This window comes from Anabrus simplex, chromosome 5 (genome assembly GCF_040414725.1).
Source record: "Anabrus simplex isolate iqAnaSimp1 chromosome 5, ASM4041472v1, whole genome shotgun sequence".
In the NCBI taxonomy this organism is placed as follows: domain Eukaryota; kingdom Metazoa; phylum Arthropoda; class Insecta; order Orthoptera; family Tettigoniidae; genus Anabrus; species Anabrus simplex.
In genome coordinates this window covers 174,003,140-174,147,318 of record NC_090269.1, presented here as the reverse complement: position 1 = coordinate 174,147,318, position 144,179 = coordinate 174,003,140, and the positions used below count along the sequence as shown (strand labels likewise).

At 41.2% G+C, this 144,179-nt stretch overlaps 1 protein-coding gene across 1 annotated transcript; it reads left to right on the top strand.

The window, feature by feature from the left end:
- The first annotated feature begins 42,597 nt into the window (after positions 1 to 42,597).
- Positions 42,598 to 117,309, top strand: LOC136874736 (uncharacterized). The gene is made up of 4 exons (XM_067148404.2): positions 42,598 to 42,660; positions 100,468 to 100,648; positions 112,978 to 113,142; positions 114,922 to 117,309. The coding sequence occupies exons 2-4, from the start codon at positions 100,474 to 100,476 to the stop codon at positions 115,308 to 115,310; spliced, it is 729 nt and encodes a 242-aa protein (XP_067004505.2). The 5' UTR covers positions 42,598 to 42,660; positions 100,468 to 100,473; the 3' UTR covers positions 115,311 to 117,309.
- The last annotated feature ends 26,870 nt before the right edge of the window (positions 117,310 to 144,179 follow it).

Sequence of the window (144,179 nt, the reverse complement as noted above, 5' to 3'; positions counted from 1 at the left end):
CCGCGTATCATTCAAAGTCTCTGCCAGAACAACTAGAGGGCCCATTCCATACGAGGAAAATGCACCCCAAACCATAACAGAGACACCAGCGCCCTGGACCACACCTTCGAAGTAGGCGGGATCCATCGCTTCACGTGGCCTACGCCATCGGCCATCGGCCATCGGCATGGTGCAGTTGAAATCGTGATTCGTCCGACCATATCACTTTAAGCCATTGTTCCAGTGTCCGTCCCTAGTGACTGACGACAAATGCGCGTCGTTGTGTTCGATGACGTTGGGTTAACAGTGGCACCCGTGTGCGGCGCCGGCTCCCATACCCCATAGAACCCATGTTCCCACGGATTGTCCACTGGGAGACGTGTTTAGCATGGCCAGTGTTGAATTGAGCCGTGATTTGTTGCACGGTTGCCCGTCTGTCACTACTGACAATCCGACTCAGATGTTGCCTGTCACGGTCATCGAGGGTGGCTGAACGGCCGGTCGTTCGTCTGTTGTGGACGGTGGCACCCGCATTCAACCATTCACGATACACCCTGGGCACGGTTGATCGTGTGAAGGCGAACTCCCGCACCACTTCCGAAATCGTACTTCCCATCCGTCGGGCACCGACCACCATACCCCGTTCGAACGGTGTCAGCTCACGACGACGTTCCGTGTTACACCTGTCACATGCACAGCCACTGCTCACAAGGTATCCTATACAACTGCCGCTGGCACAGGGGGCGTGTGGTGCGCAGACAACACACCTGCGCATCAGTGCTCCGCTATCCCATGACATTTGCTCAGTCAGTGTACATGCTTTCTGACTTACACACGCCGACTGGTACGTACAGTACGGAGTTCATACCCGTGATACATAATTAACCATACTTGTCTATTAGAATTAAAACTCCCCACTGTCGGCAGCCCTGAAAATGGTTTTCTGTTGTTTCCTATTTTCACGCCAGGCAAATGCTGGGGCTGTACCTTAATTAAGGCCACGGCCACCTCCTTCCCACTCCTAGCCCTTCCCTATCCCATCGTCGCCATAAGACCTATCTGTGTCGGTGACGACGTAAAGCAACTAGCAAAAAAAAAGAATTAAAACTTCTCAATTTCAACACATATACGAAATATTACATCTTCTTCACAAATAAAAGTAAATACTGGTTGCTTTACAGTGCTACCTGTTTGAGATACAGTAGTGCGCGCCAAACCGGTCGTGCTACACTGTCACTAGTTCATTTCCTAACCTCAATCTCCGGACCGGGCCCGTCACAACATACGGTATAAATTCGGTCACCAGAACGAACCATTGCGCAGATCTCAGATATCTGAGAGTAACGGGCGTTGAATATTGTTTTCCTTAACCCAGCGTCACCGGAAACATGAGTGTTGGTGCAACAGTTAAAAGAACAAATCAAACCGCATGCTCAATAGACCTCAAGAGACCGTTTCTGAGCCTGAACGTCTCTAGATCACAAGATGATGCGTTCTCACCGCAACGAACACTCCACGTCGTTATTCTTGGTTTTCTAGACCGGGGTTGCTCTCTCACCCTCAGATAGCTCACTTACGTAGGCTAAGTGCACATTGACCCACCCTTCAGATCCAGGTACAAGAATCCCTGATGTGGCCGAGAATCGAATATGGGACCTTCGAGAATGAGACAGGCTCGCTACCACTACACCGCACCTTAAATGGATAACAAGAAAGAAATCTAAAAATTGTAGACTTTTCATATCCATCATTTTAGCGATGTACATCAAGACGTGGAAACTACATTTCCTGCAGTTACTCTACCTCTTGTTCGGCTCATTGGCTAAATGGCCAGCGTGCTGGCCTTTAGTCAGAGGGCTCCGGATATCGTTTCCCAGCCGGGTCGGGGATTTTAACTGCCATTGGTTAATTCCTCCGGCTCGGGGACCTACTGTATATGGCATCTCCAGCATTAGAATTCATTACAGGTAGGGTCACTGAAGCGCAGGTCGTCAATAGGGTGTCAACTCAAAAGATATGCACTAGGCCCTTCCACAGGCCACACCCCATTATTATAATTATTATTATTTTTACCGTGGTTTGGTAGATTAGCAGAGGTTAAAGGAGGTGCCGGGGTGAATGGGTCTAACTACAAGCCCGAGATATAAATTGAAATTGCATTAAAGTTTATGTTTTCGAAAATAGCAAAAATTAACAATATTCACACAGAATTTCAAAGTTTAACAAATAACAATAATTCAACAAACAACCGACAATCAGGTACAAGACCAGGAAAAGCCAAGATTTGGAGACAATTTAACAATCTGGGCTTCAAGCCCCAAGTTTTACAATTCCTGAGCTCTCAGCTCACAAACACATATTTAACACAGGGCAGATATCCCCAAATAATATGGAGCACTTGCTCCCACCAAGCAGTGTCAAGCCTCCAAGAGGCACATTTCCAATACCTAAAAGAGCTGACCCGCTCTCAGTTTCCCAAACCTATGAAAGGCAATACCAGGCTCAACCCCAAATTGCCATCAAGGCACAACTTACACAACATGAAACGGGGGTATCTTGTACCCAGCCTACTGGGCCTTAGTAGAAAAATAATAGGTTAAGTTAATAGCCCAAAATGCTAAATGAATGGAGGCGGGAAGTTCCACTCCTACATGAAAATTCATAAAACCTAGGAAGCACTAGGCCGATGAAACAGGGGCTATTCCCAAACTATGGAGGTGACTCGCATACTGAATAATTTAACACATTAAGGAAGCGTAGGAAATCGGTTACAAAATCGTAATCACCTCAAATCAAAATGAAGGGGAGCTCGAGAGGCGCTCCCCGCCTCCTGCTACACGTACATACACTAAGTTAGATGTTGATGGAGTGGCCGAGAAACAAGAAAATCAGCAGTTTTTATACCCTCGGGGAAGATTTGAGATCTTTCATGAATAATTAAACACAACCACAGGCGTTTATTGGTCACAGTACACAGTTACACACAAAATCGAAGAAGAAAGACACGATTGGTCAAAAATTAATTAGAAATAATTGATTGGCTAACATCAAAACTGGCGGAAAGAAAAGATTAACATTGCCAACCCACAAATGAAAGAACGAAATTTAGTACAGAGAAAACTTATGAAACCCAAATTTCTTCAAAAACGTTTCTTCACTTCGCACCAGGGTGCATGATCATAGTTTTTTAGTAGAGACATCTATGAGACAATGTCCAAACTTCTTGATAAATAGTAAACAAAAACACGACGAAATTAACACAGTGACATCTTCAGAGCAAAAGTTTAAGTAGATCCAATTTTAAGTTCACAGTATCTCCTGTAGAGGAGTACTTTCAGGCGGAAAATTCAAATGTGCGGCGTAGAGGTGTACCAGCCGGTACAATTATTATTATTATTATTATTATTATTATTATTATTATTATTATTATTATTATTATTATTATTATTATTATTATTATTACGGGAATTTCGTAGAACTATGAGGCGTAAGAAGGTGCTGGTGTGAATGGATGGACAGAGAAAAGATGAGAGCATAATTTAAAATAAATTTTGAAATTTTATTTCTTCCTATTTTTTCTTACTGATTTTAAAATTTTATAGATACCGGTAATATAAATAAGTAACCACAAATAACAGATCAACAGCTTGTCAGCTCGTACAACAAGGTTGGACTATATGTCCAAATTCAGGTACAGTAGGGGAAATTATCGTCACAACAATTTACAAAGAATGAACGTTGTGGCTCTAAAGGTACACAATTTCAAAGGGCATTGTACCGGGCGGTACACCTCCACGCCGCTAATTCAAATATTGCGCCAATTGCAACTTCTCTACTGGAGAAACTTGGAACTTTAACTACTGAACTAATTCCACGGTTATTCAGAAGATGTCACTGAGTGTTTTTTATTTGCCTTTGTTTTTCAACGATTAAGAAGTGTGGACAATCTCTAACAGATGTCTCTACCCAAAACTATGATAATACACTCTGGTGCAATGGAATGAACTTTCTTGAAGAATTATTGTATTCCTAAGTTTTGTTTCTACTAAACTTTGTTCTGTGGTTTGTGGGTTGGCAATATAAATACTTTCTTGCCGCCTGTTTTGAATGTAACCAATCAGGAATTTATGTAATTAATTTTCCACCAATAAGGTGTTTCTTCCTCGTCTTGTGTATTAGTTTTTGCTGTTATCCAATAAAAGCTTGTGGGCGGGTTGTTATCATTCATGAAAGGCCTCGAACTTTCCACGAGAGTATAAAAACTGCTGATTTTCTTGTCTCAGGGCCACTTCAGTAACATTTATCTTAGTGTGTGGATATGTAGCAGGGGACGGGAAGCGCCTCTTTCTTCGGGCAACAGATCTCCAACAAGGTAATGGCCTGTTGACATCTTTATTTCTTGCCAGCTCAGCAGTTTAACTCTCGGAGAAGGTTCGAATCCTTTAATATGTAACCCATCTTTTAAAATGTAAATTCCTTTTCTGCCTGTGTAAAATCTACAAATATCTTTTATTGTAAAGCGGGATAGAGAGTGCTTCACCCTCTCGAACTCCCCTTCATTTTGAAAAGGAGGTGACTACGTTTTAATAACCGTTCCTCTCTTCTTTAATGTAGTATAGTTTTCTCATACGTGTCACCTCCCTAGCTTGCGATTAGCCCCTGTGTTTCGGCCTAGAGCCACTTAGGTTTGAAAAGTGTATTTAGGAGTGCAAGTTCACGCCTCCAATTCCTTTCGTACTTTGGGCCATTAACTGAACCTGATGTTTTGTTTTCTTCATGCGAAGGCCCCGTAGGTTGGGTATTATTTACCCCTGTTTCCTTGTGTGCCTTAAGGGCAGATAGAAGTGAAGTTTGTTGAGCTTTTGATAGGCTTGTAAAATTGAGAGCGGGGTCTGCTCTTTTCCTTAACATTGTAATTAGGAGCAAGTGCTCCTTGTACTTAGGGGTTTTCTGCCCTTTAGCAATTGTGGTTGTGAGCTGAGAGCTCAGAAATTAGACTTGGGGCTCGAAGCCCAAATCTTGTAACGAACTGTAATTTGTTAATTTATTGATCTGCTACTTGGTACCTGTTATACTCGGTTATTTGTTGATTTTGAAAAGAAAATATAACCTTTGTTAAAGTTTTAAATTAACTTTAATTTTGTAGTTGAGACCTATTCCAGCCCGCACCTTCTTTCACCTCTAACTACCACGGATATCTCCGTAACAAGTGGTAGCTGAGCGTGGTTGAATGGGTCTCAATTTAGCCCCTCTTGATGGCTAAACATTGTTTCCGCTTCGAACTCTAACAATTTTCTCAGTTGCTGGATTTTTTTTTATTTTTCTAAAATTTTTCTGTCGACATGTCCGGCCCTCGCGACGTCCTCCATCCCAGCTATTTGCGCAAGGAGGAATTGATCTATGAATTAACAATTACAAATGTGCAATCTGGAGGCACGTTTGCCGTAGATACTAACAAGCTTAAAGAGTACCTTGATTTGCCTATTTCCATCTCCACTTTGGGAGAGAAAGAGATTGACGACGCTCTCTCCACGATCACTGACAATACTACTGAGCTAGCATCTGTAGTTAGTTTTTTTGAAGAAAATGATCCATCACCTAATCAACTTAAACGGGTGCAAGCTAGATTGTTTCATTTTTACAATAGGGTCACTGATCTACTGTCTCTTACGTTGAATGACATTCAAAGGAAGGAAGCTAGTGTTATTCTTGAAAACCTTTCTGATTTGTCCAGTAAGGTTAGCCGATTGTTAACTGAGGCAGCCCCCCCCCCAAAAAAAATCGACCAACACACCCTGGTAAACGCTGTCAGCGAGGAGCAATCTTCCGCGGGGGAAGAAGGTACAAAACCTGTAGAAGCCCGACAAACTTCCGTTCCATTAGAAACTGAGTCCATTCATAGCACATCCATTCCATCCTTTGTGTTGAATAATGCACCTACTGAAGCTGCTTCTCCTCCACTTAGGTCCCTTTCTACCACGTCACCTGGTTTTAGCAGTTTGCCCCATCCTTTAGCTATGTTGCTCAAAGGGATTTCTAAGTTTTCTGTTAACTCTACCAGTGATGTTATTTCATTCTTAAGGTTTTTTGTTGAGTTTCAGGATCATGCTCTTGTTTTTTCTCTTTCGCCGTGTCAAATTCTGCAAATTATTTATCCCTATTCCGTTGGTGTTCTCTCAGACAAGATAGTTAGTGCAATTGCTGAACAATCCTCCATAGAAGACTTCCATGCCCATCTGTTGGCAAATTTTATCCCCGCTCGAGCTAGGTCATCGCTCATTCAAAAGTACTACTACCGAGAACAACGGTTGGATGAAAACTTGGCAGACTTCATCCAAGCTATTAAATTCTATACCAGTGTGTTTGCTCTTCACTTCCCTGAAGATCAGATTGTACAGGCCGTTGTGGAAGGCATTTCTCCATCATACAGGTCATACTTGTGCATTGCGTCGCGTCCGCAAACTTTTGCCAAGTTAGAGGCTATGGCTGTCTCAGTGGAAGGAGTTAGATACGCCGATACCTTGCGTGTCGCGAAAGAAACCCTTCCATCCTCTAGTAATTTTCGGCCCCCACCTCGCCGCACCTTCACTGCCCGTAAATGAAGTGCTTGTGGGTCGCCTGACCATCTTCGGAACAAGTGTCCATTAATTAAATGTAGTGGGACAAGTAATGGAGCAGGGTCATCCCAAAGCTGTTTTAAATGCGGAGCGTTTTCAAATATTGCCAAGAACTTCCCTAATGCTAACAGCACTCCCCCCTGTTCAACTTCGGGTGCAATTTCCACCAACAATCAAAAGTGACTAGTGGCTCCGGGTTGAGTCGGTAGATTCATCCTTTCAAGGCTCAGCACAAATTAAATCCGACGAAAATGCAGGAAAAAGTCAGAACTGTTCTACATTACCATTTGAATGTCCCAAATAATGTCTTAGGATTCCGGCGGACACCCCCGCACCTGTACCATTTCTCAAAATTGGATTGAATAATGAGCCTGTAACTGCTCTTTTATATTCAGGCAGTGTTTGTTCCATTATTTCGGCTGAATGGTATTCCAAATTGAAAACTGTTTGTAAACTTCCTGATTTTTGTTCGACTTCGGTTCGTTATGTTTCGGCAAACTCATCCCCATTAGATATTTTAGGTTTTCTGTATGCCAAAATTCGTATATCTAAATTTACTTGGAAATTTAAACTGTTTGTGGCCAAGCACTTGTCTTGCCCCATTATATTGGGAGCTGATTTCATGTCTCACACCGGTCTAGTGCTCGACCTTCAGAGCAAGACGTGCACTTTCAAATTTGATACTAATTCCAAAATCCCTTTACTAAAATGTAGTCTGTGTCATGTTCATTTATTTCGCCTACCAGGATGAGATGTTGTTAAATCTTAGACATCTACCTGAGGATCAGGCTGATAGTATTCGTAAGTTGTGTCAGTCGTTTCCAGAGGTGTTCTCTGATACTCTTGGGGTTACTGACCTTATCGAATACAAGATCGAGGTTACGGATTCGATTCCCGTCCGTTTTCCACCTTATAGGCTATATCCACCTAAAATGAAGGCATTGTAAGAAAACATAGATCAGATGCTCAAAGATGGTATTATTCGCCCCTCTAAGTCGGCATACTCTTCGTCGATTTTTCTAGTTCCGAAACCCCAAGGGGGCTTCAGGCCTGTGATCGATTATAGGGCTCTCAAACGGAAGGTGGTGTTACAATCTGTGCCCCTTCCAGACCTTCATTCTTGTTTTTCTTGATTTCGTAAAGCTAAGTTCTTCACCATCTTAGACCTTAATCAGGCTTATAATCAGATACCGCTAGCAGAGGAATCTAAACACCTGACTGCTTTCGCCACAGATTGGAATTTGTATGAGTACAACCGCGTAGTTTTCGGGCTCCCCACGGGGGCAGCCGTGCTTACGAGACTGCTAGACAGGGTCTTCTCCGACATCAAATTTCAGTACTTGTATCATTACCTGGATGATGTCGTCGTATTTTCTGAGACCTTTGAAGAACACCTTGATCATCTGAAAGAGGTCCTTAATCGTCTTCGTAAGGCAGGGTTAAGAGTTAAGTTGTCTAAAGTCGCTTTTGCTAAGCCTTCTATGTCATTTCTAGGGCATACTGTGTCGCCCGATGGTGTCGCTGTAGATCATTCTAGAACACAGGCCATCCGTGATTTCAAACCTCCCAAGGACATCAAAGGGATTGTTAGGTTAATTGGTATGGTGAATTTCTTCAGGAAATTTATTCCAAATTTCGCCAATAGAGCAGCGCCCTTGAACTTACTTCGTAAAAAGGCGTCGAATTTGAGTGGGGAACTTTCCAACAAGCCGCTTTTGAAGATCTCAAATTAGCTCTGTGTAATGCCCCTGTTCTTGCCATGCCTGATTTCTCTAAGAAATTCATCGTCCAAACCGACGCGTCGTCGTCAGCGGTAGCTGCAGTCCTTCTTCAAGAGACTGAACTAGGGAGGCGACCCATTGCCTATGCCTCTAGGACATTATCGGCCCAAGAATCCAAGTATTCCATCTACGAACTTGAAGGTTTAGCAGTTTTGTTTGCCCTAGAAAAGTTTCGCCTCTATCTGGATCATGTCAAGTTCGACTTGGAGACAGACAACCAGGCCTTAACTTCTGTCTTAGGTAGGCCGCGTCGTACTGGTCGTATAGCCCGGTGGGCCATCCGAATTTCTGCCTTCCAATTTGATGTTAGGCATATAAGAGGTACTGAAAATGTTGTGGCAGACGGAATAAGCCGTATGTTTTCTAATGAGGTAGAGACCCCTGACAGGTTGATAGCTCTTCACCTCGCGAGTCCATACTACCTGATGTTAATGCCATTCTAACTGATGCTCCCATGCTCTTTAGGGATATTGAAAAATATCAACGTGAAGATCCGACGCTGGCCCCTATCATGGAAACCCTTTCTTCTGGGGAACATGTCGTCCCTTATGTACTGAGGAATGGTGTTTTATGTTGCCCGTCGAGGCATGATAAGGTGATGAAAGTTGTGGTTCCTGATGTTCTCGTGCCCATGATCTTCAGGTACTATCATGAGACCCCATTGGGGGGGGGCATTTAGGTATCTTCAAAACTAGAGGAAAGATTCGTGAAATGTTCATCTGGAAGGGTATGGACGGAGAATTGGTAAAGGCTTGTAAATCTTGTTGGCTTAGTAAACCCACCATGTCCACTAAGCAAGGGCTTTTGTGTTCTCATCAAGCGTCGCGCCCCATGAAACGTTTTTACATCGACTACGTAGTTCCCTTCCCCCAGTCAAAGGGGAATGCCAACAAGTTCATCCTTGTGTGTGTAGATGGCTTCACAAGATTTTCTTGGTTATTTCCGACTAAGCTGGCTACTGCTCAGTCCACTGTTTCTTGTTTAAATTATATTTTTGTTTCTTTTGGTCCGTGTCAATATATTGTTTCAGATAATGCTAAAGCTTTCACATCCAATCTCTTTCGTAAATTCTGTTTTGATCTGTCCATCTCTCATGTGACTACTTCTGCTTACTATCCTCAACCATCTCTAGCTGAACGGGTCAATCGTAATTTGAGGTCGGCTCTTATTGCCTATCATCATGAAGATCATTCTAGGTGGGACACGTCCCTGCATTGGTTAGCTTTTGCTTTGAATTCGGCGGTTCATGAATCTCATAAGTTTACTCCAGCTTCTTTGATGTTCAAGTTCGTACCCAACACGCCGCTCGCTAACCTTTGGTCTCTTAGTGATATTCTACCAGAGGCAATAGATCCTGATAATATTAGAGATCTTTGGAAGAAGGCCAAGGCAAATCTGAAAATTTCTCATGAAAAAGTTAGGGAAAGATATGGTCGTGGATGGAGGCCCACCAACTTAAAATTAGGAGACCAAGTTATGGTCAAGAATTTTGTTCCTGCGTTCAAGCTTTCCCCCAGATTTCATGGGCCGTGTACCGTCTTGGATTTTTTAACGCCGGTGACATTGTTAGTGAGCAACCCAGCCACCGAGAGAATATTTAGGGTTCACCTGTCTCAGGTGAAACCGGTGTAAATGAATTGTTCATTGGATCTTTAACATCTAGTATGAACCCCAAAGGTTATATTTTTGGATATTATTTTTATGGCCTTCTGCACTATGTCTGTCCGTCTACCTTGTACTATTTTGTAAAACCCTCTCCAGAGTTGCTCTGCTGTCCCGTCAATATGGCCATTACCACGCTCCCGTCTCCTGCTAAACCACACCTGTGGCAAATAATAAAAGTTTCCACGCCGCTGGCCCCTCAGCCTCAACTCCAAGATAGTACCCTAAAACATTATATTGCTACAAAAATTCTGCCGCCGAGATCTTAATGTTTCAGTGCTCCCGCAGCAGTGCGGCGCCGTACCGCCACTGAGGTGGGGTACGGGCCCACTCCACTCCAGTGAGGTCAACCAGTGTACGGCGAGCCGGAGTCCTCCTTCCGGCCAAGGCTGATGTGCGGCGCACCAACTGCAAATTGCTCGAGGACTGTAAACAATCGTCGCGTCTGCTGCGTGCTTCACCACGACTACCCCTCACATAGTAGCGGGAGAGGTGTATCTCAGGGTACATGAGGCGTCCGAGCGGTCTCCTGGATACAAGCAGCGGCGACAGTTCTCACAGTCAACATTAATCGACAGCTTATGTATTTCTTAAGCTACATGGACATTCCATATCCGCAATTAATACATTTTTGCTCCAATTAACATTTGGTGGACTCAAAAAATTGTTTTCAAGAATTAAAGTTTTTTCCCTCTGAATTCATCTACCACAACATAGAGACTTTTCTTCAAAATCTACTACAAAAAGGTTTAAAACTGCACTTAATCTAGTCGCACCGACCTATATCAAATAACCTCTGAGACCTCTGACTATTGAAAAGTTATATTTTTCTCTTCTAAATTCTTCAACTCATCAGCAAAAACTTGGACTTTTTTAAAAAACAATGTTTTTGTTTTCTTCTGTGTCACCACTTGGAAGGACTTTTGGGGGGAGAGGTCCGTTCCGGGCGGTACACCTCCACGCCGCTAATTCAAATATTGCGCCAATTGCAACTTCTCTACTGGAGAAACATGGAACTTTAACTACTGAACTAATTCCACGGTTATTCAGAAGATGTCACTGAGTGTTTTTATTTGCCTTTGTTTTTCAACGATTAAGAAGTGTGGACAATCTCTAACAGATGTCTCTACCCAAAACTATGGTAATACAATCTGGTGCAATGGAATGAACTTTCTTGAAGAAATATTGTATTCCTAAGTTTTGTTTTTACTAAACTTTGTTCTGTGGTTTGTGGGTTGGCAATATAAATCCTTTCTCTCCGCTTGTTTTGAATGTAACCAATCAGGAATTTATGTAATTAATTTTCCACCAATAAGGTGTTTATTCCTCGTCTTGTGTATTAGTTTTTGCTGTTATCCAATAAAAGCTTGTGGGCGGGTTGTTATCATTCATGAAAGGCCTCGAACTTTCCACGAGGGTATAAAAACTGCTGATTTTCTTGTCTCAGGGCCACTTCAGTAACATGTTTCTTAGTGTGTGGATATGTAGCAGGGGGCGGGACGCGCCTCTTTCTTCGGGCAACAGATCTCCAACAAGGTAATGGCCTGTTAACATCTTTATTTCTTGCCAGCTCAGCAGTTTAACTCTCGGTGAAGGTTCGAATCCTTTAATATGTAACCCATCTTTTAAAATGTAAATTCCTTTTCTGCCTATGTAAAAATCTACAAATATCTTTTATTGTAAAGCGGGATAGAGAGTGCTTCACCCTCTCCAACTCCCCTTCATTTTGAAAAGGAGGTGACTACGTTTTCATAACCGTTCTTCTTTTCTTTAACGTAGTGAAGTTTTCTCATACGGGTCACCTCCCTAGCTTGGGATTAGCCCCTGTGTTTCGGCCTAGAGCCACTTAGGTTTGAAAAGTGTATTTAGGAGTGCAAGTTCACGCCTCCAATTCCTTTTGTACTTTGGGCCAGTAACTGAACCTGATGTTTTGTTTTCTTCATGCGAAGGCCCCGTAGGTTGGGTATTATTTACCCCTGTTTCCTTGTGTGCCTTAAGGGCAGATAGAAGTGAAGTTTGTTGTAGCCTTTGATAGGCTTGTAAAATTGAGAGCGGGTCTGCTCTTTTCCTTAACATTGTAATTAGGAGCAAGTGCTCCTTGTACTTAGGGGTTTTCTGCCCTTTAGCAATTGTGGTTGTGAGCTGAGAGCTCAGAAATTAGACTTGGGGCTCGAAGCCGAAATCTTGTAACGAACTGTAATTTGTTAATTTGTTGATCTGCTACTTGGTACCTGTTATACTCTGTTATTTGTTGATTTTGAAAAGAAAATATAACCTTTGTTAAAGTTTTAAATTAACTTTAATTTTGTAGTTGAGACCTATTCCAGCCCGCACCTTCTTTCACCTCTAACTACCACGCATATCTCCGTAACGGGCATAATTGCTCCACTCAATTGCACGTAAGAGAATGAGTTCCGAAATTTACTATAGACCTGTCTCACAAAGGCACAAATTTCTTATCCAAATGTTATACTAGAGAAACTACTGTCATTCCTGTTCGACAGTCTGATCCACACTTGTCTATAAGCAACTAAAATTTTAAACTAGGACAATGAGTGTCCATTCCTAATCACCTAAATGTACAAAAGAACATCTTTGGGAGGCTTAAACTTAAGAATTGCCTGCGTTTTGGAATGATCGATTGAAACTCCGTCAGGTGACACAATATGCCGTAAGAAGGGTGTAGATGACTTAGAAAATATCTTTAACAACTTGACTGTCAATCCTGCCTTCCGGAAGCGATTTCGAGCTTCCTCTAAATGAGCTAAGAGTTATTCAAAGGTTTCAGAGAAAATGACGACATCACCTGGGATAATGGTACAGATATTCAAATTTAATGTCGGAGACCATATCTAGCAGCCTAGTAAGAACCTGCAAGTCCGTGGGGAGTCCAAAGTGCACGCGGTTGTATTCGTACAGGTTCCAGGTTCGTACACCTAAAACAGTCAGATGTTTCTATTCTTCCACCAGAGGTTTCTAATTATATGCTTGGTACAGATTTAGGACGGTGAAGAACTTAGCAGTACGAAACCAAGAAAAACATGAATGCAAGTCAGGAAGGGGTACAGATTGTAATAAGTCGGCGCGAACCTGTGATTTCAAATGGTTCAGTATGCTTCGAACCGCTGCAGCGAGTGAACGTCTCATCTGATCACAACTATTCTGGTGTGAATTTGTGCGTAAACAGACTATCTAATAAAATAACCATCAAACATAAATAACAAACACACATGTGATGTGACTTTATAAGCAAAATATAATTGTAGCTATAGGCTGCAAGCCAAATCGGTGATTTGACCATTAATTCCGACCCCGCACATAGAATACCAATAGAGATTTGTTTGTGAGTCCGACATTACGGTACCACAATTGTTTCCCTACGTCCCTTGCAGTCAAAGTTATACAGAGTGGAATATGTGAGAATTTCTTAATTTGCTTCATATCTACTTCTGAGTGTAGATTCCGGCCTTTGACATGTGCATCGTTGAATAGAGATACTTTCGCCCGACATTGCCATAGAATTGGGGCAGAAGTTACTCTGACTTAGCAAATTCATGGAATAGTCACCTAATAGCGGGTGGGGCCTCCTCTGGCCCTGCAAATTGCAGTGAGACGCCGTGGAATTGAGTCGACAAGTCGCTGGTAGTCCTCTGGACGCAGCTGACACCAAATCGTTTGCAGAGCGGCCGCCAATGCTGGTCTGTTCGTGGGTGCAGGATCCATGGCACGAAGACTGCGTTCCAGCACATCCCAGATACGCTCGATAGGGTTCATATCGGGGCTCCTGGGTGGCCATGGCAGTCGTTGGACCTCCGTTGCATGTTTCTGGAACCATTCTCGGGAGACGTGGGAGCGATGTGGCGGGGCGTTATCATCTTGAAACACAACAGCACCATCTGGGCGCTGGAAGGCCAAAACTGGTTGGAGATGGTCTCCGAGCAGCTCAACATACCGCGTACCATTCAAAGTCTTTTCCAGAACAATTAGAGGGCCCATTCCGTACTAGGAAAATGCACCCCAGACCATAACATAGGCACCAGCGCCCTGGACCACACATTCGAGGCAGGCGAGATCCATCACTTCATGTGGTCTGCGCCATACACGGTGCCTCCCATCGGCATGGTGCTGTTGAAATCGTGATTCCTTCGACCATATCACGTTACACCATTGTTCCAGTGTCCATTCCTGGTGACTGGCGAAAAATGCGCGTCGTTGCGCCCGATGATGTTGGGTTAACAGTGGCACCCGTGTGCGGCGCCGGTTCCCATACCCCCATAGAACCCATGTTCCTACGGATTGCCCAATGGGAGATGTATCTAGCACGGCCTGTGTTGAATTAAGCAGTGTTTTGTTGCACGGTTGCCCGTCTGTCACTATTGACAATCCGTCTCAGATGTCGCCGGTCACGGTAATCGAGGGTGGCTGGACGGCCGGTCGTTCGTCTGTTGTGGACGGTGACACCCGCATTCAATCATTCACGATACACCCTGGATACGGTTGATCGTGTGAAGCCGAATTTCCGCACCACTTCCGAAATCGCACTTCCCATGCGTCGGGCACCGACCATCATACCCCGTTCGAACGGTGTCAGCTCACGACGACGTTTCATGTTACACCTGTCACATGCACAGCCACTGCTCACAAGGTCTCCTATACAACTGCCGCTGGCACAGGGGGCGTGTGGTGCGCAGACAACACACCTGCGCATCAGTGCTCCGCTATCCCATGACATTTGCTCAGTCAGTGTACATGCTTTTTGACTTACACGCGCCGACTGGTACGTACAGTAATTATACGGAGTTCATACCCGGGCTACATAATTAACCATCCTTGTCTTTAGGTGACAATCCAAATACGTTGGTTCATAATAACTAAATAACGACTCATCTGATCAGGACAATTCTGGTACCAATTTATGCATAAACAGACAAGGTAATGCAATAACCAAGAGGCATAAATAACAAGCCGGTATACTGATCATGAAACAGGGAGAAATAGAAAAGAGGTCAACACGTGCTCTCTCAGCAATTGCAATAATTTGAAAACGTCTATCACTGCCCCGTTTTGTCGCCACGCTGCATTCATTCTGTGCCAAGTAGGATGCTGGACTGGGTTGGAGGAGTCCGCGTCCTGGATGCTCGTGTACTCTCGGAGAGAGACCCCAGCAATTTAAACACAACAAATTAATTCTCATTTCACAATTTAAAACTACCCCAAGGACGGCACATGCTTCTCAAGCTCCACTGGCTGAAACATGAAGTTCATAAAGTTGATCTGTTCTAAAACTGAAACTCCAGATCATTCTTCTTTCTTCAGGTACGTAACCCTTTCACTCGTAAGTCGGAACTCTTCAAACATATCATAAGAATAGCCGTTAAGCTTTCTGCAACTCTTGAAAAAAAAATCATATCTATAAAGTAGCCTTTGAAATATATTGCTCTTATGAAGACGAGAAGCCACTGAATGAAAGCCACATCTGCACTCTACCCAGCCGCATATTCAGAAGATTGCTGAGTGCAACGACAGGCAGAACAAGTCAAAGGAGAAACCTCCTTCTTCTCCAAAACCCTCTCATTGAATCTGGTCCTTTATCGAGTGGTTTGCTTTGAAACGTCCTACACAGAGATTAAAGGTAAGCTGTACATGTAACCATGAACAATATTCTATTTCAGTTTGTGATTACAATGAAAACATTTCCCTTCGAGTAGATAGCAATGCATGCATACTTTTAGAACAATGAATAAGAACAAGATAATCAGCCAAACTTACTGTACTTGGCCAGTATCCAGTATTCGGGAGATAGTAGGTTCGAACCCCACTGTTGGCAGCCCTGAAGATGGTTTTCCGTGGTTTCCCATTTTCACACCAGGCTGTACCTTAATTAAGGCCACGCCGCTTCCTTCCCACTCATAGCCCTTTCCTGTCCCATCGTCGCCGTAAGACCTATCTGTGTCGGTGCGACGTAAAGCAAGTAGCAAACTTACTTGAAGTCTAAGGGTTAAGGAATCTTGACATCGTCACAGGTATAGCAGCAAAACTCACCTAGTGCGCTTTTCATGAATATTATGAAGTTGAAAGAACTCTCATATGTCCGCATATGGAAGATATGTAGAAAATGATTCATATTTTCATCTCCACTGTGATAATGAGAAGAGCTTTTCCTGTGAACAGTACGTCTGGAGGCGGGAAACTCCACTTAAGTGTGAAGAATGTGACGTTTAATCCAAATATTTAGGTAATACAGTATGAGTATTGAATCCAATGATTGTTTTAATGTGCTTTGCACGAAAAGGCACGTAAAACTATAGACTCGTTTCCTTTCATACAGCTGAATAATAAGAAGGAGATGAATTTTACCTCCCACCGACTACTTCTTAAGGTTTTCATGGATGACAATTTTCTCCAGCAAAAGATTATTTTTCTTGTCATATGAGGCTGGCGTATTTGAACAACTTGAATTACCATCGAACTGAGCTAAAATCGAACCCGCCGACCGTGGTAAGTAGGAGTGGCACATGCAGGGTGAAGCCGAACTACACGACAAACTTCCGGAGGCTGTTTAGGGATACCTTCTGAGTGTAAGCGAACCGTGCTGTCCGGTGGATCGTTATGCAGTAATTGCATTTCGTTTGGTTTCTTTCTTCAATTAGCTTTTCACCTGTGTTGCACTGAAAATAGTAAATGTTAGCTGTTGGCAAACGCCGGGGTGTCTGAATTTTGTCCCGCAGGAGTTCTTTGATGTATCGGAAGCCAGCGATGCCATGAAGATGAAGGCGTGTGGCCTCCGAAGAAGCCTGGTGCATGTCTTTCGAGTTGAAGCCCTAAAGGCGACCTGCGCCCCTATAGGAATTGGGCCCTGCGTATTATGCATTCTCATTCTGCAGATGGCACGCAACCCAGCCCCCGAGCCATTCCAATTAACCAATGACATTAAAATCCCCGACCCGGTCGGGAATCAAACCCAGGACCTCCTGTGCCAAAGTTCAGGACGCTTAAAATTAAGCCACAAAGCCGGACGACGATGCTGTGATCACGATAGTCGAGATTTTTAACAATCCCTATAAACGAACAGTTCTGTATTTGTTACGAACTGTAGGCTACAGTACACTTACAGAAGAGATTCAGCACTCTTTGTTTCGTCTGAGGGTTGTTTCATTACTTTGTGCTACTCTCTGCCAAGCGCTCGCAACGAGCACACCAAGAGACAGCCAAGCAATCGCCGAGCCAGCACCCTGTACGAGCCAGCTCGCCTACCGCCAAGTTCACCTCAAGGCCCCGCAACAGCCTGCCAACCAATCACAGTGCAGGACCCAAGCACCGGGCACACAGCGGGCCACCACCCCGCTAGCAGCCAGCTCGCCGCCGCCAAGAGACTCCCCGAGCTTCCCCTGACAGCAGCCATCTTGGAATTTTCAGCGCGGTCCGACCAATCTGATACAGTCAGAAAGGTCTTCCCGAGCTCTCCCCTCACCGCTACTTTCAACCTGACCGACCCCTACAATGAATTTAACTCTATCCGTATCCCTCCGCCAATCAAAGTACGTGAAGCCCTAAGGCTGCGCCTGCGCTACAGTCAGCGACAGTCGGTTCAAATTCTACTACAGCGCCACAGACAACAAATAGCCTCATCCCTGTACCAGCTAACCCACCTAATTCATAGTGTAGTTGAAACGCCAAACCATTGCATTTACCTCATACCCAATAGCCCTTCTGACAACCAATCACTCCTCAAAATCCTACAGAAACATAAAATATCTCACATTCTCATGCAAACCTCTCCCAGCTACCCTTCCACTCTTCCGTTCAGTTCCATTCCAACAACACCTGAAAACAAAGTGGCAGAAGGAGAAGAAGAAGAAGTATCCCACTCACCTGCTACTCCAAAGGAAGTGGACGAAGTACAACGCGAAGAAGAAGACTGTTCGTTTGAACATCCCTTCCACTACACCAGGAAAAACACCCAATTTCCCATAGCCCAGAAATGCAACTTCCTAATCATACCGCTCTCGAACCCAGGACCCATCCCGCTCACTCGCAAAATGGTCATCGAAGCAATCCAGCCAATAATCAGCCGACATATAGCCGTTATAGAAGAAACCCACAACCACCACCTGATCATCACTCCAGTAGGAAATAAATCCATACCCACCATCCTTAACAAACTCCTGCATACCGGCATCCCCTCCCCAATCAAAATCAACCCTGTTACCAACTCATCCAATCAACGTGAACAGTCACCCTCAACCATCTCAACCGTAGAAACTGGCACCCAAACCAGGCCCCTAACCAACGATCCAAGAACAACAAAATATACCCAAACCAAGCCTACTTCAAAACCTAAAACCCGCAACCAGAATGTTCAAACCACCCCTAATATCTCAACCGCCACAGATCAATCCAACCCACTGCCACCCTCTTCTGTCACTCCTACCCCTCCCCCCACCCCCCTCATACTGGCAAACAGCCCAGCAGAGAATGAAGCCAGGATTGAAGCCGAACTACCGCCGTCACCAAACCAGGTTCCAGCTACGCAAGACATATTCACTCAGACCAGGAGGAGGCGGAGAAACCATCCTCCGCGGCCTCAATTACGATCACAACCTACCCACATACCCGACTCAGCACCAAACACCCAGTTACCTCCCCGGTCCACCCTGGTCACCCAATGCTATAACTGCCTCCACCTATACCATTCTGCAGCTAGCTGCACAGGATCGACACGCTGCAACAGATGTGGTGGTTTTCATCATCACTCCGTCTGCAAGGTGCCACGAGAACAGCCTAAATGCGCTAACTGCCAAGGCAAGCATGCGGCTTCGTATCCCGGCTGTCCCTATCTAAAGGAGGCCATCAAGAAGCATTACCGACAGCAGCGCCACCTCAGACAAGCACCCATGGCAAACCCAGTACCCCGAACCCCACCGCCACCTAATCTAACCCAAGATCCCAACAACTTACTCCAGCTATTGTTACTACTCCTCACTACCCAGAATCGGCCAGCCCAGCCAACCACGTACTAAACCCAGCACATCCCAGTACGTTCCTTTCTCCCGGGCAATTGCCTTGCAACTCCTCTTGCTATTGACTAAATACTTCTTCTATAAGCAAAGAACACCTCTGCTTCCTCTCCCTCAAAAGCACTGGAACAGAAGCTGTTACAGACAGTTAAGCAACATCGGGCTTGGCCACTCATTGGATGGGTGACCGCCACCCGTATGTTTGTTTCGCCTACTCCGCACCGTCATCTAATTGCTCAAAGCACTCACAGCGCACATGATTGTAAGTGCGCCCGGTCATATTCTGGCCAATGATTGAGCACAAGATTTCACGTATCCCAATCCCACAACCAAACTAACGAAATGGGATCATTTGAATGACATGGCACTCAAGACCAATAAGGTCGATGGGCCAAAAGTTCTCGCATTGAACCTACGGCTCAATGCATCGAACATGGGAATGGCATGGCATGGCGGTCGCCACCAATCACCCGGCCATCTTCATCCTAGAGCGGACATCCAGCCTGCCTTGTGCGGGCACACGAGCAATTTGTCAGGCCCTTAGTGCAGTATTGGTTCGAACCTTGTCCCGGTGAGATCCGTACAAACTACACCTGGCTCGACCGTACCCACTAAGGAGCACAACCAAGACGCAGGTCCTCTTACCGAGTTTGACCAAACCAGTGCTTCAACTTTAACCAGCCATGGACTTTTCTGAACAACTCAACCTACTTCGTGCCTCTATGGCACAACCAGCCATGGACTTTACTGAACAACTCAACCTACTTCGTGCCTCTATGGCACAATCTCAATTTCAAACCCTAACCCAGCAACCACTCTCAACAAATAATCCAAATAGCCAACCCCTCACACCCCCCCAACCCTCTCGGCAAGATGATGACCCATCAGATGAAGAATACACCTTGGAAGAAGAAGAACAAGAAGACATCGACTTCACAGTACCTTATCAGTCAGTCCGCAACAATAACCCATTCCCAACTTCAGCCAAATGCCAAGTCCTAATATTCAACCTAAATAACCCAGATCCAGTACCCATGACCCGCCGCACCATCCTTTCTGCATTACTGCCCATCTTCGATGACCATATTGCAATCATAGAAGAAACACACAACAACCTTATGCTAATTACTCCCATCAAAAACACGTCAGTTAGACCCATCCTCAGACAACTAGAAACAACCAACATTCCCACCCCTATCATTATCAATCCCGTGCACAACACATCCAATCAAAATGTCGTCATCGAACCCGAGACCACCGATTAGCAAACTCAAACCAATCCACCCCCCCCAACCACCAAGCCAAAAGCCACCACTAGTGAAGCCCAGGCACAAACCATTCCATCCAATAAACATAAAGCCATCCAAGCCACCCCCTCAGCAGTCGACTTCCTGCAACAAGTCAACTTTCAACCACCGAAACCTAAAAGAAGGACAAGAGAAGTACAAGCAACTCCTAAAACTACCAGCTCCGCCATGCAAACTACCCCCTCTACCTCCAACTTCTCCCAACAAACCCATCCCAACAATCATGATGTACAGCTACAAACCACTCCTACTCCACCGCCGCTACCTCCCGTACCACATATCCGCAAGTCAACCCAAGCAGCTCACAAATCCAGCTCCACTCCCACTGAAACCGAACTACTACCACCAGAAGAGACTTCGTCAGGAAAGCAGGAAACCTCAACCCGCAACAGTTCTCAACCATCCACGACAAGAAGTAAAAAGCCACCCCCGCACCCTTTTCTTACAATCATCTGCTATAACTGCCTAAAACTGAACCACCACGCTGCAAGTTGCAGAAATTCTACCCGCTGTAATAGGTGCGGCGGCCCCCACCGCCACACCGAATGCAAGGTACCAAAGCACCAGGCGAGGTGCGCCAACTGCCAGGGCGAACACGCGGCCTCGTTCCCTGGATACCCATATTTCAAAAAGGCAGTTATAGCCAAAACAAAGGCACAACGTAACATATTGCCCAGGAAAAATCCTAGTCCAAATCCTCAACCAAGACTGCACACACCCACACCACCGTTACTTACTACCACCACCTCCCAAGCTAATACACCCAACAATAGTCTCCTCCTACTCCTAATACTTAACCTACTCCAAAACCACCTCCAGGAAACTCAGGGCCCCCTCGGTGGATTGAGTAGCCGAGACCCTGCAAAGCCAAACCAGTAACCACCCCCCCCCCCCAATCCCCGCCAAGTCAGCAAGAACCAACCAACCACGTCCTCACTTCCTCACTACACCAGCCTTTACAAGCCTTAAAAACACTTAATGAGGTGAAGCACTGGTTTCTCGGAGACGAGGCGGTGCACATAACGACATGCTGCCCAATAATAATGCTGTTTTCCTAAATTACACACGCAAACTCACATAAATGCAAGCACCACAGTTTGAAAATGTGTAGTCACTGCATTTTTATCAGATAAATGCCCATTACCTCACTAAAAGATAAATTCTGGGCGTGGCTGGTGCTGGATGGGTAACCATCCAACACTGGCTGCGTATCTGAAACACGTACTACTGTGTCAGCCGCACATTTAATGGAAAATCGTTTTTCTTTGCTCCATTCAAGCGCACTAATTAACTGCGATCACTTAAACTCCAGCAACATCAAGCGTGGTCACCCAGTGGATGGGTGACCACACGGCTAAAAAACTCTTTATTACTCTTATAAAAACTCTTTATTACTCTTATTATTCTATTCTATAAATAGCTATTTCTCAAAGAACTTAAATTCACACAACCATAAATAAATTCTCTTTATAAACTACATCCACTAAACTGCTAGGTGAGGAGCGTAATTACGCACCGGTACTAGCAATCCGAACCAAACCCCTCTTCCCGGCGGGAGGGGGGGGCTTTAAATTTCAATGGACATGTTTTATGTTGCGCGTTTTGGTTATTACATATTACAGGCTTTGCATTACTCTGCGTTTCGTATTGTACGTTTTGGTTATTGCATATTATAGGCTTTGCATTACTCTGCGTTTCGTGTTGTACGTTTTGGTTATTGCATATTACAGGCTTTGCATTACTCTGCGTTTCGTGTTGTACGATTTGGTTATTACATATTATAGGCTTTTTCACTGATATGGAGGGATCTTCATAGAAACAAGGATGATTACATTATTGTTAAGGAACAAAATACATTGTGTGCCAGTAATCGGAATTACATTATTACTATGTAACGAGCCACCGGTGACCACGGGTCCCTTGTACCAATACACTCAGAAGGTATCTCTGAACAACGTCCGAAAGTTTGTCGGCGGAGTTCGCTTTTCCTCTCTATTTAGTGGAAGCAATGTCAGACTCGAATAACGTCCCGTGATTGTCATACATGGCCCATTAGAGAGTAGGTGACGGATCATGCAGAGTTAAGTTCAAATCAGTAGAACATTTCTAGTGAAATTCAGGCTGTATAATTTCAACTAATTCGTTGCCTTTTCTGACTGACAGTATTGGCTCAATAAAATTATCCGAAGTTGTATGACTGTAAGGGCGAATTTAATTCAATTGTCGTAAAAATTGGATCTCCCCCTGTAAGAGTAATTTTGCGTAGACCCATGAAACCATCATCAGCCATTCACGATATTAACGACATGATGAAAAAGTAACAAGTGTAGGAGGAAGCAGCTGTGAATATGACAGATTAGAGTTGATATTAAGTAGTTACATAGAGATGAAGAGGTCATTGCAAGATAGGATGATATGTATTATGCTTTATAAATGAATACACTAGACAACAAACGCAACCTGCAGTATCGGATCCTGCACAACGGTGACTGGGATCTATGTCTGACAGCCGTTTGAACGCGCTGTAATACTGGAGCTCAACTGGCCGTAAGCAAACAAATGTGTAGAGGGTAACAGGTCATAACGACATCCCTTTAAATAGTAATGGCCTTGACATTACGGAGTGTTGCAAATTTTCCCTGACTTTGTGCTCTTTAAAGTGACTCTTAATCAACTGGCACACAATGTATTGTGTTCCTTAACAATAATGTAACAATATAATTAACTCAAAATTATGAGAAATAAAGACACAGCACTTACACGTTATGTGCCGTTGTCATCTTTATTTCTTCTTGTTTACATTTAATGACAGTCTTCCGACCTACTCCAACCAACAGAAGCTGATTTTTTACAAGTTGCCCACGTCGCACCGACATACATAGGTCCTATGGCGACTATAGGATAGGAAAGGGCTAGAAGTAGGAAGGAAGCGGCCGTGGCTTTAAGTAAGATACAGCCCCAGCTTTTTCCTGGTGTGAAAATGGGAATCCACGGAAAACCATCTTCAGGGCTGCCGACAGTGCTGTTCGAACCCATTATTTCCTAAATGCAAGCCCACCGAGCTCGATAGCTGCAGTCGCTTAAGTGCGGCCAGTATCCAGTAATCGGGAGATAGTGGGTTCGAGCCCCACTGTCGGCAGCCCTGAAGATGGTTTTCCGTGGTTTCCCATTTTCACACCAGGCAAATTCCGGGGCTGTACCTTAATTAAGGCCACGGCCGCTTCCTTCCAATTCCTATGCCTTTCCTATCCCATCGTCGTCATAAGACATATCTGTATCGGTGCGACGTAAAGCGACTAGCAAAAACAAAATGCAAGCCTACAGCTGCGCGACCCTCACCACACGGCCAACTCGCTCGGTGACAGAAACTGAAATACTCACACTTTATAACTCAGATAGTAATCAGCCATCTGATCTTAGTTCCAGAAGACTGCTATCGTCCTAAAAGGACAATTGGATTAACTAGGTTAATATTTAAGAACTGCAAGCAAATTTGTAGATTTTCGTGACTCTTGATATCGTGATCATAGCCAGAGGTCCTCCAGTTTTACGTGGAATTCGAATCATATGGACATGACATATCATTTCAAAAGTTTTTCAAGCAATTGCTGGGATTCGAACCGCGGGTGCTTTAGCGAGAAGTCAGTGATTATGCTACAGAAATATCACGTCCCCGGTAAGTCAAGTGAACAAATAAGACGAGCAACGCTGAAATGGTGGGATGTCCTGTTTAGTGCCAGAAGTGTTGAGAGGATCTCAATGCTGACTGTAAGAGATGAGCCAGCTTCGTGGTTTAGGGGTATCGTGCCTGACTCTTACACAGAGGCCCTGGGTTCGATTACCGGTCCATTCAGGGATTTTAAATCCAGACTGAAGGCTGGAACGGACTTTACTCAGATTCGTGAGAACAGCTTAGGAGTTGCCTTATCAAGGAAGCCAAGCAGCCTGGCTAAGGATGCTGCCGCATGAACGCTGGTCATGCAACTGTTCAATATCTGCAGACCATTTGGCTGGGAGCAGTCGTCTTGGCAAGCTAAGTCCCGTAATAGGGCAACTATTTTATATACAAAGCTACAGAACACGACAAAGTGAGGTCAGCCGCATTCTGTCTCAAACTGTGATCGCTATAGCCAATGGTTATTTCTTATAAAACAGGGAATTATAATGTTGGCAACAAAATAGCAGTCGCACTCGCAAATTAGATTTCTCCATGTTAAAAATTATATTTTAATGATATTTAGGATTATCAAGTTGACTGTTTCGAAAACTAAATTTTGCTGTGGCACTTCCCTGCGATGATATTAATTTTCGTGCCGAAACTCCCTCAATAACCATTTATAAGAAGTTATTTCTCAATAAAAGAAGAGATTTTTTTAAATTCTCTCTAAATTATGAACGTGTGACCACTAACAGCAATACCGCAGCTCTTTACTACGACTGTCACACACCTTTCCAAGACTGTGACGGCCATTACGCCTTTGAAGTGCAAGCCTTCTTTCTGTAGGTAATGTCTGCCTTTACCTCTTGTATCAAAAATTAAGTTCCCTTGTAGGAACTTCGTTTTAAGATAATTTTAAACCATTTACTAGTTCAGAACTGTACTACAAATGGCCTGTAGTGATACCGGTACATGAAAGATACTTTTACTTCCTTTACAATTCCTAGGTAGCGGTACCAAACGCTATGTACCCTTATTTAAGAATGACTGGTCATTTCATCACCTCTAACCACTGAAGTACCGATCTGCATCAGCGAACCCGTGATCTCCTTCGTATTTCACAATCACTTCGCCTTTTCTTGCTTCTTCAGGCTGAAGCTAGTAGAAAGAAAGCATAATTGTACTCGTAATTTTACATTACTGTTGACATCATGTTCGTAGCCCAGGAACCGTCAGTTTTATGTTGAATCGTAAACACAAGTAATTCAAAAAGCTGAGGTTATGTATTCGAATTTTCCTTCAATTTTATTTCAATGTCTTTAAAATCTGTTTTAAATTATTACTTTGAAAGTTGATGAAATGTATTTCGTTAAGTCATTCAGAGACTAGGAACACTTAAATTGTTAACATTGATATATATTGATATAAACTAGGGACTATTTAATTGTTAAAACTGATCCGAGATAAATTGGTTATTAAAGCGCTAGAATGTAATCGTTAGAATTCACTCTAGATAAATTGGTTCTTGTAGGGACGAAAATTGTTAAAACTGACTCTAAACTTGATGAACCAGGAACAATATAGGGCCTAACTGTAAAATTTCACACAAGGTAAAATGTTTGCTGATTGACTGGGACATTTTACTTTTGTTGAAACTGGTTACAGACAAACTGATTACTAATGAAATAGGGACAATTTAATATTTGAAAGTGACCACAGGTAAACTAATTATTGATAAACGAGGGACAATTAAGTATTTAAAATGAACATGGTAGTTTGCATTGCTTTCCTGAATGAGCCCAAAGTGCTATTGCAGCAAAACTGAGCCACAGATGAAACTGAGACTCCAGCGGTCGATACATTTTGCTCTTGTTCTTTCCATGCGTAGATGCTAAAATACCACATCCAAGAAAATAGCCGGACATTTCGAAACCATGATTATTTTCTAGTGGTTTAATGACGCACTAACACATCGAAGATTTTCGTCGACGGCGGGTTGTGAAAAGGCTATGATTGGGAAGGAAGCAGCCGTGGCTTTACTTAAGGTACAACCCCAGGATAATTTCAATCGTTAGAATTGACTCAATTTAAACTCCTTGTTTAAGGACTAACGACATTCACCTTAGAAGAGAGCCAGGGGTGTAATCACCATATTTACTGCTATTTGTTTTTTACGTCGCACCGACCACAGACAGGTCTTATCGCAATGATGGGGTATAAAATGGCTGGGACAGGGAAGGAAACAACTATGGCCTTAATGAAGATACAGTCCCAGTATGTTCCTGGAGCGAAAATGGGTAATAACTGGAAACCCACTTCACGGCTGTCGACGGTGGGTTTCGAACTTTTCATCTTAATGAAAGCTCACAACTACGTGACCCTAACCGTGCAGCCAACTCACTGTGTTCGATCATTTTTTATCCTTGTAAATTATTTAAAGTTTAGCGTGAAAGAGAAGAATAGGATTATTCCCAATGTGTAAAGGAATCCAAATAGAATCCGCTTAGATGTGCTGAGGTACTGCCTGCAGTAAAGTGTAATATTTCATGTGGTCCTTCTTGTATCGTAATGTGTCATCTGCTTTGATGCCTTTTTTCTATTTTTGGTTATCAGCCTGATCTTAGTCAAACCCGGCATCTTCTTCCCTATATCCTTACCGCCCGGCACTATAGGAGGTCACAGCAGAATCGAAAAAATAAGTTAATTTGAATGCTTATTATTCTGAACCATGTACTGTACAGGCCGAAGTTTAAAATAAGTGCCAAGAATTAAAAAATATGTTGTAGACGTATGAAAGGCGAAACGAAGATTGAAGTAAGAAAGGACTTAAAGTTTGGATACAGTAATAGAATTTTGTTATATCGGCAGTATTATTGAGAAGGATTAATTGCTGGTTTATCAAAATCAAAAAAATAGTATTCGAAAGTAAAAAAAAAGCTTCTGTTAAATAACATCAATATCTACACCAGCCAGAAAATTTAAAAGTCTTTTGTATGGATCGTCTTACCATATGTGAGCGAAACGTGGCCCTTGATAAAGGGGAGAAAAGAAAGAGTTGACGTAATAGATATGAGGTTCTGGAGAAGTCTCACCAGAACTAACTGGAATGAAAGGGAAAGCAGTGAGAAAGTTCTACAAGGAATAGGAGCACAGAAGGAACCGATAATGAAAATAGAGAAGACAAAAGACACCTCCTCAGGCACATTTCCTTCGAAGAAAACATCTTGGAGAAGAAATCGAGAGGTAGAACGAGGACGTCCTACCTCAGGATCATGATCAGTAAGACGGGGTGCGATTCCTATGCAGAGAGCGAGGCTGAGTGGATCAGACTATAGAGCACTCGCTTTCTGTACACAAGTTGCGGGTTCGATCCCGATTACTACTACTAAAAATGTTTTCATTCCTCCCCTGAAGGGGGAGGCGGGCCTCCTGGACGTTGACGCCGTCTCTCAGGCCGGAAGAAGGAGATGATCGGAGAAGGTGAGGTGGTTGGCGACCGTGGCCTATACAATGAACTGTCCCGGCATTCGTCTTAGTGCAGGAGAATGCTAAACAACGGAAAACCATTCACAGGACAGCCGACGGTTGGGGCCAGCCGTGAGGTCCAGCCCTGTCTCTCGAATGCAGAGGCGTAGAGCCACGGCAGAGCCGTGGCCACTTGAAGGCCGAGGCCCACTCTGCATCTACCGACCGATCCTGATTCAGCCCGGTGATATTTTAAGGTGCTCAAATACGCCCGTCTCTTGTCTGTAGATTTGCGGACACATTAAATATCTCCTATGGGACAAAATTCTGTCGCCTCGGCGACTCCGTATAACGTTAAGGTAGTTACTGGGACGCGAAACCAATAGCAATCATATCGAATCCTGTGCAGAGATGAAGGGGACTACTGAGAATATACATTTGTCATGGCTTTGCTTTTAATGAATGATGATGATTACAATTAGGACTGTAGTCGATGGTATACGCTGGTGTACTTAACTCCACTCATTAGAGTATGCCTTCAGATTTCTTGCAGATACCTTCTTCTTTGGCATTCCGTCAGTGCGTTTTAACTCTCTAGCTACGCTCGTAATCGCTAACATCGAAGGTTCAACTTGATGATCAACGTTATCAGCCATCACTTATTCAAGGTCACCACTGTTCGTTGCTTACGTCCCCAGCCTTGTGTTCATACATTCAAATGCCTCACCAGTTGACAGATTTAAGCCTGAGAAATATATGAAAACGTGGCTGTAAAACCACCGTACTGCAACATACCCCAGTTCAAGAGTAATTCCTGTAAAAAGTCGATAGGAAATCAAAAGAGGTACCTTGGATTGTTTTTAATAAATAGCAGGAAGTAGGTCCAGTAGAAAACTACTGCGTAAGCACATTAGGATTTTCAAATTAGTGGATGAAATCATGGATGTCATATTTGTCATCATAAAATGTCTTCTATATGATTTATGCCAAATTGAGGGAACTAGCTGTACTCCAGTTATTTTAAACGCCATGGTTGTCTGGAATCCGGGATTTGTCATGCCCTGATTAGAGTACACCCTGTGAGAATCTTGAGACTACAGTGCTGAATACAGTCTGAGTGAATTCTGGTGCATCCGCATTTCAGTAGGTCTAGTCTTACATAGGATGACATGGCAAAAATGTCCTACCACTTCATATCTGGAGGGATTACAATAAAATCACTCAGGATAAGCAAGAAGTGTCCCAGAGTGTAATACTTTGCCTAATATAGCCTACTACCACTGGGAATCGGAAGTAAAGTATAGGCCTCTGGATTCGAAAACCTCGGGTTCAAATCCGGTAACTTAGTCGGGTTTTTGATGGGCGATAGAAAGCCCATTCCGTACTCCACAATGGCATGTACACTAAATGAATTTTAGTGATACATTTGGTATTTACCCGATAAGGTTAATTAGAATTCAACCGTGGAATATCCAGAGAGATCCATTTCTCTCCCATCTGGTTGAAAAAAACGAAACGTAGAAGTTGATATAATGTAGGTAGCATAAATGGAAGCATACTAAAACGCCTGCAGAGGGCAGATGAGGCCCTACGACTTATTATTATTATTATTATTATTATTATTATTATTATTATTATTATTATTATTATTATTATTATTATTATTATTATTATTGTTCTGGGGTATTTGTGGACCGCAGAGGTGAAAGAAGGTGTCGGGATGAATGGGTCTAACTACAATGTCGAGAAAAGAATTTAAAACTTAAACTGAAGGTTATATTTTCGAAAAACAACAAACTTAACAACTTTTCACTTAGTGAGATAACAATGACATTTCAGGTAGAAGGCTTAGAAAAATCCAAGATTTCAGAACTTTAACACTCTCGGGCTACAAGCCCCTAGTTTCACCATTTTTGAGCTCACAGCTCAAATTTTACAGCCGAGCATAAATTTGTTCAAAGGGCAGAAATCCCCTAAATTCATGGAGCACTTGCTCCCAAAATACAACATCTAACCTTGAAGAGGCATACAGTAATTTTACTTTGAAAAAGAGCTAACAGGCTCTCATTCCAAACCTACACAAGGCAACATCAACTACACTTCCTGGCCTCTCAAGGCACCACTTGCAATAGAGGAAAAGGAAAAAAATGATTAAACAGGGGTATTTAATACGCAACCTACTGGGCCTTCATGTAAAAAGAAAAACAATTAAATAAATGGCCCGAACACAAAATGAATGGAGACAAAAAACTTGCACTCCTAGATATGAGGACTTAAAACCTAAAGGGCACTAGGCCGATGAAACAGGGGCTATTCCCAAACTATGGAGGTGACTCGTATAAGAATAAATTAAGACATTACGGAAAGGAAGAAAACCCGTTACAAAACGTAGTCACCTCAAACCAATATGAAGGGGAGCTCGAGAGGTTCATCACTCTCTATCTCCGATTTACAGTTAAAGATTTTATGAAGTTGTTACAATAAGTCAGCGGAAAGTTACCTTTTTAGAAAAGAAGGTTACGTGGTTAACGATTTCGGACCTTTCCCTCGGGTTAAACTGCGGAGCTAGCAAGAAAGAAAGAAAGAAAGAAAGATGTTATGTGGCCATTACCTTATAGAAGCTCTAGCAGCTGACGAAGAGGCCTCCCGCCTCCTGCTTGACACACACACACTTAGTTAGATGAGAAAATCCGCAGTTTATAAACGCTCGGGGAAAGTTCGAGACCATTCAAGATTAAACTAGCCACACCCCCTCACGTTCATTGGTCCCTTTAAAAGTTACACTCCAAATCGAAGAAGAAGACTGTGATTGGTAGAAAATTAATTACAGAAATTAGGGATCGGCTAAATTCAAAACTGGCGGAAAAGATAAATATTGCCAACCCAAAAATAAATGAACATAAATTAGTAAAAAACTTATGAATACAAAACTTCTTTAAATCAAAAGTTCTTTCACTTCGCACCAGGGTGCATGATCATAGGTTTTTTGTAGTGACATCTATGGGTGAAGGTCCAAACACCTTGAAGAATGGCAAATAAAACAAGTAGAAATACAGTCAGTTCAGAAAACTTCATAACAACAAAATTACATCAGATTTCCGTGCTGACATCTTCTGAGTAAATTTATAAGTTGGTCTAGTTTCAGTTTCACGGTTTCTCAAGTAGAGGGGTTCCTTTAGGCGCTAGATTTAAATGCGCGGCGTTGGGCTGTACCTCCCGGTACAATTATTATTATTATTATTATTATTATTATTATTATTATTATTATTATTATTATTATTATTATTATTATTATTATTATTATTATTATTACGATTATACCCGTGGAGCAGAAAGAGGTGAAAGAATATGCCGGGGTGAATGGGTTTATCTACAATGTCAAAATTAATTTAAAACCTTAACAAAGGTTATATTTATTTAGAATTTCAAAAATCAACAAATAACAACGTAACTGGTACAGTTAGCAATTTAGAAACAAGTCAAGGAAAATACAAGCTTCAAGCCCCTCACTTTACCTTTCCTGAGCTCCTAGCTCAAATTTACAAAAGAGCACAAATTTTTCAAGGGCAGAAATCCCCTCATTCAAGAGCACATGCTCTCCAAAATACAATATCAAGCCTCTCAGAGGCACTCCTTACATTTAAAAACTTGGAAAAGAGCTAACAGGCTCTCAGTTTTTCAAGCCTACTCGAGGCAACCTCAAAAATCTTACACTCTTTGGCCTTCCATGGCCCAACTTACAATTTGAAACAGGGGTATCTCGTACCCAACCTATAGGGCCTTTGCGGAACGAACAGGTTAAGTAAATGGCCCGAAACACAAACTGAATGGAGGCGTACAGTGTTCCAAGATAGTGAAAACTTAAAAACCTAAAGGGCTCTAGGCCGTTGAAACAGGGGCTATTCCCAAACTACTGAGGTGACACGTATAGAAGTTAATTTACCACATTACAGAATGAAAAACAGTTATAAACGTGGTCACCTCAAACCAAGATGAAGGGGAGCTCGAGAGGGTAATTCACCCTCTATCCCCGGTTTACAGTTAAAGATTTAGTGAAGGATTTTACATTAGCCGGAAGAAAGTTACATTTTAGAAAAGTTTGTTACGTAACTGTTACCGTGATTTGGTGGAACAGCAGAGGCGAAAGAAGGTGCCGGGGTGAAAGGGTCTAACTACCAAATCAAAGTTAATATAAAACTTTAACAAGGTTATAATTTTCTGAATTTTAACCAGCAAGAATAACAAAACTTTAACAACATATTACTAGGTGATACAACAACGGTATGGCAATTTAGAACCAATACTTATAAGGATCCAAGATTACAACCTATAAACACTCTTAGGGCTGCGAGCCATAATTTTACAATTCAGAGATCCTAGTTCGATTTTAACCAAGCAACAATTTGTTCAAAGGGGCAGAAAACCCCTAATACATGGAGCACTTGCTCCCGATTACCGTATCAGGCCTCCCAAAGGCACTTTTACCACACAAGAAAAAAGCTGACACGCTCTCAGTTTTTCAAGCCTCTTCAGGGCAATAGCAGACTTTACAATTGCTTGCCATCAAGGCACAACTTACAAAAAGAACGGGGTACCTCGTACCCAACCTACTGGGCCTTAGTAGAAAAAGAACAGGTTAAGTAAATGATCCAAAAAAAGGAATGGAGACGAGTATTTGCACTCCTACACATGCATTCTTAAAACCTAAAAAGCACTAGGCCGATGACACAGGGGCTATTCCCAACCCATGGAGGTGACCCATATAAAAAGGAAATTTAAACATTACGGAAGAGAAAAATTCAGTTACCAAAACGTAGTCACCTCAAACCAAAATGAAGGGGAGCTCGAGAGGGTAAATCACTCTCTATCCCCGAAGTACAGTTACAAATTTAATTAAGTTTTAACAATAAGGCGGCAGAAAATTACATATTTAGGAAATTAGGTTACATTGCAAAGGTTTCGGACTTTTCCCGCGGGTTAAACTGCTGAGCTAGCAAGAAATAAAGATACTAAAAGGCCATTACCTTACACAAGACCTGCTACCTGATGAAAGAAGCGCTTCCCACCACCTGTTTTACGTCCACACTCTTAGTTGGATGTTAATCGAGTGGCCAAAAGATGTGAAAATCAGCAGTTTAAAACCCTCGGGGAAGGTTCGAGAGCTTTCATGAATAACTAAGCCACATCCTCTCAATTTTATTGGATACCTTACAGATACACACCAAATCGAAGAAGCCGATGATTGGCTGAAAATTAATTACAGAAATTCTGGATTGGCTAAATTCTAAACTGGCGGAGAGAAAGATAAATATTGCCAACCCACAAATGAATGAACGAAATTTAGTAAAGAACAAACTTATGAATACAAAATTTCTTCAAATAAAGTCCCTTCACTTTGCGCCAGGGTGCATGATCATAGTTTTTTCGGCAGTGACATCTATGAGAGAATTTCCAAACTTCTTGATAAATAGTAAACAAAAACAAGTCGAAATTCACACCGTGACATCTTCAGAAGAAAGGTTTAAGTAGGTCCCGTTTAAGTTCATTGTTTCTCCAGTAGAGGAGTTCCAATTGGCGCAAGATTTAAACGTGCGGCGTAGAGGTGTACCTCCTGGTACAATAACTAAAGAGTCAGACCTTTTCCTCGGGTTAAACTCCGGAGGTAGCAAGAAAGAATAAAGTTATGTGGCCATTACCTTGTAGATGTTCTGCTGACTGATGAAAGAGGCCACCCGCCTCCTGCTTTGACACATACACTCAGCAAGATGACAATAAATTGGCCAAGAAACGTGAAAAGCCGCTGTTTATTAACCCTCAGGGAAGGTTTGAGATCATCAGATTAAACCAGGCACACCCTCTCAATTTTATTGGTAGATTTCAAAAGTAACACTCTGAATCGGAGAAGAAGCCTGTGATAGGTGGAAAAATAATTACAGATATTAGTGATTGGTTGGATTCAAATCTGGCTCAAATAAAAAGGAAATATTGCCAACCCACAAGTAAATGAACATCAATCAGTTACAGAAACCTAGAAATAAAACATTTCTTTAAATTATAAGTTCCTGCACTTTGCACCAGGGTGCATGATCATAGTTTCTTGGTAGTGTCATCTGTGGAGAAATGTCCAAACTTCCTGATGTATAGCAAACAAAACTAGGAAAATTTCAGTCAGTTTAGAAAACTTCACAATAACAAAATTACACAATATTTTAGTGGTGACCTCTTCTGATTAAAGTTCCAAGTTGGTGTAGTTTCAGTTTCACTGTTTTACGAATAGAGGAGTTCATTTAGGCGCTAGTTTTGAATGAACGGCGTTGAGGTGTACCTCCCGGTACGGACCTCCCCCCCCCCCACGAATGTCCATCTTTGGGGTGATACAGGAAAATTTTGAGGAAACATTTTCAGATGAAGAGAAAATAATTCTAAGGTTTTTTTGACGTTGATAGGTAGAAATTAGTTTAACTCCAGCTTTAGAGTGCCCTTATTGTTGTAGAATATGAAATACATGTTGATCGTTTTGACGGCAAGACCTGCCGACGCTTGCCGATGCCCAGGTGAAGGTCGCCCGGATCCCCCGAGTACTCTGAGATATACCTCTCCCGGTACTATGAGAGGCGGACTCCGAGCGCCGTTCACAAGGAGTCTTTACGGGAGTGGAGTGGGCCCTTACCCCACTTCAGTTGCAGTACGGAGGCGACCGGCTGAGGGGGCACTGAAACAGTAAGATCTCGGCGACAGAGAAGTGTTGTTGCAGACTTGAGAGTACGATCTTTATTGGTGATGCAGAGGGGCGGGCGGCGTGGAAGGTGGTTGTGTGCCAATAGTGCGGAGATGCAGGAGACGAGGGCTTGGTAATGGCCACTAAGGTATTGACAGCAGGAAGACCAGAGGGGAAGATCGTACATAACAGGTCATATACATAATTACATACAATAATAGTGCAGAAGGCCTCAAAAAATCAAAAAATTATAACCTTCAAACTGCTGCTAAACGATGATGGCTAAAGTTAACAATGACATTACACGGGTTTCACCTGGGAGAGGTGCACTCTAAAGATCCTCTCTGTGGCTGGATTGCTTACCAATAACGTGACAGGAGTCGAAAAATCTAAAATAATGCACGTCCCATGAAATCTGGGGGCAAGGTTGCCCGCGAGAACAAAATTTCTAACCATAACTTGATCTCCGACTTCTAAATTGGTGGGCCTCCGTCCACGATCATATCTTTCCCTAACTTTTTCATCGGACACTTTAAGATTGGCCTTAGCCTTCTTCCATAGATCTCTAATATTATCGGGATCTATTGTCTCTGGTGATACCTCATTAAGTGACCAAAGGTTAGAGAGCGGCGTGTTAGGCACAAATTTAAACACCAGAGAAGCTGGAGTGAACTTATGAGATTCATGAACTGCTGAATTTAAAGCAAAGGCAACCAATGCAGGGGCGTATCCCACCTGGAATGATCTTCATGATGAAATGTAATTAGAGCAGATCTAACATTACGATAGACCCGCTCAGCCAGAGATGGTTGAGAATAATACGCCGAAGTAGTTACGTGAGAGATGGACTGATCAAAAAAGAATTTACGGAAGAGGTTGGATGTAACGGCTTTAACATTATCAGAAATTATATATTGATAAGGACCAAAAGAAGAAACTATGCTATTTAAACGAGAAATGGTGGGCTGAGCGGTAACCAGCTTAGTCGGAAATAACCAGGAAAACATAATGAAACCATCTACACACACTAGAATGAATTTGTTGGCGTTACACTTTGATTGGGGGAAGGGTCCGACGTAGTCTATATAGAGACGTTCCATGGGGCGCGACGCTTGGTGAGATGATAATAGAGCTAGCTTAGTGGACAAGGTGCGTTTACTAAGCAAACAAGATTTACAAGCTTTCACCAATTCTCGAATTTTGCCGTCCATACCAAACCAAATGAACATCTCTCGGATCTTTTGCCGAGTTTTGAAGATGCCTAAATGCCCCCCTAATGGGGTCTCATGATAGTACCTGACGATCATAGGCACGAGAACAGCTGGAATCACCACTTTCATCTTTATGTCATGCCTCGACGGGCAACACAAAACCCCGTTCCTCAACACATAAGGGGCGACATGTTCCCCAGAGGAAAGGGTTTCAATAATAGGAGCCAGCACACGATCTTCACATTGATATCTTTCAATATCCCTGAACAACATGGGGGCATCGATTACAATGCCATTAATACCCGAAGGTATGGGCGTTAGGCGAGAAGAACTATCGTCCTGTTCAGTGGTCTTCAGATCGTGAGAAAACATGCGTCTTAGTCCAAGCGCAACAACATTTTCAGATCCTCTGATGTGCCTCAACATTAAACTGGAAGGCAGAAATCCTGATGGCCCATCGGGCTATACGACCAGTGCGACGCGGCGTAGCTAATACCCAACTTAAAGCTTGGTTATCAGTTTCTAGGTCGAACTTGACATGTTCCGGATAGAGTCGGAACTTCTCTAGTGCAAATAAGACTGTCAAACCCTCAAGTTCATAGATTGAATATTTGGCCTCTTGAGCCGATAATGTCCTAGACTCATAGGCGATGGGTCGCCTTCCGACTTCCGTTTCCTGAAGAAGTACAGCAGCCACCGCCGATACCGAGGCGTCAGTTTGGACGATGAATTTCTTGGAAAAATTAGGCATAGTGCGGACAGGGGCGTTGCAAAGAGCTAATTTCAGATCTTCAAGAGCTGCTTTTTGAGACGGCCCCCACCCAAATTTGACGCCTTTCCTACGAAGTAAGTTCAAGGGTGCCGCTCTGTTAGCGAAGTTAAAAATAAATTTCCTGAAGAAATTCACCATGCCGATGAATTTGGCAATACCTTTGATATCCTTAGTGGTTTTGAAATCCCGGATGGCCTTTGTTCTGGAATGATCGATAGAAACACCATCGGGCGAGACAATATGCCCTAGGAATGATATGGAAGGCTTAGCAAAGGCTACATTAGATAACTTCACAGTCAACCCAGCCTTACGAAGGCGATTGAGTACTTCCTTCAGATGATCTAGGTGTTCTTGAAAGGTCTCAGATAATACAACGACATCATCAAGATGATGGTACAAGTATTCAAACTTGATGTCGAAGAAGACCCTATCTAGCAGTCTAGTGAGCACGCCTGCCCCCGTGGAGAGTACGAAAGGCACGCGGTTGTACTCATACAAGTTCCAATCTGTGGAAAAAGCTGTCAGAAGCTTCTATTCCTCAGCTAGAGGGATCTGGTTGTACGCCTGATTAAGGTCTAAGATGGTGAAGAACTTAGATTTCCGAAACCATGAAAAACAAGAGTGAAGGTCAGGAAGAGGCACAGATTGTAACACCACCTTCCGATTTAAAGCCCTATAGTCAATCACAGGCCTGAAGCCACCTTGGGGTTTCGGCACCAGGAAAATGGGCGATGAATACGCCGACTTAGAGGGTCGAATATTACCATATTTTAGCATTTGGTCGATGATCTCTTTTAGAGCCTTCATTTTAGGTGGAGACAGTCTATAAGGTGGAAACCTAACTGGGATCGAATCCGTAACCTCAATATTGTATTCAATAAGGTCAGTAACACCAAGAGTATCAGAAAATGCATCCGGAAACGACTGACACAATATTTATGAATACTCTCAGCCTGGTCCTCAAGTAGATGTCCAAGGTCTAACAATATCATCCTGGGTAGGCGAAACAAATGAACATGACACAGAATTACATTTGAGGAAAAGAATCTTACAATAATTAGCAAATTTGAAAGTGCACGACTTGTTCTGAATGTCGAGCACTAGACCGGTATGAGACATGAAGTCTGCTCCTAATATTATGGGGCAAGACAAGTGTTTGGCCACGAACAATTTTATTTACCAAGTAAATTTATAAATGCGAATTTTGGCACAGATAAACCCTAAAATTTCTAAAGGAGAAGATTTAGCTGAAACACATTGGAACGAAGACGAACAATAATCAGAAAAATTTGCAGACAGGCTTTAATTTCGAATACCATTCAGCGGAAATAATGGAACAAACACTCCCTGAGTATAATAGATCGGTAACGGGTTCATTATTTGACTCAATTTTAAGAAAAGGTACAAGAGCGGCGGTCTCCGCCGCAATCGTAAGGCATTCTTTAGGGCATTGGAATGATGGGTTAGGTGGACCCTTATCCTTACCCGAGCTTCCGCTGGGTTTAACAGGAGCTGAGCCTGGAAAAGATAAACACGCCGACTCAGCCGATGACACTAGTCACTTTCGATTATTAGATTTCGCGGAGGTTGCACCAGAAGTTGAATGGGAGGGGGTGCTATTCGCGTTAGGGCAATTCTTGGCGATATGAGAAAATGAGCCAATTTAAAACATCCTTGTGATACCCTGCCCCATTCTTTGTCCCACTCGATTTTATTACTGGGCACTTGTTACGCAGATGATCCATCGACCCACAAGCGTAGCATTTGCGGGTGATGAATGTTCTGCGGGCTTGAGGCCGAAAATGACTAGAAGACGGAGGGGTCTCCTTAGTGACTCGTAAGGTGTCGGCATACCTAACTGCTTCGGCTGAGACAGCCATAGCCTCTAATTCTGCAGAAGTTTGAAGACGCGACGCGAAACACAAATACGACCTGTAGGGCGGGGAAATCCCTTCAACAATCGTCTGCACAATTTGATCTTCTGGGAAATGAAGACCGAATACCCTTGTGTAAAACTTAATATCTTCGATGAAGTCTGCCAGGTTTTCATCCAGTCGCTGTACTCTGAAACACATTGGAACGAATTTGAATTTGAATTAAGGAAGACATGGCCCGAGCAGGAATGTAGTTAGCTAACAGATGGGCGTGGAAGTGTTCTATAGAAGATTGTTCAGCTATTGCTTTGTTAATTTTGTCCGCGAAGACGCCTGTGGAGTAAGGGTAAATAATTTCAAGAATTTGGGAATGAGAGAGAGAAAACACTAGGGCATGATCTTGGAAATCAACTAAAAGCCTTAAAAATGAAATGACCTCGTTAGTAGAATTTATAGAAAACTTAGAAATTCCCCTAAGCAACATAGCCAAAGAATAAGACAAACTACTGAACCCAGGTGACATAGTAGGTAACGACCTAGAAGGTTGAAAAGTCTCAGACGGCGTATTATTTAAAAAGAAAGGTGGGATTGATGTGCGACGATCGGACTCGGTTTCCAATGGGGCAGATGTTTGTTGGGTAGCTACAGATTTTCTGCTTTCTACATTCTTGGAAGAATCTTCCTCACTCACCATGTTTATCGCAGGGGCTTGGTCGGTTTTGGGAGTAGCTGCCCCGGTCAACAAGTGAAGAAATTTATTAAACATTTCAGAAAGGTGTTCAACAAGGTTACTAGCCTCCTTAGCATGGTCTTCTTTTAACTTGAGAGACAATAGGTCCCTAACCCTATTATAAAAATTGAACAATCTAGCTTGTACTCTTTTAAGTTGATTGGGAGATAGATCACTCACTTCAAAAAAAACTTACTACAGAAGCTAGCTCAGTGGTGTTGTCTGTGATAGTGGATAGAGCCTCATTAATTTCTTTTACCCCCAAAGTTGGGATACTAATAGGTAATTCTAATGATTCTTTAAGCTTGGTGGTATCTGCCGCAACCATGCCTCCAGACTGAACATTCCTAATAAGTAATTCATAAATTAATTCCTCCTTGCGCAAGTAGCCGGGATGGAGGACTTCGTGAGGACCAGACATGATGAAAGAAAATTTACGAATTTAGGGGAGGAAAAAATTTCCAGCGATTGAGAAAATTCTTAGAGTTCGGACCGAATCCTATGTTTTAGCGGTCAAAAGGGCTTAACTGAGACCCATTCAACCACGCTCTGCTACCAATTGTTCCGGGGTTTCCGTGGAACGCAGAGGTGAAAGAAGGTGTCGGTGTGAATGGGTCTAACTACAATGTCAAGAATTGAATTTAAAATTTAAACTGAAGGTTATATTTTCAGAACCTCAAACTTAACAATTTTTTATGACAATATTGCAGGTACAAGTAGCAATCATTAAACCAGACACGGAAAAATCCAAGATTCAGAACCTTAACACTTTGGGCTTTACGCCCCTAGCTTAACATTTCCTGAGCTACAAGCTCAAATTTACAAAAGAGCACACATTATTCAGGGGCCGAAATCCCCTAATTCAATAGCACTTGCTCTCCAAAATCTAAATATCCAGCCTTCCAGGGGCACTGTTTACAATTACAAAATTTTGCAAAACAACTAACAGGCTCTCAGCTTCTTCTAGCCTATTCAAGACAATATAAGAAAATTACAATCAGTCGCCCATCAAGGCACAACTTACAAGTTGAAAGGTAGTTATACAGGGGTATCTATTACCCAACCTACAGGGCCTTTGCTTTAAAGAACAGGTTAAGTAAATGGCCTGAAACACAAACTGAATGGAGGCGTATACTTTCACTGCTAGATATGAACACTAAAGCAACCTAAGGGGCTCTAGGCCGATGAAACAGGGGCTATTCCCAAACTCCTGAGGTGACTCGTATAGACATTAATTTACCACATTACAGAATGAAAAAAGTTATAAAAGTAGTCACCTCAAATCAAGATGAAGGGGAGCTCGAGAGGGTAATTCACTCCCTATCCCCGATTTACAGTTAAAGAGTTCATGAAGTTTTTACATTAGCCGAAAGAAGATTTACATTTTAGAAAAGTTCCTTACATAGTTAAAGATTCGGACCTTTCCTTCGGGTTAAACTGCGGAGGTAGCAAGAAAGAAAAAGTTATGTGGCCATTACCTTGTAGAAGTTCTAGCAGCTGACGAAAGAGGCCGCCCGCCTCCCGCTTTGACACACACACTCAGTAAGATGACGATCAATTGGCCAAGAGACGTGAAAAGCCGCAGTTTATAAACCCTCAGGGAAGGTTCGAGATCTTTCACGACTTAACCAGCCACACCCTCTCACTTTTATTGGTTAAACTCAAAGTTACACTGATAATCGAGGAATAAACCTGAGATAGGTTGAAAATTAATTACAGAAATTATTGATTGGCTAGATTCAAAACTGGCGGAAAGAAAAGGAAGAATTGCCAACCCAAAAACAAATGAACATCAATCAGTTACAAAAACCTAGAAATACAAAACTTCTTTAAATTATAAGTGCATAACCTTGCACCAGGTTGCATGATCATAGTTTATTAGTGGTGTCATCTGTGGAAGAATGTCCAGACTTCTTGATGAATGGCAAACAAAACAAGGAGAAATTCAGTCAGTTTAGGCAACTGCACAATAACAAAATTACATCATATTTCTGTGATGACATCTTCTGAGTGAAGTTCTAAGTTGGTGTAGTTTCAGTTTAGCTGTTTTACCAATAGAGGAGTTCATTTAGGCGCTGAATTTGAATGCGCGGCAATGGGGTGTACCTCCCGGTACAATTATTATTATTATGTGTGGCTGTATGGCTAAATGATTAGAATGCTTGTCTTTTGTCCTAGGGATTCAGGGTCCGGTTCCCGGTCCGGTCGTGGATTTGGACTTTCAGTAGTTAATTCCTCTGGCTTGGAGGCGGATGTCTGAGCTATGTTCATCATTAGAATTCATCTTAGGCAGGATCCAATCTTCACAGACGCGCAGGTCACGTATAGGGCAACAACTCGAAAGACCTGCCCCAGGCCTCTCCGGAGGCCACACGGCACTGTTGGTAGGGGCTGCCTGGCCCAGGCAGTAAAGGCGTGCTCTGTTCGTCCGGGAGGACGTGAGTTCGAATCCCTGTCAGGAAGTCGTACAATTTAAGAAACGAGATTTCCACTTGCGAGGTGCACATGGCCCTGCGGTGCACTCAGCCTACACCAAAAATGAGTGCCAGGTTAATTCCTGGGGCAAAGGCGGCCGGGCGTAGAGCTAACTACTCTACTCCATCAAGTGCCGAGGTTACGGATAGTGGAAGCCTTTACCTTCCACCTCTCCAACGACCTTTACGGCCTGTACGGAGATGACTGTGCTTTGCTTTTACTACTATTATTATTATCATCAGCATTATACTGGCTTCGATTCCCGTTCGGGTCAAGGATTATTATTACTATTACTATTATTATTGTCCGCCTCTGTGGTGTAGTGGTTAGTGTGATTAGCTGCCAACCCCGGAGGCCCGGGTTCGATTCCCGGCTCTGTCACGAAATTTGAAAAGTGGTACGAGGGCTGAAACGGGGCCCACTCAGCCTCGGGAGGTCAACTGAGTAGAGGTGGATTCGATTCCCACCTCAACCATCCTGGAAGTGGTTTTCTGTGGTTTCCCACTTCTCCTCCAGGCAAATGTCGGGATGGTACCTAACTTAAGGCCACGGCCGCTTCCTTCCCTCTTCCTTGTCTATCCCTTCCATTCTTCCCATCCCCCAGAAGGCCCCTGTTCAGGTGAGGCGGCCTGGGCGTGGTACTGGTCATCCTTCCCAGTTGTATCCCCCGACTCAGAGTCTGAAGCTCCAGAACACTGCCTTTGAGGCGGTAGAGGTGGGATCCCTCGCTGAGCCCGAGGGAAAAACCAACCCTGGAGGGTAAACAGATAAAGAAAGAAAGAAAGAAAGAAAGAAAGAAAGAAAGAAAGATTATTATTATTATTAGTAGTAGTAGTAGTAGTAGTAGTAGTAGTAGTAGTATTGTTATTATTACTAACATCATTATACTGGCTTCGATTCCTAGTCGGCTCGAGGATTTTTAGCTGTATGTGGTAATTTGCTCTGGTCGGAGACTGGATGTTAGTGTTCGTTTTAACACATGTATCTTCACACAGCATTACCAATCACTACAGAAACATCTAATAGTGAGTACTTCCCTCCACATTCAGCCAACACGAACAATGCCACACGATGTGCCGATCGCAAACAATTGGTAAAATGGTCAGAAAAAATTATCAACATCATCATTATGTCCTAATAGGACTAACAAGCATGGCTCTGTACATAGACAGGTTATGTTGGCACCTGAAGACGAAGAATCCAAGGCAGGCAAATTCTTACGAATGCCGGTGGTGCTGTCGCGGGCGAAGTAGGCCTGCCGGCTGGAGGAGTGGTGGTGCTGACATCCATTTAAAAGAAGCGGAGCGGTCCACCAGAGCTCAGTACTGAAAGTTCGCTGTGCGCGTCAAGAGCCAGTGTAGTGTCGTGTTGTGTTCTTGGCAGTGAATTCAACTGTAAGTCGACCTTCAACTATTTCAAGTACTTTACGGATTTCTCTCATAGCAAGAGTAGTTACATTATTATTTATGCTGGACTGAGTTACAAACTGTAGATGGTAAGAGAGCTGGCTTTCCGAGCCTGCATTGGTGGTTAGATTTACTCGAAATTCAGCGGGACAAAATTTCGGCACTTTGCCGTCTTCGATAACAGTAAAAGTAGTTAATGGGGCGTAAAACCAATAACATATATAAAAATGAGTGCAAGTGGCCTATATTGAAATAATTTACGATAAATAAACATGTCTGTGTCATGTTTATACCAGGACTGTTTGAATGAAACTGTTCATTTGAGAAAAAGTCAAAATATGCCCTTACGTGGAAACAGGAATGTTTTGACATGATAGCACTTATAAAGTCAGGCTACATGCATTCAGTCCTCAGATTAACGAAATCATGTGCGCACATTCGGGCTTACAGCTCCGGAATTAAACATCCGATCCGAATATTTGAGTGGATAAATAAGACGACTCTTGGTTAGCTTTAAAAAAAGTGGCGATTTTGAATTGTAGGATTCGGTTTGTCATTAATAACTCCGAAGCTAAAAGACATACGGTGGTTAGAAGATTTGATATCTCACATTTGCATAACAAAGTGGCCCGAAACCCCGAAAGAATAACACAACAAAGAAGGAACCCAAAATTTGAAATCGTAAATTCTTTTGAGAAATTACAACTAGAAACTATTGCCATGTTTGGTACCACTGGAAACAGGGATTTGAATAGGAGTGTGCGTGACACAGCGAGGTATTCCCTCACCTGTTCCCACTCGGATTTATTTAATTTATTTTTACTTTTTTGTGCATGGACTTATTAAGATGATGTCTAAAGTCAGTTTGCAACAAAAGCAAGTACACATCTTCTCATATTTGCACAACTTTGTTTATGAGCAGTACAATTACTCATTTAAAAGGATAATTCAACGAAAAAAGAATATACGACGATATAGCTGGGCTGAGTAGCTCAAACGGCCCTCTTGAACTCAAGTTAGTGGGTTCGATTCCAGCTCAGTGCGGTGGTATTACAAGGTGTTCAAATACGATAGTCTCGTGTCCCTAGAATTACCAGCACGCAAATGAACTCCTGAGGGACAAAAGTTCGGCACTTCAGCGTCTCCATAAACTTTAAATGTCGTTCGTAGGACCTAAAACGAACAACATTATTATAAGTGTAAACTTTGATATTCTTCAGAGTTTATCTTTCTTCGTTATTTGAGACACATGATAAAAACAAGGAAAATTATCTTCCAAGATCGAGTTAGACAAAACTCTAACATCCAAGAGCATATTAAAATCCCATAGCTCTTGTTCTTCTCCCACTAGCTGGTGAGATCGCGAGTGCGAACTCTGTCGCACATATTAGCGTAGCCCTGTTTTAGAGCGGATGCCCTTCCTGAGACCAGCCCAATGAGAAGGGATGTAGTGACTATTGCGTGTTGGTAATGTGGTCTGTTATATGAAACGGAGACTGTTAGGCCAAGCACAAATACTCCGTTCCCGAGTGAGAGGAATTAACCACATGCAATTGAAATTTCTGACCTGACCTCTGAACCGAAGGTTTCAACGCTCACCATTCAGTAAAGGAGCTAGACAAAAACCTATAGCAACTGTCTATAGTCTAACATTAACTATTGGAGGTACTTCAACCCAACTTCATATTTAGGTGGAATGAAGCAGCTCAAGGAAGATGCATATCATTTCAAAATCACCGAGTGAGTTGGCACAGTGGTTCGGATCGCGTATCTATCAATTGAAAAATGCTATTTGCTTTACGTCGCACCAACACAGATAGGTCTTATGGCGACGATGGGACAAGAAAGGGCTAGGAGTGGGAAGGAAGCGGCCGTGGCCTTAATTGATGGCAAACCACGGAAAACCATCTTCAGGGGTGCCGATAGTGGGGTTCGAACCCACTATCTCCCGGATGCAAGCTCACAGCTGCGCGCCCCTAACCGCACGGCCAACTCGCCCGGTCATTTGAAAGATGGCGAGTTCGAATACCATAATCGAAAACGCTAAGGATGGTTTTCCATCGTTTCTCAATATCGCACCAGGCAAATATTGGTTCTGTACGACCTTCTCAGTTATCCCTTTCTCATCCTCGAGTCGCCAGAAAGCCTTAGATGTGTAAGTGTGACATTAAGCCACTGTATATGTATGTTTAGTTCTCAGCCCGAAGGCTGGTTGGATCCTCAACAGCTCCGCCATCAGCTGTCAGAGATGGCCTAGGCATCACTGAAGAGGCGTACTAGGGAACTAACAAAAGAAATCGTTCCAAAATTCCTGACTGTAAGCTACCGGGGTTTGCGGGGAGCACGGTATGTTACCTCGTAACGTGCACGTGTGGTCTATACGTCATAAATGATTTGTCTGTTTGACCAGAAATAATTCAGCACTGGCCGAATTTTAAATATTAGTGTTCATTTCTCCTTCCCTCCCCGCCACAGAACGTTCCTTCTCGTACGAGTTGTGCCCTCCTACTCTCCCACTCCACTTCGATGTAAGTCACTGACATCACGAAAATCTCCCTGTCAATGGCGGGTACACCGGGCTATTTCTTGCATCTCTTCCTTTCTTGTCGTTTTTTCCTCACCCTGGTGGGTTCGTGCCACACGTGGACTTAGCCCAGTTATATGGCCGGATGCCCTTCGTGACGCCAAATGTATAAGGAGGGATGTATTTACTGTTGTGCGTTTCGGTAGTGTTATGTACATATGAAAAGGTGTGTAATGAGATAATAATACGCACCCAGTCCCCGAGCTAGCGGGAATAACCATTCGCTAGGACTCCCGACTCGTCCGGAAATCGAACGTATGACTCTCTGGCTGTGATGCTGATCATTCATTTTGCTATTTTATTTACGCCACGCTGACACAATGTCTTATGATGACTATGCAATCGAACCCAGGGCCTTGTGAGTCGTTACTCTGATTATTCCATAAATTTGAAGTTTAATGCCTATGAAAGGATAACTTTACAAATAACACTTTATGAGGGAATTTGTGTATGGAAGAATCAGCTTCTAACTATGAATATCACGTCCCATGTTATGATGTTTCGTTATCAAATGTGTCTTGTCTTTCTCTTTCATTTTCCTTTGTTCCCTTTTATTGGCAAATTGTAGATAAGCATCCATGTCAATAAATCTCTCTGCTGGTGTGTTCTTTCCTCCTGGTCGTGCTTCTACTTGAGGACTTAGGGGTATTCATCCAAATTTATTTATTTATTTATTTATTTATTTATTTATTTATTTATTTATTTATTTATTTATTTATTTTGTCTCGAAGTGTACAAATTTTCATCTAAAGCCAGTTGAGCCGTTTAATTCCTTTCTGTTTCCGCAGTTAGTTCTCATCTTATTTAGACCACGTTATAACTATAAACATCAGCCTATGAACTTAAGATCTTGTCAAGGCAACAGGTATCTCTGACTAATTAAATATCTGGAAGCACTCGTATTTCTTGGCGGTGATGAATACTACCAGATTCTTTACATGCCATTGGCGGCAGAACGTGGCAGCTGAACCCGGTCAGCTCTGCAAGGTTTCTGTCTGGCCCTGAACTTGCTTTAATCGAGGCCACGGGCCTTATTCGATCTCTCCTTTAAAAGTGAGACAGGCAGACTGCGGCAGGAAGTGTCGTCACGGGAAGCAGAAGAGTCTAACACGTGAACTTCCGTACCACCTTCTGGTGCCTAGATATGAATGAAGTGCTCTAATTTTCTCAATTATGTTTTCATGTCCCGCAGGTATAGCTCAGACAAGAGCGGCTACAATTCTACGGACCCAAATCTTCTATCTGAAAACGTCTGAGTTAATTAGATACTCTCCATAAACACTCCAGGTGCTTTACATAAACATCTAAGACACGGTTTTCAATTAACAATTATACTACTACTTTCTTTTCCTAGGAATTTATCGTAGCACTTACAGTTCAGGTTTCCAGCGAAGTTGAGGTAGGAAAGGGCTAGGACTGGAATAAAGCGATCGTGACCGTATTTAAGGTATATCACCAGCATTTACCTTCTGTGAAAAATGCGGAAGCCATGGAAAACCATCTTCGGAGATACCAACAGAGAGATTCGTACCCACGATCTATCGAATGCAAGCTCAGAACCAGATACCGTGCAGCCAGCTCGCTCAGTGGTACTACTATAGCCTAAGTAACAATATTTTAATTAGGGGCATAATAGTAGAATAACTGGCTTCTCACACACGGCTCTATGGTTTGAATCCCAGCCAATGCACGTGGGTTTTGTGTAATCAACACTCAACAACTAAAATAGATAACATGCTGAACTATTTATTTATTTATTTATATACTAATAATGTGAAAATTGATCTTACCTGTAGAATCTCTTGAGGAGAATACATCAGGACAGTAAACATGGTTGAACAGTTGTGAAACACTAGGAACTCGTAATATGCCTCCACAACTGGATGACGTGAATGAAAGAACAAATACCGAGCTCGATAGCTGCAGTGGCTTAAGTGTGGCCAGTATCCATTTTTCGGAAGATAGTCGGTTCGAACCCCACTGTCGCCAGCCCTGAAGATGGTTTTCCGTAGTTTCCCATTTTCACACCAGCCAAATGCTGGGGCTGTCACTTAATTAAGGCCATGGCTGCTTCCTTCCCACTCCTAGCCCTTTCCTGTACCATCGTCACCATAAAACCTATCTGTGTCTTTGCGACGTAAAGCAACTTGTAATTTAAAAAGTAAATACGTACAAATCTCAGAGAGTTGTAAGAAGGACATTCAACGATGGTTTTTCGTATACCATCAAATTATTTAATTTATTTATCATTTTAATTTATTTTAGTCCTTGATAATCTATAAATGGAAATAAAACTACCTGCGGTCATCTAACCTTCTAGTTAAACCTTCACACACGTGGGCCGATGACCTCGATGTTAGGCCCCTTTAAACAACAAGCATCATCATCATCATCATCATCAAATCTGCACACTTCTTATTCTGATAGATTTGAGTATGTTTGTATCTTGTCCTCTCTCTAGCCAGTCTTTCCTAAACTGTTTAAAGTTGACAACGCTGAAGGTACCACTCAGTTCTTATTTGTATTTTACTGGCTAATTCGTGAAAAAGGGCCAGATTGGCACGTAGCGGAAAAAGGTGTGGTAGTTTTAAATGGTATTATTATTATTATTATTATTATTATTATTATTATTATTATTATTAATGTGCAACTTTAGTTGGGAGAAGAGTTGCACAAAAATGGCGCCAATACGCTACACATGTCCAGTAATGTTGATTGTGTTGAATTATTGTTAAGAATGGTTCAGTACTACTTTGCCATACCTGCATATAACGCAGCTGTAGGGACAATATACAATATTCTTTTCTAAATTTTCAGTGGCCGTACAAGTGAAATAATCCCACAATTGGAAGTGTAAAATTGTTAATTGTACCACACAACATGCAAAATGTGTACAGTATTTATTTCTTGTGTGTGGATTTTACAATTAGCTTTACATCACATCGGCATAGTGAACCCTTTAAGATCCATAAATGTCATGAGTTCAATAGAAAGGTCTTATGGTGACGATGGGATAGAAGAGGGCCAGGAACGGGAAGGAAGTGACCATAGCCTTAATTAAGATACAGACCCAGCATTTGCTGGTGTGAAAATGGGGAACCACGGAAAACCATCTTGAGGGCTGCCAACAGTGGAGTTCGAATCCACTATCTCCCGAATGCAAGCTGACAGCTATGTGACTCAAACCATGCAGCCACTCGCTCGTGTACAGTACTATGATAACATTGTCTTTAAAACAGTTTCTCATAAAAATAGTCCAAGCCAGTCAAAAATATGTGAAATAAATTCTCCCGGTTTATAAACTTTACAATATGGTAAACCCTGTTTTTCTTTCTTTCTTAATCTGCTTACCCTCCTCCAGGGTTGGTCTTTCCCTCGGACTCAGCGAGGGATCCCACCTCTACCGCCTCAAGAGCAGTGTCCTGGAGCGTAAGACATTGGGTCGGGGATACAACTGGGGAGAATGACCAGTACCTCGCCTAGGCGGCCTCTCCTGCTATGCTGAACAGGGGCCTTGGTGGGGGATGGGAAGATTGGAAGGGATAGACAAGGGTGGGGGAAGGAAGCGGCCGTGGTCTTAAGTTAGGTTAGGTACCATCCTGGCATTTGCCTGCAGGAGAAGTGGGAAACCACAGAAAACCACTTTCAGGATGGCTGAGGTAGGAATCGAACCCACCTCTACTCATTTGACCTCCCGAGGCTGAGTGGACCCCGTACCACGTTCCAAATTTCGTGACAGAGCCCTGAATCGAACCCGGGCCTCCGGGGGTGGCAGCTAATCACACTAACCACTACACCACAGAGGCGGACTTTTTTTCATTTTCAAATATGGTAACCCTGCTCAAAGAAAGAATGGGCATGGTATCGTAGGTTCCTCGCGTTTAATATATTATCGAGCTTAATTTTAATTACTGACATAACTGTTATTCCTCGCTTTGGAAACAAGTTTCCCACTTGATGAGTATATACTCTCGCTTGCGCTCTTATAATGTTCACCTTCTTAGACGTAATTTATAACCCCGCAGTTCGGCCTTCTCTGGGTCTCTGGTACCGAGTTTTAAGTAGCCATGTTGACTAAAAGTGCCACATTATTTATTGTCCACTTTCATTTTTATACTTACCTGTATACATCGCTGCACTTTGACGTCTATTTATTAGTAATAATTCACTAATCCTGTTGACTGTTTGCCTCCAACACTTTGTTTTTGGCATGGTGACTTGCCCGCTGTAGGCTTCATGTTATCCAACCATCCATTGACTTCTACTGGTGCCGTATACGTCAAGCACTTTATCAACCATCACCAAGCTCTTTCCCTCACAATCAGTGTAGGCACCCTGCACAATGTTGGAACTTCTCGACAAATGCTAATAAACACGCTAAAATACAGTATCGTCTCAGATGCACCATTGCGGCGTTCCGTGGTCGCCTCAAAATGATCTCCGAGAATCATAACCACGGTCTCCAAATCAGAATATACATCTACCAGCCGGGCTGAGTGGCTCAAACGGTTAAGGCGCTGGCCTTCTGACCCCAACTTGGCAGGTTCGATCCTGGCTAAGTTCGGTGGTATTTGAAGGTGCTCCAATACGTCAGCCTCGTGTCGGTAGATTTACTGGCACGTAAAAGAGCTCCTGCGGGACTAAATTCCGGCACCTCGGTGCCTCCGAAAACCGTAAGAGTACTTAGTGGGACGTAAAGCAAATAGCATTATTATTATTATTACTATCATACATCTACCATGTCATAGCAACACTTATGTAGCCTATATAAGATTCGGGTTGTTTACGAAAGTCACTTAAAATGTTTGCAAAAATTTGACCGGCGTTGTCTTAGAGGAATTCTTTGAGTAAAATGACAAGACGTTGAACAAACATCTGTGTGTCGGAAGAGACCTCTGACAGTTAATGATAATTAATGCGGCCACATGAGCCTCCTACCTAACACATGCCCTCCAAAGCGAGAGATAGACTGTAGATTCAATTTGTTGAAGAATAGACAGCGTAATCAGGAAGGACGGCAAAGCGAATAATATTTATGTTATTAGTTTTTACGTGCTACTAATTACATTTTTATGAATTTCGGAGACGCCGAGGTGTCGGAATTTAGTCCCGCAGGAGTACTTTTATATGCCAGTAAATCTACCGACAAGAGGCTGACGTATTTGAGTACCTTCAAATACCACCGGACTGAGCCAAGATCGAGCCTGCCAAGTTGGGTTCAGAAGGCTAGCATCTCAGCCGTCTGAGCGACTCAGCCCGGCCAGAAAAAGCAATGCAAAAGCATTCTTTAGTCTAATATGAAGAAGTTCCAAATTGCATATGATCGGCGAATATGGCGACGTATTGTCCACGAAGGACCCACAATAGTTTGAACAACGGCGAAGTGACGAGTGCGAAAAAACACGGCAGAGGAGAACGAGAACAATGTCCAACAACGAGAAGCTTCAATACTTTTAATGTGACAGCCTTGCGGTAAAATTAGTTTCCTTCGCAGACCAGTCCTTGAAGTGAGAAATCAATATCATTGTAATTGAGAACATGAATCTCAGCCCTTCAGAATTATAATTCGCAACATGATTGCCACTATCCATTAATTCAGGGTTTAAGAGATTTCCAGTCCTACAGTTACCCAATAAGAAAAGCTGGCAAAGTGTTTACATTCGGCGTGAAGTAATTGGTCAAGCTCTGTCCTTCTTTGCCAAAGGTTACGAATTTGAATCCCAGCAGGGTCGGTTTGATATGTAAGAATATTTAAATACAAGGCACTTGTCAGCGTAAAATAACGGGCACTTCAGGAAACCTCTTCTCAGGGGTGAAATTCCGAGATTCTGGCGTTTCACAGTATCAGTGGTTGCTACGAGGGCACTGCTCTCTTGTCATTTTCATTGTTTCAGTATAACTTTTAGGAAATTTAGTACAACTTGTCATAAAATAGTTGTAAATCTGATCGAGTTACACATAGTATAGGCCTCACTACCTCCGGCCCAAAGTAATTGGGATTTTATAACGATTTTTCTTTTCTTAATTCTCATTTTCTAATTTTCATTTTTATTTTTTAATATTATTTCATGTATTTTATGATCTTCGATATAAGAGTAAATATGTGTTTAATTTCATCACCCATCCAAGGTAATTGTTGATTGGGATTTTATAATGTCTTGGTCTACTGAAAATCTCTGAGCGTGTCTTGACACACTCTAAAGAACACCTAGGGATGAAGAAAGATCGCATTACGAGAAAAATATAATGTAATTAGGACACTAGCTCCTATAATGACCTGCGATGCGTGCAGAAACAAACCGTGGCGAGGATAATGGATATTCTCATGAACGTTCTCATATCTCACGCTTTGTTTCTCATCAAAACCACTTCGACGAGGAAGCGTTACTTTACTGTACTTCAAGCAGTAAGCTTTGTGATCGCGTAAAAATCTTAACGGCCGTTAAACTACTTGTTAAGAGACAAATACTTCAAGGACATACGTTCTAGTAAATCCCTGTGTGGATGAGTGGTAGTGTCGTTCTATGGATCCCTAGATGGCGGAGTTTTGCACTTCAGGAGTTATTTTGCGTGCCAGTAAATCCACACTCTGTTGTCTCCATTCTACGCTTGGTAGGTGAGAGTTCCGAGGCATAAGGAAGTGATCAAATGTAACAAAATGATGTACTGACCTCGTAACATATCAAAAGCTTTTCACAAATATCTCCCAGATGGATCAATGTTTGACTCAAAGGTGAGGTACAGGAATGGATGAAATGGCGTATGGCATTTAGTGCCGGGAGTGTCCGAAGACATGTTCGGCTCGCCAGGTGCAGGTCTTTCGATTTGACGCTGTAGGCGACCTACGCATCGTAATAAGTATGAATTGATGATGAAGAAGACACATACACCCAGCCCCAGTGCCAGCGAAATTAACCAATGATGGTTAAAATTCCCGACCCTGCCGGGAATCAAACCCGGAACCCCTGTGACAAGATGCCAGCACGCTAACCATTTAGCCATGGAGCCGGACACAGTAATGGATGTAACAAATCGAAAATGCAGCTGTCGGCGACACCGAAAGCTAATTATCTTTCCTTCGGGGATGAGGATGGAGAGTTGGTGGAGATCGCGGAAGTCGAGTGTCATCTTCGCTGCCTTACCACTATGGCAACCGCGGTTTGAGTCCCGGCCAATGTATTTTGGATACTTTAAATAAAATGTTTCATCCCTGCGGTTCGGATTCCACATAAAACTGGAAGTTCCGCTGTGGTGATCATTATATTAACTGTCACGTAAAACCACAGGCGTATTCTATGTTTTCGAAGTCTCATGCGCTCCTAATTTTAACGTTGCACCCCTCAGCAGGAGCGATGTAACCATACCTCATAAGAAAAGGAGAGAGTCGGTAACCTCAACCAGCCATAAAGCTCAAGTATGTGGTTAGCTCTTGTTAATAAAATTTGCATTTAAGGTGTGAGGAATTCGGGTCCAAACTCGTATCCCTCTCATCAACTTCAGAGCAGACAATGTACTGTGTCGCCGTCTTGTGTAGGACGGAATGTGAGTAGCACCTACGCTACATCTCAGTCTAGATGTGTGTGGTTTACATTCTCCTTCTAAACAGGTCCTCTGCAGCGCCCTGACCTACTTTGCCATTTCCAATTAATCATCAACTAATTCCCCTATGTGATATTTACCCACGGTTATATGAATACAGTGAGAAGGAATGTAGATGTAAAGAGCAAATGTACCACATTCTGAGTCAGCGATGATGGTTCTCTGCCTTCAGGAACAGAAATTCCCCGAGAAGAGTAATCTCTTCATCCTCCAGGTCGGACGTGGCCTTGCAAACTTCACTGTCAAGTGCAAGCTTTACTACGAAGGTTCATTCCTTTCTCTCCATACTTTCTTACCCCCTTAAGATTCATACAGTAATATCGGAACAAAGCATTTATACCTCGTTGTGTTTGTTGTTGTTGTTGTGGTGGTGGTGGTGGTGGTGGTGGTGGTGGTTCGTAGCTTAACTTTGCTGCATAAGATCTCTCTGATAACCTCTTTTGTGTTGTTCTTTCGTATCTGAAGCACTAAATATAAAAATTACAAGGACAAAGGAAATATAAATTTAAAGTATTTACAGTGTGTTAGCCCAACATTTGGCGACGTTTGTGCCATTGGTCAGTGCCAGATCAAGAGATTAACGGTGTTATGGAGATCAGGTGCCGCGTCTTTTGATGTTCACCACAGTCCCACAAGAAGTTTCTTTCTCACAGAAAACCTAGTTCTTTAGCTTGTTCTTGGATCTCCTAACTCCAACTCGTAGCCTACTGCACGACTTCCGTGTAGTCCAGGATTCCTCGTGGCCAGGGGGAAGTTTTTCTTCAAGTTTTCTACGTTTCAAGTGCAGTGGGAATTTACACTTTTCTTTGGAACTTCAACTACTCGGTGTTAACTGGGAAGCTGTTTCCCCTAAGAACGATTTTAAAAAGTAGGAGTATTCTGGGCTAATGCGAGTGATACTCGATAAAATCACAGTATTTTTTCTGGGAAATGCAGCACATTGAGAGACAACATAGCAGCCACTTGTTTGGACACTTCTGATTAGTCTGTCGAGTCCACAACGCTTCCCTTTTGACACAGAGTGTAGAGGTGTTAAAGAATACGGAATACTATTCCTGGACTTGAGCGTGAGGCTTTGAATCGGAGATATACTGGGAAGGAGGACCAGTACCACACCCAGCCCTGCTATGCTCAACAGGGGCCTTGTTGGGGGGGGGGGAGAGATTGAAAAGGATAGACAAGGAAGAGGGAAGGAAGTGGCCGAGAATTTGTAATTTTGGTATCAATCCGGCATTTACACTGGAAGAGAAGTGGGAAACCACGGAAAACCACTTCGAGGATGGATGAGGAGGGAATCGATGCCCCCTCTACTCAGTTGACCTCCAGAGGCTGAGTGAACCCCCTTGCAATACTCGCATCATTTTTCAAACTTCCTGGCAGAGCCAGAAATCGAACCCGGTCCTTCATGCGTGACAGCTAATCACACAATCCACTACACCACCGAGGTGGACTTCACTATCAATATTACATTTCACTACTTTCTTTTGTAAAAATTGTTTAAACACATACATCAGCAACTCTCCAACGAGAGAAGTGTTAGTGTTCGAACGTTCAGAATTGCATGACAATTGGTAGAACGGCTTAAATACGGTGGTTAAAAATCGCTGTAGGTTTCTTTTCCATGTAAAATTACGCATTTGTTCAAACGAGTAACTTCAAGTAGTTGCTGTTGGTAACGTTATGAGATCGTGCAATTTGTAACTTTCGAACACAAATACTTCTCGCATGAGAGAGCTGGCTATGAACCTCGGTGTTTCCGATCGTGAAGCTGTTGTTGAGTCACTGTGACCCAATTCATGATTAAAGGTTCTACAATTTCAAACGATAGACGACTGCGACTCCGGGCCAATAATCTACATTTTATGGAGAAAGTATACTCGAGTCGATTCGAGTCCTGAGGAAAAATACGTTCTCCTAATAACTAGCTAAGTCTTCACCATCCGTTTCTCTACCTGCTCCTAGCAATCATGAACTTTCTTCAAGCCCGAGCGATGAGCCACACCAGTATGACCATTCCCACACGAGGTGTTCGCCTCGTATGTGCAAGTTAGTAGGATTGAACCCCAGTAAAATCAGTCAGGAGTGGCAGGTAACCTGTGTGATCGGCTGGATACCTCTACGTCCGGCCACCTTTGCCATGAACTTAGTGCTCATTCCTGGTGCAGGCTCCAGAAGCGCAAGTCTCGTTTCCTCATTTTCCGACTTGATGGCGGAGAATCGAACAAAGTCCTTCCGACTGAACTGAGTATGCCTTTTTAGGCTCTGATTCCAATCCTCGTATAAAACGCTATAATGTTAAAATGAAGAAGTGAAAGTACAAATGAAGACAATTCTCTTAGATCAAAATTAAAGAATTCGAGGAGAAAGTGCTCAAGGAAATTAACATCAAAATAGTAGCCTAATTGTTACACGAGAGACAATGTCTTACTTTCGGTGACATCAATATTAATTTCAACAGTAGAACTTCAAGCCCAGTATACTTACTACTTTCAGTGAAAGTCCTTCAGTTTGTAATGAAGATACCGGTTTGACAGGAAAACGGTAATTGAGTCCATCGTAAGTGAAATTATTTTCTGGATATGTTCTATACAAGTCTCTGAAGAGTTCATTGCACAATTTGTTACATGTATTCATCAAGTATTGGAGCTGATGCGACACGGCCCATTTTGTATTTAAGATGCAGGTCTTACGGGATCCTTCCATCACCAGAATTCCAAACCGGTCGAAATACAGCATCTGGCAAAATAAACCAGAATTGAAATTACAAATTTGCTCCGAACATCAACATAAGTCATTATAACGTGCCGGTAACGTCCCGGTACATCATCTGTTCAAAATGTGCACCCTCACGTCGTACGCATTGTTCATAACGGTCCTGCAGATCGAGCCACAAGGACACGAAATGACTGAACTTCTCTTCTAAAACGGAATATTCCTTGGTGGAACCATCTGACCAGAATTCTTTCAGAATGCGCCGAATTACACGAGGAAATTCCATCATAACGTAACCGCACTTAAGTGCGAAAACTGAAGTCGTGAATAACCTGTAACAGGTTTCCTTTTTTTGTGTCCTTGCGTCAAGCTGTGTTCATCACCATCTACAGGACCGTTACGAACAATGCGCGAGGGTCTTGGATGAAAATGGTTAAGAATACCTGCCTCATATAATAAAATGTGAAATGAAAAAAGATAACAAAGCAATTAATAAATCTCACATTTGGGATCCGGAAAAAACAACGTCTAAGCAGTGCGTAATTTCTAAAATTGTAGATGCCGGAACGCATACCCACACATTTTCCCCCTTTTCAATCATACGCCCGCCCATCTCCCCACCATAAAAGTCGCGAGTTTCGATACTTGAAAACTTGTGATAAAACGTATAATGAGAAATACGTTTTTGCAAAATACTTTTCTGAAATACAGGTTCACAAAACATAATTTAACATTTATAAAACAATAAAACCACAAGATTCAGTGTAAACAAGCGGTGTTATGTCATATTCTTGTCAGATTATAGTTATGTTACGATTCAATACACGTGTCGGGCACTATTTTCATTCTCCGGTGTGAACTAAGTTCCAGTAACTGTTTATTAAGCAATCCCCTTAAAAACTGCGACGAAACCGTGTCACGGTGTTCCGGCACGTTCCACTGTTTGTAAGTGAGTAAACGTGTAAATGGAAAATACAAAACTGTGGTAAATAGTAAAGGAGAAACGTTGATACCTTAAACATTTAGCTTATAACTGCAAAATGCGAAGAGGTGAAAACCTATAACTGAGGTTTCTGTCTTGAATGGAATCTCCCTGGCGTCGGACGGTGGAAACGGAGGCGGCGACGTTTGGGAAGTCCTGGGAGAATATCAAGGCAGTAGCATGAAATCGAGTCAGTTGGACACCTCCTGTATGAGCCCATGTTCAACACACGAGAGACAGAATTTAAGTGAAGTCAAGAGTTCATTCTGTATGTCGACGGGAAATTTAGCTTAAATTGGTTCAAGCGTTCCTTTTCAAAACAGTCTTGATACAGCCGTTTGGCAGAGACTTAAAAGCAAAAGAATCGTTTTAGTAGAATTACTGATAGATTTAAGAACCCTTTAACAGGAAACAATTTTAGCCTTTGTACGTCTCTTAAAATGTCTAGCAATTGAGGGGACGTCAAGGATACAGTATATCAGTGCCGGGAGTGTCCGAGGACAAGTTCGGCTCGCCAGATGCAGGTGTTTTGATTTGACTCCCGTAGGCGACTTGCGCATCGTGATGAGGATGAAATGATGATGAAGACGACACATACACCCAGCCCCAGTACCAGCGGAATATTAACCAATTATGGTTACAATCCCCGACCCTGCCGGGAACCGAACCCGGGACCCCTCTGGCCAAAGGTCAGCACGCTAACCTTTAGCCATGGAACCGGACACAGTATATCATTATTATTAGTGATAAGTGTTCCGTCTTCGAGGTGGCTGTTGAAATTGTTACCGTGTTTTAGCGGTAGGTAGAGGTGTAAGAAGGTGCGGGCGTGAATGGGTTTCAAACTACGGAATCAAAGTTAATGAAAAATTTAACGAGGTTATATTTTCTTTTCAATATTAAGTAATAACAAAGAACAGGTACTTAGTAGCCGAAACACAATTTGAAATGTACAATTACAGAGGTTACAGAGTTTGGGCTTCGAGCCCTGAGTTCACAATTTTTGAGCAACTAGCCCAACTTTCCGATATACAAATTTTAACAAAGGGGCAGAAGACCCCAATCAAACCCTGGAGCACTTGCTCCAAATTACACAGTAAAGCCTCCTCGAGGCATACAACACTCCGTTTCCAAAAGAGCCACACGCTCTTTAATTTAAGCCTCTCCCAGGCCACACCAAACTCCACCTTCAAGTTGTCCACAACGGACACAAACACAGGGGTAAAATACCCAATCTACTGAGGTCTATTAAATGAAAAGCAGGTTAATTAAATGACCTCTAAAACAATTTGAGAGGAGGCGAACTTGCACTCCTAATACACTTTGATTTTAAGACCTACTTTGGCTCTTAGGCCACTGATGCAAGGGCTAATCCCATACTACAGAGGTGACTTAGAAAAGAACAATTTGTTTTACGTTATCGAAGAATAGGTTGAGAAACAATAAGTTCACCTCAACACATTATGAGTGGGAGCTCGAGAGGGTTAGCACTCTCTATCCCAGTATGTAGCTTTTCAAGAGAATAGAAGAAAAGACTAGTTACATTTTAGGAAAAGGTTACATGGTGGAACGCTTCGCACCCGCCCCGAGAGTTAAACTGCTGAGCAAGAAAAGAAAGAATTTATTAATCGGCCATTACCTTATTGTTGACCGCTGCCGAAGAAAGAGGCGCTTCCCGCCTCCTGCGATGTACTTAACACACTGAAAGATGGAACATAAGTGGCCCGGAGACCCTAAAATCAGCAGTTTATATACTCTCGCAGAAGTTTCTAGGCGTTAGGGGAATGAAAACACCCGCCCACAATGTTTTTATTGGATAGGACCCCGCAACAGATACAAGTTGGGGGAAGATACACTAGATTGGTCAGAAATTACTAAAAGAATTTCGGGATTGGATAAATCTAAAACAAGGGGAAAAAGAGGGGTATACAGCCAACTTAAACAATAACAGAAAGAAATTTAACAAAACACAAACTTTTGAAATAAAAATTTCTCCAACAAAATAGTTCTTTGACTCCGCACTAGGGTGCACTATTGTTGATCTTCAGTAGTGTCCTCTAGAAGAGAAAGTTCACACTTCTTACTTCCAGCAAAACAAAAACACATCAAAAGTGACACAGTTCAAAAACTCAAAATTTTCCACGTGGTGACATCTTCTGAGAAAGTAGAGAATTAATAGAGTAGATAAAGTTCAACCTTCCTCCAGAAGAGGAGTTTCAACTGGCGCAACTTTTAAATAAACGGTGTAGAGGTGTACCGCCCGGTACAGAAATTATAACCAGAAACCGCATATCAAGAAGTGTGTTTTTGAAATTAGAACAGCTTATGACTTCCTGTTTAAAACTCGTTGGCGTGTTTTGAAGTGCTGTTTTGCGGTGTGAAAGGGTGGGCACCAAATGCTTCATGCAGGCCTTTGAAATATCGATGTATCGCAGACCTCGCCACCACTCCGGCGTGTCAGTCTTAATTCTCGCAAGACAGAAGGAAGTAATCCTGTTGCTCTATTTTGACTACGCAGAACTAAGAAATCCGAATGTTATCTTGTTTCACTAAATCTTTTTCTCAAGCCAACCACCATTTGTATCAGGTTCTTAAGTGGATAACGATATGCGAACCCACGCACTGGGGTGAGGCCGTATGCATCTATACTGACAAGAACCGCACACATGCCTCCTTTAGCGGGACTCTTTCTTATTTTGAATGTTGATCAGTAGGCCTAATATTACAGTATTTGAAAACGTTCTATACCGCTGTTCTAAGCTTTAATGGACGAATAAGAAGAAAACGTATGACTACTTTCTATTCTTCCAAGTGGCGTTAGAGCTCTCACGTCTTAATTCAATCGACTGCTATCGCTCTCCGAGTAGTTCAATGCTGTAAATGAAAAACCTCAATAGAAAATGTTCCATTCTTCGAAGCTGAGATTTCTCGTTCCTACGTTTTAACCATGTATCGGTATGAAGCCAGCAGGTTACTCGGCTATTACGACCCCAATCTACATTGTTGCAACTCTAAAACAAAGAATACGGTCAGTAGGCTCCTTTCAACTATTAATTTGCTTTCTAGCTGATCGAAAAGAGGACATATTTTTTTGAGTTGTTTATACTGCGGGAATTAATGGGTTATAAGTCTGGCTCCACGTCTAAGTGATAAGTGTCTTGGATTTACGCCTCTGAGGCCCGGGATCGATTACCGGCTGGGTATTGCACCCTTTGTCGGTAGAGCTGCGGTTCCTCTTGATATATGCTGTCTCCGGCTGCTAGAAAAAATATACTTACCGCATCGTAGAGATTCCTTCTCGGGTGTGCTCAGTTCCTGGTCGCCTGTGGGTTGGTGCATAGGGGTTGTCTAACTAAGGATTACCAGCAAATAGTCTAAAATAACCACCATGACACGGACTGATTATGTAATAAATAAACTTTATTGACAAAGCAAGAATTTAGTAAGTATGCACAAGGCTTGAATCAAAGCTCAATCAAGTTTAGTGTCACCGTTGAAGATGCAATATAAGAATACCTGCAATTAATCATGACTAATCTGAATGTGATCAATAAATTAATTGATTAATAGAATAATTAATTAAAAATGATCCAAATAAAATTGTCAACAAATATAAGTGAAGTGAGTCGTTGACCAAAATGCAACCTCAAGTACACCAAAATAGTGCGTTTAACAATAATATCCCAATAAAATGTCATTTACTGATTCAACTAGATCGATATAATATGGTGTGTTAACGATAGATATCATAGTGTCATAAACAAGAACTTTACTAACGTGTAATGCATTATAGTTAAGCTTGCATGTAATCTAGAACATTCCAACATTCCTAGGAGTACAATCTCCAAACTCTATGTCAATTATTTAACATTAAATACACTCATTGAAAACCTGAGGATAGATGTAACACAAATAAACCGCTGTGCAGCGTGACGTAATCATACTTGTGAACTCTGCAAATTTAATCTAAACCCTGGATCTTACTGAACTTTAAAAAGATAAAACCTCATCTTTTAACATACTGAAAAATATGCAAATTTGTGCATCAAGTCAAGTATTACTGTCAGAACCAATTTATGGCAATTAATCATCAAAATCAATTACATCGCTTCCTAATAAAATACAATTTAATTTACGACAAACATTCGTTCAGTAAGTCCTACAAATCTGTTGTGTCGTGTTCCGTGACGTAATAACACGAACCTAACACATCCTGTACTTATGTTACACGAACTGCCGTACTATTTACAAATGAGTGAACAAATCACCTATCACACTAATGGACTTAAAATTACGTAAACTAATAATATTACCTTGTAGTCACAGAGAATAATCTAGCTTACACATCAATAAAATATACTCGTCAGGGTTGAGAGATGATCAACGTACGAGTCCACGTGATATTTACATTTCTTATACCGCTGCTTATTCATGCACGCACTCATAATCGTAAATGAATTTAACATAATATGATGTAGATTGCATCGTCACCGACAAACATGTTATCATGCCCAGAGTCCTGCAATTACAACTCTCTAGTTAAGAATATTGATTCACCATGTCCAATTATCAGTTTCATGGCTCCCCTACTCTATTCACTACAAAAAAAAAGGAGTAATTAAAATTAAATCAACTCAAAATCAACTCACAACAACATTACGAAAAATGAGGTTCACAAACTCCCATTTAAAACCAAAGTTCAAAACACATATTATAATGCGATGTTGGCATATAAAATGGGATTTAACTATCCTCATGAGTACTATTGCAGACTTAACCTGCTATCTTTACCTATACTTATCGAGTGCAATATGCTATGCCATGTCGCCACATTTATAAATTCGTCGTGATAATAGATATAACAAATTCATTTTCATTTCACGGGGCATCTGGTCCTCCCGCTCATTTTCATACCTCGGCTTCACATTGCCGGCACATATATACACATTGTGATATCAAGCTGTCAGAGCTTGCATATCGCTCCGTGTATTAAGCTCAATGGCTTGACTACTAACTCTCAGCTCCTCGGCTGACCATGATATTTATCCGGCTCATCGCCTCATTATCATTCCCTCATTTCTCACATACTGAGATAATTGCCCGTAGTGGCTTATCCATCATCACATAATTATCTTAACGCACCTATACTGTCGTCTGGGCCTAATGACATAACATATTTTGACGCGTGGGCCTAAATTCACCACGATTAATCTTCCAATGATCACTTCCCAAATTAATGCCTCTATCAGACTACAATAAAATTGAATTACATTCTCAAAATCAAATCTGAACAGTTAACTAAGCAAATCATATTCCTCCTGTCCATGTAATCAGCATTCAGGAGAAATTTAGAATCAACTAATTAAGATGGTAGCAAAATACCCATAACAAAAAAAAATGAGTCTACTTTAATGTCAAAGAAAACTTCCGTCGGGTGACTTAGCGAATCAAATATCATACTCTGCCACTGCCAATAAGCATAATATTGACCTAAAATCTAGTTCAAATGTAGGCCTAAGCATTTAAACTAATTCGGTCCAATCCGACAATAACATCGACAAAAAAAATTAATAATAGTAATAAGAACAAGATAATTGAAATTAAACACAAACTACGTGCATAAATCAGCATTTTTACCTCTCCTCTGTGCTACACCAAAAATATGAAATTACAATACCTAAACATCTACTTAGCAGCTCGCGTAACGCCTAAAGAAATAGTACAATCAGTGAAAGATTACATAAGATTATTGTTACTCACATTCTGCCATTAAGCTTCACCCCACAGGGGCATCCATCTGGTTGAAGTTAGAACATGTTGCAATACATAATGCACATCTTCACAAAATTGATGTATACCTCCATGGTATCAATTTCCTTGGGCACACGACACTTTTCTTGCAACTTCAGCGGCTTAAATACTAATAATTATATACACTGACTGAAAACACATAGAAAAAATTCACTTCTTTTTTTAACACCACGCCCGCTTCTCTGGACATTCCTGCGAGACGATTGTGTGAGTGTGGCCCTCGCTCCCTGAGTGAAAGTTATTTACACACTGGACTGCGGCCGGCGATAATCCCTCTGCAGCAAGTTTGTTGTCCTACTAGTTGTCAATGACCTGTGGAACAATCCATCCATTGACTCTACCACTACTGTTATTTCTTAATGGCTCCTGCTAGTAACACTTCTTTTTTTTTGTTTACCCATTACTCTCAAAATGTTACAAAGTAATATATGGCAAATAAAATTAGTGACTAATTGGCTTATCACTCAAATAGAATATCACTATAACTCTGACCGCAATTACTCGTTCTAATACAAGACGGTGTCTTTAAATGCTCGGCTAAGTTGCCTTAAAGTTTACATTTCACAAATGTCGCCCAATGTTCAAAAGAGAGAAATTCGCTGACACGTCTGGTCTGTACGATCCTTGGTGAACAAGTGTGCCTTCCTCTTGGCGGCAGAGACCTGCTTCGATTTCTGGCGGACTGATATTTTCAGAATTTCCAGAGCGTCCTTTAATACACGCAGCTCGATGCGGACTGTCCTTATCATCTAAATTCATACTTAAACTGCTGGTGGTTCCATCACTACCCTGTGATCATCGAATTAATCATACAATTATGCACAGTATAGGTGGCGTGGGTGGGAATATTTCTTTTGTCGCACCGCCGGCTGTCGTACGGTTCCGGCGCCAACTTCAGGTACTCTCGTTCCCAGACATAACTTCTGCTAACTTAATATTTACTGCATATTAACAGGATTTAGCATACACACTCACTATGATCCCCAACCTAAAGTGTCACTCTGATAAACAAGTATACAATTACTGTCCGATTCTATGACGAAAATAAATATGAGGAAGCGCTACATTTGAATAATACAAATTCAGCTCCCTGATTGGTTGACCGGTTTCAAGCGGGTAACATTGGACTGTTCCTAGTTCACTTTCGTGGGGGTGGTTGGAAGCTCTTTCTTGTCTTCAGATGGAAAACTACCACTCCTTGACCTCAATTTCAAAGTACCAACGCGTCCTCTCCCTCTTTGTGTGAAGATAATTGCTTTATTGCACCAAAACAAACCGTGCTCCGAAGTGCTCTGGCCGGCTTAAACATCTATTGTGATTTTTCTGCTTCCTGCCAGAGTGTGAGAACATATTCTCAACTGTGTGGAAAAATTACATTATCAATATCAGTAGCAATATGTTGATATGATGTAATTAGGCTCAATTAATTGGGTGCAACTCCTCCCTTACTAAAAATAGAAATGTTCCGAAAGAATATGAGGAAGATTTCTAGATCTTATGTCATTCAATCTCAACTTGGTTACAAAACTGCAACCATAATTGAGCCTCAACTCTGTACCTCGCTTAGTTAGTGAATTCTCTTCGTAGTTGCAAATTTTCTTCTTCTAGTTGTCTACGTTCCTCCTGTAACTCGGCGATAATTGTCTCCATGATTTCTCTCAGCTCCGTGGCCTCTTGCAGACATTCTGGGCAATCATCACGTCCATCTTCTTCTCGCTTCTCTCCGGATTCCGTGATTGGTAGGTCTCCGTCATTCGGTGATATTTCTTCCTCATCACAGCTCAGGTTGAATTGGTCATCATCTTCATCTTCTTCTTCTTCTTCCTCCACTGCAGAAATTTGGTCATCATCCTCTGCCATGGACCAATCTTCGTCAGCCGTCATCTCCTCTTCCGTAGATGAGTCCTCCTCTTCTTCACTCTGTGAATATTCTACCAGGTTCACTTGTGGAATTCCTCCGGGTGGTGGTCGATACAACTTTAAGCTTCGGGCATTAAAAGTCATCTCCTCTTGACCATCTAGGCTGATTATCCTGTATGCGTTATTGTGAAGTGATTCGGTTATTCTATACGGTCCCACATATAATGGTGCGAATTTAGCATAAAATTTCGCCTCCGGTGCAGATGAGACTGGACGACGTAAAAGAACGTATTCACCTACTCTAAGTGGGCGATGGAATCTCTTCCCTCTTAATCTTCTCTGTCGACGTTGCGCCTGTTGCTGCAAGTGTTCGGCAACCCTCCTTACACATACGTCAGGAGCTGGCCTAGGATCCGCTGGGCAATTAATAATTGCTGTCCACGGTCGAATAGGGTATTCATTTAAATGGGTGACTGAGGGTATAAATCCCGTAGCTTCGTGGATAGTATGGTTTATACAGTCCATGATGACTGGTAGCAATTGAACCCATTTACTGTGTTGACTCGGTATGTAAATTCTACAAAATTTAGAGATGACCTTCATTATTCTTTCCGAAGGATTACTTTGAGGATTACGCACTGAGCTCATGACATGCTTAATTTCGAGCTCCTGTAAAGCATTTCTGAATTGAGCTGATGTGAACTGAGTTCCATGATCAGTTAGCAAACTTTGTGGCTTACCCATGTTCGGTATAATGTTTCTGGTAAGACATCTTAGTACAAGCTTAGTGTTAGCCTTTTGGATCGGATATAGAGTCGTGTATTTCGAAAATACATCCATGGTCACTAAAACAAAACGGTTCCCACGGGTTGACTTCGGAATAGGGCCGAAAATATCCATTGAGAACAGCTTTTTAGGTTCTGTAGGCAATATAGGGATAGGTTCTTGTTTAATGAGATAAGGGTTCGCTTTTACTCGCTGGCATGTGTCACAAGTCACAACAGTGTCCCTCACTGACTCTCTTAAATTTCTCCAAGTAAAACTTTCTTGAATAGTGGCAACTACTTTGTCGATACCGCCATGTCCGGTAATTCGGTGTACATGCCAGATAATTTCGTTTTGAAGTTGAGATGGTATTACCACTCTCAATTTTGTGTGATCTCTATCAACATATTTAACGAGCAAATTATTAATGAATAAATATTCCTCAGCTTGCTTCTGGATGTCCCGGTAGTTTGGATCTCCCTGCTGAATTCTGTTCTGGAAAAAGTCGATCAGCTTGCTCAAAGAGTTATCTGCCTGTTGAAATTGATGTAATTGACTTAGGTGTCGTAAGACTTCATGATCATCCGGTACTAAATCGACATAATTTACATGTTCAAGTGGCTCGCTGGGGTTCCTACTTAAAATGTCAGCTACAATGTTATCCTTGCCAGGGCAATGTTCAATTGTAAAATTAAATTGCTGTACATACAGCGACCAGCGTGACACTCGTGGACTAGAAATTGCTGTTTTTAGCATAAATGTCAAGGCTTTATGGTCGGTCCGAATCTTTACTGGAAAACCATAAATGACCTTGTGCCAGTGTTGTAAGGCCTGTACTATCGCTAGCATTTCCAGTTCGGTAGTACTGTAGTTAACTTCATGCTTCCTCAGCTTACGGCTATAAAATGATATGAATTTCTTTAAGTGAGGCGGTTTATCATCCTCTTGATATAAAATTGCTCCAATTCCAACGTTGGATGCGTCAGTTTGTAGCACAAACGGTTGTTCGAAATCCGGGTATGACAATTTAATACTCCGTGCTAACAATTCTTTCGTCCGCTGAAATGCCATTTCTGTCTCCTTCGTCCACTTCCATTTGTTATTTTTGTGGAGCATATCTTGCAGTGGTGCCACTACCTCAGTATAGTTCATACAATGGTCCGAAAAGAAATTACAGAGACCCAAGAATTGTCGTATGTTCTTAACTCTTCTTGGCCTCGGAAAGTTCTGGATAGCTTCTATCTTTACAGGGTTGGGGCGTATTCCCTGGCCATCAATCACATGTCCTAAAAATAGAATCTCTGATTGGCAGAAATGGGATTTCTTTAAGTTAACCTTAAAGCCTGTGTCCATCAAATTTTTAAGTAACTTCTCCACATATTCTAAATTTTCCTCGAAATTTCTACTAGGAATAATAATATCATCAATAAAACGGGTCGTCACCTCCTTAACTTCGTCCGTAAGATTTCTATCTAGTGCACGGAGAAGAGCTGCCGTACTGTTGCGTATACCAAATGCGAGTCTATTGTAGGTATAAGTGTGCTGGTCAAATAGGAATCCTGTTAACAATCGGGATTTTTCCTCCAGCTGGATATGGTGGAATGAACTAGTAAGATCAACTCCGGTAAACATGCTCATGCCATTGAACCTCCTAATGACGTCCTTGACAGATGGTATTTGATCGTATTCTGGTATTAGTTTCTGATTGACCATTCTCGCATCAACACAAATGCGGAGCGATCCGTCTGTTTTGACTACAATCACTAAATTATTTAGAAAAGGGGTGACCCTTTTTGATATAATTCCGTTCTCTTCCATTTCCTTAATGACGCGTTTCACTTCCGAGTAATGCTTTTCTGGAATAGGATATGGCTTACATTTATATGGACGCCAATCTGTGACATTTAATGCGTACTTGAAATTAGGGATCAGACCAACCTTCGAGTCAAAAACAGTCTTATACTTCACCAACAGAGCTCGTAGCTTATCCTTTTGCTCTTTGGTTCCATTAAATTCGGCCACCTTGCTTGATATTAAACTCTCAATATCCTCGTCCATTTCAGCACTGAAAATATTGGCAAATATGCTCTCATTGTCTAAAATTTTCGCAATATCCTCGTTAATGGGTTCTTCCTGGTTATTCACACTCACATCCGTTTTACAATTTATTTCGGGGTCTAGACAAACATGATCATCCCCTTCCGGTTTTCGGAATTTGACTTGGTTGTTGGCCAGGTCAATCACCGCATTAGTGGCCCTCAAAAAGTCAGCTCCTAGAATTAGGTTGTGGTTGACCTTCGACATAATCACAAATGGGTGCATAAAAATAGAGTTTCCGATTTGCATTTCCAACAATGTTTGGGATTTGCATACTGTTGTTTTATCCGGAATAATCCCTCTTATTTTGACAGAAGATACAGGAATCTCGGGAAGTTTGTGACGTTCTTTTATATCTTCATACAGTGCTCTGGATATAATACTTATCGACGCTCCTGTGTCTGTGAGAGCTCTAATATTTGTGCCATACAACCTAACGTTTATGACCGGCAATTTCGGTATCTGTTTGGCCTCTCTTATTATAGGATCTTCCAAAAGATCTTGTGGCTGCACGACCCAGGAATCCACCTGCGCTACAACCCAATCACTCGAGTTGTCGGCCATTAGCACAAGCTCGTTCCGGTCGGATGGAGACATTGATATTACATTGGCGTTTTTTTTTTTTGCTGCCCGTGGCCATTCTGTGAGTATGGCTGGGCTTCCGGGTTCAAAGACTGCTGCCTGCGGTCAGCTTGGTTGCGCGTTCTCTGATACTCTATACTTTCTGCGCCTACTATGTCCGGATTGAGGTCCGTTTGATTAATGACCTCTCGCCAACGTTCCCTTTCTTGACGTTCTGAGTTCAAATCTTGGACATACCGTTTATTCTCCCTGTCACGATGATCCGGTTCTCTGTTACGATATCTGTACGATTGTTGCTGTTGATTTCTACCGTACCACCGTTGGTAAGGACGGTCACGGTTCCGATATTCGTACCTATTCCTGTCACGTCTGAGGTCTTGTCTAGGGTAACTCCTATTATATTCATAATTATTCCGCACTGGCCTCTCGTTACGGAATTCTGCATTGTTAAGCTGTTCCCTCTTATCGGGCTTCCTGCGTGGTATTGCTCCTGTATTCGGGCTAATCCTGTCCTGGTGACTATTGGTTTCCACGTTTTCGACTACAAACACTTTATGCTCGAGGTTCCGTGTTGGCCTAGGTGAATTTACACTGGTTGTGGCGTCTAACTGGCGTAAAATCTCTTCTGCGTCCTCCGGGGTTTGAACTTTCGAGGTAATTAACATCCTCTGAACCTCGACTGGAAGTTGCTTAATGAGCACTTGGACAAGCTCACTCTGAGATGGAGGATTGTCTAGCTCCTGCAATTTAACCAACTGATCTAGGAAGTACCTACTAAATTGCGTAGGCTGAGTGCTCGTATACTTTTTGGAGTAAAGTTCTAACCGTAAACTCTGCTGTGTCCCTAAGTTCCAAAAACGATTGAGAAATGCCCTCTCAAAATCTTCAAATGTACTAAATGAAGTGCGAAAGCCTATGAACCATGTCTTAGGACTTGACTCTAAATATTTCTCAGTTATTCTTAATTTCTTTTCCTCCGGAATCTGCATTTCCTGAAAATAAGCCTTCAGATCTCTAAGGAACATTTTAGGGGTCACGGAATTAGTACCGTTAAACTTCCGTGGTTGCTCGTCGCTCAATTTTAATATATTGACGAGGTTTGAGTGCGCTACTATTGTTTGAACATTCTCTTTACGAACTGGCTGAGTGCTCGGGTCGACACTAATCCTTTCTGTTACCTGAGGTGTTACAACAGGTGCTGGTTGTTGAAATGCTGTCCCGTCCTTCCGCATACCAGCCTTTAGAATAGCCTGCTCTTCTGACATAAACTTAACCAATGTTGCCAGATTTTCCGTCTGAGTTTGCAGGTTATTGATTTCACCATTGACAACCTCTCGTACTTCGTCACGCATTAACTCGTCACTAATTTTAAGCTCCTTATCAATGGTACTGGCCATTTCAGTCTGCCAAGCTGTAATTTCCTCTCTCATTCCTACGAGTTGTTTAGTCACCTCTTCCTTGTTCGCGATCCTAGCCTCCTCCATAACTCTTAATCCTTGGTCGAACTTCTCTAGCCCTTCGTGAACTTCGTTAGCTATTGAGGTCAGATTCTTTTGCGTGTCTTCCTCTAATACATTCATTTGGTCTTGGACCATAAGAATATGTTCGGCCATTTTTTTACACTGTTCCTCGACCTGTTTCTTAGTGTCATCTATTTTGCTACTTAGTGACAACGTTACATCCCCTAGCTGTTTGATAAGTTGTTTATGTGCATGAGCCAAATTACTAAGCTCCTGCTTGGTTTCTTTCCTATTTTTATCACACTGTTCCAGTAGCTTTTCCTGATTTTCTGACAGTTCCCTACGCAGCTCCTCCTGGTTACGTGAAAACTCTGTTTGAATAACATCTAACTGTTTACTCAAGTTCTGGGTTAAAGTGTTCTGTGTGTCCTCCAATTGTTTATTTAAATTCAGAGTCAAAGTGTTCTGTGTGTCTTCCAATGATTTATTTAAGTTCTCCGTGAGTGTGTTCTGATCCGCCTTCATTTCACTCTGGACCGCGTCCACTTTACCATTTAGCATATTAATGCCCGTGATTAGCTGTTCCCACTGCTCATCAGTTACCACCATCGTAAACAAATATATAAAATACTGGACCCCCCTTTCACTAGGGTGAAACTTAATAGCTATTTACAACACAACACAACATTTCCTTACTTATCCTTACAATGGGATAAACAACGTTACTTTAACACATGACTACCATTATACAGTCACACAACTGCACAGTGTTTATAACTACTTATTTACCCTTGGAATGTTCTAAATTGTCCGTCTGTCACGACCTAACCATTCTTACCATCATAAGGCGATAATCGAGCTCCACTTTGGGACGCCATTTTTAATATAGACTCATCCATCCCCATGCACCCTTTGTCGGTAGAGCTGCGGTTCCTCTTGATATATGCTGTCTCCGGCTGCTAGAAAAAATATACTTACCGCATCGTAGAGATTCCTTCTCGGGTGTGCTCAGTTCCTGGTCGCCTGTGGGTTGGTGCATAGGGGTTGTCTAACTAAGGATTACCAGCAAATAGTCTAAAATAACCACCATGACACGGACTGATTATGTAATAAATAAACTTTATTGACAAAGCAAGAATTTAGTAAGTATGCACAAGGCTTGAATCAAAGCTCAATCAAGTTTAGTGTCACCGTTGAAGATGCAATATAAGAATACCTGCAATTAATCATGACTAATCTGAATGTGATCAATAAATTAATTGATTAATAGAATAATTAATTAAAAATGATCCAAATAAAATTGTCAACAAATATAAGTGAAGTGAGTCGTTGACCAAAATGCAACCTCAAGTACACCAAAATAGTGCGTTTAACAATAATATCCCAATAAAATGTCATTTACTGATTCAACTAGATCGATATAATATGGTGTGTTAACGATAGATATCATAGTGTCATAAACAAGAACTTTACTAACGTGTAATGCATTATAGTTAAGCTTGCATGTAATCTAGAACATTCCAACATTCCTAGGAGTACAATCTCCAAACTCTATGTCAATTATTTAACATTAAATACACTCATTGAAAACCTGAGGATAGATGTAACACAAATAAACCGCTGTGCAGCGTGACGTAATCATACTTGTGAACTCTGCAAATTTAATCTAAACCCTGGATCTTACTGAACTTTAAAAAGATAAAACCTCATCTTTTAACATACTGAAAAATATGCAAATTTGTGCATCAAGTCAAGTATTACTGTCAGAACCAATTTATGGCAATTAATCATCAAAATCAATTACATCGCTTCCTAATAAAATACAATTTAATTTACGACAAACATTCGTTCAGTAAGTCCTACAAATCTGTTGTGTCGTGTTCCGTGACGTAATAACACGAACCTAACACATCCTGTACTTATGTTACACGAACTGCCGTACTATTTACAAATGAGTGAACAAATCACCTATCACACTAATGGACTTAAAATTACGTAAACTAATAATATTACCTTGTAGTCACAGAGAATAATCTAGCTTACACATCAATAAAATATACTCGTCAGGGTTGAGAGATGATCAACGTACGAGTCCACGTGATATTTACATTTCTTATACCGCTGCTTATTCATGCACGCACTCATAATCGTAAATGAATTTAACATAATATGATGTAGATTGCATCGTCACCGACAAACATGTTATCATGCCCAGAGTCCTGCAATTACAACTCTCTAGTTAAGAATATTGATTCACCATGTCCAATTATCAGTTTCATGGCTCCCCTACTCTATTCACTACAAAAAAAAAGGAGTAATTAAAATTAAATCAACTCAAAATCAACTCACAACAACATTACGAAAAATGAGGTTCACAAACTCCCATTTAAAACCAAAGTTCAAAACACATATTATAATGCGATGTTGGCATATAAAATGGGATTTAACTATCCTCATGAGTACTATTGCAGACTTAACCTGCTATCTTTACCTATACTTATCGAGTGCAATATGCTATGCCATGTCGCCACATTTATAAATTCGTCGTGATAATAGATATAACAAATTCATTTTCATTTCACGGGGCATCTGGTCCTCCCGCTCATTTTCATACCTCGGCTTCACATTGCCGGCACATATATACACATTGTGATATCAAGCTGTCAGAGCTTGCATATCGCTCCGTGTATTAAGCTCAATGGCTTGACTACTAACTCTCAGCTCCTCGGCTGACCATGATATTTATCCGGCTCATCGCCTCATTATCATTCCCTCATTTCTCACATACTGAGATAATTGCCCGTAGTGGCTTATCCATCATCACATAATTATCTTAACGCACCTATACTGTCGTCTGGGCCTAATGACATAACATATTTTGACGCGTGGGCCTAAATTCACCACGATTAATCTTCCAATGATCACTTCCCAAATTAATGCCTCTATCAGACTACAATAAAATTGAATTACATTCTCAAAATCAAATCTGAACAGTTAACTAAGCAAATCATATTCCTCCTGTCCATGTAATCAGCATTCAGGAGAAATTTAGAATCAACTAATTAAGATGGTAGCAAAATACCCATAACAAAAAAAAATGAGTCTACTTTAATGTCAAAGAAAACTTCCGTCGGGTGACTTAGCGAATCAAATATCATACTCTGCCACTGCCAATAAGCATAATATTGACCTAAAATCTAGTTCAAATGTAGGCCTAAGCATTTAAACTAATTCGGTCCAATCCGACAATAACATCGACAAAAAAAATTAATAATAGTAATAAGAACAAGATAATTGAAATTAAACACAAACTACGTGCATAAATCAGCATTTTTACCTCTCCTCTGTGCTACACCAAAAATATGAAATTACAATACCTAAACATCTACTTAGCAGCTCGCGTAACGCCTAAAGAAATAGTACAATCAGTGAAAGATTACATAAGATTATTGTTACTCACATTCTGCCATTAAGCTTCACCCCACAGGGGCATCCATCTGGTTGAAGTTAGAACATGTTGCAATACATAATGCACATCTTCACAAAATTGATGTATACCTCCATGGTATCAATTTCCTTGGGCACACGACACTTTTCTTGCAACTTCAGCGGCTTAAATACTAATAATTATATACACTGACTGAAAACACATAGAAAAAATTCACTTCTTTTTTTAACACCACGCCCGCTTCTCTGGACATTCCTGCGAGACGATTGTGTGAGTGTGGCCCTCGCTCCCTGAGTGAAAGTTATTTACACACTGGACTGCGGCCGGCGATAATCCCTCTGCAGCAAGTTTGTTGTCCTACTAGTTGTCAATGACCTGTGGAACAATCCATCCATTGACTCTACCACTACTGTTATTTCTTAATGGCTCCTGCTAGTAACACTTCTTTTTTTTTGTTTACCCATTACTCTCAAAATGTTACAAAGTAATATATGGCAAATAAAATTAGTGACTAATTGGCTTATCACTCAAATAGAATATCACTATAACTCTGACCGCAATTACTCGTTCTAATACAAGACGGTGTCTTTAAATGCTCGGCTAAGTTGCCTTAAAGTTTACATTTCACAAATGTCGCCCAATGTTCAAAAGAGAGAAATTCGCTGACACGTCTGGTCTGTACGATCCTTGGTGAACAAGTGTGCCTTCCTCTTGGCGGCAGAGACCTGCTTCGATTTCTGGCGGACTGATATTTTCAGAATTTCCAGAGCGTCCTTTAATACACGCAGCTCGATGCGGACTGTCCTTATCATCTAAATTCATACTTAAACTGCTGGTGGTTCCATCACTACCCTGTGATCATCGAATTAATCATACAATTATGCACAGTATAGGTGGCGTGGGTGGGAATATTTCTTTTGTCGCACCGCCGGCTGTCGTACGGTTCCGGCGCCAACTTCAGGTACTCTCGTTCCCAGACATAACTTCTGCTAACTTAATATTTACTGCATATTAACAGGATTTAGCATACACACTCACTATGATCCCCAACCTAAAGTGTCACTCTGATAAACAAGTATACAATTACTGTCCGATTCTATGACGAAAATAAATATGAGGAAGCGCTACATTTGAATAATACAAATTCAGCTCCCTGATTGGTTGACCGGTTTCAAGCGGGTAACATTGGACTGTTCCTAGTTCACTTTCGTGGGGGTGGTTGGAAGCTCTTTCTTGTCTTCAGATGGAAAACTACCACTCCTTGACCTCAATTTCAAAGTACCAACGCGTCCTCTCCCTCTTTGTGTGAAGATAATTGCTTTATTGCACCAAAACAAACCGTGCTCCGAAGTGCTCTGGCCGGCTTAAACATCTATTGTGATTTTTCTGCTTCCTGCCAGAGTGTGAGAACATATTCTCAACTGTGTGGAAAAATTACATTATCAATATCAGTAGCAATATGTTGATATGATGTAATTAGGCTCAATTAATTGGGTGCAGTATGAGAAATTAATCGTAAAGGATTAATTCCCGTGGCTCGAGGACTGGGAATTTACGTTGTCGCCAACAATTTTGTAACTTACACATTACGCTCAACACTATCCTCCACCACAATAATATGAAGTTATGCCACCCACCCTCATCAGAGGGTCTGCCTTACAAGAGCCGCATCCAGCTGTGATAGCCACATGAAATAATAATAGCAATAATAATAATTAATGATGGGTTATTAAAGCGAAATGTTAGAAAAAGTGGAAAATGAAACATATGCTAGGTCTCGAAACCCAACACTATTCCAGTTGGAAAGATCGTACAAGAGTTTCAAACAATTTCGAGCCGGGAGGATGGCACATGTCAGATTCAAGTAAGTGGAGACGGAACCCCATGATTGCCGCGACACTCTCGACATTTGAGACTCTGAAGAGCAAATGCACGTGTGGACATGAATGAAGAGCATATTTAAGGTTCTACACATTTGCGGTAGTTTTTCATGTAATAAGAAATAAGGGCAGAGTGCCCATTCTGTAGACCTGGAACTTCATAAAGTAACTACGAGAATAACGTCGCGAAGGGAAACAGCAACCCACATTTAGAAAACCACTAGCACTTGCAGTAATGAGGGCAAGTGGCAGGGTTTGACGTGACATCTACAATACGAGGTAACAGTGCCTATGTCGCGCTAACGAGGGCGATGAACCTCCACTCATAGCTTCGCGCTTGAAAGTGGCAGTTTTATATCATGATAACGTTTTAAACTTCATGTGAGGTATTTAACAAAGACAGGATGAAAGGTTTAAGTTTTACGCGACTATTTATCTTATACCTTACTTTTCAGGAGTGTCTGATCAAAGGGTGCTATATCTACATCAAAATAAAAATTAGCATTTCTTCCATATGCATTGCAGTAGTAGAATACAATCGAATGACATGAGAAATCCAGACCAGAAAGATGTAATTCTTTAAAATTTCTACCATACCCGATCATGGTACGTTCAATGCGCCTTTTATTATAAAATTTGTGGCATTTTCCTGCAACCTTCTTATCATGGGAATGGCGCCTTTTGAACAGAGCCTCCTCCCTTGTGATACAATGTATCCCATAGCCCCAGTCTCATCAAGTAGCTTCCATTAGCTGGTGCTGAGTCGGTAAAAAATTAATGTGATCGGATGACTGCTGAACAAAACGGCACTGAAATATTCTCAAACCCTATCACACTCGAACCGTGCAGAGTCATGTTATCGTAATGCTGAACAGCTACGTCACGCAGTTCATATGATTTACGAAAAATCTCATTCAGGCTTGAGTCTTTGAATAAGGTTTGTAACAACAACAAGAAAGTTCAAAATTAGATTTTAACTAGCTTCTGTATGAAACTTCTCTAAACAAAAGATGACCGTTTTCAAATTATCAAAAAGTGACTTTGACAAAAAATATACAAAATTACATTTAACATAAGCTTAATTTCAATCATTTCTAAATTAAGTGGACTGTTTTCAAAATATCAGTGGGAAAAGATTTATAATTCCGTCTTGGCCCCCTTCTTCCTTTGAATATTGTAATACCAATTAGCGCAGCTTCTAAGTCAGGGGCGTAGCCAGGGAGGGGTTACTGGGGGTTTGAACCCCTCCCATGGAATTTTTAGAAACAGAATATAAAAAGAAACTGACAATAAACTAAACAAACATTCAAAGATATAATTGTGAAACGAACAGATCTGTTGAATCTTGATTGAATTTGAAATTTAAACTGAACATAAAATTCGCTGCAAATCTGTTGACCTTGATCGTGTTGTCGTACACGCACCGAGCAAAGAGTTCTTCGGATTCTCGCCCGGCTCTAAACGTGCTGCGTGTTGTCACAGCACAGACATTGCATTCTGATGCCATGGTTTGATAGTTTCTAAGAATGAGAGTCATAATTAATTTATAACCTTATAGCGCAGTTTATGACTTTGACAGTCAATAATCCTTTTTAAACCTGTGGTATTTTTAACAATACAAAGCAAAACAACCGTTCGTTTCGGTCTCCTCTATAGTTGGGGTAGTGAATTGTGACATGGCCTGTACCTATATGTAACCTATTTGACAGTTACATGTCTATTATTCTTATTTATTTAACGTATCTTTAAGCTTGTACTTTTACGTCGTGTATTGAAGCAGGAGGACGCACTCTTGGATAGTTTTTGTAAAAGGTTGCAATTAAATGTAGCCTGCATCTAATAATTTTATAGTCAGTCACCTCAAAACGTATTTCAGCTATTGATTCTGACCTTTGGTTATTTAATTTATCTGTTTTATAGCCTCTATCATTCCTGCAAGTTTAAGTATTTAATGTTGATACACTCTCTATAGTCTAAGCTTTTAATTTTAACAATTTGCATTGCAGATCTCCCAAATATATTAAGAAAGGAAGTGACATTTTCTGGTTTTAAAGATATTTCTTGTTATGCTCAAGTTATAAAATTATACTTTATTCAAGAGTTTCTCCAGTATGGTTTACTTTGGGGGCAGGATAGTCAAGTGGTGTCGTCACTGGCTTCTCAACAAGGCAGTCCAACTGGAATCCTACCCAATTCACGTGGTATAATAATAATAATAATAATAATAATAATAATAATAATAATAATAATAATAATAATAATATTGGTTTTCACTAACTACTTTTACGGTTTTCAGAGAAACCGAGGTGCCGAAATGTTAAGTCTACCGACATGAGCTGGCGTATTTGAGTACATTCAAATACCACCGGACTGCAGATCGAACCCACTAATTTGAGCTCGGAAGGTCAGTGGTCTGTCCAAGCTAATTATAACTGGTGCGATTTTTGAAATGAAAAGGCACGTCCCAGTTGTTTGGATTCCACGAAAACCTGGAGATCCCGTGGATACGATCACGATGTCTTGAGTCATGTAAAAGTACAAGCTTGCTTGCTGGTCCATTGTGGTGCGATCTGGTAGATATTATAGTACCTGTAATCTCCCCCGGTTGGTTTACAATTTGGCAGGCGAGCTGCGGCCTGATGACGGGCGGTAATTGCCACTGTTACGTCCTACACCTGCTCGTTTCTGTTACGCAGCAACGGAGCGCGCAACAGTCAACAAGCATGAAATGTGTGAGGCGGCGAAGACACTTACCGTGAGATGTTGCCGTACCACTGGTGGGCAGTCTTTTGTGATGAGTAGTCCATGTTAGAAAACATGCCGGTTAGTGGGGCTGTTCATACACTCTCTCATACACTACTCGATTGTCCTCATTTAACAGTCCAGATTAGGTAATTGTAACTGCAAGTTATTGTGTCCGTAATTTTGCATGCTAATGTCCCGAGGCATGTTGCTTACTTCATTTTATCAATCATACGGCCTCATTTGGCTCGTGCTCTAGAAATACAAAGTAATCTGCCGAAGAACCTGTCCCACTTCCAGACTAGGAAAGTACAGTACCATGTTGATATAAATTTAAAATGGAATGAGGCTGTGGGGCACAAGTTTTGGCGTCGAATACGCGCCGCGTGATGGGTATTGAACTAGTACGAGTTCGAAATGTTCGCGCCATTGGGTCAGCAGATGATTTTAGCTAGGGCTCCAGCAGAGCAGAACTAATTTTGAAATGCTCCCGATAAGCCTTTTGACGTTCGGCATTGGTGATTATGGACATTTTGAAATTAGGATAAGTCGCTTTACCAACTCGAATGCGCGTTCGATAATTCTGAAGTTATTTACTGTCCATAGCTCCTTCGCACCACAGTTTCCTCAAATGCTTACTACTTGATTTTTTTGCCGTATACTTGTTGAACTTCCTAAGACTTCAAACGACACCACCTACGACTGTTGTCATACCAGAGTCCAAAACTACACTAGTAGGTAGATGTTAAGCACGAACCAACAACTTTGGCCGACCAAAACTGCGATTTTTCATTTTCCTTTCCATTTAAAAGTGAAATTTTCTATTTATAACAGTGCAAAATGTTCGTTAATATTGGTCAGTTTGTTGCTGTGAATTTTGTTTTACAGAACCGTTTCCCTGATAGCTCTAAAAGTTTTTAATCTCTTAAGATGAAATTTCGCATGCATATTTCATAGAGCAGAAGAAGAAGAAGAAGAAGATGTACTAGAATTATTGAGCTAGCTTCCTTGGTTAAGTTTAAACAAATAATTTCCTCTTCTTCTTTTTAATCCTAATTCCCTCGGACTCAGTGAGGGATAGAAATGACTACTTCAAAATAACTTCATGAAAAAATATTTATACTTGATGAACTTCACTGATTCTAGTACATATTGTAACTATAACATTCTTCTTCTTAATCTGCTTACTCTCCAGGGTTGGTTTTTCCCTCGGACTCAGCGTAAGATCCCACCTCTATCGCCTCAAGGGCAGTGTCCTGGAGTGTGAGACATTGGGTCGGGGATACAACTGGGGAGAATGACCAGTACCTCGCCCAGGCTGCCTCACCTGCTATGCTGAATAGGGGCCTTGGCGGGGGATGGGACGATTGAAAGGGATAGACAAGGAAGAGGGTAGGAAGCGGCCGTGGCCTTAAGTTAGGCACCATCACGGCATTTGCCTGAAGGAGAAGTGGGAAATCACGGAAAACCACTTCGAGGATGGCTGAGGTAGGAATCGAACCCACCTCTATTCAGTTGACCTTCCGAGGCTGAGTGGACCCCGTTCCAGCCCTCGTACCACTCTTCAAATTTCGTGGCAGAGCCGGGAATCGAACCCGGTGGTTAGCTAATCACACTAACCACTACAGCACAGAGGCGGACACAAATATTTTCAAATTAAAATTAATAAAAAATGACTACTTGAAAATAACTTCATGAAAAAATGTATACATGATGGACTTCACTGATTCTTTTATTTGCTAGTTGCTTTACGTCGCACCGACACAGATAGGTCTTATGGCGACGATGGGACAGGGAAGGGACTGGGAAGGAAGTGGCCGTGGCCTTAATTAAGGTACATCCCCAGCATTTGCCTGGTGTGAAAATGGGAAGCCACGGAAAACCATCTTCAGGGCTGCCGACAGTGGGGTTCGAACCTACTATCTCCCGAATCCTGGTTACTGGCCGCACTTAAGCGACTGCAGCTATCGAGCTCGGTATTATTATTATTATTATTATTATTATTATTATTATTATTATTATTATTATTATTCCGGGGATTCGTGGAACGCTGAGAGGTGAAAGAAAGCGTGGACTTGAATGGGCCTATCTACGATATCAAAAATTAAATTAAAACTTTAATATAAAGGTTATATTTCTTTTCAAATCACAGACTTAACAAGATTCTTCACTATGTGAAGGAACAAACGTCAGGTATAGCCTAATAATAATTTTGATTACAAGACTACAAAACCCACACACAGGTACTTCACAAGGTTTGAGCTTCGAGCTCTAAAGTTACAAGTTTATAACGTCCCAAATATGGTATTTAGATGAACAACGAGAGAAATATCCCAAGATACAAATTATCCAGAGCTCAAACCGTTACAATTTAAGGCCTTCCAAATGCACCACTCACAAATATCAGAAAAGAACTCACATGCTTTCCAAATTTTACCAAGGAGACTGAGCCCCCCAGCCTAACCCAGGCAATTCTCAATCTCAGGCCTCTCTAGGCACAACCTACAACTTACAATACCTTACACAGGGGCATCTAGTACCCATACTACTGGGCCTTCGTGAAAAGTAAAGAACAGGTTAATATTACTGGCCCAAACTCTAAGTGTATGGAGGCGTACACTGGCGCTCCAAGAAAACCACGTATAAAACCCTACTTGAGCTCGCGGCCCGATGATGCAGCGGCTAATCCCAAGCTACTGAGGTGACTAGAAAGAAGATTAATAAATGCTTTAGACGAAGAGAAACAGTTACAAAATCGTAGCCACCTCAAGATAAACTGAAGGGGAGCTCGAGAGAGTAACGCACTCTCGATCCCCGATTTACAGTCTAAGTCTTTATGAAGTTAGCAGGAAAAATGTTTACATTTTAGACAACAGATAGTTACATAGTTGAAGATTAGGAACTTCGCCTGGGATAAGTTTGCGGAGACAGCTACAGAGATAGAAAACTGGTGGCCATTAACTGGGCTGATGTTCTATCTGCCGGAGAATGAGGCACCCCACCTCCTGCCTTAACACACACACTCAAAACTTTGACAATCAATAAGAAAAGGTACCTAAAAAAATCCGCAGTTTATATACCCAAGGGGAGGGTTCTAAAAGGTTCTGGACGAAATCCGGACACACCCTCTCATTTTTATTGGCCGCATAAAAAGCTACAAGAAGCCTGTAATAGCCTGAAAAATAAAGACAGAAAATTTATAATTGGCTAGATTCAAAAACTGGCGGGATGAGAAGGAAGTGTTGCAAACCTTGAAATATCAAAATAAATGAAAATTAATTTAGTTGGTAAAACCAATAAACATAAAACTTCTTTAAATCACTAATTCTTCCGCCTTACACCAGAGTACATCACCTCAGTTTTTGTAAGGATATCTACGGAGAAAAGTTCAGACTTCTTGCTGTACACTAAAACAAAACAAAACAAATAAATCCCGTCAGTTTAGGAAACTTTAAAATAACACAATACTCTGTTATTTATGAGTGACATCTTCCGACTAATGTCCCAACTTCATGCACAAGCTGTTTCAAGATTTGTATGAGAAATACCGTCCCTTAAGGCGCTTCTTTCAAATGTGCAGAGTTGAGGTGTATCACACGGTACAATAATAATAATAATAATAATAATAATAATAATAATAATAATAATAATAATAATAATAATAATAATAATAATTGTTACGGGGTTACCCGTAGACCAGCAGAGGTGAAAGAAGGTGCCGGGGTGAATGGGTCTAACTACAATCTCACGAAATGATTTAAAATTTTTAACAAAGGTTATATTTCTTTAGAATTTCAAAAATCAACAAATAACAATGAACAGGTACCAGTAGCAGCAAACAAGTCTAGGAAAGACAAGATTGGAGGTATAAACAGATCTTGGGCTTCAAGCCCTCACTTTACAGTTCCTGAACTCCCAGCTCAAATTTACCAAAGACACAAATTTACACAAGGGCAGAAATTCCTCAATACCTGGAGCCAGCCTTCAAAAGGCATTCAGTAATCTTACTTGGAAAAAGAGCTAACAGGCTGTCAGTTTTCAAGCCTACTCAAGGCAACACCAAAAATATCTTACATCTTTTGGCCTTCCATGGCCCAGCCTACAAATTGAAACAGGGGTATCTCGTACCCAACCTATAGGGCCTTCGTGTTAAAAGAAATAGCAGTTAGATAAATGGCCCGAACACAAAATTAAAGGAGGCGAATGCTTGCACTCCTATATATGAATTCTTTAAACCTAAAGGGCACTAGGCCGATGAAACAGGGGCTATTCCCAAACTATGGAGGTGACTCGTATAAGAATAAATTAAGGCTTTACGGAAAGGAAGAAAATCAGTTACAAAATGTAGTAACCTCAAACCAATATGAATGGGAGCTCGAGAGGGCAAATCACTCTCTATCCCCGATTCACAGTTAAAATTTTATGAAGTTATTACAAAAGTCGGCAGAAGTTACATTTTCAGAAAGGTAGGTTACATAGTTAAAGTTTCGGACCTCTCCCTCGGGTTAAACTGCAGAGCTAGCAAGAAATAAAGATGTTAATTGGCCATTACCTTGTCGCTGTACTGCTGCCTGATGAAAGAGGCGCCCCCCGCCTCCTGCTTGACACACACACTAGTTCAGATGACGATCAATTGGCCAATAGACGTGAAAATCCGCAGTTTATAAACCCTCGGGGAAAGTTCTAGACCTTTCACTAATAATCAAGACACACCCACAGTATCTTTTTGGTTTACTTCAAAAGTGACACTCAGAATCGAGAAAGAATCCTGTGATAGGCGGAAAATTAATTAAAGAAATTCGTGATTGGCTAAACTCAAAACTGGCGGAAAGAAAAGATAAATATTGCCAACCCAAAAATGAATGAACATAATTTAGTAAACAAAAACTTATGAATACAAAACTTCTTCAAATCAAATGTTCTTTCACTTCGCACCAGGGTGCATGATCATAGTTTTTCAGCAGTGACATCTATGGAAGAATGTCCAAACTTCTTAATGAAGGGTAAACAAAGCAAGTAGAAATTCACACAGTACTGGAAACTTCACAATAACAAAATTACGTCAAATTACAGTAGTGACATCCTCTGAGTAAATTTATAAGTAGGTCCAGTTTCAATTTCACGGTTTCTCCAGTAGAGGAGTTCTTCTTTTTTTAGGCGCAAGATTTAAATGCGCGGCGTTGGGGTGTACCTCCCGGTACAATAACAATTATAATTGTACCGGGAGGTACACCTCAACCCCGCGTATTTGAAGCGCCTTAAGCAACGCTATCTCTCATACAAAACGTGAAACAACTAATGCATTAAGTTGGGACATTGAGCAGAAGATGTCACCATGGAATTATTGAGTAATGTGTTATTTTGAAGTTGCCTAAACTGTCTGTATTTATTTGTTTTGTTTTGGTTTGCGTCAAGAAGTTTTAACTTTTCTCCATAGATGTCATTACAAAAAAACTGAGGTAATGCACTCTGGTGCAAGGTAAAAGAATTAGTGATTTAAAGAACTTTGGTGTTCTTATGTTTTCTCAACTTAATTAATGTTCATTTATTTTGTTATTTCAAAGTTCGTAACACTTCTTTTTCATTCATCCAGTTTTTGAATCTGGTCAATCATGAATTTTCTGTAATTATTTTTCAGCCAATAATATGTTCCTTGTACCTTTTGAATTTGCCAATAAAAACGAGAGGGTGTGCCCGGATTTAGTCCAGAACCCTCTCGAACCGTACCCTCGGGTATATAAGCTGCGGCTTTTTCTGTCTACCTTATATCCTGTCCAGTCCTTATGGAAGATCAAAACTGGCCACCACACAACAGAACATCAACGTCTGGAAAGAAGATATCGTCGGAAATAGCTTCAAAGCCCAAAACAAGGCTGATGAGCTAAAAGCTCACGGTACCGGCCCCGCTGGTACCAACGAGAGGGTCCTGCTGCCTTGTCTTTTGATCGTCTTACTGAGTGTGTGCTAAGACAGGAGGTGAGGAGCCTCATTCTTCGCCAGGTAGTTCATCAGCCCAGGTAATGACCACCAGTCGTATCTCTCTGCAGCTACCTCCGCAGACTTACACGAGGGGAAGGTTCGAATTTCTAACTATGTAACCACTTGTTTTCTAAAATGTAAACCGTCTTTTGGCTAATGTCAAATTTCATAAAGACTTTCTATAATTTTGGCGGGTGTATTGTTGAAATTAGGGGGGTATGGATTATTACGTGTTTATTCAATAATGATTTCCTTAGGGTTAAAGTATAATAATTGTAAATCGGGGATAGAGAGTGCTTTACCCTCTCGAGTTCCCCTTCAATTTATCTTGAGGTGACCACGATTTTGTAACCGGTTTTTTTTTTCTCCTGTAAATTTCCAAGTAGCTATTATATGCTGTATATTATGATTATTATGGAGGCGGGCTGAGTAATTCAGACAGTAGAATACTGGCCGTCTTAATTCAGTTTGGCGAGTTTTGATGCCAGCTCAGTTCGGTGGTATTTGAAGGTGCTCAAATACGGCAGCCTCGTGTCGGAAGGTTTATTGACACTTGAAAGAATTCTTTCAGAACAAAATTGCGGCACCTTGGTATCTCCGAAAACCTTAAAAATAGTTGGTGGAACGTAAAACTAATAACATGCGAAGACACTCTTAGCAATGTACTGTTACTTTCGTCATGGCAAGCTGTATATGAAGCTCAGCATAAAGAATCAATTCCAAGCACACACGGAAGCGAAGAGTGGATAAGTGGGACAGTGGGCGCACGAAAAGTAGTCATTGGGTCAATATCTGCAGGTAGAGCACCCGGGAGCCTTGGCTGGAGCAGCCTTTCTCCGTGGAGGCTGCAGGTGGGAGAGAGGGGGGCGTGAATCATCACCACCGTCACGAGTCGACCTTCGCCCACTGTCAAGGATCTTTCATAAAGTGTCTCACAGATACTGCTATTGTGAACTAGCCAAAGCACGAAAAGTCAATAATATGGACATTCATAAGTGCCCATTCCACAAAACAATGTAATAATTTCCTTGATTAGATTGTATTTGTTAATGAACGTAGGTTTTCGTGGCTCATTGTATTAACATAAAGAAATAAAAATAAATGAACTGGATTAAAGCCACTATATATATTTATTTAATAATAAAGCCAAGCGTTCAGCCAAATTGCATTGGCTTCATCAGGGCATGTGGAGTTTTGCCTCCGACACTGAGCAAAGAAATTCTCCCGAGGAACGTGGAAGTCATGCCCGTACTATCCACGGCCTACCCCACTAACTGTACTCAAGGATCGTCGCGCTGTCCTGAACATATACAGCTCGCTGTAAAACTATTGACCTTGATCATATTTTTCTTGTTCTGTATGTTAATGTAAGATCTTACAGTGTACCGGTACTGCAATCTGAATAACAACGTAAGTATCTTGTATCAGTGTCCTTATAATAACACTTACGCATGCGCGCACCACACACTCACAATCACCTTCATTACGTTCTATCATAATTTTGTAACCATAACCCACCCCCATCCGTCGATCCTGGCTACGCTATTGGTTACAATAAACCACTAAAGAGAGTTAATACAAAGTCCCTAGGTGGCACTCAAAACCAGTGACATCTGTTGACAATCTGGAAAAGTATGTGGTTTCCCGAAAGTTGATCATGTCTCCACGAGATTTCACTATAGACAGGCGTTTAAGGTGATGCCTATCACTAGGCAAAGGTCTTACTTTGGCATGATAATAATAATAATAATAATAATAATAATAATAATAATAATAATTGTTCCGGGGATTCAGTGGAACGCAGAGGTGAAATTAGGTGCGGGCATGAATGGATGGATATAAAAAGTCAGAAGATTAATTTAGAACTTTAAAATTGGTGCTATATTTATTTATATTTTCTTCTTTTCTATTTTAAACTTTATACTTTGCTACGCAAATAACAGATCAGGTACAGCACTAGCTCGTGAGGCGGGTAACCGTGTTAGAAAAATCAGAATAATCAACTAATAACCAACCAACCAACAACCCGAGTTTGAAGCGCCCTAATTAAAAATTTTACATGAGCGCTACTACTCCTTTCAATCAACGACCAAGGGGACGAATCTCCCAATTTTTACAACAGTGGAAGGAAGTGCTTCTTTGCTGTACAAATTTACACCTTAGGAGTCTATTTTCGAAAATTCACACTTTCGAGGCCTATGAAAGGCCAAACCTTCGTTTAACAAAATTAAACAGTATTCACTGTATTAACTGCTCAACAGTCTAATTGTCTTGAAATGAAATGAATGAAATTGAGTTTAACAGGGGTAACAAGTACCCATTATACATGGTCTTTGGTAAAACAAATGGTTAGAGTTACTGGCCGAAAAGAAAAATGTTAGGAGGCGAACACTTGCACTCCTTGAAATGAATATGAAATACCTAAAACCCCATTTGGGCTTATGGCCCGACGTTACAGAGGCTAAGCCTGACTAGGGAGAAAATTGTTTAATTTACAGAAATTACTAGATAGATTTTAAAGGTTACAAAATCATAGTCACCTCAATATCAAGTTGAGAGGGAATACAAGAGAGTTCCTCACTCTTTATTCCCTAAGTTCGAGTAAGTTCTTTAGGCTTGTTTGAGAATTCATATTAAAAAATAAAAGTTACATTGCGAAAGAAATTTGAAACCTTCCCCTCGAGCTAGCTTTCAAAGACTATTACGTTGTTAAGAAGAATCTGCCATTACCTTGAGCTTGTAGACCTACCGAAGATGGACGAGGGAGCCCTCCCCCCCCCCCTCCGCCTCCGACGAACATACTCTAGACTGGAGCAATCAGAAAAGACAATATGGCCCGAAATGTGCCAGCTTTTATAGCGGAGAGGAAGGTACCAGATTTCTCTGGGTCGAAACCCTGACACACCCACAATTATCGTTGGACAGTCAAATATCAAAAACAGTGATTGCTTACTTTAATAAACGTACAAATTTTCTAATTGGCTAAGGAATTAAGTTGGTGCGAAGAGATAGAAGTGTTGATAACTTTTAAAGACCAAAAATAATCAATAAACAATTCAGTTTAGGAAATCTCGGTAAACAAAATTACTTCAAAATTGAATTGTTCATTCTCGCACAAGAGGGCACATCTAAGTAGATAGTAAAGACATCTGTCGAGAAAAGTTCAAACTATTTCCGAAATGAGTTTTAGATTTACTGATCTAGATGGCCTTCTACAAGCCGCTAGTTTTAAGTGCACGGGGCGGGTGTACCTCCTGTATAATAATAATAATAATAATAATAATAATAATAATAATAATAATAATAATAATAATAATTGTACCGGGAGGTATACCTCTACTCCGCTCGTTCAAAATCAGCGCCTTAATAAACTCCTCTATCGATCAAAAGGTGAAAGTGATACTATATGAAGTTGGAACTTTAATCAGATGTCGCCAATGAAATATTAAGTAATTGTATTATTGTGAACTTTCCTAAATTGATTGAATTTCTCCTTGTTTTGTTTTGCTATACATCAAGAAGTTGGGGCATTTTTTCACAGATGACATTACCAAAAAACTCTGACCATGCACTCTGGTGCAAGGTGGAAGAACTTATAACTTAAAGAAGTTTCGTATTCCTAGGTTTTCCATAACGGAATCTATGTTTATTTATTTTTGGGTTGGCAACACTTCTTTTCGTTCCGCCAGTTTTGAATCTAGCCAATCAGGAATTTTTGTAATTAATTTTTAACCAACCCCGTATTTCTTGTTCATTTTGACTTAACCAATACAAATTGATAGGGTGTGTCCGAATTAATCCTGATTTCTCTCGAACCTTCCGTGAGGTATATAAACTGCGGCGTTTCTGGATACCTTGTCAATTGACCATCGTCTTTCTGTGTGTGTGTTAAGGCAGGAGGCGGGGCGCCTCTTTCTTCGGCCGGCAGAACATCTACAAGATAATGGCCACATAAATTCTCTTTTCTGTAGCTACCTCCGCAGCTTTATCCGAGGGAAAGGTTCGAATTCTTGACAATTTAACAATACTTTTCTAAAATGTAAATTTTCTTTCGGCTAATTGTAAAACTTCATGAAGTCTTTAATTGTAAATCGGGGATAGAGAGTGAGTTACCCTCTCGAGCTCCCCTTCATCTTGGTTTGAGGTGACTATGTTTTCGCAACCTTTCTTTCCTGTAATGAATTACAATTATTTCCATGCGAGCCACCTCGGTAGTTTGGGATGAACTTGCTCCATTATTTGTCCTACTAGATTTGATCAATGGACATTTATTGCGAAGATGGTCAGGCGACCCGCAAGCGTAACATTTACGGGGTGTGATGGGTCGGCGAGGTGGAGGCCGAAAACTACTAGAGGATGGAGGGGGTTCTTTCGCGACACGCAAGGTATCGGCGTATCTGACTCCTTCGGCTGAGACAGCCATAGCCTCTTACTCAGCGAAAGTTTGCGGACGCGACGCAAAACACAAGTATGATCTGTAAGGTGGTGAAATACCTTCTACAGTAGCCTGAACAAATTGATCTTCAGGGAAATGTAGGGCAAACACCCTAGTGTAAAACTTGGTGTCTTGGATGAAGTCTGAAAAATTCTCATCCAACCGTTGTACTCGGTAGTAGTACTTTTGGATGAGCGATGACCTAGCTCGAGCGGGGATAAAATTTGCCAACAAATGGGCATGGAAGTCTTCTATGGATGACTGTTCAGCGATTGCCCTAACTATCTTGTCGGAGAGAACACCAATGGAATAAGGGTAAATTATCTGAAGGATTTGACACGGAGACAGAGAAAAAACAAGGGCATGATCTTGGAATTCAACTAAAAACCTTAAGAAAGCAATGACATCGGTTGTGGAGTTAACAGAAAACTTGGAAATACCTCTAAGTAACATAGCTAATGGATGGGGTAAACTGCTGAAACCAGGTGACATAGTAGAAAGGGGCCTAAGTGGCGGAGAAGCCGATTCCGAAGGTGTCCTATTTAACACAAAGGGTGGAATGGACGTACGACGATCGGACTCAGTTTCTAATGGGGGAGTGTGTTTTTGAGTAACTGTTGATGTTCCATTTTCTTCCCCTTTGGAAGAAGTTTCCTCGCTAACAGTGTTTAGCGCCAGGGGCGGTTCAGTTTTGGGAGGCGTTACCCCCGATAACAAGTGACCAACAGTACTGGACAATTTAGAAATGTTTTCAATGAGGGCACTAGCCTCCTTTCCCTGAATGTCACCCAACTTGAGAGACAATAGATCATTAAGCCTATTATAAAAATGAAATAGTCGAGCCTGCACACGTTTAAGTTGGTTAGGGGATGGGTTCCCTTCTTCAAAAAACTAACTACAGATGCTAGCTCAGTAGTATTGTCATTGATCGTGGAGAGAGCATCGTCTATTTGTTTCTCTCCCAACGTTGGGGTGGTAATAGGCAACTCAAGGGAATCTTTAAGTTTATTAGCATCCAACGCAACCGTGCCTCCAGATTGAACGTTTCGGAGAGATAGTTCATAAATTAATTCTTCTTTGCGCAAATAGAAAGGATGGAGAACCTCGCGAGTGCCGGACATGATGACAATTTTTTTTTAGAAAAAATCAAAAATAAATCCAGCAACTGAGAAAATTATTAGAGTTCGAATTAAAAGCAATGTTTAGCCGTCAAAGGGGGCTAAATTGAGACCCATTCAACCACGCTCTGCTACCACTTGTTACGATGTTTTGTGGACCGGCAGAGGTGAAAGAAGGTGCTGGGATGAATAGGTCTCAACTTACGAAATTAAGGTTAGTTTAAAACTTTAACAAAGGTTATATTTTCTTTTCAAGATCAAGAAATAACAAGTATGACAGGTACTCAGTAGCATATAAACAAATTAAGAATGTACAATTGCAATTTGTTAATGGATTTGGGCTTCGAGCCCCAGACACGCAATCCTTGAGCAATGAGCCCAACTTTACCTATGTACAAAGTTCAACAAAGGGGCAGAAAACCCCAATCATGCCAAGGAGCACTAGCTCCCAATTACCCAGTTCAGCCTGCTCGAGGCACACAGAAACCGAATTTAAGAAAGAGCAACCCGCTCACAAAGTTCAAGCCTATTCAAAGGCCACACCAAACTCAACCTTCAAGCTGCCCTCCAGGCACACAAGACCAGGGGTAAAAATACCCAACCTACTGAGGCCTATTCAGTAAAGAAACAGGACAATTACATGGCCCCAAAGTATCAACTTGAGTGGAGGCGTAACTTGCACTCCTAATATACTTTTTTAAAACCTATTTGGCACTAGGCCGCTTATCCAAGGGCTAATCCCATACTACGGAGGTGACACGATAGGAAAACTTTATTACATTACGAAGAGAAGGGAAACTGTTATGAAAACGTAGTCACCTCAAAACAATATGAGTGGGAGCTCGAGAGGGTTAGGCACTCTCTATCCCAATTTGTAGTTAAAGAGACAGAATTTATACCAAGTGTCTTTTACATTTTAAAGGAAAGTTACGTGATAAAAGTTTCGAACCTGCCCCGAGGGTTAAACTGCTGAGCTAGCGAGCAAAGAAGTTATTAAAAGGCCATTACCTGATGGATGAACTGCTGCCCGAAGAAAGAGGCGCTTCCCGCCCCCTGCTACATAATCACACTAGGATAGATGTTACTGAAGTGGCCCGGAGACCAGAAAATCAGCAGTTTAAATACCCTCATGGAACATTCGAGACCTTTTAAGAATGAGAGCCCACACCCCCCTCAATATCGGAGAAGACATACGTTATTGGTCAAAATTTAATTAGAGAAATTCAGGATTGGCTAAATTCAAAACAAGCGGAATGAGAAGGGTTATACTGCCAACCCAAAAAATAACTGAAAGAAATTTAACGAAGAACAAACTTATGACTACAAAATTTCTTCAAGAAAGGTTCCTTCACTTCGCACTAGGGTGCACAATTGTAGTTTTTAGTAGTGCCATCTAGAAGAGAATGTTCACACTTCTTACTATAGAGCAAACAAATATAAATCGAAAAAGACACAGTTCAGAACTCTTCAAAATTTACAATAGCGACATCTTCTGAGAAACTTTAGAATTAACATGGCTGTTAAAGTTCAGGCTTCCTCCAGTAGAGGAGTTTCAACTGGCGCAATGTTTGAATTAGCGGCGTGGAGGTGTACCGCCCGGTACAATAATAATAATAATAATAATAATAATAATAATAATAATAATAATAATAATAATAATAATAATAATAATAATTTGGTGTGGCTAGTGTAGCCTAGATAAAAACCCTTCCATAAGCAGACACAGGGACTTTCTGTAGTCTGTGTAAGAAAGGAAAGCGATTTGACTCCGAGAGACTACTCAGAACTGTCCAAACAAGTAGCTGCTATGTTGTTGCACTATCCCACCCAATCAATGCGCTGCGCTCTGCGAAAAATTCCTGTGCCAGGCCAATTTTTTATTTTTTTTCTTCTTCATGAAAACGACTACTCTCCATTTGACACAGAGTATAGAGGGGTACGGACATGGCTTTACTTCATGTGTGTTTAATATGTCCTATATCACATTTTATTTTTGCTGCCAAAAGAGTAAGCAACGATAAGTTATGATGTATAACCCAATGCTAATTCGTCTCCTTGTAGCTTAGTTCTCGCATCGTGAGGATTGCGTAAGAAGTCTACTAAACAAGTTTGCTCAACCGGGTTACTGAAAGGCGCGGCTGTGATCTGTTGACCTTTACCTTCCCTGGTGTAATATTTAAACGCTGTAATTCAAAGTGTTGCAGGGTATGTTTTTAATTAGTAGTTAGCTCTCGTGCATCCATAGCGCGCGAGCGTCGAGCTCATGTCATTGCCCCATGATCACAAAGCTCACGATCTCCAGCTGAATGCGAGCCGTTATTTTAGTCAGCGTAAACAAAGCTTTCATTCTGCAGCTGGCAAACCTTGCTAATTTGCTTTTTCATTCCTAACCCACGTCCAACTCCGCGCTGCTTCGTCCATCTGAGGAAGAACCACTCGGCAGTGCACAAAACGTTACTGTTTAAGTCCGCCTCCTCACCGAAGCCTAATTGATTCACTCAAGGGGAAGTCTATCTGTTCAGCCTTCGTACCACAAAGTGGTTGAATCCTCGAATAGTACCGCCAATGATTGCGCTTGTAGAGAAACAGAAAGAACCGATGGTGGTGTTATGATTTGTAATGCAACGCATGATGAGTGAAACCTTTGCCATTATTTTCAAAGGGAAGTCAATCACCATCATATTATTATTAGGCTATTATTATTACTAAGCGTTCCAACTCACTTTAAATTTGTAGGAAAGCCGGCAATCAAATCAAAGGAACTATGTCACTCGCCAGCGGCTACCTTAAAAAAGACAGTAAAATCTGAAATATTTCACGTGTTATGCATCATGTAGCCTTTGCTGGTATTCCTGTCCTAGGTAGTCGGATGATGAAATACATTTCAAAAGGTTTACTTCATCCACGCAGCACCGCTTTACTGTAAACTGGAGAACACACAACCGGATACTGTTAGTTGGCAGCTCGGAAGACCCACATCCTCATTCCCACTGTCAACATGGCATACTTCAGCGCTCTTGTAATCACGTATTCAAGCTCCTTTGTGCAAACGGATCTGAACTTCCTACAACACAGACAAAATAGTTTCATATATTTTTCTCCCTTGATTTGTTATGCCCAATTAAGGAGCGTGTTCGAACTTATTTAGAAAAATGTATTTTTTAATTATCTCTTCTTTTGTACACTGTGTTCTTCTGTCCATCCTGCAGCCTGTATAGTTTATTCTGGGTTTCGCTGCAAACTTATGCTTGTTTGTTCTATCTTTACTGGTTTCTTCGGTGATACCAATTTCTTGTTGCGGTTTTTCAGGAATAGTGCTAGGTTTTGAAGTTTCTTTGTTCATTCTATGTAGGTGACCGTAGAAGTTTAATGGCTGTTTTCTAATTGTATCTGTGATTTTTCTGCGATATGATTAATTTTCTGTGGTTTCTTTTTATCCTAATTCCATTTTAGTATTGGTCCTAAGCTTAATCTGAGAATCTACAACCCCTCCCCCTCTCCCTGTTTTTCGATATTTGTTATTTGTGACTTTCCACCAGTTATCAGGGTTTTGGATGCACGAAGTGCCTGTGGTTTGATGACGGTGTTCAGGTATTTTGCATTTTTTAAAAATATAGTTCCCGGTGAATTGTTTAGCTCTTTTCAGTTAGCAGTTCTTTCTTTGTTTGCATTATGATGTATCCTTGCTGTCTGAATAATTTCGCCTAGACACTTCAATTCATCTACTTCGAAGATTTTTCCGAATTTGGTGATTAATTACTGATTGTCGAATCTTGATTATGTTCCTTCTATATACTGAGTCTTTTCAAATGAAATTTGAAGTCCGGTTTTTGTCACTATTTCATGAAGTTTTCTGTGAACTGAGTTGCTTCTTGTCTGTTGTTTCGGGCCGATGACCTATATGTTACGCCCCTTTAAACAACAAGCAACATGTCTGTTGTTGGAAAGTATTGCTAGGTCATCTGCAAAAGCTACGCAACCAGTGTGAATTTTATTTTTAAGAAGTCCACCAACATATATCCCTTTCATTGCATTTTTTCATTACAAATCGCTTTTTCCAAAACTAGATTGAATAGTAGCGGGCTAATCCATCTCCTTATCGTACACCGGTTCTCATTTAACGGTTCTGAAATTCTCATAAATTTAACTTTTAACTTTTGAAATTCCGTTTCTTTTCCTATCGACTTGGAGTTCCTGCAGTAATCTATCTATGGAGTCACACGCCGTTTTGAAGTCAACAAAACCGGGCGAGTTGGCCGTGCGGTTAGGGGCGCGTGGCTGTGCATCCGGGAGATAGTGGGTTCGAATCCCACTGTCGGCAGCCCTGAAGATGGTTTTCCGTGGTTTCCCATTTTCACACCAGGCAAATGCTGGGGCTGTACCTTAATTAAGGCCACGGCCGCTTCCTTCCAACTCCTAGGCCTTTCCTATCCCATCGTCGCCATAAGACCTATCTATGTCGGTGCGACGTAAATCCACTACCAAAAACAAAAGTCAACAAAGGTGGTTACTGTTTGGTTTCGCGAATTTGTAAGATGGTTTCTAGGTTTAGAATTTGTTCTGTACATAATTTTACTTTCCGGAATCCTACCTGGTAATCTCCAATTAGGTGGTCTGTTTGTTTTTATAATCTATGAAGGAGGGCTTTATTGAATATTTTATAGTTCACTGAGAGGAGAGAAATTCCTCCTCATTTGTCCCCTTTCTTGTAAAGCGGGTGAATCAATCCTCTTTTCCAGTTCTCAGTATGCCAGATGTCTTGTAAGTTTTTTGAATACTCCATCTTCTCCTAGTGTGTTGTTGTCTTTTAGTTCTCGAATTACCGGGTGAGTTGCCCGTGCGGTTAGAGGCGCGCGGCTCTGAACTAGCATCCGGGAGATAGTGGGTTCGAGTCCCACTGTTGGCAGCCCTGAAGATGGTTTTCCATGGTTTCCAATTTTCACATCAGGCAAATGCTGGCGCTGTAACTTAATTAAGGCCACGGCCGCTTCCTTCCAACTCCTAGGCCTTTCCTATCATACCGTCGGCATAAGACCTATCTGTGTTGATGCGACGTAAAGCCACTAGCAAAGAAAAAGTTCTCGAATTACTTGTTTGACGTCTTCTAATGTGGGGGTTCTGAGTCTGGATTCGGTGTGGCTTTTCAAAGGTGATTCGTTCTTTCGGGCATTCACAGTTTAAAAGGTCACTGAAATAATTTACTATGAGTTTAAAATTTTACTCATTATGTGTTTCGAGACTCCAATCCGAACGTTCGAAACAGGGACTAGGTCCAATTTGGTCATTCTCCGAATGTTTTGTAGATGTTCCGTATTCTGTTTTTCTTAAAACCTTGTTAGATTCGGCGGGGATATTCGCAATGTTAAAATTTGTGCTTTGTCTTAGAAATTCCGGATCCATTCGTGAGTTTCTGATTGTTTTGGGTTTGTGCCTTTCCGGTTGAACCTTTCATAAAAGATGAGTGCTGGTCGGTGTTAATGATTCCTTTTCTGATTTTAGTATTCCTAAGTCTTGTTTTTTTCTTGAAAATGCCCATATTATTGTTCTTATTAATAATACCGAAAAATTCATTACGTTGGGAGATATCCCAGTGGGAAGGCCTGCTTATAGGAGTATAGCAAGGTAATAAAAGAAAAATATAAATTTATATGATAACAAGAAGTTACGACAAACAATTCCACGAAAACGAAATATTGCAAGAAGGTTTCTGATAACGGAGAAATAAAACTAAAAATATACATAAAAATGGGAACAAAACAATTTGACAATGAAATGGAGGTAATACTCTGTCTATGTACTCATTCTATGCTTCAATAATCTTTCTTTTTGTACTACTCATCTCCATACTCTGGTGGGTTCACGATCTGTGGAACTTGCCCAGTTCTACAGCCAGATGTCTTCCCGGAACCAACGCCATGTGGGTGGATGTATGCCTGTGTTGTGTGTAAATAAAGAAGTGTGTATTAAGGCCAACACAAACACTTAATACTCAAGTTAGAGAGAAATTAACCAGATATTGATAAAATCCCCGATCCATCCAGGAACTGACCCCGGAACCGTCCAAACTGAAGGCCACTGCGCTAATCGAACGCACGGAGCAGCACCAAGAGTAGTCAATACAATCATACTCAATTTTCTGTGAGTATGGAATGTCAAATCTGGCTGTTTAGAAGTCAATCCATGTGACTGCCATGCGATACTCTTTACAGAAACTCCATTATTGAAATATTCTGATAAATTTGGTGTCTGAAAGTTAAATCCTGAAGTCTTCTAAATATTTCCGGCACCAGTTATCTGAAGTTCAGATTGCATTAGATTATTTCTAATAATAATAAGAAAAGGTAGATGTTGATGATGACTTGTAACGTTACTTTCCGGTATTATGACATGCCGAGGTACCCATTTAAATTTCTGAAATGATAACCGATTACACTGGGATTCGAACCCACCATCTTGAACAGAGGCGCTCAAAGCGTTAAACACGAATGAGCGCGAGTGTGGGCGTGCAGTTGTCAATCTGTAATTGCGAAAGATTCACTCTGGTCATCTTGGCATTTCCTTTAAAGAAGTAACTTACCATCAGGCGCCACTAAAGGTCGAGCCTCTTGTCTTTGGATGGTCCGTTAATTTGCCAGTAAAGCTACTGACGTGGTCTTCTCATGCATCAGGACATGGAGTGCCAAACGGTGCCGACTACCTATGTCAGGTTTGAACCCACGATGTTGGGATCCGAACGCCGGCACTCTACCACGGATCCACTTAGTGGGGTACGTCACGACTACTCGTTATTTTACCACTTTAAATCACTATTCTCACCACCATCAATAAGGTAACATTTCAGTGTTGTAATATAAATGAAGAGGTCACCAAGTAGACCAAACAGCTTATGGACAGAGTGGGGAGAGGTGGATTTCCAAGCCACAAGACTGTCTTTTACGTGTTCCACACTTTACATGAGGAAAGTGAACACCTGATTTGGGTGATATATAGCTTCAGTACTTCCTGGCAAAGTGCTTTCAAGCTCAATGAAAGAATTGGTTTAGCAAGCTCACCAGTCGACTTCCTCTGTCATGCCCTGGTTAGCGACGCCACCACTAAAACAAATTAACTGTACAGGGAATTTCCTCTGACGTATTTGAAGACCTGTTCTTTTATGCTTGTAAAATGCTTCGTTCTGAAACCTTCAGGACTTTATATCACACTCTACAATGTAAAAAACTTAAAATACAACATTATACTTTTCTTTCAATCTTCTTACCGGGGAAAAAGAATGTCGCTCAACTATTATCATTAATATTATCGGGTTGAGTGGCTCAGACTGTTGAGGCGTTGGCCTTCTGAACGCAAGTTTGCAGGTTCAATCCTGGCTCAGTCCGGTGTTATTTGAAGGTGCTCAAATACGTCAGCCTCATGTCGGTAAATTTACTGGCACGTGAAAGACTCCTGTGAGACAAACTTCCGGCACCTCGGCGTCTCCGAAATCCGTCAAAAGTAGTTAGTAGGCCGTAAAAACAGTAGTATTATTATTTGTCCGACTCATTGGCTGAATGGTCAGCGTTGAGACCTTCCGTTCAGAGAGTCTCGGGTTTGATTCCCGGTCGGGTCGGAGATTTCAATCGCGTCCGATTAATTATTCTCGCTCGGGGACTGGGGCTTGTGTTTGTCCCAACACTTTCACCTTCATATTCGGTCAAGACACTACACTAAACCACCACAGGAACACGCAATAGCGATTACATCCCTCCATATAGGGTTGGCGTCAGGAGGGGCATCCGACCATAAAACAGGGCCAAATCCATTTGTTCTGCACAGCTGTGGGAAAAGCGTAAGAATAAGAGGAAAAATTGTATTATTATTATTATTATTATTATTATTATTATTATTATTATTATTATTATTTTTATTATTATTATTATTACGGAGTGACCCGTGGAATGCAGAGGTGAAAGAAGGTGTGGGCTGGAATGGGTCTATCCACAATATGAAACTAAACTTAAAATTTTACTGAAGGTTATATTTTCAATAGATAACACGATTTAACAAATTTTCACTAGGTGAAATAACAATGAAAGATCAGGTACAAGGTATAATTTTACAAACAAGAGCACGAAAGCACAAGTTTAGGGGTCTTCACTAGTTCTGGGCTTCGAGCCCCAAATGTTTACAATCCTTGAGCTACTTGCTCAACTTTACCAGGGCACATTTATCCAAAGGGCAGAAAACCCCTTCATTCAAGGAGCATTTGCTCCAAAAACCATATCAGGCCTCCTAGAGGCACTTTTACCACATAGAAAAGAGCTGGCCCGCTCTCAATTTTTCACGCCTATTACCAGGCCATACCAGATTTAACACTTAATTGCCCTCAAGGCACAACTTACATCAATTGAAGCGGGGGTATCTCGTACCCAACCTACTGGGCCTTAATAGGAAAAGAATAGGTTAAGTAAATGGCACAAAATACAAAATGAATGGAGGCGCGTGTACTTGCACTCCTAAAAGAAACTTCTTAAATCCTAAGAGACACATGTCCGATGGAAGAGGGGCTATTCCCAAACTATGGAGGTGACTCGTATACTGAATAAATTTAACACATTAAGGACTAGAAGAAAATCGGTTACAAAAACGTAGTTACCTCAAATAAAAATGAAGGGGAGCTCGAGAGGGTAAAGCACTCTATATCCCCGATTTACAGTTAAAGATATATGGAGTTTTTACATAAACAAGAAGAAATTTACATTTTTAAGAGATAGGTTACATGGTAAAAGTTTCGGACCTTCCCCGCGGGTTAAACTGCTGAGCTAGCAAGAAATAAAGATGTTAAGTGGTCATTACCTTACTGAAGAACTGCTGCCAAAAGAAAGAGGCGCTTCCAGCCTCCTGCTACACGTCCATACACTGAGTTAGATCTTGATGAAGTGGCCGAGAGACAGGAAAATCAGCAGTTTTTATACCCTCGGGGAAGATTCGAGACCTTTCATGAATAATTAAGACACACCCACAGGCGTTTATTGGGTAGCTTACAGTTACACATCAAAATGGAAGAAGAATAACACGATTGGTCAAAAATTAATTACAGAAATAATTGATTGGCTAACTTCAAAACTGGCGGAAAGAAAAGATTAATATTGCCAACCCACAAATGAAAGAACGAAATTTAGTAATAAGAAAACTTATGAGTACAAAATATCTTCAAGAAAGTTCCCTTACTTCGCACCAGGGTGCATGATCATAGTTTTTGGTAGAGACATCTATGAGACAATGTCCAAACTTCTTGATAAATAGTAAACAAAAACACATCGAAATTAACACAGTGACATCTTCAGAGCAAAAATTTAAGTAGATCCAGTTTTAAGTTCACAGTTTCTCCTGTAGAGGAGTGCATTAAGACGGAAAATTCAAATGTGCGGCGTAGAGGTGTACCAGCCGGTACAATTATTATTACGGAGATTCCGTGGTGAACAGAGGTGAAAGAAGGTGCGGACATGAATGGGTTGATATAAGACAGTCAGAAGATTAATTTAAAACTTTAAAATTATGCTATATTTCTTCCTCTGCTATCTTTTAGTTTCTTTTCAAAGTCTTAAATTTACAAATTCAGGTACAAAAGTTCGTAAGATTAGGTAACAATTTTAGAAAAATGAATAATCAATTAACAAATTTGAGCTTGAAGCTCCCTAATTATAAATTTTCCGTGAGTGCTGAGGCTCCTTTCAACTAACAGTCAAGGAGACGGATCTCCCAGTTTCTTTTACATCAATAGTATAAACATATTTGCTCTATCAATTATCTAGGAGACTACACTCCAAACATTATATCTTTCCAGCCTTCCAAAGGCACTATTCAACCTTTACATTAAGAGCAAGAGCGTTTTTGCTCTGTAATTTTTTTTTTTTTTTTTTGGTAGTTGTTTTACGTCGCACCGACACGGATAGGTCTTACGGCGACGATGGGACAGGACAGGGCTTGGAGTGGGAAGGAAGCAGCCGTGGCCTTAATTAAGGTACAGCCCCAGCATTTGCCTGGTGTGAAAATGGGGAAACCACGGAAAACCATTTTCAGGGCTGCTGACAGTGGGGTTCGAACCTACTATCTCCCGAATACTGGATACTGGCCGCACTTAAGCGACTGCAGCTATCGAGCTCGGTGCTCTGTAAATTTACACTTATTTTCAAAATTTCACATCTTCCAGGCCTATCAAAGGCACAGCCTACAGTTTACGAAATAGAGCAGTATTCACTATTTTAAATGCTCAACAGTCTAACAATTTTACATGAAAAGAATGAAATAGAGTTCAACAGGGGTATCGCGTAGCCTACCCATTCTACCAGGATTTTCTGAAAAACAACAGGTTAAAGTTACCGGCCCAAAAATAAAACTGGTGAAAGGCGGACACTTGCGCTCCTTGGAAATTGAAATGAAAAGCTTAAACCCCTATATGGGCTTATGGCCCGAAGTTACAGAGGCTACTGAGGTGACTAGATGGAAAAAAATATTTCAGTTACAAAGATTACAAACTGAAAAAGGTTACAAAATCATAGTCACCTCAAAATCAAGTTGAGAGGGAACGCGAGAGCGTAGCTCACTCTCTGTTCCCTGATTTCGGTTAAGTTCCTTAAGCTTGTTTGAAATTTACATTTAAGGTTTGAAATGTACATTTTAGAAAATTGAAGTTACATTATTAAAGATTGGAAACCTTCCCCTCGAGCTACCGTTCAATGACTATCACCTAGTTAGGCCAGAACTGCCATTACCTTGAGCTGGTGGACTTCTCGTAGATGGACGAGGCACCCTCGCCTCCTTCTTACTGGATGCTCAAATAAATACCAGAAAATTTTGATTGGATGAAAAATAAATATACAAAATTTTCTATTGGCCGACTTTAACACACCAAACACAAAGAAGAAACAATTCAGTTTAGTAAACCTTAACATGCAAAATTACTCTACAATTTTCATAGTCATTCTTCACACCAGAGGGCATAACATAAGTTTATAGCAGTGACATCTGTACACAAAAGTCCAAACTTCTTGTATTAGTTGTTGCAAACTTCATATATCAGATGGCATTCTCTAAGGCGCTTAATTTAACTGTAGGTACGGGGCTGGTGTACCTCCGGTACAATTGTTATTATTATTATTATTATTATTATTATTATTATTATTATTATTATTATTATTATTATTATTTATCATATGGTCGATGTACAGCATAATGAACAAATTATAGTGCATATTTATGTAATCAAAAGTAAGAAAATTAATCTAAAATCATTATATTGTAATATGTCAATGTGTGTCAGTGTGATTTCCCTGGTAAAACCTCAACTCGCAGTCTTTCATAATGTGCCTGATAATCTACATCTCGGCGCTATAATCACGCTGGAGTATGTAAGTTTTACTCTGATTGTACAAGTTACCCACCAACACTTTCATTTGATATCACTAAGTCGTTGTTGATGATTCGCCTCTAGCAATTGTGTTAAATATGATAGGGGTTCGTCGCGGTCTTAAATGACCTCCTCCTATAGTGACTCTTTAGCTGAGGACTGACTGAGTTATATTCCCTCACAAGAACTATAAATATTCTCGTGCAGACCGTCTGGATTAGAAGTCATCAGTTAAGGCTGATGAAAGACAGGAAACTATTTATTGGAAGATTCACTGCACTCTTTACATACTTCTCCGTATATCCACTATACTAAGTGGCATTAGATGTTATAAGTCCACGTGTCTTTTCTTTTTCAGGGCACCATGAGGAGCAGAATGGTCGGGCTGATCCTGCTACTTGCGCTGGGTTGCTCCGTCAACGGAGAAGAGTCGTCGGACGGATGGGAAAATGTTCTACAGTGTGTGTTCCAGCCTAACCTGGCTGAATGCTTAGAACAACGAAGTGTACGAGCGCTTCAAGGCTTCGTTGAAACAGCAGGTAACATTACAGTCTTAAAACCCGGGAACGCCAGAATTTCCTATTTTCGATTTTTTATTTTTATTAAATATTCCCAGCATTCAAATATTACAGAACATTTAAGAGTCATTTTTCTAAAAATTGGATGGTTGTTTTCTAAATGGGGGCCTGATACCGTACGGTACCGCACGGCGCTTGACATAGCTTTTGAGTGAAATATAAAAATGGTTACCTCGTTAGAATACCATGAAATTTAATGCTTAATATTGTTACAGAATATCACTTACAAATTACTCAGCAATAAGCAAAAGAATAAACGGTGTTTATATGTTTATTTGTGGCATGCCTTTATGAATTACGAAAAATAACATTGGCTCAGACGTGACATATCTTTAGGAATTAGGTTTTGGTTTTTTTTTGCTATTTGTTTTCACGTCGCACCGACACAGATATGTCTTATGGCGACGATGGGATAGGAAAGGCCTAGGAAGTGGAAGGAAGCGGCCGTGGCCTTAATTAAGGTACAGCCCCGGCATTTGCCTGATGTGAAAAAGGGAAACCACGGAAAACCATCTTCAGGGCTGCCGACAGTGGGGCTCGAACCCACTATCTCCCGATTACCGGATACTGGCTAGGAATTAGGAATAATGCTACTGTGCGCATGCCTTTGCTGGCGGGATGTAGTGTTTACAGTGCACTATGTCTTCTGGTATAGGCTAGAATAAATTTGTTACTATCACTGATCTGTCTCAGTCTCATCCATAGCTTTGACAATGTAAAAGTGACCAGGGTATGAGCGATTCTAGTAATACCGTTCCTTATGCAGCTAGTCCCTGTTATGAATGGTGTGAAAATATCGCTCATAGGGTCGGTTGGTGCATGCATTCAGTGGGCTTGGCAGACTGATATGTAATAGCAAACTTCTGGCTCAGTGAGGAAAGCAACGGGAAATTATCTTACTCCTCATTTCCCTAGCATGCCTCTTCAGTAACACCTAGGTTATCTATGACATCTGTTGGTGGAGCTGTAGAGGATCAAACCAGCCTTCGGGCTGAATACCCAACATACACACACACTATTATAGGGTTCAGTTTATTTATTTAGTCACCTATTTCCACATTTAACTAGTTTGGAATGGCAAAAAATGGTTTACACAAACGCCCGCACTACACTTGACGCATTCTGTGCGGACGCGGGATTCACATCCGGCGGCCACACAGCGCCAGCGTTGGAGCGATATACTGATGTAAGCCATTGAGTCTCAAGGTGTCAGATACTCTAAAAACAAAATAATTGAGAACAACTGTATTTATTTCTATTCAAAATAGCACCCAAATACGTGTATATACGAAGGGCGTACTATATTGTTTTACATTTTATTTTTTGTACGTCCCGGTATGGTTCACATTTCACTTTTGAAGGTGGTGACGTGTAACTAGTGTCTTGTTCCACCGTTTGGTAGCAGCACACGCACAGGGGCCAACGAATGCACTCCTCATAGCCATTTAGTAACAACGCTGTCAGCGTAGGAGCAGACAACATGGAAAGCAACCGTCAGGGACAGCGCTATACGACTTGGTTCCTTTGGTGTTACTTTGAGACTTAAGTGGACTGTTGTGGGTCATCTTTCATCTAGGTAGCTGGTGGACGATGTGATTATTTCGCTCCCTTCGCGGGCCATGAATCATTATCGGACTTGGATTATCTACTCCTGTGCGTAATTTGCTGCTTCAACACTACTTCAGCGGGTACCGGTACTTGAAATTGACGTCCCATAAGGTTATATGCGAGACCCCCTTCATCTTCATCTGACAATACATTACATTCTGGTGGTACAATATGGCTTCAGCATCAGTATGCTCTTCTTCAGTAACATGTTGAACCTCCTCAAGCATTAAGCCACTCAAATGAAGTTCGCACATTAGACATAATACATCGCACTCTCCATGTGTGTAATAACGTGTTGTATTTATTTTTAGTGAAATCTACATGGCCGACGACCTTCGATGTTAATCCCCTTCAAACAACAACCATCATCATCAGTAAATTCTACCCCACTGTCGGCAGCCCTGAAGATGGTTTTTCGTGGTTTCCCATTTTAAAACCAGGGAAATTGTACCTTAATTAAGGCCACAGCCGCTTCCTTCGCACTCCTAGACCCTTCCTGTCCCATCGTCGCCATAAGACCTATCTGTGTCGGTGCGATGTAAAGCAACCAGCAAAAACAAAAAAGGAAATTCTACAATTGTACCATTGTATGACACACATGAATCATCATTTTCGACTATAGTATGAATTGTTTCTGTGAATCACCCTTAGAAGCAAGGAGAAGAGAAAGAGCAGAAAGGTATGGTAAGCGCCGTGCGGTACCATACTATCCCAACGAAATGATTAGTGGCAAAACAGCGAAGACAATTGCTTGTTATTTCAAGTCATGGACTGACATTTCAATATAATAAACCAAGCAGTAAAATATTGTATTGTCAAAATTTATATACAAAATAAAGCAACTTAGCCTACCTTAGACGGGCAGTCATTCCTCTCGACGCGATCTTTAATTCCAAGCCGTTATCGCCGCAAACAAAAGCTCAAATAAAACGCTCTGTTGATTTCAGGCATTGTACAAAGTATCTCCTTGACAATGTAAAGCGGAGTTGCCAGATTTATGGCACGGGTAATGTTCAGTATGAGAAAATCTGAAGTAAGGCGCACTGGTACGGTAGCCTACTATACGGTACCGCACGGCGTTTCCGGGTTAATAATTATATCTGTATCTTTACGTTGGAAACCGTTCATAATCCAAGGTCACCTTCATCAGAAATGGAGAAAATTGGCACCAATAGAGGAAATCCTACTTAGAAACTTAAAGAAAATGCCAAGTCGGTTTAAGTGAAATAAACGAATATTTACCATTGTATATTTTGAATGATCGGCCCTGTTTAACATGGCTTTTATAATCGACTGACAACTCCCTCCAAACTGGCATATTCATATAGATATTACACAACAGTGCCAAAAGCTAAACATAAGTTACGAGTAAACAGGACAACAGGAAATAGACCGCAAATCGCACGACATATGCACTTACCAACCTTACGTGTCGCTCTCCATAGGAGAGAAGTGTTCCCTGCTTTGACTAGCGGTGTAACCGCAAGGTAAACACAGCCAGTTCCTGTGCCCAATATTCCCTCAGTCGTGTTTGCCCTGTTATAGTGTGCGGAGTGTAGCCTCGTAGTGAACGTGACAACATAATGGCACAACGACGCCATTTGGACCCCGTTTTGCAGGGTAGAATAGTCGGCCGCCTTGAAACAGGCCAGACACAGACCGAAGTCGCCGTATCCTTGAATGTGCCACAAAGTGTCATTTCCAGGCTTTGGGGACGATTTCGAGACACAGGAGCTGTTAGTCGTAAGCCAGTACCAGGTCGACCAAGGGTAATCACCTTACAGCAGGACCGAATAACTGGCCTTAACCGCCCGACGAAATCGGAGTGCATCTGCAAGACAGTTGTCGGCGGAGCTTGCAGCCGTCTCAGGGGTTGTCGTTTCCCGGCAAACTGTGTACCGGAGGCTCAGAACAGCAGGGCTGTTTGCAAGACGTCTAGCGGTGTGCGTTCCGCTCACTCCAGCACAGAGACGGGTCCGTTTACTGTGGAGCCGTCAACATCGAAACTGGACCATGAATTAATGGAGGCATGTGCTCTTCACAGATGAATCCCGCTTCAGTTGCAGAACGATTCCCGTCGCACATTAATCTGGAGACAACCGGGTAGCCGATACAACCACAGGAACATCGTAGAACGGGACCAGCATGGTGGTGGTGGCGTCATGGTGTGGAGTGGCATCATGTTGAATGGCTCGTACGGACCTGCATATCTTCATGGGTGGTCCGAGGAACACTGTTAACGCTCGGAGATACACGGATGAGGTACTGAGACCACATGTTCGACTCTTCAGAGGTGCGGTTGGTCCAGACTTCGTCTTAATGGACGATAATGCCCGAACGCACCGCACTGCTCTGGTGGATGGATTTCTGGCTGGGGAAGACATTCATCGCATCGACAGGCCAGTGAGGTCTGTGGATCTGAATCCTATAGAACATGCCTGGGATGCTTTGGGGAGGGAATTGCATCCCGTCAGCCTCCACCAAGGACCCTCCAAGACCTTCGCATTGCCCTTTCGGAGGAATGGGATCGACTGCCACAAGAGCTCTTGGACCATCTGATAGAGAGCATGCCACGTCGCTGCGAAGCATGTGTGGCCGTTAGGGGTAACCATACACTCTATTAACAGCATATTTTGTTGTGGAAGACATTGACAAGTTTTGTTAGTTGTTGTTGTTACGGAGTTATCCGTGGTAGTTAGAGGTGAAAGAAGGTGCGGGCGGGAATAAGTCTCAACTTACAAAATTAAAGTTACTTTTAAAACTTTAACAAAGGTTATATTTTTCTTTTCAAAATCAACAGATAACAACAACAGAGTAACAGGTACCAAGTAGCAGGAAAACCATTTAAGAAATTACAATTGTTGCAAGATTTGGGGTTCGAGCCCCAAGATTAATTTCTGAGCTCTCAGCTCACCACCACAATAGCTACAGGGCAGAAAACCCCTAAGTACAAGGAGCACTTGCTCCTAATTACAATGTTAAGAGGGAAAGAGCAGACCCGCTCTCAATTTTACAAGTCTATCACAGGCTACAACAAACTTCTTTCCTAACTGCCCTTAAGGCACACATACAGAGAAACAGGGGTATCTTGTACCCAACCTACAGGGCCTTCACATGAAGAAAAGAAACTCTTGGTTAATTAAATGGCCCAAAAAACCAAATTGACTGGAGGCGTAGCTTGCACTCCTACATGAAACTTCTTAAAACCTAGGTGGCACTCGGCCAGTTATACAGGGTCTAATCCCATACTAGGGAGGTGACTAGTTGGCAAATAAGTTTAAGACTTTAAGAAGGAAAAGAAAAACGGTTATGAAAACATAGTCACCTCAAATTCAAAATGAAGGGGAGTTCGAGAGGGTTAAGCACTCTCTATCCCAAATTGCGGCTAATTTACATGAATACAGTAAGGTTTACATTAAAAAGGATTCGAACCTTCCCCCGCGGGTTAAAACTGCTGAGCTAGCAAGAAATGAAGATGTTAACAGGCCATTACCTTGTAGATGAACTGCTGCTTGGAGATGAGGCGCTTCCCGCCCCCTGCTGTTTATGTTCACACACTGCGAAAGATGTTACTGAAGTGGCCCCGAGACCAGAAAATCAGCAGTTTTTATACCCTCGTGGAAGATTCGAGACCTTTCAAGAAAGAAAAAGACACGCCCCTTCAACTTTATTGGTAGACAAGGAATTACACATGGAAACGTGAGGAAGAAAGCTATGATTGGAGGAAAATTAATTACAGAAATTTATGATTGGCTAATTTCAAAACTGGTGAAAGGAAAGGATTATATTGCCAACCCACAAACCACAGAACAAAATTTAGTAAAAATAAAACTTAGGAATACAATATTTCTTCAAGAAAGTTCATTCCATTGCACCAGAGTGTGTTACCATAGTTTTGGGTAGCGACATCTGTTAGAGAATGTTCAAACTTCTTGATACGGAGCAAACAAACACAAATCAAAATAGACACAGTTCAGAACACTTCAAAATTTACAGTAGAGACATCTTCCGAGAAACGTTTCATTTACTACAGATTTTAAAGTTCAGAGTTTCTCCTGTAGAGAGGTTTCAACTGGCGCAATATTTGAATTCGCGGCGTGGAGGTGTACCGCCCGGTACAGTTGTCAAAGATGTACCTTAGCTATCATAACCTTTCTGACACTGTTTATTGGACAAGTTGTGTGACATATGGTGTGTGATTCAGATTCCGTTTGTTCAGCAATCCGTCTGACATTCCTATCGGGCGGTATGGCCTCGTTTAGTGATTATGCTTAACTTTTTGACGCTAGTGTACATGACACTCATTATCGTATCCCTCTAGCCACTAGAAGGCTCTAGTTTCTCCGTTGTTCTTGTGACGCTACTTGTGGAATTAAAATAATTGAGTACGAACCTTGTAGACGTCTGCTATAATAATGGTGCGTGGCCTTCGGAGGGGCCTGGTGCTGGTCTTTCGAGTAGACGCTGTATAAGCGACCTGCGCGTCAGTGAGAATGGGGCTCTAATGCTGAATACCCAGCCCCCGAGCCATCTGAATTGACCAATGAAGGTCAAAATCTCCCAGCCGATCGGGAATCGAACCTAGGTTCTCATGGACCGAACGCCAGCACGCTAACCATTCAGTCATGGAGCCGGACAGCCTTCCGCTGAACCATGTAGGCCTATAGTTCAATGATGAGCTCGGTTTGGTGCGGTTCCTACACAGCTGTTCCCTATCCGATGACTGGCCTCACGAGCAATAGATAGCCCAGAGCCTTTGTCTGGGAACTGTTCACCTTAAGCACGCTCATCGCGAAATGTAAAGTGTGCAGTTTGCAATGTTTTGATTCACAATGGAAGCATGATTTTCATAATAACAAAATGAACATCTACAATGTTGAGTAAAATAACATTTATTTCTCTTTTTGGGTCGTTACGGAGATAGACAACAAAATCTTCGAGAAGCGGCTCATGCATTTGATCAAACTAACAATTAACAGAGACGATGACACTAGCATATTATTTTAAATCAATGAGACAGTGTGAAAGCACAAAGGATATTCAAAATACAGGTCGTCCATTGTGCGGAACAAATTTCTGGGCAAGAATTTATGGAAGTTTCAAATTCCAAATTCGTGTTAAGATCTAATATTTGTTTGTGCATTGTCGACTCGATAGCACCCTGTACACAATAACTTTCTGTTAGAACAACGAGCAATGATCTCGTGTTATACAACGTAGTTGGACAATGGTGTACCTGTAGTTCAGTTGAAACTGTTGAATGACACGAATAACCGCTGCGGAAGCGATGGTGGTGGTGATTATTGTTTTAAGAGGAAGTACAACTACGCAACCATCCTCTATATAACACTAATCAGATGGAAAAATGGAAGGAAACAGACACTTCGAAAAATGAATGTATCGGCTAAAGGAAGACAAGGGCCACGAAGGGCGTGAAAATGAAAGACTCCCTACGCCTCGGAAACCTAATACCGTCGGGGTCGGTAAAGAACAAGAGTTGACCTAGGGAGGTCGGATAGGAAATATGAAAGTGAGGAGCCTGGCACAAGTACGTGGGAGCAATGCCAGGACTCAGCTATGGGCCCTGTGGTCGCCAACCCACACTCCCAACTTGAGAGCCCCTGGGGCCCCTTTTAGTCACCTCGTACGACCGACAGGGGATACCGTGGGTGTTATTCTACCGCTCCCACCCACAGGGAGAAAGCTGCAGAAGCCTTTTGATGGGTGATTAATAAGCACGTGCAAGCACAGACCTGAATGTATCGGCTAAAGGAAGACAAAGGCCACGAAGGGCGTGAAAATGAAAGACTCCCTACGCCTCGGAAACCTAATACCGTCGGGGTCGGTAAAGAACAAGAGTTGACCTAGGGAGGTCGGATAGGAAATATGAAAGTGAGGAGCCTGGCACAAGTACGTGGGAGCAATGCCAGGACTCAGCTATGGGCCCTGTGGTCGCCAACCCACACTCCCAACTTGAGAGCCCCTGGGGCCCCTTTTAGTCACCTCATACGACCGACAGGGGATACCGTGGGTGTTATTCTACCGCTCCCACCCACAGGGAGAAAGCTGCAGAAGCCTTTTGATGGGTGATTAATAAGCACGTGCAAGCACAGACCTGTGTGAAGGTACCGGTATGTGACATAATGCATACGTCTTCTTGAGTGGTTTAAACATGAACGTGAGCAGTTATTTTATTTGAGAAAAGAACCATCAATTGCAACGTCTGGTACGGTTAACCAAGGGAAACAATCGCTTTACTCCCTGAAGCCGAAATTCTCCATTCCTCGAATCAAGTGAAAACCATCTTGCAGTTTCATATGACAGCCATGGAATCCCCAGTTTTACGTGGAATCTGAGCCATACGGATGTAACTTTTTATTTCACATATTCTGTGTGCACTGAACCGCGATTGCCTTGAAGACAACCTGGTTATGGTGTTATTCAACTTCCACACCACTTTAGGTCCAATAATGTGTTGCACAATTGACAGCGTCGCCTGAAAATGATGATTATCTTTGCATCTTACTGATCAAAGCTATTCGCATCATCCTACTGCTTGATTAAAGCCAAAGCTGTCTCTATACAGCCATGACAGATCCCTGGAGAGCGGAAGGCAAAGATTTCCACTACCCATAACCTCGGCATTGAGTGGAGTAGAGTGGTTAGCCTTATTCCCGATCTTCTCCCCCCCCCCCCCCAGTAATTAACCTGGTACGGTCCTCATTTGTAATGTAGGCTTAGTGAATTAAAGTGCCACATGCCCCCACAAAAGTGGAATTCTCGTTTTAAAATCTTTCAACCTTTGGGTTAGCTGAACACACCTTTGCCACCTCGGCTGGGCAGCCTCTAACTGCTTCATTAGTGGCTGAAATTTTCTGTTGACTCTTTATGCACCAACATGACGTAAAACTTACAAGATCAGTCCAGATGCTGTCATCTTCATCAGCAGGTCTTTCTTAGCTGTTTTTACAGCATAGGCACATTACCCGTATAGGTATTTTGCACGGGAAAACTTTGAGCGGGGTTCCGCAAATCACTTACAACACTATTAAAAGAAACTTTTTAGGTTCTAGTGGTTTAATATCGCACTAACATATCCAAGGTTTTCGGCGACGGAAGTATGGAAAAGCAGCGAAGGTGGCAACCGTGGCCTTAATTGCAGTAAGCATTTGCCTAATGTCAAAATGGAAACTACGAAAAATCATCTTCAGGGCTGCCGACGGTGGGATTCGAATCCATAATCTCCAGAATGCTAGCTCACTCTATAATTAATGAATTTACTTTTATTAATTTTATACCACATGTCCCATGTCCGACCTTACGCTTCATTCTGGTTGCCGGCAAGGAGAATGACTTCCTATTTCGAAGGCGTAATAATAGCATCAATGGTTTTCACACCAGGTAAATTCTGGGACTGTACCTTAATTATTAAGGTTATGGCCGCTTCCTTCCTACTTCTAGCTCTTGCCCCCGTTGTTGCCATAAGACTTATCTGTGTCGATGAGTCGTACGGTAAAGCAACTTGTAGTGGACTACTGACATTGTGCGACTGCAAATGAATCTGGGGTCATCGACAAACAATCTTGAAAATGGATCAGTCATGTCACACACACTGTAGTTATTTATGGTGCAGAGTTTAAGAGATACCGGTACTCATATATTGAAGAAAGCTGCCGCCCAATTAGTAAAATTTATTTCGTCGAGATCTTACGAAGTCTAGTCCTAGGTACAGACAGAACAATAAGGCAAATATTGTAGCTGTATAACTACCTTCTATAGGACCTCCTACTAACCAGTGAATACCCATTTTGGTTGTAACATTTTTATGAATATATTTTGCTGACATAAATGTAAAGTTTATTCATGTGACATGTATATAGGCCTACATATCTTACCTCAACAATTTTGGCAATAAATGTTAGAACATCACTTATATCATCAGTGGTCTCACACCAGTCATGTGGCATTAGCCTACATGATGATTTTCAGAAATGAATTAAATGATTTCTGTCTCACATTTATGTTAGGCAACGTCACAAATCAAGAATAATTATATGATTAAATGAAGTCCTGAGTATCTTCATCTTCTTGCCACCTATACTTCCTTTTGAGAGCACCACTGATCATCAATGATGAAAGGAACTAATCTGCAAGTCTTCACAATAAACTAAACTTCAAACCCTTTTTTATCAAATTAAACAAAAAACCAATTAAAAACCAAAATGCAAGAAAGAGCCATTTTCTTTTATCAGTGCCATTTGTATTTGCATTGATGACACTTCCAGGTACATACAATTCCAGTTATTCCCAGCACTGTACAGTGGTGGGATCAACTCAATTAGACAACCAAACCACTGTTCTGTGAATTTTACTGGAATAGTTTAAAAGAGGTAGGAACATTTATAGAAATTTTCAACTTATCATCTACTGTAAGAACTGAATGCTGTGAATGGCACAATATCCTAAACTTGAAACGTTCGTAGTGTTGTTTCCTTGACCTTCTTTTAAACACTGATACCCATCACTCCTTTACCATTATTACTTGATAGTAAGTAACTTGTTCAGATGTTTGCCTGTGAAACTCGGAGTCTAATGAACCAATATGATGTATTGACTATAAGTTATTCACCTTACTTTATGATGAATGGTTGTCCTATTTACAAATATTTTTTTTATGCATCAATATGTATAAGTATATTGGTATTAAGTAACAAGAATACATTCCACAGTTTCCTGCATTCACCTGGAGCATAATGTGTTAATGACAGATTGATATACCAGTACATATTTCAGAAAACTTCCACTGGAGCTAGCTGTAGCTGATGACGTGCCTGAGATGACACCCACAAAGTGCACCTACTCAGTCCTTCCTTCCTTCCTTCCTTCCTACCTTCCTTCAAGGCCTTGCCACTTTCACTTTCAGTGTAAACCCCTCCATCAAGCCCTAGGTTGAAACTACTTCACAGTCCTCAAAACTTGGGGAACCAAAAATTTCATCAGCATTCTACTAACTCACAGGAATTCATAGCACTTGGCCTCCTAAATGGATGGATCTCACCACCGTGTGACGTAACGCAGCAAAGACTCTCCTTCACTTGCAGGGGAAAAATTATGTTTGCTCTATCCTTATAAGTTGTGAAGTTGTCTGAAGACCCATGTAAACTAAAGCAATGATCAATTAAATTGAAACTATATGACATTATTAGACTGGGCGAGTTGACCGTGCGGTTAGAATCGCGCAGCTGTGAGCTTGCATCTGGGAGAGTGGGTTCAAATCCCACTGTCAGCAGCCCTGAAGATGGTTTTCCATGGTTTCCCATTTCCACACCTGGCAAATGCCTGGGCTGTACCTTAATTAAGGCCATGGCCGTTTCCTTCCCACTCCTAGGCCTTCCTTATCCCATCGTCATCATAAGACCTATCTGTGTCGGTGCGACATAAAGCAAATAGCAACATTATTAGAACATCATTGATGGTATAACAGTCACAATTATAGGTTGAGGTTTCCAACCTAATCAATACTTAATATCTTTGAATGTATGTATTCACATTAAAAATACATTAATACAGTACTGGTTTCAATCTTCTAGAGATTATCTTCAACTGAAGAATATTAACAAGAACATTAAAAAGATAAAACAACAAGTACATCAATTTAGTACACTACTTATTCTAAGATGACACACTTTTTTTATAAATTAATAATAAAACTTGCATGATAACAAATTAAAAATAGTAATATTTCATATCTAAAATTACCTTCACTTGTATTGTTCTTATATTTTAAATTTTTTATAATAGATCTTCTTCCACTTTGAGATGGGTCAGTTGTAAATGGTTAATCCAGTTTTGTCATACTGTAAATAAAACTGGTTAAAATGTGCCCATTTCAAAATAAATGCTTCTCAGTTTGGAGCTGGGTCTAGGGTCTTGTTTGTATATTAATTGTTGCTGATTGTTTTTATATGGTTGAATTACGTGAGAACATCCGTTACAGTTGTAATTGTGAACTGTTTGTGGCAGACCACGTAATAGATTGGGATGTTCTCTTGTTGCCGGGCTGGCTGTTTGTGTTCATGTTCCTTACACACTATCTATAATTGTGATGATTAGTAGGACAGTTGTAGTCAGTAGTAAGAAGTATTTTAGGGAGTCTTCAGTTGATATGAGATTTATTTGTATCAGTTATTAAGGGCTCACTACTGAGCAAACAGAGCAAACTCTTTGAAAAATGCAAAGTTTCCCAATTATTAGTCTTATTTTACAAGACATAAGCATGAAAATCTAAACATCTATCATGTTCTAGTAATTTTGGTCATAAAAGTATTGGTCTGAATATTCATCAGAAACAAAAACTCCAAAATGCATACGAGAATTAAACTGAATAACAAGTTAATACTTTACATCAGATGAGACTGACTGACCACCTTAATTTAGGATCTCTGCCTGCCACACATTCTAAGGTTTTATGTCATGCCGTTGCCTGCATATTGGTAAGAATAATAAGGCTATATACACATGAGTCATCAGAACCTCAGTCCTACCCTTGCCTATGACTCCCAAGACCTGATTTTTAAATTTGTAATATATTTGCAACCAAAGTGCACTTCATTGCTTTACACATAGTGACTTTAAAAAGGCTATCATTCAATTACTAACTGAAAACACTTATGTCATTCCAGAGAAGACTGAACTGTCACCAGATGACAAAGAACTAGCTGATGAATTGAGCGTGGTGTTGGACCCACTGGTGCCAGAGGAAGAAGAAGAAGAAGAGACTCGGACTTCTTCGAGGGATGCTGGAGAGGAAGAAGGTGAAGACAAGAGTAAGGATGTACTTGAAGAAGGTATGTATCTCTATGATTGCATATTTGTTTGCATATTTGCTTGTTCAGGTGTGTTACATGATCAGAAGTGAGTGCACAGTTCTTACAAAAGTAGAAACATACAAAATTTAATTATGCATGAACTAGTTAATTTAGAATATGTAGTGTCTACTATACAGTGTTAAGAAACTGCATGTCTAAACTGAGTTCTCATAAGGAAAAAATATTTTTAACTCTCTTTAACCATATACAATATCACTATTAAATAACAGAGGCTCTTCAGGCTGAAAATCCAATATTTTACTCTGCTGTGCTCATCTATTACAATGCTACATCTTTCAAATTTAAGAACTTCATTATGTATCCATAGGAACAAACTGATAGTTCCACCTTTTCAATACAAAACAGTACTATAATATTTAAATTACAACATTTTAATTAATAAATGGAACTAGTTTCAATGCTTTTTCTGCATCATCTTCAGCCAAAAAACTTAGAAAAACAGACATTGACATATATAAAATAAACATACAAAGCAATGCGCAATACAAATGAACATCTGACTAAATTGTAAATGAATTAACGCGACAAAAGATCACTTATTACAACACTAAGATACAGATTAATTAAAAGTATAACACCATTTCTTGAATCACTGCGTAACATTATTTAAAGTTTAATATTTAGTTTGAAAATATTGATTATATGCTGGTAACTTGTGGAAAGTATAAAATTTCTTCTTATAACAAGATGTGACAATTAGAAAAATTTAATCTATAAGCTTGATAAGGAACTTGGAAGATCCGGGTTCAACTTTGTATTGCCAAAATTCAATGTAAGTTATGAAAAATTTTGTATCACTGTTCAAAGTACATGTCTTCTCTAGGCGAGACATACAAAATAAAGCATGGGACCAATATGGCCATATTAAGTGGTTAAATGGACTGGGAGCTAAAATGAGTATTACCTTATACAACACTAAGTTAAAATTTTCTTAAAAACTTAACACCAAGTCTTGAATCACCAAGTAATATTATAAAAGTTTTCTTTTGAAATTGTAAGGAACTTGAGTCCAAATTCGAATTTCAGTCTCAAATTGTTTACAGTACCAGCTTCCTTTCTCACCATATCATTCCTTAACTTGTCTAGTTTAGTTTTTAAATTATTAACCTCAGAAACTTCATCTCAGATAGCTATGACTTTGATGAATCATTTTTGGTGAAGGTGCATGTTTCATTACTACAGGTTAAGATTGGTATAAAGTATCATTTGAACATCACTAATTTTGCTTTTCTTGGTACTTTGGGGTCTAAAAGGAGTGTACATACTTACTGGTAAAAGTTTCTATTTCCCACCTCCTTTGTGGCTAGTGTGCCCCAAGAAACCATACTGCTGAGTTAGGCAAAGTCTTCCACACTTTTCTGCTTGTCCCTCTCTGTTTACTGACATCACACATTAACTATGAGAAATTTTTGTGTATATGGACCAGAAATAGTTATCTTCTTCCACCTCAATTATGCCAGGTTTTAAAGTCAAACTACCGTATATAACACAGTTCTCTAGAGTCAGATCACAGTGGACATTGTCCACTTTACCAAGAAAGGTTTGCACGAACATAACTTTATGGTTCTGAATATATATTTACGATTAGACAGGAATTTACTGTATTAGCAGTGAAATACAGCCATTGACTGTTGTAGATATTGGATATGCAATTATATGTACCTTCTGGTGCAGTCAATTTCTATCCCGTCATGCCTATGCTGTTTCTAGAATTGTGACGAGTTTCTCTGTCTGCAGGTCGAGGAAAGAAGAAAAAGAAGAAGCGTGCCGTTATGAAGCTGGTGATGGTGATGATGTTGCTGAAAAATAAGATCGGTCTGCTCTTCAGTGCATTCGGAACACTTCTGCAGATCAAGTTCTTTGGTATTGCTGTTCTGAACTTGCTCTTCACCCTCTTCCGTCTTTACTTGGATCTCACAAGGAACAAGCAGCCACAGAAGGTGATTTATTATGAACATGCGCAGCATCAACATCATTACGAACATGAACACCATTACGACGACGAGAACAAGGGCTCATGGGGCAGCCTCTGGGGCCGGAGTATCACCGACCAAGAGGAGGACGCAAAGGCAGATGCTGCACATGGGCTAGCCTACAACTCTTACCGACCAAGACAAGCCTCATAATATTGATTCCTTCCACCAAATAACACTTTGTAATATATTATTACTGTGGCAAAACTGGTTAGAAAGTTACCATGGCAAAAGACGTAGCTTTAAGAGATGAGAAGTTTGCTTAGTGGTGTTACCAAGGAAACCAACTTAGATAAGCTACGTTGTCAGCTGTGTAAACATTATGTTACCATACGTGTGGCAAATAAGAAATCAAATATTTTGTTAGCATTGGAACTTGTTATATTAGGCTTTGTTGTGACACTAGTGACAGTATCTCTGAATGACATCATTGTGTGACACTTATCAGCAATTAAGAAGAGATAACAGAAAAAATTTCTGACATTAATAGCTTGGTCATTGCTATAAACACTTGGCATCAAGGATGGCAATTCTTCTCACTCAAGAATTTCGAGGTTGGCAGCCAAAGTATTGACAATATCATAACACTCCTTGAGCCAAAGTGAATAGTGCTGCACCTTCTATGCATGAGAGTGAATGACAGCATGCTGTAATTATTTCTTTCATCAAGCCAGGGACTCAAACAGTTTTAAAGGATCACAATTTTAATTAATTTGCTGTAAAAATGTGCAGCATCATTTAAGAATATCTTGCCTTCATGGAATCATATTCTGGACTTCCTTTTTAATACTAACATAATTCTCTATTAGCTAAAAGGAATGAAATAGAGCCAAAATCTACTTTAGGACTATGCGCTCTCATTTCCCATCCCTACTCGACATACATATGTTTGGTTTCCATATTTACCATCTATGGTATTGCCATGGTAACTGTTAGAGTCAGATAATGTTACCAAAGCAGCTGTAAGACAAATGGTATCAACAAACATAATCACCTAAAGTAAGGTAGCATCTAAGAGCTATTAATATCACATACAAGTAGTAACAGGCATGGACTAATGTGCAAAGTTACTATGGTAAAGAGGAAGTAATTATATGCTAACGCTACCCAGACTTATCAGCATCAATCATGTACATATTTATTCATTATAATTATCCTGAATTATTTAAGCAGTATTATTTGAAGGAAGTTAGTACACCTCAAGCTTAAAAATAATATTTTTTAAGTTTTAAGCTACTTCATCTACTATCCTTACTTTTCTTGATAGTATGGGTCATTTTTTAGATCATGGGATTAAACATATGAATATTCTCTGAATCACTATCCATGATGACTGTAAACAAGCAATGGCATCCTCTGGTAAGGAATGTGAGGAGGAGATAATTATTTAATGGAATATGATAACAATATACCTAATGTATACTTGTTTTGTGCAAGAAATAGAATTAAGAATCAACTTAATATTTTTAAAATTTGTGTTTATTTCAGAAGGATTTACTTTTACAAAAAGGCTTGTTCAAAATTTTTTGTAAAATAAACCTTCAGCTTCAACATAGAAAAAGAACAAGCAGATACTTAAAAATATATTTCTCATAATATTAGAAGTGATATATTCAAGTAAAATATCTTTAATATAATATTTACATAGGGTATTCTGGAAGACTGGCTGGCACTTAAAGGATCAACTAGAAATTAAGTGCTGGTATTGCAAAGAAACATGCTGTTCATCACATTTCTTCTCAATTCTAGTATTTTTTTCCCTAAATATTTTTCTACTGAAACTTTCATCACAATAAAAGAGTAATGAAAATTTCACAGAGATGAAAATAGTTTGGAATGGAATAAATGATCAATAATATTATGCCAATATCATAAAACTGACTTCATTTAAATTTAATACTATGTTAACCCAGATACACAAAAATAAGTGTACTTACAAATTGACAAACATCAGAGAAAGCTAGTTGCCTCAGTTCCTGTAGTCTGTCAGTATCATATGTAAATAAGCTTGAAGACAACTTGTGAAAATAATATTCTAAATTTTAACAGATCATCAGACCTGACAAACCATTCATACAGATTGTATCATGGAACTAACCTCTAGTACAATAACTTGTACCGTATAATATAACGAAGATATTTATTTATAGTATATTACGGTACAACATTGTTGTTATATACATTTTGTACTTAAATTATTTATTTATACAATAAAAATTATTTTATTTATTTATTTATTTATTTATTTATTTATTTATTTATTTATTTATTTATTTATTTATTTATTTATTTATTTATTTATTTCACTTATGTAGTTATTATTGGAGATTATATGTACGTATGTATGTACGACCAACCGTTGTCCCATTTCTTCACGAGGTCAGGTATGAAGTGAAATGGATCTTGGTTGCAAGTCTTTATGACCGGATGCCTTTCGTGAGGTCAACCTCATCAGAGGAATCGATGAGATGAAATTAATGATGTGATATATGATAGTAGGAAGAGAGAGGGCAAAACCCTGTGCAGGCACATAGCCTACTTCTGTCGAATAGTACCAAAGGGTCTGCTAAAGGCTTAATATCCTCACTTGATGCACGAATCATGGTCAACAGCGTCATATGTCCTCAGTCCATATAATCATTGTGGAGAGGTTTGGAATTTAATCCAGGCTTTTGGCACGCAATCTGGCAAATTAAAAATTGTATACCACCACCTTTCCTACCCAGCTGGCCAACATTCTGATGATAAAAACTTGTTTCACCAATGGGACTCGAACCGGCTAACCATGGTGTCAGACTATACAGACTTGATACTTTAAGAATCATGGCCACCAGGAGGACTAGTTATTATTAGAGATTGGTGGTGATTATTCTCTTAAGAGAAAGTAAAACTAGACAACCTTTCTCTCTTAACTCTAACGAGAAATGAGTGGTATGAGGGCTGGAATGGGATCCATTCAGCCTCGGGAGGTCAACGAGTAGAGGTAGGTTCGATTCCCACCTCAGCCATCCTGGAAGTGGATTTCTGTGGTTTCCCACTTCTCCTCCAGGCAAATGCTGGCCAAAGCCACTTCCTTCCCTCTTCCCTGTCTATCCCTTCCAATATTCCCATTCCCCAGCAAGGCCCTAGTTCAATATTGCAGGTGAGGCTGCCTGGGCGAGGTACTGGTCATCCTCCTCAGTTGTATACCCTAAACCAATGTCCCATGCTCCAGGACACTGTCACTGAGGTGTTAGAGGTGGGATCCCTCCCTGAGTCCGAGAGAAAAACTAACCCTGGATGGTAAGCAGATTAAGAAAGAAAGAAAGAAAGAGAATTGGAAAGAAAGAGGTCAAACGTTTCACCCATTTGTTAGTACAATACTGAACTATTGTAGCCTACTATAGCTGCTTGTAACTGACTAATCGCACTGACACTGAAAAATCAACAGACAGACCCAAACATAAGATTTAACAGCAACTGCTAACAATGAGTGATAAGTGACTCAACCATAAAGATAAACTAATATTATACCATACATTAACCTGTATCATTGTATTATTTTTACAGTAACTTTATGTGTTCTGAGAAATTTACTAACTATTTAGAAAGAAATGAAGTGCTGTCTACTAGACACTGTATAGAAGATAACTTAAAATTTTAGAGGAGATTTGCCAATCATTGTATTTGGACAAAATGGATTGGGAATGGATTAAGTTTGTATAACATTAGCACCTGCTGTGTGTATTTTCTCCATTACACATTTGAGAGTTTAAGCAGAGCATCTTTGTTCCTTCATGCAGAAGAAAATTCAATTATTCAACATTATCTCTTGCTGTTATCCCAATCTTCTAACTTGTGTTAATAATGAATACTACACCTGTATGTTTCTATTCTTCTGTAGGAAGCCCTCATTAACCCTCCAGAACACGTATCGTGGCTTTTCAACGGCAGATTTGTTCTTCTTGTTTCAGTCTAGTGAGTAATTATCTCCCCAGTTTACGGTGGGGTTTGAAGCAATGCAAGTCACAGGTGCACGCCTCTAACCGCACGACCAACTCGCTTAGTAAAAGTCTATATTTTGATTTGATAATTGTTACGGGGATACCCGTGGAATGCAGAGGTGAAAGAAGGTGCGGGCTGGAATGGGTCTATCCACAAAACCAAGATATGAATTAAAATTTCATTACAGGTCATATTTTCGAAAATAGCAAAACTTAACAATTTTCACAAAGAATTTGAAAATTTAACAAGTAACAACAAGTGAACAAGTAACCGACACTCAGGTACAAGACCAGGAAAAGACAAGATTTAGAGACAATTTAACAATCTGGGCCTCAAGCCCTGATTTCTACAATTTCTGAGCTCTCAGCTCAACTTTACCAAAGTACATTTTTGTCCAAAGGGCAAAAAACCCCTTCATTCAAGGAGCCTTTGCTCCAAAAACCATATCAGGCCTCCTAGAGGCACTTTTGACACATATAAAAGAGCTGACCTGCTCTCGATTTTATGAGCCTATCAAAGGCCACAACAAACATTACCATTAACTGCCCTCAAGGCACACTTACAAAGAAACAGGGGTATCTTGTACCCAACCTACTGGGCCTTAGTAGAAAAATAACAGGTTAAGTTAATGGCCCAAAATGCAAAAAGAATGGAGGCGTGAACTTGCACTCCTAAACACACATTTTAAAACCTAAAAGGCACTAGGCCGATAAAACAGGGGCTATTCCCAAGCTATGGAGGTGACTCGTATACAGAATAAATTTAACACATTAAGGAAGAGTAGAAAAACGGTTACGAAAACGTAGTCACCTCAAATCCAAAATGAAGGGGAGCTCGAGAGGGTAGAGCACTCTATCCCCAATTTACAGTTAAAGATATATGAAGTTTTTACAGAATTCTAACATGTTTAAGAGATAGGTTACATGGTAAAGGTTTCGGACCTTCCCTGCAGGTTAAACTGCTGAGTTAGCAAGAAATAAAGATGTTAAGCGGCCATTACCTTACTGAAGATCTGCTGCCTAAAGAAAGAGGCGCTTCCCGCCTCCCGCTATACGTCCATACACTAACTTAGATGTTGATGATGTGGCCGAGAGACAAGAAAATCAGCAGTTTTTATACCCTTGAGGAAAATTCGAGACCTTTCATGAATAAAACAGCCACACCCACAGGCTTTTATTGGCTAGCTAAAAGTTACACATCAAAATCAAAGATGAAAGACACGATTGGTCAAAAATTAATTACAGAAATTCTGGATTGGCTCAATTCAAAACTGGCAGAAAGAAAAGATTAATATTGCCAACCCACAAATGAATGAATGAAATTTAGTAAAGAGAAAACTTATGAATACAAAATTTCTTCAAGAGAGTTCCTTCACTTCACACCAGGGTGCATGATAATGGAAAACAAAACAAGTTGAAATCCACACAGTATTGACAACTTCATAATCACAAAATTTCCGGTAGTGACATCTTCTGAGAACCTTATGAGTTGATCCAGTTTTTAAAGTTCAGGGTTTCTCCTGTAGAGGAGGACTGTAAGGCAGAAAATTCAAATGTGCGGCCTTAAGGGGTACCGCCCGGTACAATAATAATAATATTAATAATAATAATTGTACCGGGCGGTACACCTCCACTCCGCTAATTTAAAAATTGCGCCAGGTGAAACTCCTCTGCTGGAGGAAGTCTGAACTTTATTGACAGTATTAATTTTCTACCTTCTCAGAAGATGTCACCACGTGGAAAATTCTGAGTTTTTGAACTGTGTCATTTTTGATGTGTTTTTGTTTCGCTTGAAGTAAGAAGTGTGAACTTTCTCTTCTAGAGGACACTACTGAAGATCTACAATAGTGCAACCTAGTGCGGAGTCAAAGAACTATTTTTTTGGAGAAAATTTAATTTCAAGAGTTTGTTCTTTGTTAAATTTCTTTCTATCATTGTTTAAGTTGGCAATATTTACCCCTTTCTTCCCCTTGTTATGAATGTATCCAATCCCGAATTTCTTCAATTAATTTCTATCCAATCAGATGTATCTTCCCCCAACTTGAATCTGTTGCGGGGTCCTATCCAATAAAGAGTTTGTGGGAGGGTGTTTTCTTTCCCCTAACGCCTAGAAACTTCCGCGAGAGTATTTAAACTGCTGATTTTTGGGTCTCTCGGCCACTTCTGTTCCATCTTTCAGTGTGTTAAGTACATAGCAGGGGGCGGGAAGCGCCTCTTTCTTCTCCAGCCGTTCAACACAAGGTAATGGCCGATTAATAACTTCTTTCTTTGCTAGCTCAGCAGTTTAACTTTCGGGGCGGGTTCTAAGCGTTCAACCATGTAACCTTTTCCTAAAATGTAACTTCCCTTTTCATCTATTCTCTTGTAAAACGACATATTGGGATAGAGAGTGCTAACCCTCTCGAGCTCCCACTCACATTGTCTTGAGGTGAACTTATTTTCTCAACCTATTTTTCGTTAATGTAAAACAAATTGTTCTTTTCTTAAGTCACCTCTTTAGCATGGGATTAGCCCTTGTATTAACGGCCTAGTGCCAAGTAGGTCTTAATCAAAGTGTATTAGGAGTGCAAGTTCGCCTCCTCTCAAATTGTTATTTTAGAGGTCATTTAATTAACCTGCTTTTCTTTTAATAGACCTCAGTAGATTGGGTATTTTACCCCTGTGTTTATGTCCGTTGAGGACAACTTGAAGGTGGAGTTTGGTGTGGCCTGGGAGAGGCTTAAATTTTGAGAGCGAGTGGCTCTTTTGAAAATTCTGGGTTGTATGCCTCATGGAGGTTTTTCAGTGTAATTTGGAGCAAGGGCTCCTATGTATGAACGGGGTTTTCTCCCCCTCTGTTAAAACTTGTGTTTGGGGTAAAACTGAGCTGATTGCCCAAGCATTGTGAAGTCAGGGCGCGAAGCCCAAATTCTGTAAATATTGTAACTAACCCCTTTTGAATTGCTACTTTGTACCTGCCATGCTTGTTATTTCTTTGTTTTCGAAAAGAAAATATAACCTTGTTCAATTTTAAATTAATTTTACATTGCACTATAATTTCGTAGCTTGAAACCCATTCATACCCGCACCTTCTTTCACCTCTACCTACCGCTAAAACACGGTAACAATAATAATTGTTCCGGAGTATCCGTGGAATGCGGAGGTTAAATAAGGTGCCGGGGTGAATGGGTCTAACTACAATGTCAGGAATTAAATTTAAAACTTAAACTGAAGGTTATATTTTCAGAACTTCAGATTTAACAATATTTTATGACAATAATACAGGTACAAGTAGCAATCATTAAACAAGTTTGGGGAAAATCCAAGATTCAGAGCCTTAACTCTTTGGGCTTTAAGCCCCTAATTTTACAATTTTACGAAAGGTAGAGGTATTATTTAATAAGGGGCAGAAATCCCCTAATTCAAGAGCACTTGCTCCCTAAATCACAAAATCTAGCCCCCCAGAGGAACACTTTACAGTTACAAAACTTGAAAAAAGAGCTAACAGGCTCTCAGTTTCTTACTGCCTACTCAAGGCAACCCCAACTTACAAACACTGGCGTCTCAAGGTACAACTTGCGATATGAAAATTGATTTAACAGGGGTATTTAATAACCAACCTACGAGGGCCTTCATAGAAAAGGAACAGGTTAAATAACTGGCCCAAACACAAAATTAATCGAGGCGTACCCTGCACTCCAAGATAATAAACACTAAAAACTTAAAGGGCTCTAGGCCAATGAAACAGGGGCTATTCCCAAACTACTGAGGTGACTCATATAGAAATTACAATTACCACATTACAGAATGAAAAACAGTTATGAAACATAGTCACCTCAAACCAAGATGAAGGGTAGCTCACGAGGGTACGTCACACTCTATCCCCAATTTACAGTTAAAGATTTATGAAATTTTAACATCAGCCGGAAGAAAGTTACATTTTAGAAAAGAAGGTTACATAGTTAACGATTCGGACCTTTCCCTTGGATTAAACTGCGGAGGTAGCAAGAAAGAATTAAGTTATGTGGCTATTATCTTGTATATGTTCTGTTGACCGATGAAAGAGGCCACCCGCCTTCTGCTTTGACATGCACACTCAGTAAGATGACGGTCATTTGGCCAAGAAACGTGAAAAGCCACAGTTTATAAACCCTCAGAGAAGGTTCAAGATCATTCAGGAATAAACCAGCCACACCCTCTCAATTTTATTGGACAAATACAAAGTTACGAATACTATCAGCCTGCTCCTCAGGTAGATGTCTAAGGTCTAACAACATCTCATCCTGGGTAGGCGAAATAGATGAACATGACGCAGAATTACATTTTAACAAGGGGATTTTACAATTGGAAGCAAATTGGAATGTGCACGACTTACTCTGAAGATCGAGCACAAGACCCGTGTGAGAAATAAAGTCGGCTCCCAATATGATGGGGCAAGACAAGTGCTTAGCCACAAACAATTTGATTTTCCATATAAATTTAAAAATACGAATTTTGACATTTACAGAACCGAGAATTTCTAATGGAGATGAATTAGCCGAAACATATTGAACAGGAGATGAGCCATAGTCAGGTAGTTTACAAACAGATTTCAATTTTGAATACCATTGATCCGAAATAATTGAACAAACACTGCCTGAATCTAATAGAGCTGTTATAGGCTCATTATTTAACTCAATTTTAAGAAAAGGAACAGGTGCGGCGGTATCTGCCGCAATCCTAAGACACTCTTTGGGGCATTCAAAAGATGAATTTGAAGACTGAACGTTCCCTGAATTTACGACCTGTTTGCCAGGGGCTGAGCCGTGGGAAGCAGAATTAGTCGACTCAGCCGAAGCCGCTAGTCACTTATTATTAGTGACATTGGTGGAAGTTGCACCAGAAGTTGAGCAGGAGGGGGTGCTATTTGAATTTGGGCAATTCTTGGCGATATGTGAGAAAGCCCCACATTTAAAACAGCCTTGTGATGAACCAGCTCCATCATTTGCCCTACTAGATTTGATCAATGGACACTTGTTCCGAAGATGGTCAGGCGACCCGCAAGCGTAACATTTACGAGGTGTGACTGATCGGCGAGGTGGAGGCCGAGTATTACTAAAAGAAGGCGGGGGTTCTTTCGCGACACGCAAGGAATCGGCGTATCTAACTCCTTCCGCTGAGACGGCCAATGCTTCAAGTTCAGAGAAGGTTTGCGGGCACGCCGCGAAACACAAATATGACCTATAGGATGGTGAAATTCCTTCTACAATAGCCTGTACAATCTGATCTTCAGGAAAATGAAGAGCAAACACCCTAGTACAAAACTTAATGTCTTGTATGAAATCAGCCAGATTTTCATCCAATCTCTGTACTCGATAATAGTACTTCTGAATCAGAGATGACCTCGCGCGAGCAGGAATAAAATTTGCAAGCAAGTGTGCGTGAAAATCTTCAATAGATGACTGTTCAGCTATGGCTCTTACGATTTTGTCTGAGAGAATACCTATTGCATAGGGTTAGATGATTTGCAAAATCTGACATGGAGAAAGAGAAAAAACAAGGGCATGATCCTGAAATTCAACTAAAAACCTTAAGAAAGAAATAACTTCACTGGTAGTGTTAACCGAAAACTTCGAGATACCTCTGAGCAACATTGCCAATGGATGAGGCAAGCTGCTGAACCCAGGTGACATAGTAGGTAAAGGTTTCAGTGGCAAAGAAGTTAATTCAGAACGTACATTATTCAACGATGCACGGCGTTCAGACTCGTTGTCCAATGGGGCAGAGATCGTTTGAGCTCCAACGGTTATCCTATTGACTTCTCCCTTAGGAGGCTCTTCCTCGCTACCTACATTCACCGTGGTGGGTTGATCGATTTTGGGAGGAACTTCCCCAGTTAACAATTGGGTAACCTTACTGGATAATTCAGAAATACTTTCAAGCAACGTACTAGCTTCCTTCCTCTGAACGTCATTCAACTTCAGAGACAACAGATCGTTAACTCTATTTGAAAAATGAAATAGCCTGGCTTGCACACGCTTAATTTGATTAGGAGAAGGATCATTTTCGTCAAAAAAACTAACTACAGATGCTAGCCCAGTAGTATTCTCGGTGATCGTGGAAAGAGAGTCGTCAATTTCTTTCTCTCCCAAAGTGGGGATGGAAATAGGCAAATCAAGGGACTCTCTAAGCTTGTTTGTGTCTACCGCAACCGTGCCTCCAGATTGCACATTTCTAATAGTTAATTCATAGATCAACTCCTCCTTGCGCAAATAGTTGAGATGGAGAACATTGCGACGGCCGGGCATGATGACAGAACAATTTTGAAAAAGAAAAAATCAAAATTTCCAGCAACAGATAAAATTGTTAGAGTTCGAATAAAAACAATGTTTAGCCGTCAAAAGGGGCTAAATTGAGACCCATTCAAAAACGCTCTGCTACCACTTGTTACGGAGTTTTCCGTGGTAGTTAGAGGTGAAAGAAGGTGCGGGGGGTGAACAGGTCTCAGGCTACGAAATTAAAGTTAATGTAAAATTTAACAAGGTTATATTTTCTTAGCAAAAAACAAGAAATAACAATAATGGCAGGTACAGAGTGGAAAAACCACTAATCGAGAATGTACAATTACAGGATTTGGGGCTCCAAGAGCCAGACACACAATTCTTGAGCAATTAGCCCAACTTTACGATATACAGAATTCAACAAAGGGGCAGAAGACCCCAATCAAGCCCAGGAGCACTTGCTCCCAATTACATCATAAAGCCTCCTCGAGGCGCGCAGAAACAAACTTCAAAAAAGCGATCTGCTCTCAAAGGTTAAGCCTATCAAAGGCCACACCAAACTCCACCTTCAAGTTGTCCTCTAAGGACATAAACACAGGGGTAAAGATACCCAACCTACTGAGGCCTATTAAGTGAGAAAAGTTAATTACATGGCCTCTAAAATACAAATTTGAGAGGAGGCGAACTTGCGCTCCTAATACACTTTGTTTAAAACCTACTTGGCACTAGGCCGTTAATGCAAGGGCTAATCCCATACTAAAGAGGTGACTTTTAGAAGGAAACAATTTACATTACGTTAAGGAAGAAACGGTTGTGAAAATAAGTTCACCTCAATGCAATATGAGAGGGAGCTCGAGAGGGTTAAGCACCCTCTATCCCAATATGAAGCTTGAAAGAGAATAGATACAAAGATTCTTTACATTTTAGGGAAAGTTACATGGTGGAAAAGCTTCGGACCCGCCCCGAGAGTTAAACTGCTGAGCTAGCAAGAAAAGAAGTTATTAATCGGCCATTACCTTGTTGTTGAACTGCTGCCCGAAGGAAGAGGCGCTTCCCGACCCCTGCTATGTACTTTACACACTGAAAGATGTTACTGAAGTGGCGCAGAGACCCTAAAATCAGCAGTTTATATACTCTCGCAGAAAGTTCGAGACGTTTCAGGAAGGAAAACACCCGCCCACAATCATTTTATTGGTGGATAAAGAAAACCCCTACACAAGATGAAGAAGAAAAACATTATTGGTGGAAAATGAATTAAAGAAATTCGGGATTGGCTAAATTCAAAACAAGGGGAAAGAAAGGGTTAATATTGCCAACTTAAACAATGATTCCCGACTCTGCCACGAAATTTGGAAAGTGGTACGAGGGCTGGAACTGGGTCCACTCAGCCTCGGGAGGTCAACTAAGTAGTACAATTCCTACCTCAGCCATCCTCAAAGTGATTTTTCCATGGTTTCCCACTTCTCCTCCAGGCTAATGCCGGGTTGGTAACTAATTTAAGGCCACGGCCGCTTCGTTCCCTCTTCCTTGTCTATCCCTTCTGATCATTCCATCACCCATAAGGCCCCTGTTCAGCATAGCAGGTAAGGCCGCCTGGGCGAGGTACTGGTCCTCCTTCCAAGTTGTATCCCCCGACCCAATGTCTCACACTCCAGGACATTGCCATTGAGGCAGTAGAGGTGGGATCCCTTACTGAGTCCGAGGGAAAAACCAACCCTGGAGGACAAACGGATTACCGAATAATAATAATAATAATAATAATATTAATAATAATAATAATAATAATAATAATAATTGTACCGGGCGGTACACCTCTACACCGTTTATTTAAAAGTTGCGCCAGTTGAAACTCCTCTTCTGGAGGAAGGTTGAACTTTATCTATTCTATTAATTCTCTACTTTCTCAGAAGATGTCACCACGTGGAAAATTTTGAGTTTTTGAACTGTGTCACTTTTGATGTGTTTTTGTTTCGCTTGAAGTAAGAAGTGTGAACTTTCTCTTCTAGAGGACACTACTGAAGATCAACAATAGCGCACCCTAGTGCGGAGTCAAAGAACTATTTTGTTGGAGAAATTTTTATTTCAAAAGTTTGTTTCTTGTTAAATTTCTTTCTGTTATTGTTTAAGTTGGCTGTATACCCCTCTTTTTCCCCTTGTTTTAGATTTATCCAATCCCGAATTTCTTTTAGTAATTTCTGACCAATCTGGTGTATCTTCCCCCAACTTGTATCTGTTGCGGGGTCCTATCCAATAAAAACATTGTGGGTGGGTGTTTTCATTCCCCTAACGCCTAGAAACTTCCGCGAGAGTATTTAAACTGCTGATTTTGGGGTCTCCGGGCCACTTCTGTTCCATCTTTCAGTGTATTAAGTACATAGCAAGAGGCGGGAAGCGCCTCTTTCTTCTTCAGCCGTTCAACACCAGGTAATGGCCTATTAATAACTTCCTTTCTTGCTAGGTCGGCAGTTTAACACTCGCGGCGGGTTCGAAGCATTTCCATCATGTAACCTTTTCCTAAAATGTAATTACTCTTTTCATCTTTTTCTTGTAAAGCTACATATTGGGATAGAGAGTGCTAACCCTCTCGAGCTCCCACTCACATTTGTTTTGAGGTGAACTTATTTTCTCAAACTATTCTTCGTTTATGTAATGTAAAGTGTTCTTCTCTAAGTCACCTCTGTAGTATGGGATTAGCCCTTGCGTTAGTGGCCCAGAGCCAGATTAGGTTTTAAAAACAAAGTGTATTAGGAGTGCAAGTTCGCCTCCTCTCAAATTGTTATTTTAGAGGTCATGTAATCAACCTTCTTTTCATGTACTAGACCTCCGTAGGTTGGGTATTTTACCCCTGTGAATACGTCCTTAGAGGACAGCTTGAAGGTAGAGTTTGGTGTGGCCTTGTGATAGGCTTACAATTTTGAGAGCGGATCGCTCTTTGAAATTTGTTTCTGTATGCCTCGTGCAGGCTTTATGTGTAATGTTTGGAGCCAGTGCTCCTGGGCATGAATGGGGTTTTCTGCGCCTTGGCTAAAATTTTTTTTGGAGTAAGGCGGGGCTGATTGCCCAAGAGTTATGAAGTAAGGGCACTGAGCCCGAATCCAGTAATATTGTACCTACATTTTTGCTACTCTGTACCTGTTATGATTGTTATCTCTTGTTTTTGAAAAGAAAATATAACCTAGTTAAATTTTAAATTAATTTTACATTGCACGTTAATTTCGTAGCTTGAAACCCATTCACACCCGCACCTTCTTTCACCTCTACCTACCACGGATATCTCCGTAACAAGTGGTAGCAGAGCGTGGTTGAATGGGTCTCAATTTAGCCCCTTTTGACGGCTAAACATTGCTTTAATTCGAACTCTAACAATTTTCTCAGTTGCTGGAATTTTTTGAGTTTTTTTTAAATTGTTCTGTCATCATGTCCGGCCCTCGCGATGTTCTCCTTCTTAACTATTTGCGCAAAGAGGAGTTGATATACGAGTTAACTATCAGAAACGTTCAATCTGGAGGCACGGTTGCAATAGACACTAACAAGCTTAGAGAGTCCCTTGATTTGCCCATTTCCATCCCCAATTTGGGAGAGAAAGAAATTGACGACTCTCTTTCCACGATCACGGAGAATATTACTGGGCTAGCTTCCGTAGTTAGTTTTTTTTGATGAAAATGATCCGTCTCCTAACCAAATTAAGCGTGTGCAAGGCAGATTATATCACTTTTCAAATAGAGTTAATGATCTGTTGTCTCTGAAGGTGAATGACGTTCAGAGGAAGCAAGCTAATACGCTCCTTGAAACTATCTCTGAATTGTCTAGTAAAGTCACTCAATTGTTAACTGGGGAAGTTCCTCCCAAATCTGATCAGCCCACCATTGTGAATGTAAGTAGTGAGGAAGAACCTGCTAAGGGAGAAGGCAATAGGATAACCGTTGCTGCTCAAACTATCTCTGCCCCATTGGACAACGAGTCTGAACGCCGCACATCGTTGAACAATGTACGTGCTGAATTAACTTCCTTGCCATTGAAACCTTTACCTACTATGTCGCCCGGGTTTAGCAGCTTGCCTCATCCATTGGCAATGTTGCTCAGAGGTATATCCAAGTTTTCCGTTAATACCACCAGTGACGTAATTTCATTTTTAAGATTTCTAGTGGAATTTCAGGATCATGCCCTTGTGTTTTCTCTTTCCCCATGTCAAATTTTGCAAATTATCTATCCTTATGCTATTGGGGTTCTCTCAGATAAAATAGTAAGAGCCATAGCTGAACAGTCATCTATCGAAGATTTCCATGCACATCTGCTTGCAAATTTTATTCCTGCCCGCGCGAGGTCATCTCTTATTCAGAAATACTATTATCGGGTACAGCGCTTGGATGAAAACCTGGCAGACTTCATCCAAGATATTAAGTTTTATACTAGGGTGTTTGCTCTCCACTTCCCTGAGGATCAGATCGTGCAAGCTATTATCGAAGGGATTTCACCACCCTACAGGTCATATTTGTGTTTCGCGGCGTGCCCGCAAACCTTCTCTGAACTGGAAGCATTAGCCGTCTCTGCGGAAGGAGTTAGGTATGCCGATTCCTTGCGTGTGGCAAAAGAACCCCCGCCTTCTTTTAGTAATACTCGGCTTCCACCTCGCCGATCAGTCACCCCTCGTAAATGGTATGCTTGCGGGTCGCCTGACCATCTGCGCAATAAGTGTCCTCTGATCAAGTCTAGTAGGGCAAATAATGGAGCTGGTTCATCACAAGGCTGTTTTAAGTGTGGGGCCTTCTCACATATCGCCAAAAATTGCCCAAACTCAAATAGCACCCCCTCCTGCTCAACTTCTGGTGCAAATTCCACCTATGCCAATAATAAAAAGTGACTAGTGGCATCGGCTGAGTCGACTAATCCATCTTCCCGAGACTCAGCCCCTAGTAAACAGGTTGTAAATGCAGAGAACAATCAGCCTTCAAATTCATCTTTTGAATGCCCTAAAGAATGTCTTAGGATTGCGGCGGATACCCCCGCACCTGTTCCTTTTCTTAAGATTGAGTTAAATAACGAGCCTATAACAGCTCTCTTAGATTCAGGCAGTGTTTGTTCGATTATTTCGGCTGAATGGTATTCTAAATTGAAATCTGTTTGTAAACTACCTGACCATGTCTCAGCTCTTATTCAATATGTTTCGGCTAATTCATCGCCATTAGAAATTCTAGGTTCCGTACTGGTCAAAATTCGTATTTTTAAATTTACATGGAAAATCAAACTGTTTGTGGCTAAGCACTTGTCTTGCCCCATCATATTGGGAGCGGACTTCATTTCTCACACTGGTCTTGTGCTCGATCTCCAGAGTAGGTCGTGCACATTCAAATTTGCGTCCAATTGTAGAATTCCCTTGTTAAAGTGTAATTCTGTATCATGTTCATCTATTTCGCCTACCCAGGATGAGATGTTGTTAGACCTTAGACATCTACCTGAGGAGCAGGCTGATAGTATTCGGAAACTGTGTCAGTCGTTTCCCGAGGTGTTCTCTGATACTCTTGGTGTTACTGACCTTATTGAATACAAAATTGAGGTCACGGATTCGATTCCTGTCCGTTTTCCACCGTATAGGCTATCTCCACCTAAAATGAAGGCTCTGAAAGAAATCATCGATCAGATGTTGAAGGATGGTATTATTAGGCCCTCTAAGTCAGCGTATTCTTCGCCTATTTTTCTAGTCCCGAAACCCCAAGGAGGCTTCAGGCCTGTCATTGATTACAGGGCTCTCAATCGGAAGGTGGTGTTGCAATCTGTGCCCCTTCCCGACCTTCATTCTTGCTTTTCATGGTTTCGTAAGGCCAAGTTCTTCACCATCTTGGACTTGAATCAGGCCTATAATCAAATTCCCCTTGCCGAAGAGTCTAAACATCTTACAGCGTTTGCCACGGACTGGAACTTATACGAATACAACCGCGTGCCTTTCGGGCTCCCCACGGGGGCAGCTGTGCTCACTAGGCTACTAGATAGGGTCTTTTCCGACATCAAATTTGAGTACTTATATCACTACTTGGATGATGTCGTCGTATTTTCCGAGACTTTTGAAGAACATCTAGATCATCTGCGAGAAGTTCTGAATCGCCTTCGTAAGGCTGGGTTAACTGTCAAGTTGTCCAAGGTTGCCTTTGCTAAGCCCTCTATGTCATTCCTAGGGCATATTGTGTCACCCGATGGGGTAGCTGTCGATCATTCTAGAACACAGGCCATCCGTGATTTTAAACCTCCTAAGGACATCAAAGGTATCGCTAGATTCATTGGTATGGTGAATTTCTTCAGGAAGTTTATTCCTAACTTCGCTAATAGAGCGGCGCCCTTAAACCTTCTTCGTAGGAAAGGCATCAAATTCGAGTGGGGACCTTCTCAACAAGCCGCTTTCGAAGATCTTAAATTAGCTCTCTGTAATGCCCCTGTACTTGCTATGCCTGATTTCTCGAAGAAATTCATCGTCCAAACGGACGCGTCGTCGTCAGCTGTAGCTGCAGTCCTTCTTCAAGAGACTGAACTAGGGAGGCGTCCCATCGCCTATGCATCTAGGACTCTATCGGCTCAAGAAGCCAAGTATTCCATCTATGAGCTCGAAGGGTTGGCAGTCTTATTCGCCTTAGAAAAGTTCCGTCTCTATCTGGAACATGTCAAATTCGACCTGGAGACAGATAACCAAGCCTTAAGCTGGGTCTTAGGTAGACCGCGTCGTACTGGTCGTATAGACCGTTGGGCCATCCGTATTTCCGCCTTCCAATTCGATGTCAGGCATATCAGAGGTACCGAAAATGTTGTGGCTGATGGTCTCAGCCGTATGTTTTCAAACGAGGTCGAGACCCATGAACCGGTCGACAGTTCATCACCTTCCGAGTCCATACTATCCGAGGTTAATGCCATCCTAACCGATGCTCCCATGCTCTTTAGGGATATCGAGAAATACCAACGTGAAGATCCTACGCTGGCTCCGATAATGGAAACCCTTTCTTCTGGGGAACATGCTGTCCCTTATGTTCTGAGGAATGGTGTTCTATGTTGCCCTTCGAGGCATGATAAGTTGATGAAAGTTGTTGTTCCAGCGGTTCTTGTACCTATGATCTTCAAATACTATCATGAGGCCCCATTGGGGGGGCATCTTGGAATCTTTAAAACTCGTGAAAAGATTCGTGAAATGTTCATATGGAAAGGTATGGACGGTGAAATTCGGGAACTCGTAAAAGCTTGTAAATCTTGTTTGATCAGTAAACCCACCATGTCCACTAAAGTAGGCCTTTTGTCTTCTCATCAAGCGTCGCGCCCCATGGAACGCCTGTATATTGATTATGTGGGACCCTTCCCCCAGTCAAAGGGCAATGCCAACAAGTTCATCTTTGTGTGTGTAGATGGTTTTACAAGATTTTCCTGGTTATTTCCGACTAAGCTGGCTACAGCTCAGTCAACCATTACTTGCTTAAATTCTATTTTTGCTTCTTTTGGTCCGTGTCAATATATTGTATCTGATAATGCTAAGGCGTTCACATCAAATTTATTTCGTAAATTCTGTTTTGACTTGTCCATCTCTCATGTAACTACTTCTGCTTATTACCCTCAACCATCTCTGGCTGAACGGGTTAACCGTAATCTCAGGTCCGCACTCATTGCCTATCATCATGAAGATCCTTCCAGGTGGGACACGTCCCTGCATTGGATAGCTTTTGCTTTGAATTCGGCGGTTCATGAATCTCACAAGTTTACTCCAGCTTCTTTGATGTTCAAGTTTGTTCCCAACTCGCCGCTCTCTAACCTCTGGTCTTTGAATGACATTCTACCCGAGACAATAGATCCGGATAACATTAAAGATCTTTGGAAGAAGGCTAAAGCCAATCTTAAACTGTCTCATGAAAAGGTTAGGGAAAGGTATGATCGTGGACGGAGACCCACCACTTTGAAGGTAGGTGACCAGGTTATGGTCAAAAATTTTGTTCCCGCGGGCAAGCTTGCCCCCAGATTTCATGGGCCTTGTATCATTCTCGATTTTCTTACGCCGGTTACCTTATTGCTAAGTAATCCAGCCACCGAGAGGATATTTAGAGTTCACCTGTCCCAGGTGAAACCGGTGTAATTGCTGTGTTAACTTGCTTCATATTATTTTGAAAGGATATGAAGGTTATATTTTTTTTTTTTTTGAGTTTCACTTTTAAGGCATTCTGCCCCTTCTGTAATATTTTGGTTTTAGATGTAAGCCTTGTGTAAAACCTGCCCCGACCCGTTAAACTGCCATCCTGTTCTTGCCACGGCCATTACCACGCTCCCGTCTCCTGCTCCACCTTACACTGTGGCTTCATAATAGTAAATGCCATGGATATCTACACGCCGCTGGCCCCTCAACCTCTCCACAAGCCTGTACCCTCAAAGAAGATGATAGTCCAACACAATTCTGCCGCCTAGCTTTAATGTTTCAGCGCCCCCGCAGCCGCGCAGCGCCGTGCAGCGACTGGGGAGGGGGATGGGCCCCCTCCTCTCCAGCGAGGACGATATGTGCACGGCGAGCCGGAGCTCTCCTCCCGGCCAAGGCTGATGTGCGGCGCACGACCTGCTACATGCCCGCAGCCTGTATCTGTTCACCGCGGGCGCGGCGTACTTCAACACCTCTGCTCCCCTCATAGTGCGGGCGAGCGGTATCTCAGGGTACTTGAGGGGTCCGAGCGGCCTCCGTTGGACGCAAGCTGCAACGGCCGGTCTGGCCATCCGACTCAATCTACATCAACTACATGGACAGTCACCATAAGCAATAACTACACTTGGGAATTCAACAACAATATTTGGTGGACATTGCAAAATGTTTCTTCACCTTTAAGTATTAAAAGTTTATCTTCAGAAATTCAAATTCTACAAACATAAAGACTTTCATTCACCTGCAACAACAACATTTTGAAACTGAATTAAGAAATCTTGTAAATGCTTCTGCTATCTATCTTCGTATCAACATCATTACTTGGACTTTGTTTCAAACTGATTTCATGTGTCACCCCTGGAGGAACTTTTGTGGGGGGGAGGTCTGTACCGGGCGGTACACCTCTACACCGTTTATTTAAAAGTTGCGCCAGTTGAAACTCCTCTTCTGGAGGAAGGTTGAACTTTATCTATTCTATTAATTCTCTACTTTCTCAGAAGATGTCACCACGTGGAAAATTTTGAGTTTTTGAACTGTGTCACTTTTGATGTGTTTTTGTTTCGCTTGAAGTAAGAAGTGTGAACTTTCTCTTCTAGAGGACACTACTGAAGATCAACAATAGCGCACCCTAGTGCGGAGTCAAAGAACTATTTTGTTGGAGAAATTTTTATTTCAAAAGTTTGTTTCTTGTTAAATTTCTTTCTGTTATTGTTTAAGTTGGCTGTATACCCCTCTTTTTTCCCCTTGTTTTAGATTTATCCAATCCCGAATTTCTTTTAGTAATTTCTGACCAATCTGGTGTATCTTCCCCCAACTTGTATCTGTTGCGGGGTCCTATCCAATAAAAACATTGTGGGTGGGTGTTTTCATTCCCCTAACGCCTAGAAACTTCCGCGAGAGTATTTAAACTGCTGATTTTGGGGTCTCCGGGCCACTTCTGTTCCATCTTTCAGTGTATTAAGTACATAGCAAGAGGCGGGAAGCGCCTCTTTCTTCTTCAGCCGTTCAACACCAGGTAATGGCCTATTAATAACTTCCTTTCTTGCTAGGTCGGCAGTTTAACACTCGCGGCGGGTTCGAAGCATTTCCATCATGTAACCTTTTCCTAAAATGTAATTACTCTTTTCATCTTTTTCTTGTAAAGCTACATATTGGGATAGAGAGTGCTAACCCTCTCGAGCTCCCACTCACATTTGTTTTGAGGTGAACTTATTTTCTCAAACTATTCTTCGTTTATGTAATGTAAAGTGTTCTTCTCTAAGTCACCTCTGTAGTATGGGATTAGCCCTTGCGTTAGTGGCCCAGAGCCAGATTAGGTTTTAAAAACAAAGTGTATTAGGAGTGCAAGTTCGCCTCCTCTCAAATTGTTATTTTAGAGGTCATGTAATCAACCTTCTTTTCATGTACTAGACCTCCGTAGGTTGGGTATTTTACCCCTGTGAATACGTCCTTAGAGGACAGCTTGAAGGTAGAGTTTGGTGTGGCCTTGTGATAGGCTTACAATTTTGAGAGCGGATCGCTCTTTGAAATTTGTTTCTGTATGCCTCGTGCAGGCTTTATGTGTAATGTTTGGAGCCAGTGCTCCTGGGCATGAATGGGGTTTTCTGCCCCTTGGCTAAAAATTTTTTTGGAGTAAGGCGGGGCTGATTGCCCAAGAGTTATGAAGTAAGGGCACTGAGCCCGAATCCAGTAATATTGTACCTACATTTTTGCTACTCTGTACCTGTTGTGATTGTTATCTCTTGTTTTTGAAAAGAAAATATAACCTAGTTAAATTTTAAATTAATTTTACATTGCACGTTAATTTCGTAGCTTGAAACCCATTCACACCCGCACCTTCTTTCACCTCTACCTACCACGGATATCTCCGTAACAATAATAATAATAATAATACTGTAATAATAATTGTACCGGACGGTACACCTCTACGACGCAAGTTCAAATCTTGCGCCAATTGAAACTTCTCTACTGGAGAAACCCGGAACTTTAACAACTGAACTAACTCGATTGTTTATCAGAAGATGCCACTGTGTGTTTTTGATTTGCTTTTGTTTTTCAGTGATCAAGAAGTGTAGACTTTCTCTAACAGATGTCTCTACCAAAAACTATGGTAATACACTCCGGTGCAATGGAATGAACTCTCTTGAAGAAATTTTGTATTCATTTGTCTTTACTAAATTTTGTTCTGTGGTTTGTGGGTTGGCAATATCAATCCTTTCCTTCCGCCTATTTTGAATTAAGCCAATCAGTAATTTCTGTAATTAATTTTCCTATAATCATTGCTTTCTTCTTCGAATTTCCATGTGTAACTTTTAGTCAACCAATAAAAATTGAGTGGGTGTGTCTACTCATTCCTGAAAGGTCTCGAATTTTCCACGATAGAATAAAACATGATGATTTTCTTGTCTCCGGGCCACTTCAGTAACATCTTGCTTAGTGTGTGGATATGTAGCAGGGGGCGGGAAGCGAATCGATCTTCGGGCAGCAGCTCTTCATCAAGGTAATGTCCTTTTAACATCTGTATTTCTTGCTAGCTCAGCAGTTTAACTCCCGGGGAAGGTTCAAAACCTTTAAATTGTAAACTATTAAACATGTAAACCCTTTTCCTGGTAATCTTCAGTTTTCTTGAACTTTAATTCGGGGATAGAGAGTGCTTTACCCTCTCGAGCTCCCCTTCATTTGAAATTGAGGTGACTACGTTTTTGTGACCGTTTCTTCTCTTCCTTAATGTATTAAAGTTTCTCATACAAGCACCTCCCTAGCTTGGGATTAGCCCCTGTATTATCGGTCTAGCACCACATAGGCTTTAAAAAACTTTAGTGTAGGAGTGCAAGTACTCGCCTCCATTCAATTTTGTATTTTGGGCCATTTATTTTAACGTTTTGTTTTCCTTCCTGAGAAGGCCCAGTAGATTGGGTACGAGGTACCCCTGTGCCATTATAAATGTGCCTTGAGGGCAGTTAGTGTAAAGTCAGGTTATGGCCTCTTAAATAGGCTTGAAGAATCGAGGGCGGGTCAGCTCTTTTTGGTATTTTGAAAGGTGCCTCGGGGAGGCGTGGCATTTTTGACTGCTGGGAGCTAATGCTGCATGTAATTAAGGATTTTCTGCCCTTTGGTAATTTGTGGTTATGAGCTGAGAGCTCAGACTTTGGGGCTAGTAGCCCAAAATTTGTAAAATTACATTGTACCGGTAAGTGATATTTTTGTTATTTCACCTTGTGAAAAATTGTTAAACTTTGTTGTCTGTTGAAAATATAACCTTTATTTACATTTTAAATTCATCTTTCAGACTTGTAGTTAGACCCATTCAAGCCCGCACCTTCTTTCACGTCTGCCTTCCACGGATAACTCCGTAACAAGTGGTAGCAGAGCGTGGTTGAATGGGTCTCAATTTAACCCCTTTTGACGGCTAAACATTGCTTTTGCTTTGAACTCTAACAATTTTCTCAGTCGCTGGAATTTATGATTTTTTTAATTTTTCTGTCATCATGTCCAGCTCTCGCGACGTCCTCCATCCCGGCTATTTGCGCAAGGAGGAATTGATTTATGAATTAACAATTAGAAATGTGTAATCTGGAGGCACGGTTGCGGTAGATACCAACAAGCTTAAAGATTCCCTTGATTTGATTATTTCCATCCCCACTTTGGGAGAGAAAGAGATTGATGATGCGCTCTCCACGATCACTGACAATACTACTGGGTTAGCATCTGTAGTTAGTCCTTTTGAAGAAAATGATCCTTCTCCAAATCAACTTAAACGTGTGCAAGCTAGATTGTTTCACTTTTACAATAGGGTTACTGATCTATTGTCTCTTAAGTTAAATGACAGTCAAAGGAAGGAAGCTAGTGCAGTTCTCGAAAACCTTTCGGAATTGTCCAGTAAGGTTAGCCTATTGTTTACTGGGGCAGTCCCCCCAAAACCGATCAACCCACTCTGGTAAACGTTGTCAGCGAGGAGCATTCTCCCACGGGGGAAGGAAGTAGGAAAACTGTAGAAGTCCGACGAACATCTGTTCCATTAGAAACTGAGTCCGTTCGTCGCACATCTATTCCTCCCTTTGTGTTGAATAATGCTCCTTCTGAATCGGCTTCTCCGCCACTTAGGCCTCTACCTACTGTGTCACCTGGCTTCAGCAGTTTGCCCCATCCTTTAGCAATGTTGCTCAGAGGAATTTGTAAGTTCTCCGTCAATTCCACCAGTGATGTTATTGAGTTTCTAAGATTTTTCGTAGAGTTTCAGGGTCATGCTTTTGTTTCTTCTCTTTCTACGTGTCAAATCCTACAAATTATTTATCCTTATTCTATTGGTGTCCTCTCAGACACGACAGTAAGAGCCATTGCTGAACAATCATCTATTGAAGACTTCCACGCCCATTTGTTAGCTAACTTTATTCCGGCTAGGGCAAGGTCATCTCTAATACAGAAGTACTAATATAGAGTACAGCGGTTGGATGAAAACTTGTCAAACTTCATCCAAGATATTGAACCCATGACCTTTGTGCCCTAAGAACATTATGCATAATATGACAATTAAACTTAAAGTTGGATTCTTGATAGCATGGAGTTGACACGTGACGAGGGGGTGATTACCTTCGGTCCCACGCTCTGGGGTACGTGACGTCAACCACACGTGTCGACGGCGGAAGAATCTCAAGTAATTTTTATGAACTATTTCAAAGCGCGTGTACACGGCGTGACCACGCCAAGTCAAAAAATATAGTGCCTATCAAAGGGGGTCAATCATCTCACAAATCGAACCCGTAAAAATTTTAAATGTCCATGAACACTACCGCCAGAAATGTAGCAAGCATGTAGTCACTTCCAAAACTCTTGAAATTACAGTCTAGGTAAGTCAGAAAATTTATAAAAAATTTCTTGGCGGCAAAGGGAGAGATCCTGCTATAAATATGAAGGGACGCCATGACGAAGCTTCCTTCTCCGGCATTTGTGATACAAAGCGGACGAAATTGTTGAGCTGCTCTGCGAAATCAAATCAACGAAAGTAGACTGAGTTCGGCTGCAGATTTTAGCCATTGCGGCTAAGTCTTGACTCCATGAGGAGATAGTTTTCTTGAGTGAAATAACTGTACCAGATAGGACGGTCAAAGTACTGAAATATTCTAATGTGATTAAGTAATTCGTGTGCGGGAATAATTACAATCCATCGTGTGCGCTCCGCAAACAAGTGAAGGGTATTTCTTTTTTTTTATGCTTTATTCCAGGAAACCTGAAGAAACATAATGAGATGTACAGCCATGAATGTAAAGATGGCTAAATAAAATGCCAGGGTCACAGGTGAGCCCTAAGATGAATACTGGCGTGACGACATGAGGTAGGTGACCTCCCATCTTACTACCTCTTATATCTCGTATCGTGATTTCTAAAAGTGTATTTGAATGGGGATATACGACGCAGTGGTCGCCCTACTAAGTTTTGTAAATGTGAGAGTACGACTAAAAGAGTCATTTGTTTTATTTTCCACTTGGATAAATTTTGAAGTCTTGCGAGAGCCGTATAATGTTGTAAAAAGTTATTGATAAGGGTTCCGAAGTGATATCACGTCCAATGTAGATCGTCATCCGTGTGAGTGTACTGCCTGTATTTTGTGATGTCGAAGTAAGATGTTCATTCGATGTAAAATTCTTCTGTCTGCAATTTGACGTTAATAATAATAATCCATGGTTACTCATTTTCAATCGAGTGGAAGCGCGCTGTCGGGCGAGAACCTAGGGTGATGAATTTTGTCACGGAGAGAAACGTTCTTTTTTAATGCCCATTTTAAACTGTGTCTGACTGACAATAAAAAAGATCTAGTAGAATGTTTCAGTCATTTCTCGTAAAAATCAAGTTATTAAATACGATATCATTTATGCGAAGTTATTCATGAGTAATGCATTGTGCGATATTAGATGTTGGGATTTCTAGTGGGGATTTTATTCCAGTTCTTGGTCGATGATAATTGTGGAGCTGGGAAACAGAGGTTGGTTTGTGAATCAGGTTGGACCTGTCATTGAAGCCGGGACCCGGAAGCCCGAGGAATGTTTTATATGAGTTGAGATGAGATGTGCGAATCAGGTTAGAGTCCTGTCATTGAAGCCGGGATATGATAGCCCGAGGAATATTTATAATGTTGAGAATGGAAAGAAATTCATAGAAATCCATAGCGGTATAATTGGCGACGCGTATAATTAGTGTGGGCATCTTGAAGCATAATCTGTGCATTTTGTTGGTTAGAATATCGTATTTGTTTAATTATGTCGGCAGAGTTTAAAGGGAACATTTGAGAAGTCAGTCATCTGTGAATAAACCAGGTGGTTCCTGTAACTGCCAAGCGAGCGAGGGGGGTGAGACACCTCAGCTATCTAACGGGACAGGCTTGGTATTGAGACTGTATTCTCGGCCAGGGAAACGTTAAAATGCTGGATTTAGTTGAAATTTCATAGCCGGTAATGATCTAAGTATTGTGAAGTACTGTAATTGGGGACGTAATGAACATTCGAAACCATGAACTTTGAGTATAAGGAACAGAGTAACCCAATTTCAAGGTTGTCCAAAATATAGAGCGATGGTCGTGATGATCGATTTGTCTGCGAGGGGTGTGCAAAATTCATAATGGTAATGACGAGATATGACATCGTAATTATATGGCGAGTTGTTTGGTTTGTACGTGGATTATTAGGATATCCAAGTGTTAATAACGGTTAGGATTAGATTAGATTTTTAAAGTGTGATATCACGATACGAGATATATAGCTGGACATGAATGATGTAACAAATTCTTTTCCAGCCAGATAAACATCGCAATATTGAATTCACATCGCAGCTGCGTAGAAAGTTGTGAAGAAACCAGAGTCCGCGGAGATAAAATTTACTGTTCTTTAACATTTCGATAAATCATTTAAATTTATTAAATTATTAAATTCAGTGAAACCGCATTTTGAAATAACTTTAATCAAGCGAATAACTTGGAGATGCATTCTGGAAATTTTAGTTTGTTGTCTGGGGAATATTAAAAATAAAGTAAAGATTAAAGGGACATATCCGAAGGAAATGGATTTTACTGCCACAAAGTTTGTGAGCATTGCTATTGTTGTAATTATTGAGCTTTGATTGATTGAGCAGTGAATGTGCTGGGGATAGTAAAGTGGAAACTTTGGTCATCAACCGATGTACGGTAACTTAATTGTGTTTAGCCTTCAGCCTAGAAACTTGGATGGTCAGGGGGTCATTAACCTCAGTGACTTAGATTAGGGCCATATGCCATTGTAGCATCATTTCCTTGCGGTCATCATCCACAATGACTTTAAAGTAACTTAAAAGATTAGAGGTCGGTCCATGACATAGACGCAGGTCACATCGATTCAATTAAGGGTCCATGCCGTAGAACCACTGTGTGGCACACACCGATTGGACGGCCTTAATTATACTCAGAGTCCAGAGTTCGTGTTACGAGGGCTGGACCATAACGAATCACTATGATGGTACATGTGATCTCACATGGAAGCCGAATTTAAGGATTTCCAGACTTTCCTTTCTTAAATGATTAATAATTGAGACAATGGTTTCTAGTAAGAATGCCCATCAGGCAGTTATGTTAAAGTCTCACACCAGTGTTCTGACATTTATGTAAAAATGATTGTGGTGTCCAGTGGACACAATTGACTATGACACCGTTGACATAGTAAATTACTTCAGAATTTTCCTGAATAAATAGGAATCCTTTAAATAGACCTTTCATTCCAGTAGATAGATTAGAATTAATGAACCCTACCTTTACCTCAGCAAGTGACGAAGAACCCGAAACGACCCAAGAGACAGATCTCATGAACTTTGCTGATAGGTAAGGAAGGTAGTACCCCTCAATATGGACCTAAAGGGTTCATTAAAATGTTGCCCAACGTGGTGGCTTCAGTCACGTAAGACAGGGCCTAAGTACATCGAGAGAAGAACTACAAGTTAAATTGGTTGACATCAGTGAAACGATGACCAATTGTAGGATTGTTATACGTTGGTCGATCATTAAAATGGCTTCCAACGTGATGGCATCAGTCACTTAACGATGGGGCATTAGTCACGATAACGAGGAGGGAACCTACGTCACGATAACGATAAGGATATTGTGGAAAGATCGTGTACTAGAGGAAATGAGAAATAATGTTGAGGCTATGCCACATTATGGATGATAGAATCGTGCGCCAGAGTTGATAGTGAACTCGAAGAAATAGATAAACGCCCGATGAGTAAAGCTAGGAGATACCACTATGAGAATAATTTATCTACTGAATGAAAGGTATAATTTAAGTGTGTTAGTGTAATTTCCCAAATTTTTGATTACTGGTTTGAGTGTTTGGGCTGATCACTTTGATCGAGTGAACACTGAATTTCACATTTTATTAAATAAAATTTTTAGAGAATGTTGCATTAACAATGTGATGTATTAGATAGGGGGATGTTGTGATGTTTATCGTTGTAGTCTTATTATACGCCGTTGAAGTCTCGGGCTCACCGATGACCTATCTTTTTCTGTTAAATACAGTATGTTTATGCAGGAGGGAGAATTGGCCCAAGGGCAGGTGGCCCAAATGATCAAGGACTTAATGGAGAGGATGGAAAATAATAAGAAGGACTTTATGGAGAGAATGGATGCCGATAGGAAGGACTTAAGTGAGAGTATTAAATCTATGAGTGTAAGGTTGGAAACAGTGGACAATAAATTAGATAGTGCAGATGTAGAATTAAAAGGTATGAAGGAGGTCGTACAGGACACGCAGGATAGTTGTAAAGAAGCTAGTGGGGATATTAGGAAGGACATTGGTGATTTAAATGTGAAGGTGGAGCAGAACACTAAAGCACAGGTTGACTTTAAACATGAAATAAATCAGCAGTTCATAGAAACACGCGAGCTACATCGTGTTCTCAGTGAAAATCAGGACATAATTAGAGGAGACCTCGATAGGCACGTCAACAAAAGTAGGGAACTACATAAGCAGTTGATGTCAGATCAAGCTGAACTTAAGGCCGATTTGAAGACCGAGGTAGAGAAGTTCAACATCATGCGTGAAGACGATAAGTCAAAGGTCTTCACAGCAATGAATGAACATAAGGAAATGCTGTGTAAAGAGATAGCCGTCGTAAATGACAAAGTAGACCAGGTAACCGAAGACGTGAAGGCAACTGTAGACCAGCGTATTGAGGCCATTGACTTTAAATTAATCCAGATGAATAAAGAGGATATGAGAAAATTAGGTACAACTCAGGAAGAAACGGCTAGGAGTATTGAGGAGGTACAAGCAGATATTGAGGAACTAGGAAAGGATCTAGGCGATACAAGGGTAGACCTATCGAAACAACTTAAAGATACCCAAGATAAGGTCATAACACTGAGCGACGAGTTGACATCTGTTCATGAGGCTCTTAAGGGGGAAGTTAGTGCCCAGAAATTAGAACTGGATGGGTTAGTGAACAATATCGTAGGAGTCCAGGCCAAGATAGAGGAAGTGGTTAGTAAATCTCGCCGCGCCTCAGATATGTCGTTCAGTTGCCCTAGCAACGCTAGTAGTCCCATACATCCTGCAGGGAACGGACACTTTGACAATTCTACCCATTCTCAGGGGCAAAACGTCACTAATGTTATAAACATGATTCGTCTTAAGGAAGATCAGCCTAAGAAATTCGATGGCAGTGGTACCCAGACGCCAAAGGGTTTTCTTAGAGAACTTAGAGAGTATATTCGCGATAATAGGATACCTGAAGAGAGGCAACTAAGGACTGTGGAACGGTACCTAGACGGAGTTGCGTCGCTGTGGTTCAAAGGTTTCCGATATAGCTTTGACACGTTCGAGGAATTTCAGACCGCATTTTTGGGCAAATTTTGGAATTCTGAGATTCAGCAGAACCTAAGGCTAGAGTTATATAGTCGCCGGTATAACACAGCAGGACCGCCGAAATTTTCGCTTTACTTTACCGAACAATTAGTTAAGTTCAAGGAACTGGAATCAGCCCCAAGTCAGCAAGAACTGGTTCAGGCTATCCAGAAACAGTTCCCACCGGATATCCAGAGAATATTAATTGCTGCGAAGGTCGAAACCCCGATGTAGGCAGAATTGATATTGCGACAGCTGGACCAGACCCATTCGCATCAATCAGCCCC

Coding starts and splice junctions, on each gene's coding strand:
- LOC136874736 (XM_067148404.2), top strand. CDS start 100,474: ATGAGGAGCAGAATGGTCGGGCTGATCCTGCTACTTGCGCTGGGTTGC. Junction 100,649..112,977: donor AGGCTTCGTTGAAACAGCAG/GTAACATTACAG, acceptor ATGTCATTCCAG/AGAAGACTGAACTGTCACCA. Junction 113,143..114,921: donor TAAGGATGTACTTGAAGAAG/GTATGTATCTCT, acceptor CTCTGTCTGCAG/GTCGAGGAAAGAAGAAAAAG.